General features: G+C 35.3%; 1 protein-coding gene across 3 annotated transcripts; it reads left to right on the top strand.

Moving 5' to 3' along the window:
* Positions 1-31,159: 31,159 nt before the first annotated feature.
* Positions 31,160-133,669, top strand: SCN7A (sodium voltage-gated channel alpha subunit 7). Of its 3 annotated transcripts, XR_012421180.1 has the most exons (26): positions 31,587-31,735; positions 51,262-51,506; positions 54,626-54,744; positions 55,102-55,191; positions 62,703-62,831; positions 64,316-64,407; positions 69,117-69,323; positions 69,911-69,980; positions 72,872-73,013; positions 78,001-78,207; positions 87,624-87,720; positions 90,136-90,374; positions 91,454-91,627; positions 93,366-93,722; positions 102,359-102,793; positions 105,834-105,939; positions 107,737-107,891; positions 114,547-114,720; positions 116,696-116,803; positions 120,910-121,188; positions 124,084-124,137; positions 124,513-124,650; positions 126,887-126,991; positions 127,273-127,543; positions 127,674-127,783; positions 130,601-133,669. XR_012421180.1 is itself a non-coding variant. In XM_005573369.5 (25 exons), the coding sequence occupies exons 2-25, from the start codon at positions 51,276-51,278 to the stop codon at positions 131,665-131,667; spliced, it is 5,046 nt and encodes a 1,681-aa protein (XP_005573426.3). In that variant the 5' UTR covers positions 31,160-31,495; positions 51,262-51,275; the 3' UTR covers positions 131,668-133,669. The 3 variants fall into 3 exon arrangements, 2 of the variants coding, with proteins under 2 accessions (XP_005573426.3, XP_015287807.3); XM_005573369.5 differs by lacking the exons at positions 31,587-31,735; positions 127,674-127,783 and adding an exon at positions 31,160-31,495; XM_015432321.4 differs by lacking the exon at positions 127,674-127,783.
* Positions 133,670-144,179: the final 10,510 nt, after the last annotated feature.

Below are 144,179 nucleotides of genomic sequence, written 5' to 3'. Positions count from 1 at the left end.
AAGCATGCCTGCTTTAGTTACTTCTGTTCAAAATAGTGCTGGAGTTCTAGTGAGAGCACTGGGGCAAGAAAAAGAAATGAAAAAAAGCATACAAATAGAATATAAGAAATAAAATTATCTCTGTTCGCAGATAATGTGATCTTATATGGGGAAAACCCAAAAGATTCCACACAAGAAAACTGTTGGAATAAATGAATTCAGCAAAGTAGCAGGATAAAAAGTCAACACACTAGAATCAGTTGCATTTCCATATACTAACAATGAACCATCTGAAAAGGAAATTAATAAAACAATCCCATTTATAATACTATCAAAAAGAATAAAATATTTAAGATTCTATTAATGAAATTAATTTAATCAAGGGGGTGAAGACCTTGTACAATGAAAACTAGAAAATATTGCTGAAGGAAATAAAAGAAGCCCTAAATACATGGAAACACATCCCATGTTTAGGAATTAGAAGAAAATATTATTAAGATGTCAATTCAGATTTAATGTAATCCCTGTGAAAATTACAATAATGCATTTACAGAATTAGAAAAATCTATCCTAAAATTTATATAGTTTCTCAAGGGCCAAAATATCCAAACCAATCTTTAAAAAGAACAAACACAGCTGAAAGATTCACACTTCCAATTTTCCAAGCTTGCTACAAAGCTACAACTATCAGAAGAGTGTGGTACTTGTATAAAGACAGACATCTGTACCAATGGAATGGAATAGAGAGCCCAGACACAAACCCTCACACATACAGTCAAGTGATTTCTGACAATAGTGCCAAGACCATTCAATAGGGAAAAAAAAATCATTTTTACAAATCATGTTAGAAATTTTACAAGAATAATATTGCATTTATAAATTTATTTTTGAAGGTCTGGACCTATTAATAATATTTTTATGATACTGAGTCTTTATATGAAATGATTAATAAAATCGATTAATATATTATTGATATATTATTTTTATTTAGTGTTCCACATTTTTATTGGGGTGTTTCTTAGATTTTTTGTTGCTATTACAATGGGTTGTTCCTTTCGTTGTATTTTTCTAATTGATTGTTTCTTAAGTATGGAAAAGTTACTAATGTTTGTAAATTAATACTCAACCCAATCATTTCACCATATCATCTTATTCTTTGTAACAATGATTTAATTTACTCTGTTAAGTATTTCTGATATAAAATCACATAAAATAAAATAATATTAATTTTACCTGCTTCTTTTCAAATTTTCCCTGTTTTCTTTAGTTGCAATTGGCTAGTAAATTTTAAAACACTACTGAATGATAGTGGGAAGATGATGTATCTTTGACTTGTATTAAGTTTAAAATATATTCCCAGCATAGGACCATTAAAATGTCCACTTACTAAATAAAATGAAGTCAGCCTCTTGTAACATTTAAAGTTTTAAACAGAAATGAATTATGAGTTATATAAATGACATGTAACAATCATATTTTTTCCGGGAATTATTATAGAGAGTTTTATTCATATTTTTCTTAATGTTACCTCATGCTGCATTCCCGGTATGAACATTATGTAGACATTTTATGTTGTTCTTTTAACATGATTCACTATAGAATGAATTGAGAATATATCCCTGTTTATCTTTTTTTGTCATTTATTATTTTTATTTTCTAATTTTCAACTTTTATTTTATAATCAGGGTATGCATCTGCAGGTTGTTTACAAAGGTATGTTGCATGATGCCATGACTTGGTATAATTAAACCTGTCACTCAGGTAGTGAGTATAGTCCCAAGTATGTAGTTTTTCAGCCCTTCCCTCCTCCCACTCTCCTGTTCTAGTAGTTCTGTTTACTATTCCCATCTTTATGTCCATGTGTACCCCCTGTTTAGCTCCCACTTATAAGTAAGAACATAGAGTATTTGGTTTTCTGTTTCTGCATTAGTTTCCTTAGGATAATGGTCTCCAGTTTCATCCATGTTGCTGCAAAAGACATGATTTTATTCTTTTTATTTTTTTTTATGGCTGGATAGTATTCCATGCTGTATATGTACCACATTTTCTTTATCTAATCTACTGCTGATGGGCACTCAGGTTGATTCTAGGATTTTGCTGCTGTGAATAGCCCTGTGATGAACATGTGGGTGCATGTGTCCTTTTGTAGAATGATTTATTTTCTTTGTGTATATACTCAGTAATGAGATTTTTGGGCCAAATGGTGGTAGCTAGTCTTTTATTGAGGATCTTTGTATCTATGTTCATTGGGGATATTGGTCTGAAGTTTTCTGTTTTCTTTTTGTCTTTGCCAGAGTTTGGTGTCAGGGTGATGCTGGCTTCATAGAATGGGTTAAGTGGGAATCTTTCCTCCTCAATTTTTTGGAATAGTTTCAGTAGGATTGGTACCAGCTCTTCTCTGTCTGTCTGGTAGAATTCAGCTGTGAATTCATCTGGTACAGGACTTTTTTGGGGGTTGGTAAATTCTTTTTTATTGCTGATTCAATTTTGGAACTTGTTATTGGTTTGTTCAGGTTTTCACTTCTTCCTGGTTAAATCTTGGAAGATTTTATGTTTCTAGAAATTTTTCCATTTCTTCTAGATTTTTAAATTTGTGCACCTACGGATATTCATAATAGTCTCTAAGAATCTTTTGTATTTTTGTAGGATAAGTTGTAATGTCACTTTTGTCATTTCTGATTGTGCTTATTTGAATCTTCTCTCTTTTTCTTCTTTGTTAATCCACATAGTGGTCTATCAATCTGGTTTATTCTTTTGAAGAACCAACTTTTGATTTCTGATCTTTTGTTTTAATTCTATTTCATTGATTTCCTGTCTGAGTTTAGTTATTTCTTTTCTTCTGCTAGCTTTAAGGTTGGATCTTTTTCCTAGTTCTCCTAGGTGAAATGTTAGATTTGTCTACTTTTTAAAAAAAATGTACATAACATAAGAATTACTTGTTTTCTAAAAATATATTTGGAATCTCCAATAAAATTTCCTGGGCTGGTATTAGTATTAGTGGTAAATCTTTATATCTTTTCAAATTATTCTCTAATTATTGATCTCTTTGGATTTTTTCTCTTTTGTTAGCTCAATTCATTTACAGTTTCAAATGTAATGTACTTCTAATGACACTAGTTACTTCATACTTTTTAGCATTCTCTGCAACTGAAAATATAGCTAATCTTTATTCTAGTTTTATTGTACCTTTTTTTCCTTTTATAGGCTTGCAGATAGTTTATTTATTTTATTTGGATTTTCATTTAATTTTATTCATCAAGTCTATAGTGCCTTTTAATTTTTCTTTAAATTTTATTACTAGTTCATACTTTTACTAATATTAATCCCTTCATACTACATGATTGAGGTTGTTATGATCTTCTGTTACTTTCTTGAGTTTAATTTTCTTCTAATCAACAAATACTATTAAAGTTATAATTTTCTCCTGGTTCTCATGTATTTACTGAATTGCTGTAATTTTTAGAAGGTATAGTTATATTGGTTAATCTAAATACGCTATATAAATATGTTAGCAAATGTAAATAAACACTGGTTATTTAAAACAATAATACTAATCTGTGCATTTAAAACACATGGTGAAGAGAACTCAGAAGTTGGGAATGCAGTAAACAGATTAAAGTGTTAGGAGAAATTTGTACTCCTTAGAAGAAGTAAAATGCTAATTTAAAATATATTTAATAAATCATGGGTTCATTTTGTAATCTTCCGAAAACTCATTCTCCCCTCCCCAGAAGTAACACAATCTATAGTCAACAAGTTCATGTAAAAGAAACATAGTAATATTTTTAAATGAGCTTTTAATTTACAATAAGTCAAGAAAGACAAAGAAAACAGGAACAAAAAGGAAAGATGGATAAAAGAGTAAGCAAATAGTGCTAGATCCAAATATGCCAATGATAACATTAAGAGATGAGGATTTTCCAGTCTGAATGAAAACCAAACCTAACTATTTGTTGATTACAATCTTGATTGCTGATTTAGAGGATGTTAGCCATTCCTTAAATATAAGAAAGGATGAAAATAAAAGGATATAAAATGATATGCCATGCAATATTAACCAAAGAAAGACTAAACAGCCTGATTAAAATCGTACAAAAAGACTTAGAGCTAGAAGCATCACAGGAAACAACGATGGCATTTCATAATGATAAAAGGTTAAACACAGTGATAAAATGACACAGTATTATATGTTTGTGTACTCCAAATGTAGCTTCAAATAGAAGAGCCAATATGGAGTAAATTAAATGAAAGATACACAAATCCAAAAGTCATACTAACCTATGTTACCATGCCTCTTTCAGTAACTCATAAAAAAGTGGCAAAAAATCATGAAGCATATAAAATATTTGAACAGCACCATTAACAAAAATGAGCTCACTGACATAAGATCCTTCTACCCAATAATAGAATACACCTTTTTGCCCAAGGGCTATGAAATATTTAACAAAATAGACCATGTCTTGGGCCATAACCTAAGGTTTGAAAAGCACACTGAATATTTCTCTGACCACAGTGGAATTAAGCTAGTAGTAAACAACAACAAGGAATAAAAATATCTTCAACTGTTTAATAATTATATAAAGTACTCTGACTAGCTGATTGGATAAACAAGTTGTCAAGGAAATTAGATAATATTTTGAGCTAAATGAACATGAAAATAAAACAGAGACTTGAGAAATGCAGCTAAAGCAGAGCTAAGTAAAATTGATAGGCATAAATGTATATTGTGGAAAAGAAGAAAGTCTGAACATTAATAATTGAAGAATCCATCTCAAGAAGATAAAAAATATCAGCAAATCCATTCCAAGTAAAAGAGAATAAAATAAATAATAAAGATAAAATAAGTGCACAATGAAATAGAAAATAAATGAATAATAGATTCAATAAAACCATATTTAGTTCTCAAAGAAAATTGAAAGGAAAAGAAAACTAATCAAGAAAAAAGAAGAGAAATTACCAAATTGAGAATTTAAACATGGGTCATTACTACATATTCTATAGGTTTAAGATAATAAGGCAAGGGTATAATGGACAACTTTGTACTAAAATGGACAAAATTTTTTAAAATGTAATTTTCAAAATAAAACATGAGAACAAATGGACAATATAGTTCTATTTCTTTTTAAAAATTAAATAAAACATTAAACCATTACCCTCCAAAAAATACCAGGTCCAAATGATTTCACAAGTGAATTTCTCTAAACATATACATAAACTCTTTCAGGAAATAGTAGAACTTCTCAAATTCTTTTATGTGATCAGCATAATGACAAATCCAATATCTGACAAGCATATTATAAAAAGACAAATTATATGTCAATGTCTCTTATCATCATAGATCCCAAAACTCTGGGCAAAATGTTAGTAAATCAAAGTCAATGTATTGGATAATAAACCATAATCAAATTTATGTTATTTGCAGGAATGCAAAGATAGTATGACAGTCTATAGCAGAGTTCCATCTCCAGGCCAGAGTCCTTCTTTCAACTGAATTTTGAACCATTTGCCTCTTTTACTTCTTGATTTTCTCAAATCTATTTATTTATTTATTTATTTTTGAGATGGAGTCACTCTGTCACCCAGGCTGGAATGCAGTAGCGTGATCTTGGCTCATTGCAACCTCTGTCTCCCGGGTTCCAGCGATTCTCCTTCCTCAGCCTCCCAAGTGGCTGGGACTACAGGCACGGGCCACCATGCTCAGCTAATTTTTGTATTTTTTAGCAGGGTTGGGGTTTCACCACATTGGCCAGGCTGGTCTCGAGCTCCTGACCTTGTGATCCGCCTGCCTCAGCCTCCCAAAGTGCTGGAATTACAGGCGTAAGTCACTGCGCCCGGCCTCAACTTTATTTTTATATCTTTTTCTTCTTATTATTATTTTGAGACGGAGTCTCACTCTGTTGCCCAAGCTGGGGTACAGTGGCACAAAAATGGCTTATTGCAGCCTCAGTGCCTGAGCTCAAACAATCCTCTAACCTCAGCTTCCCAAAGTGCTGGGATAGAAAGTGTGCAGCCTCAATGTCATTTTTCATATTATTGTATTTTCCTTTCTATTGCCTTTTGAAAGTGTTTCTAGTCCCAAATTGGGGTATCCTTCAATCACAATTCCAAATCTCAATCTAACAATACTCAGGCAGTCTTTAAACAGTGTCGGGCATATAACTCTCCCTATTGGATCAGTTTCTGAGTTCTCTGACTCTTTTCTCTGGTGAAGCATATTTCAGTATAGCTTTCTATGCTCCCTCCAGTGGAAGCTGAACAAATTGTTGCACCCTTTGACACTTGCATTAGGACTGAAATTATGTAATTAAGCATTACCCAGCCAGCCACATTGTAGCAGGTGGAATTACACAGAAAACAGAATATGAGGTAGAAGGTTATGTGCCTATTAATGATTGCAACTCCATAGGAGCAGGTCTGAAGGATGGCAATCACCGGAAAACACATGCAGATAAGCTTATGCTTCCTTCAGGTTCTGATTTCTTTTTCTTTTTCTTTTAAAGGGGGTGAGGGAAAACAGATTGTTTTTATTTTTTATTTTGAGATGGAGTTTCAGTCTTGTCACCCAGGCTGGAGTGTAATGACACAATCTCAGCTCACTGCAACCTCTGCCTCCTGGATTCAAGCAATTCTCCTGCCTCGGCCTCCCAGGTAGCTGGGATTACAGGTGTGCTCCACCATGCCCAGCTAATTTTTGTATTATTATTGGAGACGGAGTTTCACCATGTTGGCCAGGCTGGTCTTGAACTCCTGACCTCAAGTGATCCACCCACCTGGGCCTCCCAAAGTGCTGGGATTATAGGTGTGAGCCACCACGCCCAGCCGAGGCAGAACAGATTTACCGGAGTTCATTAATAAGTGGCCACAGCTTTGTAGCAAGGATGAGTTTTTGCTTTTCAAATAGTACAAAACAGGAGGATATATATTGAGAGATAATTTATTCTGGTTACTTCTGGTCTCATACTTCTCATTGATCAAAACTTTCTCTATGAAAGAGCAACTTTCTTTTACTTCCAGGTGTCTCCCCTGACCATTTTATCTTTGGTAAGTGAAGCCAAATCCTTCCAACTGCTAAGTGGAACTTTCTCTGGATAGGTAGTGATGGGAAGACCAAGGGTTACAAAATTTGGCATTAGGTAATGTTGCCACAGTTAGGACAAAGTTTACATAAAGTTGGTAGAGTGACAGCAGCTAGGACCGTAGAACTGGTCTCTCTCATGGCCATAAGTGGTGACAGATGCACTCATATAGCCCAAGTTTGCCTGTTATACTCTAGAAAGATATTCTGTATTTCTACAGTGTTGCCTTTTTTTTTTTTTTTTTTTTTTGGAGGCAGAGTCTCACTTGCCACCCAGGCTGGAGTGCAGTGGTGTGATCTCGGCTCACTGCAACCTCCGCCTCCTGAGTTCAAAGGATTCTCCTGCCTCAGCCTCTGGATAGCTGGGATTACAGGCATGAGATGCCATGCCTGCTAATTTTTGTATCTAGTGTTGCCTTTCCAATGAACAAAATTATTTACTGGTTTTGAACTTGATACTTAAGAATACTGTTAGATTGACTTTCTGACTTTTTTAAAAAATTCCACACCATTTTATTTTTCATATCTGGGGCATACTTTCACCCATCCTAGCAGCACATACCAGGTTAGTATCCTCAAATAATGGATCTTTCAGATAATAAATCATAAGCTGAAATTCTGAACATATTAATAAGACCAGTGCTAATGCCAAGCTTTTTCAAAACCAACAACTTCACCTAAACACATATTTTTCATATTTTATAGCACTTACAGTACAGTCATTATTTCTGTTAACATTTCTTAAGTGCGCTATGCATTTCTCAGACATTACAAAACTTGGTGTGATGACTAAACCTGGATTCCTTTTAGATGGTTATAAACAATATTCACTGCAAAATAAATTTACAAGTACATTTAGATATCAGTGAAAGTGGAAAGAGAGTGGTTACCAATAAGGAATAAAAATGACTGATATGCTAATTGATTTTACAAGTTATTTAACACTTCTTTTATATTCAAGTTACAATAATACTGGAAATTGTGTTATTGCCATAAATGATGACTACTTTCTTTTATCATCTCCATTTAATTGCGTTTAGAAAATGGATTCAACTTTAACTTGCCACTCATGGCTCTTAGTAAAACTTGGAATGAGTTATTTTTCAACTCACCACTCAGCAGGTCCCAGAGGGCATGAGAGGAGTATTACGTTCTTCTGACTCTTGGCATAGTGTCCTAAGAATATATTAATGCTTAAAAGCAGTTACATTAGGAAAAGTGGATATTTGGATGAAGCGGGGCCACTTTTCTAGAGAAAATAGAGCAGCCCCTAAGAAGGTGCTTGGCTGGTGCTCAGTAGTAATGCGGGGAGGCAGCTCATGCAGGAGGGGGAGGGGCGTAAAGAGGCAGCTCCTTCTACTCCTTGCAAACAAATACCTTAAGCTCACCGTACAAAATTACTCCATTATTATATTCATGATCCTTGCCAAATCGGTAAAGGACAGACTGTGGTGTGTCTAAACTTGTGACCTGGTCTAAACTTAAAATGGAGATCCCTGAACCCCATTCTCCCACTCAATATTTGCTAGGTTTTCAATTAGTTCTTCAAGCCATTTTAATGAAAACTGAAGTTTGAGTACTATGGTTGGCTCAGAATCTAAAGGTTAAGAGGTTATCCTCTAGGGATTAAAAGCATGGACTCAGTACTTACATTGAGATGATAATTCTATTTCTCTTATGTGTCTTTAACACAGCATAGGATGTATGCTCGATGAAGGCTGGCTATAGTGACAATCGTCAGGCCAAAGCTCCATAGTTCCAGTGTCTTTGTTTCTTGTGTGCTGACTTTTAATAAACTCATTTCCCCTTTAAGAATGTTCCAAATGATCATTTTCACTGGATTTCAAACCTACAGAATTAGGTATATATTTTTAATGGAAAAAATAAGCATCCTGCATTTTTTTTCAGAGGCCAGGGGTTTCTTTCTTATGATCTAGTTATGTCACCACACTTGAGAGAGCCCAGACTTCTTTAAGTAGAAGCATCTTTGTCCAGTTGTGTTCAATGTCAGAGAAGCACAGGCTGAGTTGCCCCCAAGTGACTGACACACAAGTAAGCAATTCAGAATTATTTACAGTCTGAAAACAAGTGAAGAATAGATCTCAGAGGGACAAGGAATGAAGGAACTAGCTGAGGAGAGAGGATCCCCACTGAAAAGTGAATCTAGGCTATTTTCATAGAAACAAATTATTTGAGCACAATGTATTGCATTATTTACACACGTCATTCTGACTCTGACTTCAAAAATAACTAACTCTCTATGAAATGAATGCCATATATATCTAATGTCATTAATACAAATTTAAAAAATAAATACTATTTTTAAGCAATTGATTTTAGGTAAAATGAAGTGATTGTGCTCCACATACGATTGTGAGTTTTCAGCTAGCAATTACAGTCTTCTTGGTCTCAAGTCCCCAATACTTGGAGAAACTGCTGGGGCAGTAATCTATTTCTTACATTATCCTCAGCATCTAAATGCATTTTCAGTTCTTCTTCCTCACTCTTGGACTATTGAAAATCATTACCATTGCAGCAAGACTAATTTTTGTACCCTTACAAACACTGACATTTATTCTTAATGACTCTGTCTGTGGAAGCCAAAAAGCTATTGCAATCGATTGTATGCAGAAAGTTCTTTTAGTCACAATTACAGCATTTGTAGAAATTTTAAAATCTGAAATTGTAGATGTCTTGGATGATAATTTCTCAATTATCAGTAAAATATAAAAGATGATTTTCTAAAGCATTTTTTAAAAAAGATCTGGAACTTGACATCTAATTTCGACTCCCAGTATGATGGGTTTTTTTTCTCGATTCCAATATAAAATGGTATTTTTATAAGATCACACTCACCTCCCCCAAAGTGTAGCAAAGATTTCCTGGGAGTCTGAGTTCTCTAAACAAGTTTTCTTAAATAAAGTCTGAGCGTTGATTTTATATAAATTCCCTATAGTCTGCTAGAATTTCACATGTGATCCTTTCCCTAAAGCACTTTAGTGCATTATTTTTTACTGAAATGATTTAAAAGTCTTCTATTATCCTTCCTGCCAACTTGGTTCTTTATCGCTTTCCTTATTTTCCCCTAAGCCTAGTTTAGGGGACACTCAACTATTTAGTGAGGAAGATAATGATTTTCAGGTTTTATTTTTTTTTCTTTACAAACACATCCCTATTTCCAAACAAATATGGTCTCTGGAAATATAAGCCCCTTACTCTTATACCTCTTGGTCAAATTTATTGCAGATACAACCAAGCCAACTGTTAATGGATTTGTGATTGAAATTGCTATATTAGCCAAAACTTAGCCATAATTTCTTATGAGAAGTTTTAAAATTTCTGTCATCTATATTGAGAACAATTCTTCTTGATCCTCCATAACACTTTATATTTATTTTTAATGCACTTATCACATTACACTGTAAGTCCTACTTATTTATCTATATCCTTTATTAGACTACAGAAATTGTCGGCCTTGTGCCTAGCATAATATGTGTCTGAGTGCCAATATCAGGACCTCTCAACCTCCATAATTTCATTAAATATATATGTATTGTAATTTTGTTATATATATGCTATGTATTATAAGATTATATATTATTATGAGAGAAAATATTAACAAAATATCAATAAATATAGGAGAACAGAGACTAATATGCCAAGTAATTAATGAGAGGGAGAGAAAAGGAAAGGAGCAAGGGAGGGAAAAGAGGTGAGAAAAAGAGAGAGCCGATACAAACTCTAAATTTTGTATTACAGGCTGGAATTATTTCAGATATACTAATTGCATCAACTTAAACATGTCAAATACATTTACTGATATCACCAAAGTTATAGCTAGAATAAGAATAGATCTGCTTGCTGAACCAAAATTATGCACAACACCCTATCTGCAATAGGAAAAAGCTTAATGAAATGTTGGGAGTAAGGGAAGGGGATACTGACTATATGGCATACAAGGCTAAATTTGAACACCAGAGGGCGGTAGGGCATTTTCTCATTTGAAATACAGTCTAAATTCTTGCTGTAAAAAAGCATTTGAAATCAACCACCTTTACTGAATGGCCACTGTGGGCAGAACCTTGAATAATACGTTGAGGAAATTTCTTAAGAAATAATATATACAGCTCATAAGATTTAAAATGCAATAACTTTTATATCCACCACAGAATGTATGTTTTCTTAAGTCAATGTTTCCTAAATCAGTTAAAATCAAAGTTACTAATGCTCATGCCTCTTCTAGAATCAGACTATAATTTACTGAGTGGCATTCTACTTTCTTTGTCCAAATTCTTTCTGAATAAATGACAGTGACTAAATTAGTGCTAATTCTCTTCTTCCGTATTCAACCTGCTTCACATCATAGTTTTCAGAAAATCACTTTTTTTTTTCTTCATGTGAAGAAATACAAGCAAAATTTTAGAGCTAGAAAGTAGAAAAGATCATGTAAACTAACTTTTTGTACCTCTTTATTTTGTGGATGAAGCAGCTGAGAAGAGAAGTATCTTCCTAATATCACACTATTTTCAAGTGCTACATTGATCAATATAGTAGCGATTAGCCACATGTTGCTATTTAAGTATAAATTACAATAAAATAAAATTTTAAAATGCAGTTTCTCAATTTCACTGCAAATGCTCAATATAGCTACATATGACTAGTGACTACTGTATTATTCAGACAGATACCAAACATTTTCCTCTTTGCATAAAGTTGTTTTCATTTAAAAAAAATATACATTTATCTTAACCACATTGTAATTTATGTTTACTTACATTGCCTAATTCCAATGTAAAAAAATTGTGTCTTATCCATAGACTTCTTCCGAGTATTTTCCCAAGTCTACTCCCCCATCTTCATTTCTATAGCCACTATTGCAATAGGCTTTTATCATTTCAGATTCTTTGGTATGATCACTGTAAGAGCAGTCAATGCTGGAGAAATTTTTGCTCCTGTAATTCAATAATAATAATAACTAACATACATTAATTACTACCAACTACCAGGCCCTTTATATACACCTTACATGCAAAATTGCATATAATTTTTTTAACTTTTATTTTAGGTTTAACAGTACATGTGCAGGTTTGTTATACAGGTAAACACTTGTCACTGGTGTTTGTCATGCAGATTATTTTATAAAGTTCTTTAAAACAGTGCTAAACCAGAGAAAGAGCTGGAGTAAAACCAGATCTCTTGAGAAGATGTGCCAAAGAAATTGAGCCAGAAAAGTGAGGTGTCAAGCAAACACAAAGAAAAAGAAAGTTTCAAGAAGGAAATAATACATCAGGAGTGTTAAGCAGATGGAAAATGAAAAGTGTTCATTGATTCTGGTGTTTCAGGAATCTCATTAAATAACTATATACAGTGCTTCTCAAATCCCAGGATCCTGACATAATATTCTGATTTTCCAGAAAGATAAAATAATAGTAACAAAATGAGGTGTACTAAATTGTAAGACAAAATTGTATATAATATCAATTAATTAGCATTGACACATGTCCAATTTTAATTTTTTGTCATGTAAACTTTACAAAACGCTTGTGAAATTAAAAACTGGAGGAAAGCTAAACTAATATGGCACCTTATAAGGACATTGGCCACTACCTCAGTGGTACACAAGCACTGTGTACCCTCTGCAAGGTATTTTATTCACATTAAATTCTCATATTGGTGACCCAGGCAACAGCATTAAACTGGAAAGAGTCTAAGGCCAAATACCAGAGTAGAATGAAAGAACAAATAGGATGAATGTAGAAACATCAACTATTAAAGACCAGGAGTTTGTTTCACTGTACTGACGACTTTAAGATTAACAGACAAGCTTCAGACAAGTTCACAGATCTTATGAAACTACGTACAAAGCTTTCTAGGTTTGGGCATTTGTTTCTCTTTCTGTAGATAGAGTGCATAGTGTATCTGTAGTTTTGTTGAATGGGAAGATTTGAAAATAAAGAAAAAAAGGTGAAAACTAATTGAGCAAGGTCCATGAGGAAGCAGGTAAGAAAAGGAATCGGGAAGAGAGGGAGAAGTAAATCTTCCCTCTCAGAGTTACAAAAGCCTCAGTTTTGGTCATTAAAGTGAAGAAAGGCAGATAGGCAGAGAAACGGTCTTGAATAATCAGATCATGGAGGCCTGAAAAATTGTTTAGAGACCTTCACATGTCTTCTTGATTTCTCTCAAGCTTTCTCCAAATATTTTTTCCTATATGTAGTCGCTACATAGAAAACTGTATCTCTAAAACCATATAATACATTGTATAGAATATATCTATAAACATTGATTATAAACTAATTTATCAATAAATACTAAGTAAGCACTTAAGCTGACTGTGATCAGTGCTATGTTTTAATATTCTGGTCTTGTACCAAGACCAGAACCCTCCAAAAAGAGATCTAGATGCAGTATAACTGTAATGTTTTGAAAACATTTAGTATGTTTGAGAATCTCCTTTCCTTTGTTGCTCATGTTACATCATTTATTTTCCACCTGTCTCCAGCCTGTCCAAAGTCCTCATTGTACTTTACAATAAGCAGTCACAGTTCCTAGGTAGCCTGTCTAATTATGATGCAGTGCTATTTTCCTCTAGCTTGTCCAGATTAATTTTACTCTAAAGTATATATTTGGAAACCATTGTTATTCTGTTATTGTTTTGATTGTCCCGAAGGACTCTATTATCAAAAATCCAAAAATAAGTAAAATGTGACATTTTTAAAGTAATTACCATCTTGAAGAGCCCTATTGCATCATGTAGTCAGTCTTTCTAATTACTTTAGACATATGTACTGTACATTATTATCTTTTTTTACAGATGACTTAATATATGCAACAATTCTTGAGTCTCCAAAGCTCATAATTTTAGCTGTTCGCTCCTACAGCCTATCAGTCAAAAACAAATAAACATATATCTGAGTGTCTAAAACACTGAGACCTCCTGGTAAGAAAGAGATACATTCTCTGTCTCCTCCAGTGTCACACTCTGGGAAGAAAGTGCAATTAAACAAATAGTGACAAAATGAATAACTTAGTTATAAATGTAATATGAAAGCCCATAACTTGGCCAGCTAACTCAGTCTGGTAGGATGCAGCAAAGGATAACTTAAGGACTTTAAAAATGGACAAACAATTGAAAAGAAAATACAGCAAGAGGCAAAATAGCTTGAGATACTTTTGGAGAAGTCCCTGACTCATGATTAAGTAATAATTAATTCTTCCATGCTTTTGTATAAACAGAAGAAACATATTAGTATGTTGAAGAAAAATCCTAATTTCTTTGTTTGTAAACATTCTGGAATAATGGATTTAGATGATCGGTTTTTTTTATCCCAGCTGGTATTTGTTGTGCAGACAGATGCTGTTGCTCCTCCTGGAGCATTTCATTCCAAGTTGACTGATGATTCCTTCAAGATTTGTTCCTCCCTAAGCTATGATATTGAGGGAGGAGTCCTGAAGGACAATTCTATTCTGTTTCCTTGAAGAAGGCAATTCGTTTTGGGAGAGGGGAGAGAGTTGCCAATGCAGGGGAGGTGATAAGATAAGGTCTGTAACTCATCCTGAGGGCTCAGCTGAATGGAGGGGTGGGCTTTGGAAGGAGGATGGAAGGAAATTTCTTGGGTTATAGCTATAAATGCAATATTGATTTAACAAAAGAAAAGCCTATTCATGATCTGGTTATTTTTCTGGAAATTCACCTCATACCTGCTGAGGTGAAAAGATGGGGATACCCTCTATTTGGAGAGCCACCTCTTGAATTGCCGTTTTGTGAAATATATTACTCCACGTTTATTTTTTTTTCAGGTGGATTAAGAGATAAAGCATCAGAACAAAAGCTGGGACATTGTTTATTATTTTCATGTTGGTGTGATTGTGGCCTAAAAATTATATATTTATTTTCAATTTATTTTTATGTTTTATTCAGGTAAAACATGAACATAGTTTAAAAAGTTAAATAGTCCTAAAAGACATAAAACTCTCTCATTGTCCTGAATTCTCTTCCTGATAACCACTCATTTCAATCGTTTTAGTGATTTCACCTGTAATGTTCTACCACATTTACAAAAAATACATAAAAACTGCTGTCTTCTAATTCATCCATATGAGATATTATCTATCACATTTCTATTATATAAAATGAACATTTTACCTCTCATTCATTCACTTTCCATGCAGTCATTCTGCCATGTGGCTATATGACACTGATTAAGTCCACACTGGTTATTTTCATAATTATGATTCTGTTGAGTCAGAGAGTACTGTAATAATATTTCTTCAAATATATAGGTATATATATAGATGTATTTGTTTTTCTTAGAGTTAATATTTGGATAACTTTTTAAATGTATTTTTTTTTTAACCATTGGCCAAGTATCCTCACACCTTTCATTTCTGTAATACACCATGTTCCTCCACCTCCAATCTGCAGCGAGTGCCCTTGGAGCCTCCTGTGCATCTCCCTGTTGGCACATCCATTCACATCATGAGGAAATGCCTCTTTGCATTTCTCATATATTGAAATCCTGTTTATTTGATACTAGGAACTGTTTCATTTTGCTTCCTCTTTGGATATATTACACTTTCCAATAACTTATTTAGCAAGAATACATAAAGGTGAAAAAGTGAATATAAAATACATTTTGGGGAACTTCCATGTTTAAAAATTATTTTTAATCTCTCATATTGATTTGTGGCCTGAATGTGTATAGAATTCTAGATTAGAGATAAATTTTGTATAGAAATTTAAATATGCCACTCCATTGTCTTCTGGATTCCAATGCTGCTATTGATACATTTGATACCATTTATAGCCCAGTCCCTTGTTCTTGTTTTTAATCTACAGACTTCATTGGAATCTCGCTAGTGCCCCCATCAGTGCCATTTTTCTGGTTCAAGATCCATTTCAGGCAATCTGGCAAGATGGCCGAATAGGAACAGCTCCAGTCTGCAGCTCCCAGCGAGACCAACACAGAAGGCGGGTGATTTCTGCATTTCCAACTGAGGTACCCAGTTCATCTCATTGGGATTGCTTAGACAGTGGGTGCAGCCCATGGAGGGCGAGCAGAAGTAGGGTGGGGCATTGCCTCACCTGGGAAGTGCCAGGAGCCAGGGGACCTTCCTCCCCTAGCCAAGGGAAGCCGTGAGGGACTGTGCTGCCCTGCCCAGATACTGTACTTTTCCCGTGGTTTTTGCAATCTGCAGATCAAGAGAGTCCCTCGTGTGCCTCCCTGGGTATCGAGCACAAAACTGGGCTGCTGTTTGGGCAGACACTGAGCCAGCTGTAGGAGTTTTTTGTGTGTATTCCCCAGTGGCACTTGGAACCCCAGCAAGACAGAACCATTCACTCCCCTGAAAAGGGGACTGAAGCCTGGGAGACAAGTGGTCTCATCAGCAGGTCCCACTCCCATGGAGCCCACAAAGCTAAGAACCACAGGCTTGCAATTCTCACTGCCAGCACAGCAGTCTGAAGTTGACCTGGGATGATGGAGCTTGGTAGGGGGAGGGGCATCCACCATTACTGAGGCTTTAGTAGGCACTTTCCCCCTGAGAGTGCTAAGGAGGCGGGGAGGTCTGGACTGGGTGGAATTCACCACAATGTGGCAAAGCAGCTGTCGCCAGACTCCTTCTTTAGATTCCTGCTCACTGGGCAGGGCAATTCTGAAGAAAAGGCAGCAGCATCAGTCAGGGGTTTACAGATAAAAGTCCTATCTACCTGGGACAGAGCACCTGGGAGAAGGGATGGCTGTGGGTGCAGCTTCAGTGGACTTAACCTTTCCTGCCAGCCAGCTCTGAAGAGAGCAGCTGATCCTGACAAGGAGGATTCTCCCAGGACAGCATTCAAACTCTGCTAAGGGATAGATTGCCTCCTCAAGTGGGTCCCTAACCCCCATGCCTCCTGACTTGGAGAGACCTCCCAAAGGGAGTCAACAGATACCTCATACAGGAGAGCTCCAGTGGTATTAGGCGGGTGCCCCTCTGGGACGAAGCTTCCAGAGGAAAGAGCAGGCAGCAATCTTTGATGTTCTGCAGCCTCCACTGGTGATACCCGGCTAAACCGTCTGGAGTAGACCTCTAGCAATTTTCAGCCAACCTGCAGAAGAGGAACCTGACTATTAGAAGAAAAACTAACAGGCAGCAACAACATCAACATCAACAAAAAGGACCCCCACAAAAAACCTCATACAAAGAGCATCAGCCTCAAAGATCAAAGGTAGATAAATCCACAAAGATGAGGAAAAACCAGCACAAAAATGCTGAAAATTCCAAAAAGCATAATGCCTCTTCTCCTCCATATGATCACAAGTTCTCTCTGGTAAGGGCACAAAACTGGATGGAGAATGGAACTGATGAATTGAGAGAAGTAGGCTTCCAAAGGTGGGTAATAACAAACTCCTCTGAGCTAATGGAGCATGTTCTAACCCAATGCAAGGAAGCTAAGAACCTTCATAAAAGGTTACAGGAACTGCTAAGTAGAATAACCAGTTTAGAGAGGAATATAAATGACCTGATGGAGATGAAAAACACAGCACAAGAACTTTGTGAAGCAGAAGCATACACAAGTATCATTAGCTGAATCAATCAAGCAGAAGAACGGATATCAGAGATTGAGGGTCAACTTGTTGAAATAAGGTGTGAAGACAAGAGTAGAGAAAAAAAAGAACGAAAAGGAATGAAAAAAGCCTCCAAGAAATGTGGGACTATGTGAAAAGACCAAACTTAGGATTGATTGGTGTACCTGAAAGTGACAGGAAGAATGGAACCAAGTTGGAAAACATACTTCACAATATTATCCAGGAGAACTTCCCCAACATAGCAAGACAGGCCAACATTCAAATTCAGAAAATACAGAGAACACCACTAAGATACTCCTTGAGAAGAACAACCCCAAGACACATAATCATCAGATTCTCCAAGGTTGAAATGAAGGAAAAAATGTTAAGGACAGTCAGAGAGAAAGGTCAGTTTACCTACAAAGGGAAGCCCATCAGACTAACAGCAGATCAGGCTGCAGAAACCCTAAAAGTCAGAAGAGAGTAGGGGCAAGTATTCAACATTCTTAAAGAAAATAATTTTCAACCCAGAATTTCCTATCTAGCCAAACTGAGCCTCATAAGTGAAGGAAAAATAAAATCCTTTACACACAAACAAATGCTGAGAGATTTTGTCACCACCAGGCCTGCATTACAATAGCTCCTGAAAGAAGCACTAAGTATGGAAAGGAAAAACCAGTACCAGCCACTGCAAAAACACACCAAAATATAAATACCAATGACATGACACTATGAAGAAACTGCATCAACTAATGTGCAACATAACCAGCTAGCATCATGATGACAGGATCAAATTCACTCATAACAATATTAAACTTAAATGTAAAAGGGCTAATATCCCAATTTAAAGACATAGACTGGCAAATTGGATAAAGAGTCAAGAACCGTCAGTATGCTGTATTCAGGAGACTCATCTAATGTGCAAAGACACACATAGGCTCAAAATAAAGGGATGGAGGAATATTTACCAAGCAAATGGAAGCCTCCCCCAACCCTGAAAAAAAAAGCAGGAGTTGCAGTCCTAGTCTCTGATAAAACAGACTTTAAACCAACAAAGATCAAAAAAGACAAAGAAAGGTATTACATAATGGTAAAGGGATCAATGCCATGAGAAGAGCTAACTATCCGAAATATATTTGCATCCAACACAGAAGCATCCAGATTCATAAAACAAGTTCTTAGAGACCTACAAAGAGATTTAGACTCCCACACAATAATAGTGCGAGACTTTTACATCCCACTGTCAATATTAGACACATCAAAGAGACAGAAAATTAACAAGGGTATTCAGTACATGAACTCAGCTCTGGACCAAGCAGAACTAATAGACATCTACAGAACTCTCCACCCCAAATCAACAGAATATACATTCTTCTCAGCACCATATGGCACTTATTCTAAAATCGACCACATAACTGGAATAAAACACTCCACAGTGAACGCAAAAGAACGGAAATTATAACAAACAATCTCTCAGACCACACTGCAATCAAATTAAAACTTAGGACTAAGAAACTCTCTCAAAACTGCACAACTACATGGAAATAGAACAACATGCTTCTGAATGACTACTGGGTGAATAACGAAATTAAGACAGAAATAAAGAAATTATTTGAAACCAATGAGAACAAAGATACAATGTACCAGAATCTCTGGGATGCAGCAAAAGCAGTGTTAAGAGGGAAATAGCACTAAATGCCTACTTCGGAAAGCTGGAAAGATCTGAAATTGACACCAGAACATCACAATTAAAAGAACTAGAAAAGCAAGAGCAAACAAATGCAAAAGCCAGCAGATGATGAGAAATAACTAAGATCAGAGGAGAAATGAAGGAGATAGAGACGTAAAATCCCTTCAAAAATCAATGAATCCAGGAGCTGGGTTTTGGAAAAGATTAACAAAATAGACTACTAGCTAGACTAATAAAAAAGAAAAGAGAGAAGAATCAAATAGACACAATAAAAAATGATAAAGGAGATATCACCATTGATCCCACAGAAATTCAAACTACCATCAGAGAATACTAAAATCATCTATATGCAAATAAACTAGAAAATCTCGAAGAAATGGATAAATTCCTGGACACATACATCCTTGCAAGACTAAACCAGAAAGAAGTCGAATCCCAGACCAATAACAAGTTCTGAAATTGATGCAGTAATTAATAGCTTACCAACCAAAAAAAGTCCAGGACCAGATGGATTCAGAGCCAAATTCTACCAGAGGTACAAAGAGGAGCTGGTACCATTTCTTCTGAAACTATTCCAAACAATAGAAAAAGACTCCTTCCTAACTCATTTTATGAGGCCAGCATCATCCTGATGCCAAAACCTGGGAGAGACACAACAAAAAAAAGAAAATTTCAGGCCAATATCCTTGATGAACACCAATGCAAAAATCCTCAATAGAATACTGGCAAACCAAATCCAGCAGCATATCAAAAAGCTTATCCACCACTATCAAGTCGGCTTCATCCCTGGGATGCAAGGCTGGTTCAACATATGCAAATCAATAAACGTAATCCATCACATAAACAGAACCAAGGACAAAAACCACATGATAATCTCAACAGATGCAGAAAAAGCCTTTGATAAAATTCAACATCTGTTCATGCTGAAAACTTAATAAACTAGGTATTGATGGAACATATCTTAAAATAAGAGCTATTTGTGACAAACCCATAGCCAATATCATATTGAATGGAGAAAAACTGGAAACATTCCCTTTGAAAACTGGCACAAGACAAGGATGCTCTCACTTACCACTCCTATTCAACATGGTATTGGAAGTTCTGGCCAGGGCAGAACTTCAGGCAAGAGAAAGAAATAAAGGGTATTCAAATAGAAAGAGAGGAAGTCAAATTGTCCCTGTTTTCAGATGGCATGATTATATATTTAGAAAACCTCATTGTCTCAGCCCCAAAACTCTTTAAGTTGATAAGCAACTTCAGAAAAATCTCAGGATACAAAATCAATGTGCAAAAATCACAAGCATTTCTATACACCAATAATAGACAAGTAAAGAGCCAAATCATGAGTAAACTCCCATTCACAATCGCTACAAAGAGGATAAAATACTTAGGAATACAACTTACAAGCACTTTCCCTGAGTGAAGGACCTCTTCAAGCAGAACTACAAACCACTGCACAAGGAAATAAAAGAGAACACAAAGAAATGAAAAAAAAAAATCCATGCTCATGGATAGGAAGAATCAATATCATGAAAATTGCCATACTGCCCAAAGTAGTTTGTAGATTCAATGCTATTCCCATCAAGCTACCATTGACTTTTTTTGCAGAATTAGAAAAAAACTACTTTAAATTTCATATGGAACCATAAAAGAGCCCATATAACCAACACAATCCTAAGCAAAAACAACAAAGGTGGAGGCATCACGCTACCTGACTTCAAACTATGCTACAAGGCTACAGTAAACAAAACAGCATGTTACTACTACCAAAACAGATATATAAACCAATGGAACAGAACAGAGACCTCAGAAATAATACTACACATCTACAACCATCTGATCTTCAACAAACATGACAAAAACAAGCAGTGGGAAAAGGATTCCCTATTTAATAAATGATGTTGGGAAAACTGGGTAGCCATATGCAGAAAAGAGAAACTGGACCCCTTTCCTTACACCATATACAAAAATTAACTCAAGATGGATTAAAGACTTAAATGTGAAACCTAAAACCATAAAAACCCTAGAAGAAAACCTAGGCAATACCATTCAGGACATAGGCATGGGCAAAGACTTCATAATTGAAACACCAAAAGCAACTGCAACAAAAGACAACATTGGCAAATGAGATCTAGTTAAACTAAAGAGCTTCTGCATAGCAAAAGAAACTATCATCAGAGTGAACAGGCAGCCTACAGAATGGGAGAAGTTTTACAACCTATCCATCTGACAAAGGTCTAATGTCCAGAATCTACAAGGAACTTAAACAAATTTACAAGAAAAAAACAACCCCATCAAAAAGTTAGCAATGGATATGAACAGACACTTCTCAAAAGAAGACATTTATGTGGCCAAAAACATATAAAAAAATCATCATCACTAGTTATTAGAGAAATGCAAATCAAAATCACGATGAGATATCATCTCATGTCAGTTAGAAAGATGATCATTAAAAAGCCAGGAAACAACAGATGCTGGCAGCACTGTGGAGAATTAGGAACTCTTTTACACTGTTAGTGAGAATGCAAAGTAGTTCAACCATCATGCAAGACAGTGTGGTGGTTCCTCAAGGATCTAGAACCAGAAGTACCACTTAACTCAGCAATCTAATTACTGGGTATATACCCAAAAGCATTGTAAATCATTCTACTATAAAGACACATGCATGCATATGTTTATTGCAGCACTATTTATAATAACAAAGATTGGGACCAACCCCAATGCCCATTAATGATAGACTGGATAAAGAAAATGGGGCACATATACACTATGGAATACTATGCAGCCATAAAAAAAGAATGAACTCATGTCCTTTGCAGGGTAGTGGATGAAGCTGGAAGCCATCATTCTCATGAAACTAACACAGAAACAGAAAACCAAGCACCACATCTTCTCACTCATAAGTGGGAGCTGAACAATGAGAACATATGGACACAGGGAGGGGAATGTCACACTCTGGGCCTATCAGAGGGTGGGGAGCAAGGGGAGGGAGAGCATTAGGACAAATACCTAATGCATGTGGGGCTTAAAACCTAGATGACAGGTTGATAGCTGTACCCAACCACCATGACACGTGGATATCTATGTAACAAACCTGCACATACTGCACATGTATCCCAGAACTTAAAATAAAACATAAAATAAAATAAATGTTTGATACAAAAGAGCAATGGAAAAAAAGATAGTTTCAGAGTTCCATGCTATATTTAATTGTTATATTGCCTTAGTCTCCTATAATCCATGACTGTTCCTTGGTCTTTCTTTGCCTTTCAAAACCTTGACACTTTGAAGAGGACGGACTGACTATTTTGTGAAATATTCCTTAATTTGAGCTGCTCTGATGTATTCTCTGGCTTATATTGAATTTATGCATATTTGGGAAAATACCACAGAAATTATATTGATGCCTTTACAGTGAATTATATCAGAGAAACATGGTACCCGAAGTCTTATTATTGGTGATATTAACTTTGGTCATTTGATTATGTTGGCCTTCGTCAGGATAATCCACTATAAAGTTACTATTTTCCCCTTTGTAATGAATACCTATCCTATAGATGCTTTGAGACTGTGCAAATACTTTCTTTCACTAATCTTGGCATCCATCAATGAGTCTTGCCTACACAAACAGGACTTTTTTTTAAAAAATTAAATAATAGACTTTACTTTTTAGAAAAGTTTTAAATTTAGCAAAAAATTGAGAAAATATTACAAAGAATACTCATATACCCCCAAGATATACACACAATTTACTCTATTATTAACATTTTACATTAATAGAGTACATTTGTTGCAATCAATTAAACAATGTTGAGACATAATTATTAACTAAAGTACATGGTTAATTCAGATCTCTTTGGTTTTTACCTGATGTCCTTTCTCTGTTCTTGGATCCCATTCAACTTGCCATATTACATTTAGTTGTCATATTCTTAGGCTCCTTTTGGACATGGATGTTTCCTAAACTTTCCTTGTTTTATTTCTTTAACAGTTTTGAAGAGTGCTGGGTATATTGTAGGTTGTTCTTCTATTGGAATTCGTCTGATGTTTCCCTCATTATTAGTCTGATGATAAGGGATTTTGGAGGAATATCACAGAGGTAAAGTGCGATTTTCATGATATCACATATCGAAGGTACATACAATCAATATGATTTATGACTGTTGATGCTGACCTTGATCACCTGGCAGAAATAGGGTTTGTCACATTTCTTCACTTTGAAGTTAAATGTTCTCTTTGTCCTTTTTTCCCATACATTCTTGATAATTTCCATAATTTTATTACCAAACCATTTAATAATAATAATAAACTCTCATAGATTAAACTTCCAAGAGCTCTTTCATATACTGCTCCTTTATGTTTTAGCTTTATTGAGGTTTAATTGAGAAATAAAAGTTACATATATTCAAGGTGTACCATGAGATCATTTAACATATGTATATATTCTATAATAATTACCATGGTCAAATTAATCAACACATTCATTATTACACATAATTACTATTTGTGTGGGTGTGTGTTTGTGGTGAGGACGCTTAAGATATACTCTCTTAGCAAATTCTGACAAAAAAATAAAGTATTACTGACTGTAGTCATCATGCTGTACACAAGATCCCTAAAATTTATTCATCTTATAACTGAAAGTTTGTGCCCTTTTCCCAACATCTCCTCTCCTTATTTCTCCTATGTCCCAGCCACTGGAAACCACATTTTTACACTCTGCTTCAATGAGGTGGAGTTTTTCAGATTCCACATGTAAATGAGATAATAACAGTATTTGTCTATTCTGTTCCTTTAAAATACGGCATCCTCTTCTTGCTTCATAAATATACCTCTCTTATTTCTCATATTGGTCGTACTATGTTTGAATTTTCTTCTGTGCCTTACGATCTCTACCTCCACTAAATCACTTCTTTCAATAAGTTTGTTTCATTTTTTTTCTGCCATGCTGAAGGCATTCCTCAAATATCCAGTGATTCTTGGTTAGTGATCACTAAGAAACCAACAGGATACTCTATGTATTTATGCACATGTTTGGGAGTTTAGGAAGTCAATCTTGAGGATTAGAAGGCTTTATTCTAGGATGAGCCTGGAATCAGTTAACTTTTTTGTTGAGGACACTAATATCAGTGGGTCTACCCCTATGGGTCAGGTCAGGTTTTTCAGAGGAAGACTTTAGAGCAGTCCTTCTGAAATATAAAATGTGGGGACTGGATTTCTGGGTTCTGAGTAAGGGAAAGAACCTGGAGTGAGGGGAAGAATCTCATGATTTAGAATACAAACTTTTTAATGTTCTTGCTGCCAGGGCAGCACTTCTCTTCATCTTCTGTGTTTAATACCTCAGATTTCAAGACTCTATAATGCAGATTTTCTAGAGAACATACTTCTCACCTTAAGTAGAGGATAAGAGCAGTAGTCAGGGTAAGTTGGAGCTGGCCTTCTGGCGGCCTAAAGATGTTCAAACAACTTTGTTTTCAGCATCCAACCTTGTCCAGTTGCAAAATAACAGGGTCTCTTCAAGGACTGAGATGCCATAGTTGTCTGTAGATAGAATTGGCTTGATTCTTACCAGTTTCACTTTTTACAGACAATTAAGTTAGACTTTCTTTGTTTTACTTTACTAAATCATTTTTAACTTTTCCATCTACATTCTATTTAATATTATATATTTTGATGTTACAGATGTTTCATAGTTTCACTGAAAATGTAGTTAGGAATTTCTGGGGTTTGTTTTCCTTGTCTTAAATAATTGGGGAAGGAAAAAATACGTGAGAAAAATTTTGAGCTGGTGTCTTATCAAACCAAACACAAAGTGGTAGAAATAAATGAAATAATGTAACTGTGAAACCTAGTGAATTTGAGGAAATAAACTAGAATCTATTATTATAGTATTCAATTCTTCAATATGAATTCCTTGCTTCATAATTCTAATTTAGGTTAGAGGAAAGGTTTGTTGGTAAATTTGATTATGCTTTTGCAAGTTCTAAAATCTTTGAAAGTCACACATTTTTCCTAATTCAGCAGGGACATCCAGTCCAAACAGAATGTCAACTGTAGACACAGACATGGCATGACAGAAGTGTTGGTCATCCCCCCAAACTTACTGTTACCTTTATCTACCTTATTAGAAATCTCAATTTTTAGCTCTTGAAATAGGCACCAAAATAAATATGACATTACTCACCTTTCCTTGCAACCAGTTGTGTCTATGGGGTTAAGTTCTGGCTAAAAAGATATGAACTCAAGAAGGTATTAATTAATACTTCTAGTTTCCTCTATTCTATTTTTCCATTGCCTGGAATGTAAAAGTGTTGTTAATCCATCCTCATTCATGCAAGTGGGGGTTGTCCTCTAGAGGTAGAAAAACCAACAAGATTGAAAATGTCCTGATTCCTTTGTATTTTGTAGCCCTGGACTGCTTATACCTGGAATCATAGGTTTGAGAGAAATAAGTTTCTGTTTTATTCAAGCCACTATTATTTTAGTTTTTTTTTATTACAGCAGTCAATTCTGACTTTTGCACATGGCATGCACATATTCAACTATTTCATGTATATACACACAAGTAACAATGGGACTTCTAGATAAATGACAGATTACAACTTTGTAATTATCTGTGTAATTGTATTTTATTTTTTCACTTGAAAATATACTATCCTGGGCTTCTGCCAAGCCTGACTGGGAATTACTTGAGAGAGAATTTTTGGACATGAAATTGGTAATGGAATGTATTATGGTCAGGAACATTTTGAACACAAACTCCAGATGTTCCTATGATTTTTGGAATCTGTTTTAGGGAATACAAAGTATTAAATAATACAGGTATAAAATGTCCAACTTATATTATGAGTCTGTTTTCTCAAAGAGATGTTTGACATATTTTCTCTGCTGATTTCTAATGTTAAGTCGACTTTGTTTTCTAAGATTTGTATTGACTATGCCTGACTTTGGAACATATTTGAAAAGTAGAACTGGGACAATGTGTTTACGTATATATCTTAGGAAAATCGAAACCAGTTTAGAAATGTATCAATGAATTATCAATAGTCTAGAGGGAATTTTGTCTACGTTTTTGGAGAGAGGTCCAAGTGACTCTTATCATCTATGACCTGTTCTTTCATTTCTGAGAATCCCTGAGAAACAAGTTGTTTATTTTTCTCCTCTGTGATTCGCAAACAGCTCTTCACAGTTTTTTTCACTGATCAGGTACAGATTCTTATAGTTCTGGAACTTAGGACAGGGTTGAAGATTGCAGCAAGGTTTTCTAGAGCAATTCCAAGGAACTCAAACACATGAGTATTAATAGTTAGAATCATAAGTTGAATGTTGTACACATAAGAACAATGACAAGAAACTGATTCTGGGCAGTACTGTGTTTGTGCAGGCATGTAAGGATGATAAAAAACTGAAAGGAACAAATAAGATGTATTTCTACACGTTCTCATGAGTGGGAGCTAAACAATGGGTACATATAGACACAGAGTGGAATAAAACACATTGGAGCCTACAAAAGGTGGGAACATGGGAAGGAGTAAGGGTTGAAAATTGCCTCAGGTGAGGGGTACACTGAAATCCCAGACTTCAACACAATCCATATAAGACATCTGCACTTGCAGCCCCTAAATGTATTATTTAAAAAAAAAAAAAAGACAATAGGTATTTGCCAGCGATACTGCCCATAGCACTTGAAAAGATAACCTGCATTTGCAAAAGAATATATGAAGTATTAAGAATATAAAAGGCCAGGCATGGTGGCTCACGCCTGTAATCCCAGCAGTTTGGGAGGCTGAGGAGGGCAGATCACTTGAGGTGAGGAGTTCAAGACCAGCCTGGTCAACATGGTGAAACCCCGCCTCTACTAAAAATACAAAAATTAGCCAGGCATGGTGGGACACGCCTGTAATCCCAGCTACTTGAGAGGCTGAGGCAGGAGAATTCCTTGAACCTGGGTGGCGGAGATTGCAGTGAGCTGAGATCATACTACTGCAGTCCAGCCTGGGCAACAGAGCCAGACTCTGTCTCAAAAAAAAAAATAAATAAATAAAATAAAATAAAATAAAATAAAAAATCATAAAATTCAAATGATTCAGAAAGACATGATTCTACAATATGGTTCACATTATATTCATTTTTCTAGGCTTGCATTGTGACAGCGATCCAAAATCAGTCTCTATTTTATATTATCCTATAATAAAGCTATGGGAAGTATCCACTCATACTCTTGACACTGATGTGTTTGAGGTAAGAATAACCAACCCTTATTTAAACGGGCTAAAGGGAAAGTGGATCTCCCAGGGCCTATCTGGTTCAAGTGCAGTGTGAAAGAGGAGGTGTCTTTCTTGACAAGACAGAACATTTGGGTCTAGATCTTCTGCCTTCTGAATGCATTCTAAGAAGCACAGCTCCCTTTTTTGAATTTTATTTTATTTTATTTTACTTTATGTTAAATTAATAAATAATTGTATATTTATGGGGTACACTGTGATGCTTTGATTTGTATATACATTGTAAAACATTGAATCAAGCTAATTAACATATCCATTGTCTCACCAGCTTCTCCTTTTTTCTGTAGTGAGAATGTTAAAAAATCTATTCTTTAAGCAATTTTCAAATATGCAATACGTTATTTTTAGCTGTAGTCACCATGCAATGCAATAGATCACTAAAATGTATTCATCCATTCTAACTGAGACTTTGTACCCTTTGATCAACATTTTGTATTTCCTTCTCCCTCCCCTTCCCAACCAAGCCTCTGGAGACCACCTTTCTAGTCTCTGTTATATGAGATTGACTTTTTTAGCTCCACATATAAGTGAGATCATGTGGCATTTATCATCCTCTGCCTGGATTATTTAATTTAACATAATGTACACTAGTATCACCTTGTCTTGAATGACATAATTTCCTTCTTTGTAAAGGCTGTATGGTACTTACTTTTGTGTATATACCACATTTCTTTACCTAGTTATCTATCAATAAACATATAGGTTGCTTCCATATCTTGGCTACTGTGAATAACGCTGAATTAAAATGGGACTGCAACTATCCTTTTGACATAGCAATTTAAATTCCTTTGGATATATACCCAGGAGTGAGACTGCTAGATCATGTGGTAATTCTATTTTTAGTTTTTTGAGTTTGCCCTTTTCCAAAATGGCTGTACTAATTTACATTCCCACCAACACTGGACAGGGTTCTCTTTTCTCTACATCCTCACCCACACTTGTTATCATTCATCTTTTTGATAATGTCAGAATGAGATATCACCTCACACGTTAGAATGGCTATTATCAAAAACAGCTTAGGTTTGAGGCTGAGTGCTTTATTTCTCTGCATCCCTTGGTATTCCCCATAGACAGGACTGAACTTTCTTATTTTTACCATTTCTTTTCAGGCAGACCCATGCTGTATGTCAAGATTCTGAAGCCAAAGGAAATTCTCACACCTATATGTTATAGAAGATTTAAAGCATCCAAGCACCAGGGTTTAAGAATGAAACAGACCAACAAACAATTCTCATGTTCTTTATATTACATGTGATCTATGGTCTATTCCTATAGTGAATCTCCACATTTGCACACAAAGCATAGAGTAGATTAGGTCATGCATGATGCTCAATACTTTAGCAAATATACTGGTACCTACTCTACTACATCCTCTCTTCTAAGCCCTATTGTAGAACAGGGAATAAACAAGTATCAGCTGTCATGCAGAATGCATTCTAGTGGAACAAGACAGAAAATAAACAAATAAGCAACAGATATTTAGCATGCCAGATAAGCGCTAAGAAGAAATATAAAGCAGTTGCTAACTATGATAGGATTCAAACGGTGAAAGTGGGAATTGATAGCAGAGATGATGTGGAGAAAATGATAATCCATTAGGGATGAAATCAGAAGTTAGGCTGTTGGACGCTTCATCCAAATAGTTATTGGTATTCAAATGGATAAGAAAGTTTTTAAGAAGGAAAGCAAGGGTGTGAATGGAGGGAAAGACTATCAACCACAAAATAAATTGTTAACAAATAAGAGTGTCCATAAAGGCAGAATGTGATGGCTACCATGTAGCCAGGTAGAAAAAGATGGTGCAACTGGAGAACATAGCTCCAAAGAAAGAGTTTTGGGTTTGTTTGAGTGTGTTTTGGGAGAGCTGTTTGCTTGTCTTTTTTTATACAGGGTTTCATCAACTCTGGATGTAGAGAAGTTTTTTGAGAATTGAAACATCGGGTCCATCCACACTTCTGACACTGACATCTCTAATAACAGCTCCCATTTAAACAGACTGAAAGGAAGCCAATGCCCACAGGGGCATATCTGGTTCAAGTGTAGAGTGATAGAGCCAGCTTCTCTCCTGACATGGGAGAGTATGCAGGGTCTAGAGCTTCCACCTGCTGAATACATTCCTAGAAAGCACAGTTTAGAAATATGCTTATAAAGTTCTTAAGGCAGAAATGTTGAAAACAGACTCTCCACTGCATAGTTCCTCCTGCTGAGAAACTCAATAGGGGAGGAAGGATCCTCAGCTCATTATTAGGGGCACAGTAATTGCCAAAACTTTTCAGATCCCACCTGGTAATATTATATAACCATTATATAACTGTAGTGCCAAATATTTGTTCCAAAACAAATATTTGTTCCAAAACAAGAAAATGGCTGGCCAACTCAGAATATAAAACCAACACCATTGGTTTCCCATCTATTTGCCTCTCATTTATATGATTGGTTTGTACAATATCTTGGGATCAACTGCCTGTTCATTACACATTATAAAAAGCAGTACTTCTTTTTATTTTAAATATCATATTTGAACTTTGAAATATTTGATATTATTAAGTTCTTTAAATTTATATTGTGTTTGAATGTACGGAAAGGTGTGTAGAATTTTACTGGGTGAAAAGGGATATATGTGTCAGACTGCTCTAAGGGAAAGTTTTATGCTCTAGAAAATTCATTTGCATCATCACCAGAGTGTGGAGAAGAGAAGCCTGCAATCAGTCAGTTGTCCATTAAAAAGAAATCAAGTGAATGTTTGATGCTACAAAATAATTATTGTTAATTTTTAGATGTGACCAGGGTATTGAGTTAAAATCTTAAGAAGTTCTTATCATTCAGAGACATATGCTGATATATTTTTGAAGTAAGTGATGTGATGTGTGCACAAAATAGGGTGACAAAATGAAGGTTCTGTGGTGTGGCCTTTGGGAAGAAGGTCCAACCCCTCTTGCCTTCACTCCCAAACTAAACTGTATTGCCGCAGTTCTCTAAAGTAAACATAATTTTTCCTCTGTCCCTCGTGTTTCAAATCACTAGAGTGGGAAAGCGATCCAGAGTACAAAGCAGCTCCAGCCGACTCTTGACTCTTTCCTAAAAACAGCTACACACAGACTCACACGACAACAACAAGATTACAAACTCTTAGCTACAGCAATGCCCAGATTTGAATGCTGCAGGCTGACAATTGCCCCTCTAAGTTCTGCTGGACCACCTAGGCAAGGGGAGAGAGAATACAACTGGAGGTTAAAGAACCAGAGTACCAGAGTTTGCTGTCTTCCTCTCCTCTCCCTCATTTTCACTCTCCCTTCCCCCCCAACTTAGCTGCACCGCGCTCTTCCTTTTCCTCTCCCCCTTGGCTGTTCCCTAGCCCCTTCATTCCCTCAGGCTCTGAAGACCCTCTCCCCTCTTCCCCTCCTCATCAACCCCCACTCCTCTTCCTCCCTCCCTTCCCGGCAGCGGCTGGAGGAGACGCCACAGCGGCTGCTGTTACTGCCGCTGCAGCAGGTCTCTGTCAATATCACCCGGCCACGCGCGATCTGGATGCTGAAGTCGCGCACTGGCCTGGAGATGAGGGCGGGGGAGAGAGTGGAGTGGCCGAGAGAGGGGAGGGAGGAGTGGAAAGGAGACGAAAACAGCTTCCAAGCAGCGGGCGCGGCTCAACTGGACATCTGGGCAGGAGAGGTCTCCGGGTGAGCGGCTGGAGAGCCGCCCCAGGGAGTCGGTGTCTAACTGGAAATTTAGTGGGCCCATTTACTGCAGAGCCGCAGCTGGAGAGGGCAGACGCCAGCCTAACAGCAGCTTCTCCACAACTAGAGCTCAGAAAACCCGAGAGATCCGTGGAGAAAGAGAAGCCCAGGAGGAGGAAAGGGCTCCAAGGAGCCCTGCTCCTGAAGATTCCCTCAGGCACTGGTGGAGACCTGTAGCTTCGTAGCAAGTAAGTGCGTTTTTCTTGATGCTGTGTCCTTAATGGTGATAGCCGCTATCTGCTGCCAGCCTTTCCCAGCCACTCCCACCTGCCCCATCCCATACACACCCTTAGGGTTCCCAGCAGGAGGATAGAGATTTTAAATTTTGAACGTGCATTGAGAGAGTTACTTCAAGAGTACACTTCAAGAGCAGCCGTAGTCTGTGGGCGTTTGCATGGCATGTGCAGTCAGTTTTCTAATTCCATCAGGTAAGCTTTTGAAACCAACATTCTCTGTTAGTGTAAAATTCTAGACACCCTATATGACGATGACTTACATTACATGATACAATGGTAGTATAAAATGGAGGAAAGGTTATGCAGATTGGTGTACACTTCTAGGAATCCTATCTCTTATTCTAAATAACAGAGATTTCAAGACTGATTTTCCCAAAAGAATAGTCAGTATAAAAGTAGAGGCATTGATGTGATTGGAAGCAGCGTGGTCGATTTAGTCAGTTGGGCATTTTGGTATTGACTAGATCAACAGAGATATGGTGGTGGTGGTTGTTTTTGCATTGTTTTGCTCTATAAAATGTGTATCTTCTGGAGGTTTTCTTTTACAAGTGATAGTGTGACTGATTGTATTAGCTTCAAAACTTATGACTTTGGTCAAAACAAGACAAATGATGAGCGCATGTGGAATGACACACCGATGGGCCCCTTTCATTAATGAAAATGATGGGTTCCGGTTTGGATATTGGACTGAAAAATATCTTGAAATGGGAAAGAGTTTGGGTGGGTGATGCTTCTTGTGGATACTTTCCCCCACTGCTGTTCATTCAGGAAAGCAGTTTATGACAAAGTAGAAGGAAACTGGGCCCTGTAATAAACAGAATCCTGGGAACCATACCTGCTATGACTAGCCTTAATTAAAGATTCTATAATCCAACTGCTGTTTTTACAAGACAGACCTGTAAGGAGTGATTTGCTGAGGCTACCTGGCAATCAGTAATTGAGCGGGAAGTCCAATGAAGAAGTCTTTGGGATTTAGAACTGTAAAACTTGATTTCAATTTGGGTACACATTAACCCAATTATTTAACTTGAATAAGCTTTATTTTCTTTATTTATAAATGACACTCAAAAAGTCTTGATAAAAACTAATTGACAGAGATGATATAAAGGGTTTATGAAAGTAATATGTATAACTGTTGATTGCATAAGGGATTATTCTGTGTATTTATCTGCTTCACTATGTTGGTTTTCCTTCTAAGTCTGATTCAATATAAGCATACAGAGGACTTTGACATGCAGCTCTAGAATGCACTAGAGGAAGTGAAATTCTAATCCATTTCTTGCCACCTGTACAGTTTAAAGCATATTCTAATCTGAAAGCCTTTATCCTCAAAAAAGTGAAAAGTGTGTGCTTTGGATAGCTTTGCATATTTAAATACCTTGTAATATTCTCCAAATATGCTTTACCCTCTCTCTTTCTGTTTTTTGTTTTAAATTTGATTTTAGATGTGTAGTTCTGTTTTCTGGGGATGAAGCCATCACGTATATTGGATATTGCTGAATGTATTTGGTACACTACTTAACATAGGAGAAATCAAAGTTTAGGCATAAATACTCTACTCTTGACTGCAGATATTAATTAAAGTCTTGCACCTGGGGGATAGGTACTGAGTCCCTTCTTTCCCATGGATATGTTTAAAGTAATAGAAGAAAGACCTCAATTTGAACATGGGCTCAGGAAAAGGGGTCAACAGATCCCAGATGGCACACAACCCTTAGACCTGCTGCTGCATATCAGTCTCCACTGGAGAACTGGAGGCAGAGCCAAGCACTTCAAAACTGGACATTCTGTCTCCATAGCCTTGTGTGGTAGATGGTTTGGTAGGGGATATATACTCTCACTGATTTTCCCAAAGTAGGATAAATACCTGTCTAAAGCATACTAGAAATAAAAATAACAGTATTTTCCCCAATCCCTTACTCAGGGATTGGGAAATCGACACTCCAGCCGTAGATCTCATTGGGTTGAGATATGCATCACAACTGGGGTATTCAGAGATTGACTCACCATCTATCTACCACCTTAGGCTCCCTCCTGAAAGCTTATGGTAGAGGCATTGGAGTAAAAGGGACATTCTTGATTTCTGGGAGTCTGATCCCATTATTTCCACTAAGCATTTTCAGTATTTGTCAGTGTGAGAAGAGCATCTATAACCTCTGCCCACCCCTACCCCCACCCCAGATATCAGCAATGCACAGTCACCCATTGTCACATGAGAAAATCTTGTAAAAACAGATATCACTTTTCTTTTCCCGCGTTGGTTCCTTCTCTTCTATTAGTGAGGACTAACCAGACAAGTGAGGTCTCATTGCAGCAACATGGAAAGAGGGAGCCTTTGAGGTTAAAGATAAGATTTCATCTGAGGGCTTCAGAGGTTATTTTTCAGTTGGTGAGTATTTCCTGACCCAGCTGAGATTATCATTTACATACATTTGTTCAATTATTGTTTATTACAAATGAGGCTCCATCTTCTTATATTCCATCCTGGAATCCCTAGCAAACAGGTATCCCTGTTGTCTCTGCAGTATTTGTAATTGGCTTGACTCAGCCTGGTGCTGGATAAGGATAACCAGCTCAATGGACGGCTCTGATGGTGGTGTGAGTCAGGTGCCACACTGACTGCCTAGACATCAAAGAGCTTGATAGAAATGCAGAATCTGGGGCCCCACTCATGGAAATTCTGCCTAGAAAGGTCTGATAGTATGATAGGGCATTTGGTTTTAAACTACAACAGGAGGTGATACTGATTTGGGGGCCCTAGACCCTGGGTGAATATATTGTGTTGAGTAGAATAGTCTGTCTTTTCTATTTTAAATGCTAAGGTGAGGCTTCCAGTCCACCAGCTGCTCACCCTCTGAGTTCTCCCAGAGGCGACATGGTCTAAGCACTTGATTACAGGTTCTTGCCCATATCTACTCTCTTTCTCTGGCCCTGGGGCTCTATGTTGGACATTTTTGCCCAACTCAGAGTGAGATAAAAACTAAATTATGCTCACCCTAATATATTTCAAGGCACCTCTCTAGTTTCTCTCCAATTCGAGAAGGGGATGGACATCTGTATTTTTGGTTTCACATTAAGCTTTTGGGAGTGTTGCGGGGAGGGTGGGTTGGAATCCTGGAAAAACATACAGACATTTTTGGAGTTGTTGGAAGCAGAGGTAAATAGCCAGTTCTAAGAAGCCTCCAGGGTTTCAGTAAATGTGCCAGTTCTAGATTTTTTTATTTCAGAAAATGCCTGGATCAAAAACTTTTAAGAATTATAATCCAAACAAATGGCAGTGCAAATGACAGAGTCTCCTTTTTTAAAAGTCTGAATAATGTTCCCTTGTGTATATAAACTACATTTTCTTTATCTATTCATATGTTGATAGATACTCAGGTTTCTTCCATATCTTGGCTATTGTAAATAATACTGCAGCAAACATGGGAGAGCAGATATCTCTTCGACAAACTAATTTCAGTTCTTTTGAATACACATCATTTGTGACAACATGAATGAACCTGGAAGACATTATGCCAAGTGAAATATTCCAGGCATTGAAAGACAAGTACCGCATGATCTCATAGATATGTGAAATCTAAGAAAGACAAATTCTTAGAGGTAGAGAGTAGAATGGTGCTTTCCAGAGACTGGGGGTGAGGGGGTGAATGGGGAAAGGAAAGATGTTGGTCAAAGTGTGCAAAATTTCAGTTAGAGAGGAGGCATAAGTATAAGTGCTCTATTGAACAGCATGGTGGTGATAGTTAAATAATAATGTGTTGTATATTTCAAAATCCTAAAAGAATAGATTTTAAATGTTTCCACTACAAAGATAAGTTTGTGAGATAGTGGGTATATTAATTAGCTTGATATAATCATTTCACAATGTGTGTGTATACGTACATATATATATACACTACATATATATATAAAATAGCATCACCTTGTATCCCCTAAGTATATATAATTACTATTTATCAATTAGAGATAAAATAATTTTTAAATGGCAGTGCATATTTATGCTTTTGAGAAAGTTGCTTACTTACCACTTTCTTTTGCAAGATAACATATTCTAGGAATTTGTTGGCTGAAATTGTCAGAGTGAGAAAGTTGAGTCTAGAATTAAGTGGACATACTGAAGAATAGAACCTGAAGCCAAATTGGACTGACTTGGAAGCAGAACATAGCTGCAGTCAGAATCCAAGGAGAAAGTAGCAAAAGTCAATTAAGTCAGCCTTAATAAACTGTTTGCCACAGACAAGTAAAAAAGTAGGCATCAGATAATCAACTCCAAATGGGAGGTAACCAACCCAAGTGAAAAAAATAATCCAAAAGCAAAATCCAAGTGGGTTGAAGTCAAGAGGTATTTAAAGAACGTTTATTCACACAGATGGCTGCAAAATTTCAAGTGGATTGATGTCATTTTAGTCAAGCTGTCCTTTATTCCTCAAACTTCAGTGTGCAAATTTTCCATTTCTGGGCTTTGATAATACATATACATGGTGAGTTATGTTCAAGTAGTATAGAAATATTACCTGGAAAGCAACAGAATCCTCTGACACCTTTTTGGACTCTTTCTGTAGATGTAACCACTTTACTCATGTCCAGAGGGGAAAACATTATGCACATGCTAACATATACAACTTTGTGTATATAATCATTATACAACATTTTATTCAAAGGTGAATGGTGCAAGTTGTTCTCAACTTTACATTTTCACTTAGTAATTGATTTGGTGAAACTTTCCATATGAGCACAGGCATATCCATCTCATTCCTTTTTGTAACTAACTAGTATTCCATGATAGCAATGTACTAGAATTTTTGTTATTAGATCCTTAGGGTAGATATTTTATTTCTACTCTTTGGAGTTAAAAGTATTATGTTATTATAAACATCCTTGCAAATATGACTTCTCAAACTTCAGCAAGGATTTCTACATGGCAGCTTAATTGCTGAGCCAAAGAGTACACGAAACTTTATTTAAGAAACTGTTGGTCGGGCGCAGTGGCTCACACTTGTAATCTCAGCACTTGGGGAGGCCTAGGTGGGCAGATCACCTGAGGTCAGGAGTTTGAAACCAGCCTGGCCAACATGGTGAAACCCCATCTCTACTAAAAATACAAAAATTAGCTAGGTGTAGTAGCACGAGCCTGTAATCCCAGCTACTCAGGAGGCTGAGACAGGAGAATCCCTTGAATCAGGGAGGCATAGGTTGCAGTGAGCCGAGGTTGTGCCACTGCTCTCCAGCCTGGGCGACAGAATGAGACTCCGTCTCAAAAAAAAAAAAAAAAAAAAAAAAAAAAAAAAAGGAAACTGTTGACAAGTAGCCTTTTAAAAAACTGCGCCAAGTAATATTCTCACCTGCACTGTGTGAGGGTAGCCTTTGCCTCCGTATCCCAGCCTGTAAATGGTCATATTCATTGAGATGAATCTCAATTATGTCTCTACAGAGTTAGACTATTAAAATTACTGATTGAGTAATTTTATGTATATCCTTTAGAATTTTGTTAGCTTCAGTCATCTTTCCTCATAGGTTTCTGCTTCCTAGAAGTCAATGATAAAATTTTCATAGCCTTCCATAAAAATTTTAAAAAGAAATGCATTTAATATCATTTGGTATGTAAACCCTGAGGGGAAAAGCATTCTAGTCAGAAAGCTCTATGGGAAAAGGCCCTGCATTAGAGAATTTAGCTGTAATCATTATGGAATGTGAGAAAGATGAAATATAAGCCATAATGTATCTATTAAGTGCAGTCAAGTTGCCCAAACCAACAAAAATGTCAATATAAGTTGGTCACTAAATTGCTAAATTGGTCAGCAGGTATGAGTCTTAAATTCTCAACAATACAGATTATATACAATGGTTGCATTAACTCTGTATCTTTACTTATGCAAATGGTACCTTCTAATCCCGAGTTAACTTAGCCTTATTGTCATCACTGCTTTGGTTTTATACCTATCTAAATGTCATTGGTGCAATAGGCATGATACATTTTCCATATCTGATATACAGCATAATTGTTTCAAAGTAGCTTGAAAACAACTAAGTGAGAAGTCATTTTATCCTTATCTCCTGCTGCACACAGAATGAAATTGGTGTTTGCAATATTATCCTCAGTCTATTGATCCACTGTCCTTACTTTTTTGTTTCATTTTTCTTAATTGATATTATCTTGCTCTATGGTCTACATTCTTAAATGTGAACCTCAATCCTTTTGGAATGCATTAAGAATATATATATTTGATATAGAATAGAACATTCCACAATTCTATCTGGCAAAGCTAATCTAACATTTGTTTTATCTCCCCTAGGATCAACTCCATTTTCTCAAAAAGCAGAGAGATTGATTCTTTAGGTGCTGCATTTTCAATTCCCTAAGATGGGAATAAATGGAAGTGAGGAGGCTGTGCCTGACCTGGGCAGTCATCTCCTACAGATGGAGAATCTGTCTCCACAGCTTGAGTGCATTCCTGGCAGGCTGTGCTCTAGAAATAAAACTGATGGATAGGGGAAACAATTGGGAATTGTGAGTAAGGAAGAAGAAAAACACTGACTTCTGGCATTCCTTTTCTTCCCCGTCCTTCATTGTCTAAGAAGATGCAGCTGCAGTTGCTGTTACGAAATGCTGTTGATGCAGCCTCTTGCATGGGAACGGGGCTCTCTAGAGAGAGCATTCGCTCACTGATTGAGTGGCCATGTAATTTATCATCCAACTCAGGATGTTTTGGAAAAGGAAAGGATGTAATTAATAGTTAATCCTCAACAACAGGCATAAACCCAAACTGCCCCCAAGTAACCTAGAACTTCAGGCCACATTACTTAAACATGAGATTGGATGGGTTGGAAAGGAGAGGACAGAGTGGAAGGGAAAAGACAGTTGTTATCCTGGAGGTGGGTGGGAGCCACGGGCAAAGGTGAATGTCCCAGTTGTGTTTTTTGATTTCAAACTTTAGAGCTGTTTTGCAACAGGTCCTCCACCATGTGAATGCCAACATTGCAAGGTCATTAGAGCTGAGGGAAAACCAGTGCCCAAAGATACGAAAAGAGTGTGGATCTTCTGGAGAAGGGCTGTTGCTGAACAGGTATATTTGTCTCAGCAACTCCTGTATATGCTTTATCTCTCATGCTCAGGCTATCAGATGAGAAAAAACAAACAAGAAAATGTAATGATGTGTCTGCTTGCTTTATAAAGGTGGTTGGGTGAAGCTTAGCTATCAACCAAGGCATCTTTCTGCCTAGCAGTCTGCATCAGATTCATCTCAATGGGCTGCAGCACAAGCTATTCTGAAATAGTCTGTCTGGATTGGGCCACTGGCTCCTAGATTTTCAATATTATCCGCAGGAGATTTCTGATATGCAGTTCAGTGCTTGCATGATTGAAATCACTTGTACTGAGATTGTCTTTATCTATAGCTCTCAGGACCAGCGTGTTAACCAGAAGTCACCATCCTCTCATCTTCTCTGTCCTCTTAGAAGCTCCAGGACTTGTGAACTGCAGATTTGACACGGTCACATCTAGTCAACCTTCCAGGGTCTGGTACATTGTTGAAGGTTTTGTGTCTATCTGAATCTAACACTGAGCCAGACTTGGTGCTAGAGGTTTATGAGTGACCTTATATGACACTGTTTAGAACTCTTCTGTCTATTCACTGATTTAGGGTACCATTTGTGGATCTATGAGCTTAGTTCCACTGCTGAGGAGAAGCTGGCAACAGTGAAGGGTCAAGGAAATCTACAGATTAAGGCTAACCACAGATTAAGAGGATACTCAAGGAGGTCAGCTAGTTCTGAGAGGTCCTCAAGAGTCCCAGGGATGTCCTAGTTCTGGAATTTTTTAAACAGAAGTTGAGAAATCAGGTCTTGCATCTCAGGGGACCATTTTGTATCAAAGACCTCAGGATGAAGGGCAAGTTATAGTCTGGTTGCATCATACAGCCTCCTTTGTATTCCTCTGAGAAGCAGCACAGCCTACTTTTCTTCGCTTGTTGAATCCTAATGTGGCCACTAGCCAGGAATTTTTGGTCAAGGATTTAACAGACTGGATCCACTAGAAATAGAATTCCAGGACAGTCCTGGCTCCCTTACAACTTGCTCTTTTTGATGAGATAACAAAGGATAATTTAGAGTTATAGAGGCTTATTTTGCAAAGCAGTGGAAGTTTTGAGAACATCTGGAGAAATTGGGAACACTGAGTTCTGTAGAATGTGGGGGTCAACCACTTTCCCAGGGCTACTGGTAGGGAATCAAAGATCTTTACTGTTTTGAAGCTTCAAGCAGCAACATTTTAGGCAGAACCAGCTTTACTTTTTATTCCTAGAAACCTCCCTTTCTATTGCCTTTATCACTGTCATACTCACATTTCTCAGTGAGGCAGGAGACCCTCAAAAAGATCTTATTCCCAGTGATTTGTGTCCTTTTCTAGTGTTTCAACTGCCACTAAGCCTTCCTTATGCTCATTGATCTTAGCATATTTGCAGTCAAATGTGACAGTGTGATTTGCTTTGGTTATCCGGCACTGTTTGTGGACTTCTAATCCTATTGTGTCTGTTGACTCTCATTCTGAAGCTTAATGTCCTAAACTGTTCCTTCCCTCAAGAGGAGAGCTATTAATTGTCCCATATTATTGGGAGATTTAACACATAATCTGTAGAACCAGACCCACCAATGTTTGAGATGATTTTAATTCCAGTCTCTGTTCCTCTTGAAACTAATCATTTTGAGAGATTAACAAGGTAAGACTTGGTTCTTATTTGTTTACAAGTCTGTATCCATTGTCCATAAATTTAGTGACTATACTTTATTATTTCTAGTGTATTGCTGCCTGGTAACATACTTGGCACTCAATAAGTACATGTTCCACAAATGATTGCTCAACAAATGAATGTCAAACTTAACAACTGTAGATAAGCTTATTGCCAAATATAACCCGCAAGAATAATCTCTTAAAGAAAAATTATAGCTTTTTAATATATCTGAAATAAAAATGTTAAAATATATAATTATAAAAATTAATGAATATGATTTTATTATGGAGAGACTTACTTCTTCACAACTTCTTTCTGCAAGATAGCATATTCTAATAATATGTTTCAAGGGTCCTGCGACAGATTAGGACAAGAGATATAAGAATGGATAGAGTTACTTACACAGTCTAGAAACCAAAAGCCAGCCTAAATCCTAGAACTGGGATCCAAAATAGATGAATCCTAGGTCAGGCAGAGAGATTGAGGAGCCTTAGGCAAAACTGCTGAACTGTGGGCAGAACACAATTGTAAGGAATCTAAAGATTAGAGCCATACATCGAAGTTATTAAGTTGTAAAAGAGTTGAACAATCTCTGTGGCAAGAAAAGGAGTTGGAGTAAAGAAAGTCATAGCCACACTAGAGTAAAGAAATGCAAATACAAAAAGTATCTGCCTGGGCACGGTGGCTCACGCTGGTAATCCTAGTACTTTAGGAGGCCGAGATGGGTGGATCACCTGAGGTCAGGAGTTCAAAATCAGCCTGGCCAATATGGTGAAACCCTGTCTCTACTAAAAATGCAAAAATTAGCCAGGCATGGTGGTGGACACCTGTAATCCCAGCTACTCAGGAGACTGACGCAGGAGAATTGATTGAGCCCAGGGGGCGGAGGTTGCAGTGAGCAGAGATGGCACTATTGCACTCCAGCCTAGGCAAAAAGAGCAAGACTCTCTCAAAAAAAAAAAAAAAAAAAAGAATCCAAGACTATAAATGAGTTATGCAACAAATAGGGTCAAGCCTGAGCCAGTATTGAAGACTAGAGCTTGAATACTCACAGCAGTACATGACTGTTTTTTATTGGATGTTACATCCGTCCATCTGACTGCCTCTCAATCTTCCCACAGATAAACAGTTCTGCTCTTGGGACTTTAAGTCATTGAGTAATAATTATGACATGTTTCAGATTACACTTAGAATGAAAAGTGATATCATCAATTTCTTCTAAACCTGAGTGGAGTCTGGGAATCTAGAGAGAAGCATGCTATGCCTTATTTATCCAGCAGTCATCATCCATCAATCTCTACCCTTCAAGTTACAGCTCAGGACAAGAAAATACTGGGGCATCAGGTTGGCGGGGGTGAGGCATGCAGAAGGAAGAGAGTTTCTTAACAGCAAAACGTTTGACAGCGTGGTTGATTTTTTGTTGTTGTTTTTGGGCATCATGGATGTCACTTGCAGTCTACTATTATGGTCTTTATGGGTTGCAGGTTACAGACATTTGTTAGAAGATGAAGCAAATATGAACAAGCAACTCAAAATTAGCAAGATTAAAATCTTAAAATGATGAGAAAGGACATACAAATATATAAAGCAAGAAAGAATGTAAAAAGCAGAGCCCTTTGAGTTTAAAAATAAGAATGTTAAAATGTGACAGATTATCATTGTAATTTATTACTATTATTATTATCATTTTGAGTTATCAGTAAAAGAAAATTAAGTTCTGCATATCCTCTATTAAGGTAATATTTCCACTAAAAAGATGGATAAAAATAAAAATACAGTGCTTTAAAGGATTAGAACTAGTAATAGCTAATGTTTCTTGAGTGCATAGTACCTGGCAGGCATTGTGCTAAGTGCTTTATATGTCTTAACTCATTCAATATTAATATTAATCTATGAGGTAGGTACCGTTATTATTTCCATTTTATAGAGGAGGAAGCTAAGGCATGGAGAGGTTAAACACCTTGCCTAAGGTTACAGTTAGAAAATGATAAAGCCCAGATTTGAATCTAGACAATTTTGCTCCATAATTAAATCTTTTCCCCAAATATTTATGATAAAATATTTCAAACACCTAGAAAAGTTGGCAGAACAGCAAAGAATAACTATATTCTCAATAACTAGTGTCTTCAATTATTATTTTGTATTTACTTGATCATATATCTTTCCCTGTGTCCATCCCTCAAACCATGCATCAATTCTTATTTTTTGATACTTTTCAAAATACATTGCAAACCACAGTAAATCTTATACGTAAACACTGTGTGATTCATATAAGTAACTAGAATTCAGTATTTGTTTTTTTGAAGGTAAAGTAAAAGCACAAATCTGAAGTGTACTATTTTATCGTTTTGACGAATGTGTGCACCGGTGTGCTGCAAGTCGCTAACAGGATATTGAACATTATCATTACCACAGAGATCATCACACCTTCGCAGTCAATTCCTACCCTACTCCCAAGATTAGCTTGCTCTCTTCTAGCACTTCATATAAATTGGATCATATAGTTTGTAGTCTTTGATATAAGACTTCTTTCACTCAGCACAATGTTTTTGTCACTCATTGTCATGTGTATTAGTAGTTCATTGATTATTTTGCTAATTTTATTCTATTGGATAAATAGACTTCCATTTTTATTTTTATAAATCTATTCTCGTCTTGATGGACTATTTCTGGTTTTGGGTACTTATGCTTTAAAAAAATATATTCCCATATATTTATTATTTTTCATTCTCTTCATTCCTTCTTAAACATAGAAATTTCCATCTGAAATATGTGAAAATATATTTATTTTGTCTTCATTCTTGGAGTATTTTTTCTGTATGTAGAATTCTAGTTTTAAATTTCTTTTTCCTTTGACACCTTAAAGATATTGTTATACTGTCTTCTGGTTTCCTTTTTATTTTCTGCTAAGAAGGCAGTGATCATGCTTAATCAATATTTCCTAATTTATAATGTGTCATTTTTTCCAAATTTTTTCAAGATTTGACTGTGATATACCTTACTACTATATGAGCCATGTGACTTAAAACATGTATTAGTGATGATATATAAAATCTTTAGCCTTCTAGATTAGATTTTTAAATCATAAATTATAATAGGTAGGTGCTTTTCAATATGCTACCCTTGTAATCACTCCATAAAGAATTTCACACATTTTGCAGATGCACATAATCTTTTTATTTCTCTGTTTCAGCTATTTATATATTTATATAACCATACATCCATATACTATATATACATTAATATACACACTCATATGTACATAAATATACCTATTTATATTTGCATGTAAAACATGTACACGTACATACAGTTTAATTACATATATTAACCTCCAGATTTATATTTCCAATATCTGAATTGTTCTTTTAGTTGTTTCACATGTACCTCAAACTCACCAAAAAATAAAAGACATTATCTTTCCCTAATTTCTAAGCCGATGCTTTCCCCATAGTCCATATTCTTTATATGAATGACTGTCAGTCATACAAGCCAGATTATATAGCCTTCACTATGAGAACCCATTATCTATGTGGAAACTTAGAAACAAGCTATTAGTCTTTTAAAAAAATTTATTAAGATATCAAGAGACACATTATTTCCCAGTTAACACTTGTTTCTATTTTTAAGTCATTCTATATGTATTTAACTTTAAAATTCACTATAGTTACAGAATAACAAAAAATAATAGTAGTTCCTTTTAAGGATGAACTATAATCTTTTTTAGTGGCTGCACCTGAGATACCTGTTGACTGTTTCTCATGTATAAAAATTACACTACTGTGAACATATTTGAGTGCATAAATTGGTTTGACATTTGTACCCAAGGGTCAAGTCTCTGTTGCTTGAATCGCTAGGATAAAGTGTAAACACTTTTATTTATAAACAGTACCAGATTTCCTCTTAGAATAATTATACTATTTTATATGATCAAAAAAAGTTTGAGTGTTTTTTTCATACCCTAATCAGCACTTTACTTCATTAAACTAAGATTTCCATTTTAAATTATTAAAAATAAATTTATATATGATTGATCTTATAAGTTTTGTTATTTTAAATTTAAATTTTATTTTACATTTACATAGTCGAGCCATCTGGAATTTATTTTAATGCAAGTAGTACATGGAGCCAGGGATAATGAAAACTGCCCACTTCCGAACCTTCCTGTAGGTGTTCCACAAACAATGCAGTACAACAAGAAAAACAAATACAATATAATATGTACACAAAACTATGCAACTAAATATAACAAACCTACACAAATCCCACACTATCCGCATAACTAAAAGACAGCGAATACTCAATCTTTAAAATGCCTGTAAAAGAAAAGTAAACCCAAATTCATTTGAACTATATCTTATGCTCCAAAGCCTTTATGAAAATCGGGACATAGAAGAGAGAAAAAGTGATTGGTGGGAACTAACACTGATTCAGTGACTGATAGAATGTCCACCTTAAGTGTGAATATACCAATGAAAAAGATTTTTTACAAGCTTCCCTCTATCAGTTATTGAATATCTTCGATTTCTCCACTTTCTTCTGAAATAAACTAGTCAATTGTTATGTAGATTCCATATTATACTAATACTTCAAATTATGCTTAATCACAGTAACAAAATTGGCATGGGGAAATGAAATTATGTGATAAACTAAAACTACTACCTGTGCTCAGACAGGTACTAAGATGTAGCCAAGACCACAGCCAATGTCAAATGACAAAACCAGTCCAGTGGACATAAATAATACTTCATCCTAAAACCACCAAAAATGTCACACTGGAGACAGCTGTAGGCTCCATTGATATTACTGCTTCCCAAATTGCTACTGAAGCTTCTGTTTCTCTTGCAAAAATGGATTACCCCACTCCCCTCTTATTTTGTGTTTTTAGATCTAAATTCAAAATTTTGAGTTGGTTCATTGATTGGATTGGCCAGTCATGTGTTCACCTCTTATATCCATAAGAAGCTGGTCAAGTTATTATCTGATGCTTTCTTTCACTTCTATTGCAGTAGGTCTCCAACTGCAATTCCTACAATAATGAGTTCCCTAAATCCAGACAGTGGATTACCATGCTAGGCAGTACTATGTCCCCTTTAAATTAATGTCCTCTATTCTTGCTCACCTTCGGTTTTACAAAACAGAAAATGTTTTACTTTGACAACATTTACCTAAAGAAAATTTCTAGACATTCCCAACTTACATCAACCTGTCAGCTACTCAGTTGTGCATGTTGGTGGCTAAACTATCCCAGTGAGCTCGCTGGTTTTTGGACGTTTCTAAAGTAGCCATACAGAAGTATGAATTGTTTACACTTGCCCCCCAAAAGTATATATCATATGTATTTTTGCAGGGTAGTTTAAGTGTACCAACATTTAGATTTAAATACCTAGATTAGCATTTATTTCTACCACCTTTATAAAGAGCTATACAATGATGGAAAAGTCATTATACTGATCAAACACTGTTTCCCCATCCTTAAAATGGTAATCATAAGGAAGATATGTGAGAAAATAAGATAATTTAATTAGAAACATCTAGTTCAGTGCTTTAAAAATGGTACTTGGTAAGCATGGCCATAATCATAATTTCCATAAAGATTAAAATAAATTTTCACTCATACTTAAATTTGAAATTCATTTCAAGGAGAATTTTTTTTTCTATAAGAATTCACCCCATTTCCATGTACTTCTGCTGCTCCTGCAAATGTCAACTGATATTCAACAGAAACGGATTCCACTTCAGTCAACAATATAAAATATTGGTACAATGAATTTGTTAGTGTCCAAATCTGGACTTGATACAATTGACTTTTATACAATTATTGCCAAAAGCTTACTTTAGCTATTCAATTTTTCAGAAAGAAGTCTAATGGATGGATTAACTATTAATCTTTCTATATTTTTTCAGACTTTAGTGCTGTATTAAGATGGCTCACCAGAAAGCACAGTGCCTGGACCATATTACATAAATTCCCCACAGAAATGATTTTACTGAATTATGATTTAATGATTAATAATTTAACAGTCTGCACTCAACCATCTAGAAGTCGGATGCATGCCAGTTCCATTTGATAAGTGCTTGCATTTTTTTTTTTGCAGTATCACAGAAGGCAATGCCTGCTGTCTATTCATTCATTCATTCATCTAGTCAACAACCCAGGGTAGTTTCATTCAGCATCACAATTATCACTAAAACAGTCTTCTAGGATAAGTGACTGAGTTGAATGACAGAATCAGTACTGATGAAACCACTACTGTGGTCCAGGATTTCTTTGTGGTTTGATTGAATCTTTAAAACCTTGTGAGATATATGAGGAATTCCAAATTTTACATATGAGGAAAGGTCAGGTGATGTTACTAAGGTCTTATAGCTGGGGGGTGGCAAAATGAAGAGTCCAAGATTATTTTTTATGGAGTAGTAAAAGAAAAAAAAAAGGGATATTATACTAGGATTATGCAATAGGAAGACAGGCTGGCAAATTGGGTCTTGCGGTTTCGATAGAAGGTGTTTAAACCATTTTCATTAATGACAGCATCCATGCAAGAAGTTTGTAACCTCTTTTTGTGTCTTCTTTTAAGGCCAATGTTCTTAACTTACGTTAGTTTAGTAATATTTGTTAGCAATCAGAACGGATCCCTAAAAATATCAAAAATGTATTGATTTTGTTAATTCAGTGTTGCATAGTTTTAGTTAGCTAATATTTCAGTCAGACTTTTATATCATGTGCAACTGTGCAACAAATTCAATCCAATGATCTTAACCTTAGAATGTTCCAAAATTATAAGATGTGGAAATTAACAACCAATATTCAGATCTATTTAAATCATCCCACTGCCTGTCAAGAAGTATGTGTTTCCATGTTGGTAGTAGGGGAAGGTCTGATGTCCAAATCAACCCATTTCATTTTTGACAGCTATTAGAAAAATCTTTATTTTCTCGAGCCAAATCTCTTCTGGCTTCACCTCATTGATTCTAGTTCATATTTTTTGAACAACATGAAAGTCTAATTTCTCTTCGACGTTAGAACCATTCGGATACTTGGAAATAGTAAGATTGTACTTGAGTTTTTTCCACCTCAACTATACATTCTCCATTCTTTTAGCTTGTCTATAAATTGTTCTATTTTACTTAATCAACCTTCTGGTTCCATTTGAAGACCCTTCAGTTTATGTACATGCCTTTTAGTTGTAGTGTTCTTGGATTACAGCACAGTAGAGAAGGACTGCCTCCTGCATCTTCCATCAACACAGATAGAGGTTATATTAGTGTTCTTGGCAGACACAAATTAGTATTGATTTGTATTGCAGTTACTATTAAGTAAAATCCCTTGACAATTTTCTCTGTTACAAAAGCATAGCTCTACTGTACTTGTGCTGATGGGTATTTTAGTCCAAATTTTGAAGTTTTACAAGTATTTCTATTGCATTTTTTCTAGTAAATTTGACTCACCATTCTAATATAGCAAATTTTATCACAGTTAAAAATTTATATTTATTTTCCATGTATTATGTGCCAGACACTGTACTAGGTATTTTTACTTATATTATTTTGATTTATCCTTATTTAACCTGAGGAGGAATCCCAATTTTATGACTGAGAAAATATGTTCAGGGATATTAAATAATTTTTTTTTTTATTAAATAATTTGACTGAGGTTTCTTAGAACATTAGTAACAGAGTTCAGGATTTGACTGTAGGTCTGAGTTCAAAGATCATGATTTTATTTGTTTCTACTAGGTTGTTTCTCTATCACAACCTAAATTGTTGATATGTTGAATAAGTCATATAGAATATAGATAACTTGGGTATGTTGTATCCATTGGCCACCAGCCTTTAGACAAAAACCCTGAGTCCTTATAGGCCTATCTTATTTTAATGCTGTCTAGCATGTATTTTTTCATCTTGTGAGACATTTTACAGTTTGACTTACTAAAATTCAAATACATATATTTTACTTCATTTTCCTTATTAAATAATCAAGTCTTATGGTGAGAAAATAGAGCATGAATAGAGTTGGTCATGTAAATAAAAGTACCTGAGCAGCCAGTAACTGTCACAAAGCCCATGAATTTTTTCTTTGAAGAGGTTCAACAATCTTTAGTTCTTCACCCAGAAAATTTAGATATTCTCTTTTCACATAGAAGGAGGAGATTAGAAATACCAAGAAAATGTCAAGTCACAGTTAATTGCTAAGGCAGGAAACAAAACTCTAAAAGTATAACAGGATCATTCAGCAGTTGCCTTTGGGAGCATCACTATATTTTATCATAATATAGTAAAGAATGTTTATAAAGATAACCAATAAGTTATTTATAAATTATTTAATATATATCCAAGGATCTCTGTGTAAAAATATTTTGAAAGGCTATTTTTTTTTTTTTTTTGAGACGGAGTCTCGCTCTGTCGCCCAGGCTGGAGTGCAGTGGGAAGATCACAGCTCACTGCAAGCTCCGCCTCCCGGGTTCACGCCCTTCTCCTGCCTCAGCCTCCCGAGTAGCTGGGACTACAGGCGCCCGCTGCCACGCCCGGCTAATTTTTTTGTATTTTTAGTAGAGACGGGGTTTCACTGTGTTAGCTAGGATGGTCTGGATCTCCTGACCTCGTGATCTGCCCGCCTCGACCTCCCAAAGTGCTGGGATTACAAGTGTGAGCCACCGCGCCCGGCCTGAAAGGCTATTTTAAAGGAAAAAAGATTTCATATGTAAGAGAAAACTTAGTTATCTGTAGCTTATACTCATAAATTGTACTTATTCAGAGCATCTTCTCTCCCCTTAATGAAGTTTAATATGTGAAATGTGACCATATGCATGTTTGTAAATGTGTGTATCTATATGGTATCTATAGATAATCTTAGCAAATTTTTAACGTCTCAGATATTTAGAAATAAGTAAATTTTTAGGTGAGTTTTTATACCATTAGTCTAGGAAGACAACTCTAAGTAGATATATGTTGATCTTCCTAGTACATATTCTTCCCTTGAAAATTTCCTTGTGCCGTATCTCTGAAACATCTCTTGGGCTTAAGAAACAACTGCTATTGCAAAAATATCCCTGTCTTTGATTACAAATGACTGAACCAGTCATTTGTGACTGGTTCTTGTAAATGAATCCAGAGGCTGGGCTCAGTCAAAGTATATTTCTGTTTATCTTTTTTTTTTTTTTTTGAGACATATGTTATAGGTATGTGGTCAGAACTGAAAACCAAATAAAGTTAACAGACTGTCAATATTTTTAGTCTATGTGCATTCTTAGAAGTAAGAAAAGGAAGCCATTCTTTAAGTAGAATGCAGCAGATACGAAAAGCAAAGCAAAACCCAGAAAACTTGATTCCACAAAAGGCATAAGTAGTCATCCCAAAATGTTATTTTCATCTTTACTTCTCATTTTTATTTTCCACAGAACATTTATGACACAGAAATGTACCATGTATCCTCCCCTTGAATGTCTACAAGATTGCATTTTGTATATTTAAAATATATCCTGCTCGTCATTTACTTATGCTAGCAGTGAAGTCTGATTCTTGCAGTGAATGGTGTCCCAATAATATTAAATAACTTATCTTTTGCTTACTTTTAATTAATAGACAAGTAATGTGTTAAAGTATTTTTTGCACAACAGTGAAAATTGCACAACAGTGAAAAATTCTGAAGTAGAACATATATGTGAGTATATATATGTGTGAGTGATTTCTGTCTTGGGAAAATCTTATGGAAGTAACTCAGCTAGTGCCAGCACCGTGAAAGAAAATACACAGATGCAAAATGTCACAATATCAAAACCAAAATTTATTATCTTTAATTGCAATAATAAAATTACAAAGAGTGTTTAGACAAACAAATGAATAAAAATCAATCAATTGACATTGAATAGAATCATTGGAAGGGTAAATTTTGACAGGAATTGGACTGGAACAAATTAGTAAAATAAAATGTTTGTATGTGTGAAAAAAGAACCAGGTTCATGAATGGGGAATTGATGCATGAAATTGTATTTAGTGAACACTACTTTGAGTTGCCTATAGGATATCTTGAAATAGGTAAAGACTAGAGTTGACATATGTGAAGACTACTGGAGTACCCCAAAGATAGAATTATAAAGATGATTACATTCAAGGACATATATAAATAAATAGTATTCAAGAATCATAATAGAAAATTGTTGAAAGAAAAATATTTTGTGTGTAAGGATTGATGACAGAGAAAAATACCATGAGTAATTTTCAAGGTGATTAGTTTGAGTTTTTATTTTTACAGTGGCTCACAGGTTAAAGAGTAATTCTAGTAACACAGAAAGATAAATAATTTTGTTTTTACCTGTTAAGTTGCTGCCTTTGGTGAAGTTACTATATAGACAGCTGGGGGAAGAAAGCATCTGGGAAATATTCTCATGTACTTGATAAATATTTGTATGCAAAGAGTAATTAAAACTGTTTGCCCATGCATTCATCAGAATGATAGATATAGCAGAGGAAGAAGGCAAACCCTTAAGAGATATCAGAGTTAAAATTTGGGTTAATATTTGACCGATACTGTAATTGATTTTTAAAAAGTAATCAGAGATACAAAAAGAGACATGGAAGAGCAGGGTGCAGAGCCAATGCAGAGTAAGTTTAAAGAAGAAAAGTGTAGTCAATTGTTAAATGTGTCTCCCAGGGAAATAGTTGGATTTGACCAGAAAAAGTATCTCTAGCAAAAAAGATCTTTCTAAAAAAGATCTCTTTCATTATAATGGAGAAGTTGAAAGGTAGATTTCAGTAAAAGAAAGAGTTTAAAACAATGAATAAGTGAAGTATATTGAGTTACTCGTGAAATTACAAATTAAGTTCGATATTAAGTACAGTAAAACTCAGGACAACTTAGATTTCTACAAAACTAAGGAATATGTTGTTTAAATGCATGCATTCAGGTTACTGGTCTCTATTTTTCATGTCCCAACCTTTTGTACTTTTATGGTTTTATTAGTATACCCAACTTTAATATAGAATTTTTTGCAGGTACAAAATTGGAAATGTTGGCTTCACCAGAACCTAAGGGTCTTGTTCCCTTCACTAAAGAGTCTTTTGAACTTATAAAACAGCATATTGCTAAAACACATAATGAGGAACATGAAGAAGATTTAAAGCCAAATCCTGACTTGGAAGTTGGCAAAGAGCTTCCATTTATTTATGGAAACCTTTCTCAAGGAATGGTGTCAGAGCCCTTGGAAGATGTGGACCCATACTACTACAAGAAAAAAAATGTGAGATTTAATTGAGATTATTTTGATGACATTTTTATTATTTTATTTCCAGACATAAAAAAATGTAATTGAGATAGGATACAAAAAGATAATGAAAAACAGGGCAAGATCTGATTTTAAATTATACAGAACTACATAAGATGTCTCATTTTGGGAGCACACATATTGGAGATTTTTATCAAAACTGATATCTTACCTGGTTAGGTAGTATATTTTGGATTACTTTACTTCATAATATATGTATTAGTATGCCTTAATGTAAGTGAAATATTTTAAGGGAACATGATGATTGTCCATTTGTGGTTTTCAATTTTAAAATGCCTGTAAAATGCCTAGAATGTGCTCAACAATTTAAAATGTTCAATGTGATGAGCTTACTCAGAAGTTAGAAAAGTAAATACAACCCGTATGTTATTTATCATTTTTATTCATTCATACATGCATACACTTACTCCTTATCTCCAGAATGACTTTAGGCACCTGCTACTATATGTCCAACCCCAGAACAAGCACAAAACGTTAAATATGAAAATAATCACATTTAGAAATCAGAGATTGGTGTGAACCAATGAAGCTGAAAGAATCATTAAGGATCCTGCAGAATTTGAGTTATAGCTTAAAGAATACTTCAAAGTTTTAATAAGGGAAAGGGAAGACCTATGTGTAGGTAAGAGCAGAGAATGATTCTGGAAGGAGGAAAAGAAAAAGTGATGCTATAACTGGAAACTTAGCTGTTGCAAGTTGTGAGATATGAGGTGAGATAATGGAGATGTCAACGTGGATTTAATATGGTGATCAAAGGCTTGATGCAATGAATATAATGTTTAAGTAGCATTAACCCAACAGATTTCTAAATGACTATTGCATGGAAGAGACAGGATTAGAAAGATGAAATAACAGAGAGAGTAATCCAGGACTGAAGTCAAGAGGAGACAGAGAGAACAAAGCTGAGAGGAAACAGCACGATTTGACTGGCTAAAAATGCCAAGGTTTTCAGCGTAGAGGAATGGGGATGCCACTGACAAAATGAAATAACTAGAAAGAATATCAAATTTGGGGAAGGTGACAATTAGCTTCATAGTGAAAAAAATTAATTTGTAGAGCATTCAATGATATTATCAAATGGGTGACAAGGAATTGCACCACATTCTCTGGATGGAAGACAAAGTGATTTTTTTTAAAAAATAAATTACAATTCTTTGGAATACTTGTCATGGTGGAAGAGTATTGACATTTTATGGTAGAAATGTATATATTAACTTAAAAGACTCCAGTATCTCTGGTAGCCTCCATGGGCATTATGCAGCATTGTTATAATATACATGCTTAATCTTGAGAGCATTTTAATGAAAGTATAAGTTAAGCCCTCATCTCAATTACCTCTACATTCAGTTTTTGCTATGTTTATGTCATAATAATTGATATGGCACAGTAACCGTAGGGATAGGTGTAATATTGCAAAGTTCTGAGTACCCTGCGGTGTGTACAGACACGGTTGGTAAAGTGCTAGTTGTGTTATTGAAGACAAAACCAAATATTTTGAAAAATAAACCAAGGCCCAGATTTACTCTTGGTCTAGTTCCCATGAAACATCTGGAGCAAGAACTGCACAGATAGCTTGGTATAAAAGTGCTGTTATAAATGACAATTTATTTGAGTTATATTAGGTTTATTCTGTTAAAGGTGGCATAAAATAAATACTTTTATAATTAATAAAACAATTTCAGCTCTTAAATTGGGAGATTATTATATCTGAAATTACTCATCACAATCACATATATTACATCTTGTATGAAGTTTGAGATTGTTCTGGAAAATAGCATGAAAAGCACATTTTAAAAAATCAGATTTACTTCGGCTCTTTTAAGTTTTTATTTTCTGTTTGCATTTAAAATAGAGGGAAGATAGCTACAGTATAGGTCAAAGTGTTCACAGATTGTGTGTTAGAAAATATTTTATTAAGAAGAATTATATCACAATTTGGTTTCCATTTAGAACATTTATTCATGAAATATTGTTGAATATATATTTATACTAAGTAGTCTATTTTTCTGTATATATACAAAATAGAAATAATCACCTCTGCATAACATATAATACTGTAGCATCTAATAGATTATATTTAATATATAATTTTAGTATACTATAATTTATTGTGCTTCAGTATGTTATATATTATAAATTATAAAATATACTCTTTTAGACTGTAAGCTATAAAATATTTGCTAATTGTATTTATTTATACCCCACAATAAAATTTTTCCAAATGGATATATAGTGGATATATATATACACACTTTCAATGAGTGCACATATATATCTCTCTCTACACACAAATATAAAAATATACAAACTTGCTCATATGCAGGTATATATATATACACATGAATATATATTATATATACACACATTATATATATACACTTGAATATGTATGTACATGTTCATGTACATACACAAGCATGTACACATATTTAGATATATGACTCAATTTTAATTTCGGAATATTTCTGATATTTCATTATTTTTTGTTAGAATTTTAATGCTTTAATATCTCAACGTATTAGGTTTACATGTTATAAATTTCTGGTTTAGATATATGTATGTTAATGATATCATGCAAGTTTGGTTTTATTTCATAGACAATTGTTAAGAATTAAAGTACTATTTCAATTCATTGACTCTTCTTTGCTACCATAATCCCAGATTTGATTTGCTCTAAAATAAAATCTAACTTTTAGCATTCATTACGTTCTCAGATACACTGGCTCCGGCACTTTTAAATGGATGTTCGTGAGCCATTGGGATATTGTGTTCTTCCTATTCTGTTAGTTCTCTAAGGAGACCAGAGGTTGGCTTGAGACAAACAACTTTCTTGGGTGTAACAGTAGCAAAAAACCCAAAAAAGCAAAAATGGTAGAGAAACAGACAAGCCTCAATGCGAATAAAAACATCTGAAATCCTTCCATTTGACTTAGTCTATAAAAATATATATAAAAAAGAAAAGTATAGCTGTTAGAGTCGAAGACTATAATGATGATTGATTGACAATTTGTTGCATAATTGATGAGATTGTGGTTCTGAGTTCTAATTTCACTTGATCGCTTTTCTTCTTACAGACTTTCATAGTATTAAATAAAAACAGAACAATCTTCAGATTCAATGCAGCTTCCATCTTGTGTACACTGTCTCCTTTCAATTGTATCAGAGGAACAACTATCAAGGTTTTGGCACATCCATATCCTTTTCTGTTGACTTGTTGACTTTAAACTGTGCTGACATTAACTGCAACTATACTGTTATTCAACTATTTCTGCAGTATTTTTCTCTTTTCAATTTATGTCTCATGTTAGGTCATATTGAAATCTAGATTATACTTCATTAAGTGTTCCGCATTTGAAAATACATATAAAGTATATTTTCTAATATACACACCAATAGTAAATATTAACAAATATTAATGCCCATTGTTCAATAAGATTAATATTTTTCAACATTTAAGAAAATATTTTAGCTCAATGTATATAAATATATATAATAGAATATATCTTTTCCAATATTATTTATTAACTATTATTCCTTGACTATAAGCTACCTTTTTCCGACTGTTTATTCTAATTAGTGTCCTGCTTGATTGCATATTCATGTCCCTGACTAATTTGCCAAAATGGAGACCAGTATTAGAGTATGTTATATGATTATTTTATACATATCATATATAATTATATATTTTTAATATTTTACATTTTATTTTAATAATATTGAATTATATAATACATTATATTTTATATTATAATAAATTTAATATTTGTTAATGATAAAGATAATATTTCAGTGCTTCACATCTATTTTTTTTGCTGTTGCAATCTCATTTCTGATTTGCTTCTAACTCAGGTAACTTTCATTCCTTTTCATTCATTAAGAAAATCCCTTTCTCCCTTTCTGTTCTATTCCTCTCTTTCTGAAGACATACCCGTCGTCTGGCTTGCATTAGACTGTAAGGATGGAAAGACCCATTAAATTATCTGGGGGAAAAGGCTTTCTTGAAGTTACCTTTTGAGCTTTTATTAAAAATTTATTTATTTATTTGTTTATTTATTATTATTATTATACTTTAAGTTCTAGGGTACATGTGCATAATGTGCAGGTTTGTTACATATGTATATTTGTGCCATGTTGGTGTGCTGCACCCATCAACCCGTCAGCACCCATCAACTCGTCATTTACATCAGGTATAACTCCCAATGCAATCCCTCCCCCCTCCCCCCTCCCCATGATAGGCCCCAGTGTGTGATGTTCCCCTTCCCGAGTCCAAGTGATCTCATTGTTCAGTTCCCACCTATGAGTGAGAACATGCGGTGTTTGGCTTTCTGTTCTTGTGATAGTTTGCTGAGAATGATGGTTTCCAGCTGCATCCATGTCCCTACAAAGGACACAAACTCATCCTTTTTGATGGCTGCATAGTATTCCATGGTGTATATGTGCCACATTTTCTTAATCCAATCTGTCACTGATGGACATTTGGGTTGATTCCAAGTCTTTGCTATTGTGAATAATGCCGCAATAAACATACGTGTGCATGTGTCTTTATAGCAGCATGATTTATAATCCTTTGGGTATATCCCCAGTAATGGGATGGCTGGGTCATATGGTACATCTAGTTCTAGATCCTTGAGGAATCGCCATACTGTTTTCCATAATGGTTGAACTAGTTTACAATCCCACCAACAGTGTAAAAGTGTTCCTATTTCTCCACATCCTCTCCAGCACCTGTTGTTTCCTGACTTTTTAATGATCGCCATTCTAACTGGTGTGAGATGGTATCTCATTGTGGTTTTGATTTGCATTTCTCTGATGGCCAGTGATGATGAGCATTTTTTCATGTGTCTGTTGGCTGTATGAATGTCTTCTTTTGAGAAATGTCTGTTCATATCCTTTGCCCACTTTTTGATGGGGTTGTTTGTTTTTTTCTTGTAAATTTGTTTGAGTTCTTTGTAGGTTCTGGATATTAGCCCTTTGTCAGATGAGTAGATTGCAAAACTTTTCTCCCATTCTGTAGGTTGCCTGTTCACTCTGATGGCAGTTTCTTTTGCTGTGCAGAAGCTCTTTAGTTTAATGAGATCCCATTTGTCAATTTTGGCTTTTGCTGCCGCTGCTTTTGGTGTTTTAGACATGAAGTCTTTGCCCATGCCTATGTCCTGAATGGTACTACCTAGGTTTTCTTCTAGGATTTTTATGGTATTAGGTCTAACATTTAAGTCTGTAATCCATCTTGAATTAATTTTCATATAAGGAGTAAGGAAAGGATCCAGTTTCAGCTTTCTACATATGGCTAGCCAATTTTCCCAGCACCATTTATTAAATAGGGAATCCTTTCCCCATTTCTTGTTTCTCTCAGGTTTGTCAAAGAGCAGATGGCTGTAGATGTGTGGTATTATTTCTGAGGACTCTGTTCTGTTCCATTGGTCTATATCTCTGTTTTGGTACCAGTACCATGCTGTTTTGGTTACTGTAGCCTTGTAGTATAGTTTGAAGTCAGGTAGCGTGATGCCTCCAGCTTTGTTCTTTTGACTTAGGATTGTCTTGGAGATGCGGGCTCTTTTTTGGTTCCATATGAACTTTAAAGCAGTTTTTTCCAATTCTGTGAAGAAACTCATTGGTAGCTTGATGGGGATGGCATTGAATCTATAAATTACCTTGGGCAGTATTTTCACGATATTGATTCTTCCTATCCATGAGCATGGTATGTTCTTCCATTTGTTTTTGTCCTCTTTTATTTCACTGAGCAGTGGTTTGTAGTTCTCCTTGAAGAGGTCCTTTACATCCCTTGTAAGTTGGATTCCTAGGTATTTTATTCTCTTTGAAGCATTTGTGAATGGAAGTTCATTCCTGATTTGGCTCTCTGTTTGTCTGTTACTGGTGTATAAGAATGCTTGTGATTTTTGCACATTAATTTTGTATCCTAAGACTTTGCTGAAGTTGCTTATCAGCTTAAGGAGATTTTGGGCTGAGACAATGGGGTTTTGTAAATATACAATCATGTCATCTGCAAACAGGGACAATTTGACTTCTTCTTTTCCTAACTGAATACCCTTGATTTCTTTCTCTTGCCTGATTGCCCTAGCAGAACTTCCAATACTATGTTGGATAGGAGTGGTGAGAGAGGGCATCCCTGTCTTGTGCCAGTTTTCAAAGGGAATTTTTCCAGGTTTTGCCCATTTGGTATGATATTGGCTGTGGGTTTGTCATAAATAGCTCTTATTATTTTGAGGTACGTTCCATCAATACCGAATTTATTGAGCGTTTTTAGCATGAAGGGCTGTTGAATTTTGTCAAAAGCCTTTTCTGCATCTATTGAGATAATCATGTGGTTCTTGCCTTTGGTTGTGTTTATATGCTGGATTATGTTTATTGATTTGCGAATGTTGAACCAGCCTTGCATCCCAGGGATGAAGCCCACTTGATCATGGTGGATAAGCTTTTTGATGTGCTGCTGGATTTGGTTTGCCAGTATTTTATTGAGGATTTTTGCATTGATGTTCATCAGGGATATTGGTCTAAAATTCTCTTTTTTTGTTGTGTCTCTGCCAGGCTTTGGTGTCAGGATGATGTTGGCCTCATAAAATGAGTTAGGGAGGATTCCCTCTTTTTCTATTGATTGGAATAGTTTCAGAAGGAATGGTACCAGCTCCTCCTTGTACCTCTGGTAGAATTCAGCTGTGAATCCATCTGGTCCTGGACTTTTTTTCGTTGGTAGGCTATCAATTATTGCCTCAATTTCAGAGCCTGCTATTGGTCTATTCAGGGATTCAACTTCTTCCCAGTTTAGTCTTGGAAGAGTGTAAGTGTCCAGGAAATTATCCATTTCTTCTAGATTTTCTAGTTTATTTGCGTAGAGGTGTTTATAGTATTCTCTGATGGTAGTTTGTATTTCTGTGGGGTCGGTGGTGATATCCCCTTTATCATTTTTTATTGCATCTATTTGATTCTTCTCTCTTTTCTACTTTATTAGTCTTGCTAGTGGTCTGTCAATTTTGTTGATCTTTTCAAAAAACCAACTCCTGGATTCATTGATTTTTTGGAGGGTTTTTTGTGTTTCTATCTCCTTCAGTTCTGCTCTGATCTTAGTTATTTCTAGCCTTCTGCTAGCTTTTGAATGTGTTTGCTCTTGCTTCTCTAGTTCTTTTAATTGTGATTTTAGAGTGTCAATTTTAGATCTTTCCCGCTTTCTCTTGTGGGCGTTTAGTGCTATAAATTTCCCTCTACACACTGCTTTAAATGTGTCCCAGAGATTCTGGTATGTTGTATCTTTGTTCTCATTGGTTTCAAAGAACATCTTTATTTCTGCCTTCATTTCGAATGACCCAGTAGTCATTCAGGAGCAGGTTATTCAGTTTCCATGTAGTTGAGCGGTTTTGATTGAGTTTCTTAGTCCTGAATTCTAGTTTGATTGCATTGTGGTCTGAGAGACAGTTTGTTATAATTTCTGTTCTTGTACATTTGCTGAGGAGTGCTTTACTTCCAATTATGTGGTCAATTTTGGAATAAGTGCAATGTGGTGCTGAGAAGAATGTATATTCTGTTGATTTGGGGTGGAGAGTTCTATAGATGTCTATTAGGTCTGCTTGCTGCAGAGATGAGTTCAATTCCTGGATATCCTTGTTAACTTTCTGTCTCGTTGATCTGTCTAATGTTGACAGTGGAGTGTTGAAGTCTCCCATTATTATTGTATGGGAGTCTAAGTCTCTTTGTAAGTCTCTAAGGACTTGCTTTATGAATCTGGGTGCTCCTGTATTGGGTGCATATATATTTAGGATAGTTAGCTCTTCCTGTTGAATTGATCCTTTTACCATTATGTAATGGCCTTCTTTGTCTCTTTTGATCTTTGATGGTTTAAAGTCTATTTTATCAGAGACTAGTATTGCAACCCCTGCTTTCTTTTGTTCTCCATTTGCTTGGTAAATCTTCCTCCATCCCTTTATTTTGAGCCTATGTATGTCTCTGCATGTGAGATGGGTCTCCTAAATACAGCAGACTGATGGGTCTTGACTCTTTATCCAGTTTGCCAGTCTGTGTCTTTTAATTGGAGCATTTAGTCCATTTACATTTAAGGTTAATATTGTTATATGTGAACTTGATCCTGCCATTATGATATTAACTGGTTATTTTGCTTGTTAGTTGATGCAGTTTCTTCCTAGCCTTGATGGTCTTTACATTTTGGCTTGTTTTTGCAATGGCTGGTACCCGTTGTTCCTTTCCATGTTTAGTGCTTCCTTCAGGGTCTCTTGTAAGGCAGGCCTGGTGGTGACAAAATCTCTAAGCATTTGCTTATCTGTAAAGGATTTTATTTCTCCTTCACTTATGAAACTTAGTTTGGCTGGATATGAAATTCTGGGTTTAAAATTATTTTCTTTAAGAATGTTGAATATTGGCCCCCACTCTCTTCTGGCTTGGAGAGTTTCTGCTGAGAGATCTGCTGTTAGTCTGATGGGCTTCCCTTTGTGGGTAACCCGACCTTTCTCTCTGGCTGCCCTTAAGATTTTTTCCTTCATTTCAACTTTGGTAAATCTGGCAATTATGTGTCTTGGAGTTGCTCTTCTCGAGGAGTATCTTTGTGGCGTTCTCTGTATTTCCTGGATTTGAATGTTGGCCTGCCCTACTAGGTTGGGGAAGTTCTCCTGGATGATATCCTGAAGAGTGTTTTCCAACTTGGTTCCATTTTCCCCCTCACTTTCAGGCAACCCAATCAGACGTAGATTTGGTCTTTTTACATAATCCCATACTTCTTGCAGGCTTTGTTCATTTCTTTTTCTTCTTTTTTCTTTTGGTTTCTCTTCTCGTTTAATTTCATTCATTTGATCTTCAATCGCTGATACTCTTCCAGTTGATCGAGTCAGTTACTGAAGCTTGTGCATTTGTTGCATATTTCTTGTGTCATGGTTTTCATCTTATTCATTTCATTTATGACCTTCTCTGCATTAATTACTCTAGCTATCCATTCTTCCACTTTTTTTTCAAGATTTTTAGTTTCTTTGCGCTGGGTACGTAATTCCTCCTTTAGCTCTGAGAAGTTTGATGGACTGAAGCCTTCTTCTCTCATCTCGTCAAAGTCATTCTCCATCCAGCTTTGATCCGTTGCTGGCTATGAGCTGTGCTCCTTTGCCGGGGGAGATGCGCTCTTATTTTTTGAATTTCCAGCTTTTCTGCCCTGCTTTTTCCCCATCTTTGTGGTTTTATCTGCCTCTGGTCTTTGATGATGGTGATGTACTGATGGGGTTTTGGTGTAGGTGTCCTTCCTGTTTGATAGTTTTCCTTCTAACAGTCAGGACCCTCAGCTGTAGGTCTGTTGGAGATTGCTTGAGGTCCACTCCAAACCCTGTTTGCCTGGGTATCAGCAGCAGAGGCTGCAGAAGATAGAATATTTCTGAACAGCAAGTGTACCTGTCTGATTCTTGCTTTGGAAGCTTCCTCTCAGGGGTGTACTCCACTCTGTGAGGTGTGGGGTGTCAGACTGCCTCTAGTGGGGGATGTCTCCCAGTTAGGCTACTCAGGGGTCAGGGACCCACTTGAACAGGCAGTCTGTCCCTTCTCAGAAATCAACCTCCGTGTTGGGAGATCCACTGCTCTCTTCAAAGCTGTCAGACAGAGTCGTTTGCGTCTGCAGAGGTTTCGGCTGCTTTTGTTGTTGTATAGTTGTGCCCTGTCCCCAGAGGTGGAGTCTACAGAGACAGGCAGGTTTCCTTGAGCTGCTGTGAGCTCCACCCAGTTCGAGCTTCCCAGCCGCTTTGTTTACCTACTTAAGCCTCAGCAATGGCGGGCGCCCCTCCCCCAGCCTCGCTGCTGCCTTGTGGTTAGATCGCAGACTGCTGTGCTCGCAATGAGGGAGGCTCCATGGGCGTGGGACCCTCCCGGCCAGGTGCGGGATACAATCTCTTGGTGTGCCTGTTTGCTTAAAGCCCAGTATTGGGGTGGGAGTTACCCGATTTTCCAGGTGTTGTGTGTCTCAGTTCCCCTGGCTAGGAAAAGGGATTCCCTTCCCCCTTGCGCTTCCCAGGTGAGGCAATGCCTCGCCCTGCTTCAGCTCTCATTGGTCGGGCTGCAGCAGCTGACCAGCACTGATTGTCCCACACTCCCTAGTGAGATGAACCCAGTACCTCAGTTGAAAATGTAGAAATCACCGGTCTTCTGTGTCGCTCGCGCTGGGAGTTGGAGACTGGAGCTGTTCCTATTCGGCCATCTTGCTCCGCCCCCACCTTTTGAGCTTTAATTTTGGAAGTTGACTATAACAATATCACCATTAAAAACATGCTTCAATATATATATTATATATATATAATAAAATTAGATCTTACACATGCCCTTAATGATGATTATTAATTATTGTGTAATCCCTATAGGGATCAAATTTGATATGTGATGTTTTTATCATTTACCTACATAATATGTAAAGGCTATTACCTCTCAGCTAGGATTTATTGATTTTTTAATTTTTTTTAACTTTTATTTTAAATTCAGAGGCACAAGTGCAGGTTTGTTACATAGGTAAACTTTTGTCATGGGGTTTTGTTATGCAGATTATTCATCACCCAGGTATTAAGCCTAATACTCATTAGTTATTTTTTTCGTAATCCTCTCTCTCCTCTCATCCTCTGCCCTCCCAAAGGCCCCAGTGTGTTGTTCCCCTCTATGTGTCCATGTGTTCTCACCATTTTGCTCCGACTTTTAAGTGAGAACATGCAGCATTTAGTTTTCCGTTTCTGTGTTTGCTAAGGATAATGACCTCCAGCTCCATCCATGTTCCTGTAAAAGAAAATTCATATGGAACCAAAAAGGAGCCCAAATAGCCAAGGCAATTCTAAGCAAAAAGAACAAAGCTGGAGGCATCATGCTACCTGACTTCAAATTATACTACATGACTACAGTAATAAACAAATTAAAAAGTCAAATGTCATGACAAATGCTGTAAGACACAGCCTACCCTATTTAAAACATTGAATTAAGGCTCAAGGAGCACTTGCTTTCTTGAATGTTGTCTAATTTATTGGTGGTTGGTTTGTTTTGGCCTACCAAGTAGACCTGGTCTCACCTTCCTGATGACTTATTCTTAAATGCCAGCTAGTTATCATAAACATAGTATTTCAGAGTTGACAATGTATTATTCTCACCAATAATATTTATATGAAAAAATTTCTGCAGGAATACTTTGCTTGGAATTTACACATTTGAAATACTTGTAAAACTCTTTGCAAGAGGTGTCTGGGCAGGATCTTTTTCCTTCCTTGGTGATCCGTGGAACTGGCTCGATTTCAGCGTAACTATGTTTGAGTGAGTATTTCTTTAAATTGAGTCTATTTTAATGTTTTGCTCAGCAAATGTTTTTCATAAAAAATAATTGACATCTGCAAAGATTTCTGCCTGAAGATAGTCTGCAACTGGAGAATACTTCAAAGTTATAGTCATAGTGAGCTCTCTCAGCTGCCTCTGACCTAGTCCTCAGAAGATGCAATAAAAATGAAAGGAGTGGGCTATTTTCTGCTTTCTATTTGGAGCAAGAATGATAAATATTGAATTTGTGCATTTTAAGTGTGCCTTTTAGTGATCAGTGAGCAAATCCCCTGAATACTTAGAAGGTCCTAGCAGATTTGATTCTCATTTCCCAATCTACGTTGCATGTAGCTACATTGCTTAAGACCAGTAAATATGCTAGAGATCAGAATAATGTATCTTAAACACCCACCCCCTCACACACATTTTCTGGAATGCTTCAGACAATTCTAACAATTTCATGTCTCTTTTTAAAATACTTCTATTTAGTGTATTCTAGCTACGGAAATCATTACTGGCATCAAACTCTTGTTAGAAATAATTTAAAGTGATTTTCTATTTGTAGATTTTGGGTCAATTTTTAATAACATTTATAAAGGTCATAAAGAGTGTCTGCTATATTTTAAGCAATCTAAAATAGTGTATCATATCACTGTAATCATTACCATCACTACTTTTACTGTTATTACCATTTTCTTTGCTGTTTTGCTCTTTCTGTTAGTTAACACTTGCAGAGCCCTTACTATGTGCCAGGTGGTCTTCTACATACTTCGCATAAGTTAACTTGTTAAATCTCTCAAAAAACCCTCTGAATCAGGAAGTATTATTAACCCCACTTTACAGTTGAGGCAACTGAGGCAAGAAAGATTTAAATAATTTGCTCATCTTGCACAGTTAGTTCATGGTAGAGCCTGGATTTCTACACAAGCAGTCTGGCTTCAGAGTCTGTGCCCTTAATCAACACACAGTCTGCCTTACACCTTCATCATCACCATCACCATTGTCATTATTATCACCATCATCATCAATGTCATCACCATCATCCTCATTCTCATCCTCTCTTCATCTTTATTCTCATGTCACCATCATAATTACCATCATCGTAAGTTTAAATACTTAAAATGAATCTTATTCCTTAAAAAACTAGATATTCATTTTGCATTGTAACTATCTTTTCAGTAATTAGACAACAAAAGATTTATGAACATAGTGTAGAATATTTGATGAGAAATTAAGAGTATTCACAGTGTCAAACTTTTGTAAACTCTCATAAGTTTACAGATTAATATTTACCTGGCCACTTTCCACTGCAGTAATCTTTGTCTTCTAATAAATAATAAAACTGTTTGCAATATGGAATCATGTGATCAAGGGAAATGTTTGCATATATGGTTTTAAAAATAAGTTTCAAAAACCATAAAAAGCCAAGAATAAGTCGCAAAGACTTAATGTGACTTTTAGGTAACTCTAATTTAATTCCACAGGGTTATTATAAGATACTCACCTCTAAACTTCATTCCAATGCTTCAAACTGCAAGAACTTTGAGAATTTTAAAAATTATTCCTTTAAATCAAGGTAAGAAATTGCATTGAATATCTTTTTTTCATTTTGTTTTATATACTGCCATGTATTCACTTGAACTTCCCTGTTGTTGTTCAGAGGAAATATTGAATAATGTTTCCACTCTGAAACCAGTGAGTTATCTGAAATTTACATTTATGTCACTCTAGGAAAGAGGAGAAAAATACATTGACTGTTATTTATTTGGTGTAGGCTCAATTTTTACAAAACCAAAATATAGACATCAGTAAAATATATTTTAATTTGTAATTCTTACAAATTATATTTGAACTTAAAAACTTCTTCTTAGACTTCTGAGAGAAATAGTGGTCTAGACATATCTAATCTGCCTCTTTCTTTTCCTCATTTTATCAAGCAACCAGTTGATATGAACAAAGTAATATAAAATAAGATGAATTCCCCTTTGCTTTGAGTGTTTGGATAGGGTGCAATTCACATACCACAAAATTCATCTTCTATCAGTGTGGTTGCAGCTTTACCACATTGATGGAAGATGCTGAAGACTAAGTTACAGCTCCCATTTCTGAAGACATTCTAACAGAAACACACCAACACCTTCTAGTTTGTTATTGTGAATGAATAAGAACAGTTAGATAAGAACAACGCTACCCAGAATGTTTTAGCTGCAATTCGGAAGTGTTATGAAATAGCTGTATCAAGAAAGCAAATAAGGAATGTAATAAAAGCAAAAACAAAGCCTACAGACAACTTTCATAGACCAGAAAGAAGGCTAAATATATATAGGCTATGTATTTGTAGTTCAGGCAGAACAAATGAGAAAAACAGATTGGAAAGTATGGTGATAATTCATAACTTGTAATATACTCAAACATTGATTTGTACACATTAAGCTGTTGAATTGTGGAGCTCGTGAATTATATCTCAGTAAAGCTGTTTAATAAAAACTGTCTGTGGCATGGCAGCTTTATCAAATCTAGTGAAGGAATCAATTAGTGAGAGTTAACCTGATGGGAATTTCACAGCTCTAGCTCCCTTACTACTCCCCACATATTTCACATGTATCTTCATCTTAAGACTAGAGGTAAGAATTATTAAATACATCAGATGAATTCAAGTTGTAATAATACAAGAAGAATTCATTCACTGGAGTTGGAAGCCTACAGGCTAGTAGAGACCTCTCACTCTTTTTTTCAAGGGAGAATGTACTAGGCACATACCAGCAATATGGAGTGAATGAAAATATTTTGCAATATAGAAAGAGAAACATATATTTAAAAGAAAGTATCCTCTTTTAAAATAAATGTGCTTAAAATAGAAGCATACATAATAAATTATATTTTTGCAGTCTCTCAACAAATGATGAAGTGAGAGAGTAATCTGGGCAAATATAACTAACTTTAAGACAGAAAAGCGATAAAAATTATACTACCCTAGATGAATATTCAGTGGTAATACAAGCCACAAAATAGTATTACCAGTGCATCAAACAAGCACACTTGTATAAAGAAAGACTAGAGGAATTCTGTATTAATACAATAGAACTGAAAAATGGAATGGATTAATGAAGGAGAAAAGACTAAAGTCCATCTTATGCATAAACTGTGATCCTGAAAACAGACAAGAATGAATATAAAAGACAAATTATTGAAATATATACAATAGAAAAAACTTTAAAAATTTTTAACTGGAAAAAGACCCTACAAACGAAAGAGATCAGCTTATACTAGATAAATAATAACTACAATATACACTTAGACATATTGTAAAATGTTTTAAATGTAAAGTATTAAAGAATAAAAGTATTATAAAATTCTTCAAGCAAAAAGGTGAGAAACATACATCATGGACAGGTCACCCTTAGACCTCATGTTAATAGTAAACTTAAGTAGGCAGTGGAGTTTCAGAGCTTGGGGGAAAGTGTAGTCAGGGAAGTTGAGACACTGGAATTCTATACTTGGCTGTCATTTGTATGTATAGTCAACAAATGTATGTTCTCAGCTGTGCAAGAGTTCTCAAACAGTACTTGTGTATCTTTTCAGAATATCTGCTGAAAAAATAAGTATGAAAATAAAATATTTAGAAATAAGAGTATTTAGTTCTAAAAGTAATTGCAATGAGCTCTGAAACCATTTCGACACAGAATGGATTGCAAATTACTGTTGTTAGTGAGTTGCAAAACAGAATGCAAATATAAATCAGAAGTTAGCACATGGACTTCTGTAGTTCATTCTTGAACTAGAGACATATTTTATTTACGTTTTAGAAAACTTTGAAATAGATGTTAATATTATAAAAATTTAATGATTTTATGTTGAAATCCAATTTAACTTGGATGAATTGTCAGGATAGGTCCACCTACATTTATGAATGACAACAACCTGCCGTGGATGAAGAACAGCTGCCACTTCAAGTCAGGCAGATTCATCCAAGTCCTCTCAACTCCCTGTTTGTGTGAATTTATGCTTCCTGGGAAGCCCTTGTAAGGATTTGAATTTTATCCTTTCTATAAATCATGATAGATAATATGTGATACAAAATACACAATTCAACAATTATAACTAGGTCAAAGGTCATTACTTATATTAGCAAAAACTGAGAAGTAAGAATAGAGAAATGTGAGAAAATAAATACAGTTATTTTCTCGTCTTATGTGGTGGGACTGAGTAGACACAGTCTTATTGATGTAGAGATATGCATGTTATTTCAAAATAGGAACTTAAATTGGATATAAGTTCTCGAAACATGTATTTTATCTAAAATACTAAAGGAAAAAATAGACACAGTAAATTTATTGACAAAGGAAAATAAACACAGTGAATAATAAGGAGAATATAGAAATCAAAAAAGTAAGGTATATTCTAGTGTAAACCTAATTTACGAAAATAAATGCAATTGGTTTAAATTTTTTTTATCAAGGCAGAGACTTTAATATGAAGTCAGAAATGCAATTAAACTCTATAATAGACTTACACTAAGCAAAACGAAGGTTAAAATTTAAAAGAAGGAGGAAGTTATACCAGAAAATTAAGATCAAGATTGGCATATGGCCCAGAACTTTCTAACAAAATCTAATTAGTATATACTAATGAAAATGATTAGCAGATTTAATTTTATAAAAATGTGATGGTGTCATTTCTTTTCCATCAAACAAAATGTCAGTGCTAAAATTAAAGCTCCACCAAAAATTGGGAATACAATGGAAATTATCTATCTGTATGTATTTTATATATATAATCTATATATATACACACAGACATATATTTTTCTTTAAGAATTGCTCTTCTTAAAAACATTTCTGACAAAACAATATGAAAAAAAATTTAGTATAAAGATACACTAAGGACTCATGACCGTTGCCAAATAAGCACACCGTGCAAATACACCTATTTTAAAAGTTTGGAATAGTAACTACAGAAATTACATTGAAGTGATTTAATTTTTTTCTAATGAACTGCCAAATATGTTTTGAAATGTTCCAGTTTTAGTGAAGGCTTATAATCTGGTTTATACTTTGGTTCAACATCTCTCAAAAACAATGTGAACATGTGTGTCAATGCTAAACCACTGTTGTATGTTTGACACCGAAGTTCTATTATATATCTAGTATAATACTTTGAAAAGATTTGCTTGTAATAAAAAGAATGATACAATTCTAAGTGACAAAAGGAGGCTATAAACATATATTTAATTATTAAGTCAAATTAAAATTGTATATTTAATCTAGATTATCACATTTCTGTAGTCACAAGAATGACTTTATTTCAACCCTGTCATATTTTACTAAAGAAACCTAATCATCTGAGGTCATTCAACAGAATAGTTTTCAATTCTCACAATAAGATAGAAAGCAGGTATCATTTCCATTTTAAAAAATTATGAAACTAAAGCATACAAATGTTGACTACTTGCATAGTTAACATCACAGAGTTAGTGTATTCTTATTCATCATTGTGCTGAGCAGTTATTAGGAAACTAATGCACACAGACTAGCAAATAAGAGAGCAAGTGAAAAAGAAAAGGGAGGAGGGAGGGAAGGATGGAAGAAAGAAAGCAAGTTTATACACAAAAAAGTTAATAGTAATTTATTCTATGAGCTATGATTATGTTGTTTTTGTTTTTTCTACTTTTCTACTTTCAGAAGTCAGCATGTATTACTTAGAAAAATGAATATCCTTAAATAAAGCCAGTTTTAAGTTTGAATTCTCTATTAGTATTCTGTTATAAATACAGTTTACATAGATCACAGTTGTGTTATTCTCATTCTTGTTTATTGAAATTCTTCATAATTTTATTTAATTAGTTCACAAAATTGAATTATTATGAAGTCAATTAAAGAATAATATAGAATACTACTGTTTCAAGCTGTTTAGTTTTTCAAGAACATTTGAATTTTGATTTATAACCTTATACCTTTATTTATGCTTACAAACACTGGAGGTTGGTATGACAAGCAGTAACCAAGAGAGGGGGATTGTTTTTCTTTGTAAAGAGAAACAAGCAAATAATTAATTTTAAATAGTGTGTCTGAATTATTTTGTTAGGTGTTAAAAATTAGCAGTAATACATAAACCTCAACTTTTGATTTATTATTCACTTTATGTATGAGACCCAAATAATTAGAATTACATTATAAGATAAAACTATTGATTTCAATGGAATATGCAGTTGCTATGGGAGAAGTTTGCCAATAGTGCTTTTCCAAGATATTACATTATTTCAAAAGCAAATGTTTCTCTTTCCAGGTCTGAAGTCCCTTGCAGGGGTCCTGACCCACTGCTTGAAGAAGCTTATTGGTGTCATTATCCTCACTCTGTTTTTTCTGAGCATATTTTCTCTAATTGGGATGGGGCTCTTCATGGGCAACCTGAAACACAAATGTTTTCGATGGCCCCAAGAGAATGAAAATGAAACCCTGCACAACAAAACTGGAAACCCATACTATATTCGAGGTAAGAATCACCTTGCCATGTATATAAAAAATTGAAACGGCCGGGCGCGGTGGCTCAAGCCTGTAATCCCAGCACTTTGGGAGGCCGAAACGGGTGGATCACGAGGTCAGGAGATCGAGACCATCCTGGCTGACACAGTGAAACCCCGTCTCTACTAAAAAAATACAAAAAACTAGCCGGGCGAGGTGGCGGGCGCCTGTAGTCCCAGCTACTCGGGAGGCTGAGGCAGGAGAATGGCGTGAACCCGGGAGGCGGAGCTTGCAGTGAGCTGAGATCCGGCCACTGCACTCCAGCCTGGGTGACAGAGCAAGACTCCGTCTCAAAAAAAAAATAAAAAAATAAAAAAAATTGAAACTTTTGTTAAAGGCAAAGCAGTCTTCCCAGAAATGTTGAACACTCAACATTTTGCTAGATTCCCAAAGGCACTGGCTTGTGTATCGGATGTTAGGTTAAAAAGGCAAGGATATTTACACCTTTCTTCACAATTGCAGAAAGTGATTTTAGCTTCTGCAGAGATCCAAACTGATTTCCAATGTGGCGCTAACTCATAATTACACATAGAATATCATTTCTTGCCTATTTTTCAGAAACAGAAAACTTTTATTATTTGGAAGGAGAAAGATATGCTCTCCTTTGTGGCAACAGGACAGATGCTGGGTAAGTGGTATTAGTTTTATTCTATTAAATCATTATCACCTGTTGATAGTACTTAATGAAGGACTGTTGTTTTTACTGTTGCTTCCCATTTGATTGTATTATCTCATTTCATCATCAAAACCATACTGAGAAGTTGTCTTAGTCTACTCAGGCTGCGTTAATGAAATATTATAGACTGGTTAGTTTAAAAACAAGAGAAATTTATTACTCACAGTTAGGGAAACTAAGAAGTCCACATCAAGGTGCTGGGCCAATTTGGTGTCTGGTGAAGGCATGTCCTCTGGCCCATACATGGTGCCTTTTTGCTGTGTCCTCACATGGCAGAAGAGGCCAGAGGTTTCTCTCAGGCCTTTTCTCTTGGTATATCGATCACATTCAAGAGGACTTCACCCTCATGACCTAATCACCTATCAAAGGCCCCATCTCCTAATCACCTTGGGAGTTAGAATTTCAATATGAATGTGGAGGGGACACAAACATTCAGACCATAACAGAAGTATGCAATGTGGAATACTATTCATCCAATTTTATAAAAAAAGCAATAGTCAGACTAATTCAATGATTTCTTCAAGGTCAAGAAGCTAGTAAATGGCAGAGCTGGGACTTACACAAGAATCTTTTATTTTTTATTTTTTACTATGCTTTAAGTTCTAGGGTACATATGCACAACATGCAGGCTTTTTACATATGTATACATGTGCCATGTTGGTGTGCTGCTCTTATCTTCTGTTTTCAAGAGTGCTCCAGAGCTAGTGAGAATGACCAAGAGAGACAATATAAATCTATCATTGGAAAGAAGTTTTGGGAGAAAAGAAATATGAAAGATATGCTGATGGAAGCCGCGATAGCTCGCGCCGGTTGTCCTGGCGCACAAAGAGGCGAGGCTGCATGTTCGAGGCCAACGTGGGCAGTACTGAAAGCCTCACATCCATTAAAAAAAAAATTGAAAAGATATGCCGATATTTCACTTATTTAATCTCTTATATGTTTTTATGGCTATAATTTACATTAATAAAAACCTCGTTCTTAAAATCAGCATTTCAAAATAATTCTTAAGTGAGATGACAAAACTGTCATGTCTCATTGTCCTATAATTTCAGATGAAAATTACAATTCATAAAGGGGAAACAGGGCACTTCGCAGCAGTGTGTGACTCACATAATTCCCTCCTGTTGCTTTGCTCAGCTGGGATGACTTGGCAGCCATCTGTAAACTCAGCTCTTTCTTATACTCTGGTGCCCAGATTAACAAAAGGCTCATGGGGGAGGAGAGCATGAGTTATATGGTTTAGTTAAATTCAGGGGATTTTGACATTTTCTCACTTGCTCAACACACAGACACACACATACACACAATCACACGCATACATATATATAGTTTGTTTGTTTGAGACCGAGTCTTGTTCTGTTGCCCAGGCTGCAGTGCTGTGGCTCAATCTCTGCTCATTGTAACCTCTGCCTCCTGGGTTCAAGTGATTCTCATGCCTCTGCCTCACAAGTGGCTGGGATTACAGGCATGTGCCACCACGACTGGCTAATTTTTGTGTTTGTAGTAGAGGTGGGTTTTCGCTGTGTTGCCCAGGCTAGTCTTGACCTCCTGGACTCAAGCGATTCACCCACCTTGGCCTCCCAAAGTGCTGAGATTACAGATGTGAGCCAATGCACCCTGTGCCCGGCCTCAGCACATATTTTTTTGCCCCGCTCCTGCTGGGCTCCCATTCTATTCTCATATCCAAATGGTGAGCCCATCTCTATGTATCTGTCCCATCCCATTTCAGCTAATTCCTTTTATGTACATTGCAAACTCAAATATGACCTGAAATACATTTTGGATATACGTACGTGGTCATGGATATTCAGGATACAATGGTATATTTCAAGGCAAGAAAAGAAAGTCATGCAGTGTTTCAACTGCAGCAGTCATACTTGGCTGCATGGTAAATTATCCCAAAACAACAAGACAACAGAACTTCATTTGCTCAGATACTATGGGTCAGCAATTTAGCAAGTCCCAGTGCACGAATGATTTTTAAACCTCTCTTTGTTCCATTAAAACTAAAACAAGTAACATGACTAAACCCAAAATAGTATGAGAGAAAACTACACAAGGGCGTGGAGAGAGGAAGCATGATTTACTGGGCTACCACTGTAATCATGGAACACAACACCGAAGCTCCTAAATGGATAGAAATATGAGGACTCCCTGAAAGGAAATAAAATAAATATTTAATTGGATCTGCCTCCCCATGTGCAAATACTGCTTATAAATTATCGATGCAATAAGTGTTTTCTCACCCTTAAATAGTGGGTTCTAAAGGCTTTACATGAAGTCATTTGAAAATTATACCCTCAACCATTGCAGTCGTATTTTTATCAGTACTATTTTCCATCAGTTCACTCTGATGTTCAGATATTTCCCTTTTGATATTGGAGTAGTAAAGATATAGTTAATACAATGCATTTTATTCTTGAAAAATGGTAAGATAATAGATTTCAGTATTCTCACCACAAAAAAAGTATGTGAGGCATGCATGTGTTAATCAGCTCCATTTTGCCACTGCACAATATATACATATTTCAAAACAGCATGTTGTACTTCACAAATATGTACAGTTTCTCTTTGTCAATGAAAAAATAAAGAAATAGAAAAAAATGGTTTGGCAAAAACCACTTTTGAGGCCCCTTTTTATTTTTGCTTAATTAACACCGTTCACTGTATCAACTTAAAATCTAACTCATGTGTGACTTTTTAGCAGGCAATTGTTTGGGAGAAGACATTATTCTCCTTGTGGAAAAGTGAGTTCTTTATTACTCAGGACAGATGTTCTGTAGTTATGATTTGGCCATAATGTCACCTAACAGTAAGCAGGTTTTTTTCTTTGTCTTCTTTAGTCAGTGTCCTGAAGGATATGTGTGTGTAAAAGCTGGCATAAATCCTGATCAAGGCTTCACAAATTTTGACAGTTTTGGCTGGGCCTTATTTGCCCTCTTTCGGTTAATGGCTCAGGATTACCCTGAAGTACTTTATCACCAGGTAAGAACAGAAAGAATCTGTACTGTAGTTAGGAATGGCACCATGCCCTCGCTTCTAAGATAATGGTCAAATGTAATATAGTTTTTAAAATTTTTACGTGCAGAAGAATTGGAAGACAAAAGAAAAGAGAACTAGAATTACTGAATGTCAAATTATAAGCTGGCCACAATGCCATGTGTATTATATCTTACTTAATCTTTGAAACAATTCTACAAGGTCAGAGAGAGAGAGAGAGAGAAGAGAGAAGAGAGAGACTGTATGTGTTTGTTTGTGTGTGTGCTTTTTATATGAAGACACTAAGATTTGGAGAGGTCGAGTAGCCTCCCAAAATTTACAGCAGTTGAACCTCCCAGATCTCAGATCATAGTCTTATTTCAAAGCCTGTGATATTATGCATTTGATAATCACTAAATAAAGTACATTTCTAGGTATTAATTCTTTAGTTAAAACATTTTGAATTTATGACATTACCATGTTTTAAGCAATTATTTATTGAATATATACAGTGTCCTATTTCTTTTTGTTCTTCTATTTCCTCTTATCCAGTTCAATATTCAATCATGTTCCAGTTACCATAACAGAAGGCTTACTGTAATGAGAATTGAAATTAAAATTCTGAGAATCTGTGTTCATAACTAATTATGTATGTGTCATAGTTTCTCAGGTATGATGCTCATTAAAATGGGGATGCAGTTTTTCTTTGAAGAGAAGTTCTATCATAGTAGAAAATAGTGTTATTTTCAAAGCAGCATTACTCTAACTTCTGAAGTTATTTATAGTTGAAGGAGAACATTCTTTATTTTTAAACAAACATTCATACACATCCAATCCATGCTTATTTTGGTTGACTTGATAAATTTTGGGCAATATATGTGTATAAATGGGTCATCAATGATGATAGGCTAAAGTAATATATTTGGGGCACAGAGTTTCATAATATATTGTTAAATGGAAATCAAGTAGACCAAACATACATGCAGCATAATTGTATTTTTGGTAAAAATAAAGAAAATATTACAAGTGACATTTTTATACAAACTATATTTTTCTAATTTTGTTAGACTGGTACCTCCATTGGTATTTCGAGTCTCTTTGATAAGATTCAGTGTTTTCTCCAAAACACTAGGAGGTTCTTATTTCTAAAATAATTTTATCATGTTATTCTTCTTCTAAATATCCGTCAGTGTTTTTCAAATTCCCATAGGCCAAAGTTCCAACTCTATATGCATGACATATAGTGCCCTTCAAGGTCTCATCTGCCTACATCTCCTGATTTATTTCTTAACATACTCTAATATATGCTCTCTGTATAATTATTTAAAAGGTTTGCTGCTTCCTAAATGAGCTTTTCTCGTAATGTCATATTTCCATGTATGTTATACCCTCTCCCTAAATTTAAGTTTCCTCCTATCTGCCTTCAGTTTCATGCTTCATATTTATGCTGTGAAACCATGATTTCTTCTTTGAGCTTTTCCCCAAGCCCAGTGTAGGAGTAAGGCACATCCTACATGGAATGCCACGGGCCACCATACTTTCCTCAGATTGTGATGTTTTAGTTGCTTGTCCAGCTATTTTCCCACTTAGACACGAACTGCCTGAGAAACTACCTGCTAACTTTTTATCTATCTGAGAAAAAAAAATAATAAGAATTTTTGTCTTATTTTAATTTTTGTTGCTTTCTCAGCATCTATACATAGAATGCTTAATGGAACTTTAACAAAAATATAAGTGAATTTGTATGGGCTATATCACAGTATATGCTATGATAATACAGGTTTTGCCCTTCACTTATTACCCCCAAAATGTATGAATTAATTTTCTCATTAGCAATTGTTTTAAGATAGTTCTTTCCCTCTACCAAAGAAATAGGGAAACAGTCTGGAAGTGTCCTGCTGTTAGGGCCTTCAGGATCTTCATTGTTGTACTCCAAGTTTTTGTTTGTTTTTTATACTTTAAGTTCTGGAATATATGTGCAGAATGTGCAGATTTGTTACATAGATAAACATGTGCCATAGTGATTTGCTGCACCCCATCAACCCGTCATCTATATTAGGTATTTCTCCTAATGCTATACCTCCCCTTCCCCCCACTCTCCAAACAGGCGCCCCGGTGTGTGATGTTTCTCTCCCTGTGTCCATATGTTCTCATTGTTCAACTCCCACTAACGAGTGAGAATATGTGGTGTTTGGTTTTCTGTTCCTGTGTTAGTTTGCTGAGAATGATGGTTTCCAGCTTCATCCATGTGCCTGCAAAGGACATGAACTCATTCTTTTTTATGGCTGCATAGTATTCCATGATGTATCTGTGCCACATTTTCTTTATCCAGTTTAACATTGATGGACATTGGGTTGGTTCTAAGTCTTTGCTATTGTGAATAGTGTACTCCAAGTTTTTACTGACTAATGTAGATAGAGTTTGTTTTGATTTTGTCTAGATTTGTACGTTGAACATTGCCTTAAACTGAACTAATTATGAATAGGGAAATTTAGCAATTCTTCCCAAAGAGTATAGTGTATGTTTTGGAGATTATTGTTTTCTATTAATTCAAAATATATTTATTTTATCCAAGTATTCTGGTATGCTGTGGGTACAGAAAGGGACAAAACAGTATCAACCCTCAGGGAACAAAGTTATACTTACAGTATAGCTAATATTTATTGGGAACTCGGGATGTGCTAAGATCTTCGTGTATAATGTTTCATTTTATATTCATAAAAAGCATTGAAATAGAGGTCACAGTTAGCCTCTATTTCAAATTAAATGTAATAAAACTAGAAATTGTATACTGTTTTATGCTAACAAGAGGATGTGCTTTTATGCTCCACTAGAATTATATAGTGGAGAGAGCAAAAGTTCTGAATTCAGGCATTCCCTCATAGACTGTGAGATCTTGGTAGCTTTTTTCCTATCTAATTTTCATTTGTCTTCTGTATATTGAAAGCAATATTGAATAAGATAATAAACATAAAGTATAGTTGTCCTTCAGTATCTATGGGGGATCAGTTACAGGACCTCTGGTGGATACTAAAATCCATGAATTCTCAAGTTCCTTAATGTAAAATGGCATAGAATTTGCATATAACCTACATACTTCCTGTATAAATTATCTCCTGTATAAGTTAAATGAGATTACTCATAATACCTAGTACAATGTAAACGCTATGTAAATACAGTCATGTGTTACTTAATGACAGGGATACATTCTGAAAAATGTGTCATTAGGTGATTTCATCATTGTGTGAACATCATAGAGTGTACTTTCACAAACTTGGTTGATGTAGCCTACTATACTCCTAGGCTATATAGCGTATGTAGCCTATTGATCCTAGGCGACAAACTTGCACACCATGTAACTATACTGAATACTGTAGGCAATTGGAACACTATGCTAAGTATTTGTATAGGTAGGCATATAAAAGATACAGTAAAAACATAGTATAAAAAAACAAAAAAATTGATATACCTATATAGAACAGCTCCATTAGAATCTTTTGAGATGACTGTTGTATATGCTGCTGGTCATTGACCTAAATGTTTTTACATGGTATGAGACTGTATAGTTGTTACACTGTATTGTTTATAATGACAAGATAAAAAGTCTATATGTTCAATATAGATAAAATTTTAATATGTATAGTTTGGACCCATGGTTGGTTGAATCCACAGAAATGGAACCCATGAATACTTGGAACCAACTCTATTTACTGATGTGCATGGCCTGAAGGGTACTTTTTTTTTTGAGAGATGGTGTCACTCTGTCACCCAGGCTGGAGTTCAGTGGTGTGATAATGGCTCACAGCAGCCTGAACCACCCTGGGCTCAGGCAATCCTCCCACCTCAGCCTCCTGAGTAACTGGGACTACAGGCAAATACCATCACATCCAACTAATTTTTTTTGTATTTTTAGTAGAGATGGGGTTTGCAGTGTATTTTATAATACCTGTTCCTGACTGCTGAATGTGCTACGGTAAATAACAGGTACTTCAGTGAGAAAGTATTTAACCAGTCCTAAATAGTTTACTCACTGTGATGATAGGTCTTATTAAAAATACTTTTAAAGACAAATATACTCTAGGTCAAGAAATTATTTCTCATTGAATGTTTGAACTTTCTATTAATCTGTAAACATTCTTTACATCCACACAATATTTTCTGTAGATAATACTTTTCTGTTAATTTAATTTCTCATTTGTTTTCTTAAATTTTGTTTATGTACTTTTGATCAATGAGGTCAAATCAATGGATAATATTTTATATTTGTAATGCTCTACTTATAATTTTTAAAATCTTTTAATTTTCTGATCTGTCTTAGGCAGTTATTATGAAATAAAAAGCTAGTCAGTGCTGTGTTTGGCAATCTAAAATGTTGTAATTTGCTATCTATAAATGTCACCCACTGCACTGCCTTCATGTAAATGGGTAATTTGACTTCCCCATGTAGCTTGTCTAAAGGTTGTTCACCAAAGCAGATACTCTGACAGGTAAAGAAATAATTCTGCTCTCCATTCCTTGTAAAGACTAATTTTTTAGTTTGCTGTGATTTTTCCATAAAGTAATAATCAGAAAAAACAATCTCCAAACATTCTCTGACTTCATTAAACTTCATATATTTAAAGATTCTTCTGCAAAGAAAATAACTTTCCATGTTGAGGCTGTCCAGTTTCTATATCGAGAGATGACAATTATTTCAAATGTATTTTCTCTATCAATGAAGACTAAAAATCAAATACTTACCCTAAGTTAATTAAATTACTAATTTTCCCTTGGTTTTACAGCATATATTTTATATTTCACATGCATGTCTCAAGTTCAAAAGGTTTTCATTTATTTCTTCAGGTGGAGCCAGTGCTTAAACAGTCTTATGATTACATTCCATTTATGGCTACATTATTTTCCTAACAAAATTTTGCCTTTTACTTTAAAATAGGAGAATCACGGAAGATAAATAACATTTTACTCTTTTGCCTTACTTTCTACCTTTCCTTAGATACTTTATGCCTCTGGGAAAGTCTACATGATATTTTTTGTCATGGTAAGTTTTTGGTTTTCCTTTTATATGGCAAGTTTGTTCTTAGGCATACTTGCCATGGCCTATGAAGAAGAAAAGCAGAGAGTTGGTCAAACATCTAAGAAGATTGAACCAAAATTTCAACAGACTGGGAAAGAACTTCAGGAAGGAAATGAACCAGATGAGGTATATATATATATATATATATATTATTTTTATCTTGACACAACAACCATTTATTTGCTCATGATTCTATGGCTTAGGCTCAGTTGAGACAGTTCATCGCTGGTCTCGTGGTCACAGATTGCAAAAAACAGCAGGGGAGCAAGCACCAATGCCAAGTGCTTTAAGGCTCTGCTTGTGTCACCTTTGTTATTGTCCAGTGGGTAAAGCAAGTAACATGGCCAAGGTTAGAGTTAAGGTGGAAAGGGATTTCCTAAGGGTATAAATAAAAAGAAGGAAATCTGTGGCTATTATGGCAAATAATCTACCACACTTATGATTTTTAAACAATTGTTATTTATTTATTTATTTATTTATTTATTTTGAGACAGAGTCTCACTCTGTTGCCCAGGCTGGAGTGCAGTGGTACGATCTCGGCTCACTGCAAGCTCTGCCTCCTGGGTTCATACTATGATATTTTTTTGTTTGGGTTTTAGTTCTTTTTCTTAGTGATGGTAGTGTTCTTTATTTTTCTATGCAGTTTTAAATTTTTAAATTTTTTATAATTTCAACAGTTTTTGGAATTTTAAATAATTGCTTTATTAGAGCATCTTTTTATTATTATTATACTTTAAGTTCTGGGATATATGTCTAGAACATGCAGGTTTGTTACATAGGTATACATGTGCCATGGTGGTTTACTGCACCCATCAACCTGTCATCTGTGTTAGATATTTCTCCTAATGCTATCGCTCCCCTTGCCCCCACTCCCCGACAGTTCCTGATGTGTGATTTTTCACCTCCCTGTGCCCGTGTGCTCTCATTGTTCAACTTCCACTTATGAGTGAGAACATGCGGTGCTTGGTCTTCTGTTCCTGTGTTAGTTTGTTGAGAATGATGGTTTCCAGCTTCATCCATGTCCCTGCAAAGGACATGAACTCATTCTTTTTTATGGTTGCATAGTATTTCATGGTGTATATGTGCCACATTTTCTTTATCCAGTCTAACAATACTGGCAAACCAAATCCAGCAGCACATTAAAAAGCTTATCCACCACAATCAAGTCGGCTTCATTTCTGGGATGCAAGGCTGGTTCAAAATAAGTAAATCAATAAATGTAATCCATCACATAAATAGAACCAATGACAAAAACCACATGATTATCTCAATAGATGCAGAAAAGGCCTTCGATAAAATTCAACACCCCTTCATGCTAAAAACACTCAATAAACTAGGTATTTATGGAACATATCTCAAAATTTCAACTTTTAGATTCAGGGGCTACATGTGGAGGTTTGTTATGTGGGTATATTGCGTGACAGTGAGACTTAGGGTACGAATGATTCTGTCACCCAGGTAGTGTTTGGTACCCAACAAGCAGTTTTTCAGGCCTTCCTTGCCCTCCCTCTTCTCTTCCCCATCTAATAGTCCCTTCTCCCTCTAATAGTCCCCAGGGTCTGTTGTTCCCATTATTAGGTCCATGTGTGCCCAGTGCTGAGCCCCCATTTAGTAAGTGAGAACATGCAGTATTTAGTTTTCTGTTCATGTGTTAATTCACTTAGGATAATGGCCTCTAGCTGCATCCGTGTTGCTGCAAATGACATGGTTTCTTTTTTTTTATGCGTCTTAAAAATCACAGTGCTAGAGGTGTCTTTTTAAGGTCTTGGAGTACATTGCCTTCTAATAGATGTTTATATCTGTGTGTAATCAGAAGATCAAAAAATATTTCAATAAGAGAGCTTGCTTTTGCTACAACTTTGAAAAATGTCTGGTGTTAATGCAAAAGTGACAGAATCTTCCATAATTTAGAAATTAGAAAGTACTAAAAGGATGGATAAAATTACATTACTGAAGTTGTAGACAGAAATAAAATTAATTTTTTGGCTTTCTAGTTCTTCCCAGAGGTAATGCACTATGTATCATAGTACAGGGAATTATTTTATTCCTGAAATAATTAAATCCAGATGAATAAAACCTAACAATGTTTTACTGTAATTTTCAACTAGCTTAGTGTTGTGCTTTAATTTTTTTTTCCAGATTATTTAGCCTCATAGCAAAAACTTTGGTGTATTAATTTCAAAGTATTGACAGAAGTAGCATTAAGGAAGTTTTGTAAAATTGTCTTTAAAAATCTAAACTGTGCATGAGTGTGCTTAAAGAAGGGACCAGATGGAAGAATGCAACCAGAAGTAGCTTTCTAATATTCTGCAGGACCTGGCAATCTCACGTCTCTTCCTTGAACTACCTTTTTGGTAAATGGGAAAAAGGTCTACATTGAGCCAGAGAACAAAAAAATAGAGAGGAGCCATACCCAGAACCCTCTCATAAAGGCATAAAAAGACAAGGGGGAAAGGTAAAGGGCCGAGATACACTCTGCCACGAAGTGGAATATGTAGTAAGGTACATTAATACCAAACATCCCTACTAAGTCAAAGAGGGAAATGTTAACTCCCCTGTATATAACCCTTTTATTAAGTCATCACCAGTCAAGAAACTTTAGAAAGCTACTGTACCAAAAAGTGGGATCTGAACAACATGATGTAAGATCATACTGAATGGCTCGATAGCTGCTTGTGTCCATAACATGCATACCATTGAACAAGAAGCAATTGTGGACTGTGTGAAGAAAACATGTATAAAAATGGCTATTGAGTATTCCCATTATATATGAGTAAGCCACAGAAAAACAAATTTCAAAAGCTTTCTGTTTCTAAGAAATGAGTCCGGGGTCCTTCAGATTGAGCGATTAGGGTTTGAATGATATGTTGAACGTGTAATTTGTTCTGAAGAGGTATTTCACAATCTTAAGGGCTTATGGCTGCACTCAATTGTATCCAAGAATGTAACAATGCTTCTCTGATCCTAGATGAAATGTTTTATTAACTCTGCTTATGAAGAACTTGGATATTTCCCAGTTTTACAATATTTCCACTCACTTTTCTACTCTGGATCACATTTTCTGATTTTTATTAAAATTTTTAATCATAACCCATTTCTTTTCCTGGAAGATTCCGAGAACATTTTATCAAGCAGAATTTTCTGGGAAGTAAAAGTATACACTATTTGTGCAAGAATTTTCCCGTTTTATTTATAAAGACAAAAACTGGAAAAAATAATGTAAAATGGAACAAATTGAGGGCTCTACAGGTCACTGATCTGCTTGCAAACCAGTGAGATGTCAATTCCAATGCTGGAATTGCCAGGATATTGCTCAGGTGCTTCATATTCTCACATTATAGGAAAGCTATTGGTCATATTGGCCAAAAGCACAGCTCTGCAGTCAGATAAATGTGGATTTGAGCCCAATTTAGCTACTTATAGATGAATGATGTTTGCCAAGTTTGTTAGCTTTTCTTAACTTCAGCTTTTTTTATCTGCAAAATGTATATAAAGTACCTGTCTTATGGGTTGTAGTGAGGTCCAAATGAAATAAATGCATGTAAAGCACTAAGCATTGCTTACACTATACTGAGCAACTGAAAAACATTATGAAGAATATTAATAAAATTATTATGAAATGTTAATATGATGCATCATGTTGAAGAGAGCTTTTACACAAACTATTGTGCTCAGCAATCTATATTAAGAACACGATTTTTGTGGAAAAAATCGGATTGAATAAACTCACATTTGAATAAATTCACATAGGAGTGAATTATCGGATTGAATAAACTCACATTTGAATAAATTCAAACAATTTATTCAAATGTGAGTTTCAAAATTCAAAAAATCGGATTGAATAAACTCACATTTGAATAAATTCACATAGGAGTGAATTATCTCATAACAATATAATAACATTAATATCATGCAACATTTATTGCTTATTTACTATGTTTCAGACTCAATGCTAAATTTGTACATACATTGTTGCCTTTCTACTGTGACAACCCTTTGAGGTATTAGAATTATCTCAATATTTCACATTAGAAAATTGAGGTTCAGTCTCCAAAGTGGGAAATGTAGAACTAGCCATAATATTATACAAGATATTAAAATGTTTATATTATTACACTATAAAATTTAATTCATGGTAATAAAGTTCATAAATAATCAGTCACTAATGATAGAGAACACAAGAAGGCAAACACAAGAAGGCATGGCTGTTCCAATAGAGAAACACCCAGCAACATAAAATTCTTGTCTTTGATTCTATTTAGGTATAATTAAAAGAATAATAAAAGTGACGGTAGCAGTCACATAAAATGTTTATTGAGGGTCAAATATGCACCAGACATATGATAAGTACCATCATGAATTCTTGAGTTTAATCCTCACTGAGGAGTTCCAGCCACAGAGATTGATCTATACTCACTGATATTTGATTTCACAACACTGAGGAATAGAATCCATCATTTACCACTTCACTTCCTCATTCCGGAGGCTCAGTGCTGAAACAGTAGCACTCCTTGCAGGTGAAACTTTCTTATGAATTGTCAACTACTGGCAAAATCTCAGAAAGATAATCATGTATATAAAATTGTAGAAATACAAATATTTTAAAAAAATATTTGCCACATTTAAAATGATAGTCATAATTCATCTAACTAAACCATGATTGACAATTGTACAAAGCACTGGATATAAAAAGTTTTAATAAACACAAATAGAGTGTCTATCTTCATGAAGCTAATGGTCTAATGGATAGATAGACTATCAAATTATCATAAACACTAAATTGTATCTCAAGGACAATAAATTATGTGTTTCCTGCTGTTATGGAATAGAAAACACAAAATACCAGATACAATATATTCTTTGCAAAATTTGAGTTAAGTCTAATAAGCGTCTTGATCCAATTGCTTTTTTTCCCCCCAGAGACTATAAGAGAGAGAGGAGTACATTAAATTACACTGAAATGATACAATCTACCTAATACAGAGTGTGAAAAAGTCTAAAGTATAAGCAACCCAGAATCTTTACAAAATAAATCATGTTGGAAAAAATAAATTAAATTACAAGATAATTGATAAAACTGCCAAGTATATAAAATATTTGGACCTTGTTTGTATTTTGATTAGAACAAATCAACTGTAGTGATGTTTTTGAGTAATGAATTGGGTATAATATGAGTACTGGTTAATATTAAGGAATTACTAATTTTGCTAATTGTGATAATGGTGTTGTTATTTATATTTTTAATATTTTATCTGAAAAGTGTATTATCTCTGAAATTTCATTTAAAATAAATATTTCAGAAAATAAGTAGAGTGAAGAATAAATGAAAAAGGAAGAATAGAACATTAGTAATTGTTGAGGCTGGATATTGGTTACTTGGTGGTTCACTCTATTATTCTCTGCTTTAATAAATTAAAGGAAACTGGGGCAAGTGGAATAAAACAGAGAGACATGGTCCTTTGAAGGCCTTTTATAAAGGATTCTCTGAGTCAGAGAAGGTTTCTATGAGAAACTGACACTTGAGCTGAAATGTGAAGAATGTGTCCAGGCTAAATAGATGGAGTGGGCAGGGTGAGTCAGAGAATTAAAAAGGCCAGCATGGCTGCAGGAAAGAGTAACCCTGAGTTCATGACAAACTTGTCAGATATTCAGGTAAATGCAAGACATGTGACCAAGTTCTTCCTTATTACTACTTCCGCTCCAAAAAATACTTAAACTAGTTTTGAGAAAAAGAATCCTAGTCACCTTTTACAGTTTAATTTTAATATTGGATTGTCAAAAGTTCAGGCATATGCCCTTATTAGCTCTTAAATATCCCATAAAGGAAGGGTGTTGAGTAACAGTCCTCTCAATTTTCATTGTAAAATAGCTATGTCCTTAGTATTTGGCCCATGTGTGGGCATTTAGTCAATATTTGTAAGAAGCTCAATCAAGGTAAATATTTTACTAAGCAGACATGTGGTTTATTCATTTCATATTCTGAAATCTATTCATAGTTGAAGCCAAAGTAGTAGATAATTGAGCACTAACTATATCAGCAACAGTATTATTACCACGTACTTTATTCCCCATTCCCCACCCTGGTCAATTATCTTTACTGAATTGCTTCTTAATGCGATTCCAACAAACATTGTCCCTATCTGAAACAGCTCTATGAAGAGTAATTAATTCCTCTCCATTAAGGATATAATCAAGGATATTATTCACTATGTCTCACAATATCGTCTTTAGGAGATACACATATAAGAAATCCCTGCCAGATCTTAATAACAAAAAATTACTTCTATTGGTTTTTAATGTCATGAAAATTTGAAATTGCATAAATTATAACTTACATTTTATGTAAACTTATAGTTCAGCTAAAAATAGTTTCTAGAATAAGCACAGTTTAAACAACAACAACAAAAATCTAACCCTTACATCCTGAACTTTTTTGAGAAGGAGTCTCACTCTGTCGCCAGGCTGGAGTACAGTGGTGCGATCTGGTCTCACTGCAACCTCCACCTCCCAGGTTCAAGCGACTCTCCTGCCTCAACCTCCCAAGTAGCTGGGACTATAGGCATGCCCTATCACGCCCAGCTAATTTTTGTATTTTTGGTAGAGACAGGGTTTCACCATGTTGGCCAGAATGGCCTCAATCTCCTGACCTCGTGATCTGCCCGCCTTGGCCTCCCAAAGTGCTGGGATTACAGGCATAAGCCACCACACCTATCCACATCTTGAACTTTTAGATTACTTTTTTAAAAGTTTCTCTTTTTTTCTCAACTTTTATTTTAGATTCGGGGGTACATGTGCACATGTTACATGGGCAAATTTCATGTCACCGAGGTTTGGTGTAGGAGTGATCCCATCACCCAGGTAGTGAGCATAGTGCCTGGTAGGTAGTCCTTCAACTCTTGCCCACCCGCGAGCCTTCCCCCTCTCGTAGTCCCCAGTACCTAATGTCTATTGTTCCCATCTTAATGTCCATGTGCACACAAAGTTTAGCTGTCACTTACAAGTGAGAACATATGGTATTTGGTTTTCTGTTCCTGCCTTAACTGGCTTAGGATAATGGCCTCCAGCTGCATCCATGTTCATCAAGCTGCAAAGGACATGATTTTGTTCTTCTTTTAGAGTGGTATAGTATTCCAGGCTACTACATTTTCTTTATTTAGTCTACTGTTGATGGGCATCTAGATTGATCCCATGTCCTTGCTGTTGTGAATAGTGCTGTGATGAACATAAACGTGAATGTGTCTTTTTGATAGAATGATTTGTATTCCTTTGGGTATATACTCAGTATTGGGACTGCTGGCTTTAATGTTAACTCTGTTTTAAGTTATTTAAGAAATCTCCAAACGGCTTTCCACAGTGACTGAACTTACATTCCCACCAGCAGTGTACAAGCATTCCAATTTCTCCACAACCTCACCAACATCTGTTTTGTTTGTTTGTTTGTTTATTTTGGTCTTTTTAGCAATAGCCCTTCTGACTGGTGGGAAACAATTTCTCATTGTGGTTTTGACTTTTGTTTCTCTAATGATCACTGAGGTTGAGCATTTTATCATATATTTGTTTACCACAGTATACCTTCTTTTGGGAAGTGTCTGTTCATGTACTTTACCTACTGGGGAAAAAGAAAAGAGGAACTGGAATTTAGACCTACAGAGTCTGTCATCGGTCTAAGGAAACCCAGTATGCAGTATGATTGGCTTTATCCTCCTCTAGCTGTTGTATTTGTGAAATTGCAGGGAGCTTGACTGATAGTGAAATAATGTAACAATTTTCATGGTATCTATTATACCATTGAAGATATACCACAGCAGAATTTGCCAGCCGGAATGTTGGGTTGGGTATTGGCAAGCCTCAACCATTAACTCCCTCAGTGCTGGGGCAGTGGCAGCCCCTGTGTCAGTTAACTCTATTCAAGAGCAGTCTTTACCTATTTTCCCCAAGGTAACAAATACACAGATAGTGTCATCCTTTGCATGTGTCAAATGTAAAAACAGTTGGGGATCACTATAGTGTAATATCATCCATCCATTGTCTAGTTCTTAACATTTAAATTCAAATACCGTTTTACATCTGATCACTGGAAACACCTTTGGTCACACTCCTCAGAATTATGAATGCATAGAACTTGTAATATCTACAACAAAGCCTGGGAGTTTTAACTATCTTACCAATGCAAGATCAGTAAAGCAGAAGATCTCTTAAAACCATTATTCAAGAGACATGAGAAACAGAAAGAAGTAATTCTCTTACAGAAGTATGCCTGTCCTACTCATTTAATATCATACACGGTCTATCTAAGACAACCCTTACGAATCCATTCCAGTGCTCGTTATTCTTCAAGACTTATTATCACAATGCCAAACAATTTTTATTTTATCAAGATCATTTGCAAAGTTATAAAGCTAACATTATCCTAACAAAATTTAAGATGTTAGAAAAACACTTTGTTATTACTTAGTAGTATGTTTCCTGATTGGATATTTTGCAATAATCCTAAACTGTATCTATATATTGGATTATTTGTCAAATATGGATCATACCACAACCATTTCGTGGTCTTTGCTCCTTTAATATTTGATCTCAGAGCTCACAGTATAAAATTTTATTTAATTTTAAGAACTCCTAAATCAGTTTAATAACTGCCTAAAGATTGGCAGGTGATAGAACCCAAAAATTCTGGAACACTCTTAGTGGGAATGTAAATTAGTACAGCCACTATGGGAACAGTATGGAGGTTCCTCAAAAGACTAAAAATAGAGCTACCATATCATTCAGGGATCCCACTGCAGGGTATGTACTCAAAAGAAAGAAAGTCAGCATATTGAAGAAATATCTGTACTTCCATGTTTGTCGCAGTATTATTCATAATAGCCAAGATATGAATAAACTTAAGTGTCTGTCAATGGATACCTGAATAAAGAAAATGTAGTATATACACAATGGAATATTATTCAGCCATTAAAAAGAATAAAGTCTTGTCATTTGCAGCAACATGATTGGAACTTGAGGTTATGTTAAGTGAAATAAGCCAGGCACAGAAAGACCAACTTCACATGTTTTCAGTCGTATGTGGGAGCTAAAAATGTGGATCTCATAAAAGGAGATAGTTTATTGGTGGTTACCAGAGGCTGCAAAGTGTATGTATGAGAGGATATGAAGAGAGGTTAGCTAATGGGTGCAAAAAATATGGTTAAATAGAAGGAATAAGATCTAGTGTTCAGTAGTACAGTGACTCTAGTTAATAATTTATTATATAGTTCAAAATAGCTATAGGAGAGGAATTGAAATGTTATCAATACAAAGAAAAGATAAATGTTTCAGATGATGTGCATTCCAATTAACCCGACTTGATCATTACAGATTGTATGCATGTATGAAAATACCACATATACCCCTCAAATATGTACAATGATTATGTATCAATTTAATAAAACGAAAAGGCTCCAGGAGAATAACTGGAGCTTTTAGCAAGGCTGTGCACCTTCTTATAGTCTTGGACCTGCAAAGAGAGGATGCCAGTATTAAACCATCAAATTCCTTTTCAGGCCAAGACCATACAAATAGAAATGAAGAAACGGTCACCAACTTCCACAGACACATCACTGGATGTGTTGGAAGATGCTACTCTCAGACATAAGGAAGGTAAAGTACTAAATAATTAGATACTCACTATTGAAGGTACTACTCATAAAATTCACTTTTAAAGAAATTCAGCAATTTCTTTAGAATCTTAGATGGTAACACAACAAAAATTTAAGAAATATTTGAGAATATTAGGATAAGCCATGCATAAAAAGTTCAGAATCATGGTGTTTTAAACATTGGAAAGAGTGACCAAAGAGTACCAAATAATTTTCTTTGTTTAACATTAAAAACATACTGACATATTAAATTGTGACTAAGAATAGAGATTGTGGTATATAGCATTAATATCTCAAGGTCCTTTCTAGACTTATCTCTATATTTTTATGTGTAACCAATAATTATTTATCATGGACAATATCAAAAGGCATTAATTTGTAAAGCATGTAAATCTAGACATTATAAGTCACAATGTTCTCAACTATGTTCCATATTTGTTTTTTTGAGAGATGTCCCTACATTTTTCTTCTAATACACAGTTTGCTTCATTTTCTTTTGTCTATCTCAGCCAAGCATGAACACAATAGAGGAAATTTAATTCATTCAGCTTTTTTTTTCACACACCGATTTTTTTTTTTAATTAAAATTTAAGTTCTGGGATACATGTGCAGGACGTGCAGGTTTGCTACATAGGTGTACATGTGCCATGGTGATCTGCTGCACCCATCAACCCAGCATCCAGGTCTTGAGCTCTGCATGCATTAGGCACTTTTCCCAATGTTCGCCCTCCCTTTGCCACCTACCCACTGACAGGCCCCTGTGTGTGATGCCCCCCTCTCTGTGTCCATGTGTTCTCATTGTTCAACTCCCACCCATGAATGAGGACATGCAGTGTTTGGTTCCTGTTCCTGTGTTAGTTTGCTGAGAATGATGGTTTCCAGCTTCATCCATGTCCCTGCAGAGGACATAAACTCATTCTTTTTTATGGCTGCATAGTGCTCCATAGTGTATATGTGCCACATTTTCTTTATCCAGTCTATCATTGATGGGCGTTTGGGTTGGTTCCAAGTCTTTGCTATTGTGAATAGCGCTGCAATGAACATACGTGTGCATGTGTCTTTATGGTAGAACGATTCATAATCCCTTCAGTATATACCCAGTAATGAGATTGCTGGGTCAAATGGTATTTCTGGTTCTAGATCCTTGAGATATCGCCACACTATCTTCTACAATGGTTGAGCTAATTTACATTCCCACCAACAGTGTAAAAGTGTTCTTATTTCTCCACATCCTCACCAGCATCTGTTGTTTCTTGACTTTTTAATGAGGCCAATTCTAACTGGCGTGAAATGGTTTCTCATTGTGGTTTTGATTTACATTTCTATAATGACTAGTGATGATGAGCTTTTTTTCATATGTTTTGTTGGCCACATAAATGTCTTCTTTTGAGAAGTATCTGTTCATGTCCTTCACCCACTTTTTGATGGGGTTGTTTTTTGTTGTAAATTTGTTTAAGTTCCTTGAAGATTCTGAATATTAGACCTTTGCCAGATGGATAGATTGCAAACATTTTCTCCCATTCTGTAAGTTGTCTGTTCACTCTGATGATAGTTTCCTTTGCTGTGCAGAAGCTCTTTAATTTAATGTGATCCCATTTGTTAATTTTGGCTTTTGTTGCCATTGCTTTTGGTGTTTAGTCATGAAGGCTTTGCCCATGCCTATGTCCTGAATCATATTGCCTAGGTTTTCTTGTATGGTTTTTATGGTTTTAGGTTTCACATTTAAGTCTTTAATCCATCTTGATTTAATTTTTGTATATGGTGGAAGGATGGGGTCCAGTTTCTGTTTTCTGAACATGGCTAGCCAGTTTTCCCAGCACCATTTATTAAATACGGAATCCTTTTCCCATTGCTTGTTTTTATCGAATCCAGCAGCACATCAAAATGCTTATCCACCATGATCAAGTCGGCTTCATCCTGCAAATGCAAGGCTGGGGTTAGTTGTCTCACGCCGAGATGATTAACGACATGGACACATGTGAAGTGGGTTAAGGAGCAGAAAGTTTAACAGACAAAAAAGAAAGGAGAGAGAGAGAAAGCTTCCTCATGCTGAGAAAGTGGGTTGCCCAAGAGAGGGTTTCCCTTCTCTCTCTCTCTCTCTCTCTTTCCTTCTTTTGGCAGAGTCTCACTCTGTTGCCCAGACTGGAGTGCAGTGGCACAATCTCAGCTCACTGCAACCTCTGCCTCCCGGGTTCAAGCAATTCTCCTACCTCGGCCTCCTGAGTGGCTGGGATTACAGGCACCACCACACCCGGCTATTTTTTGTATTGACAAGGTTTCGCTATATTGGCCAGGCTGATCTCGAACTCCTAACCTTAGGTGATTCGCCCACCTGGGCTTCGCAAAGTGCTGGGATAACAGGCATGAGCCACTGCACCTGGCCAGAATGTTTAACTTTTGTATTCTTTCATTTCAGAACTTGAAAAATCCAAAAAGATATGCCCATTATATTGGTATAAATTTGCGACAACTTTCTTGATATGGAATTGTTCTCCCTGTTGGTCAAAATTGAAAGAATTTGTCCATAGGATTGTAATGGCACCATTTACTGATCTTTTCCTTATCATATGCATAATTTTAAACATATGTTTTCTGGCCTTGGAGCGTTATCCAATGAGTAAATCAACTAACAATCTTCTCAACATTGGAAACCTGGTAAGACTCTCATTGTACATTATTTTCACTTGTAGTTTCTTATCATTGAACTTTTCTTTGTTCATCATTATTCCCATTATTTTATTCTGTAACTCCAATGTATGGCAATATGCATAATTATTGAATGAAGCCTCGTGTTTGTGCTTTATCTCTCCAACCCCTGCTTTGTAAAGGTTCTTATCATTGAATAGTTTTACAGCTGGAATTTAAAATTCCCCAGTTTAAATTTGGGATTCATAGCCAGCTGCTTGGCAGTTACATTACATGGAAATTCTTTATTGCCCCTCCCTTCCCAAATATACAGTCTCTTGGTACCATTAGCTCATAGACCAGAGTAGGGCAGAGGTGAAATAATAAGCACCTGACTCCTGAATTCTTAATTCTGATTAAAGCAGCAGTTGGCCCTGTCTGTTCTAACCGTGTATCTTTGCCCAGGATTGGAACTTATCATTTTAGCCTGGCATTTTTGAGATTCACCTGTCCTTTTTCACATACAATTCAAAAGACAAAGCAAATTCCTGTGAGTTTAAAAATAGTTCACATTCAAGCAAATGTATATTGTTTAAATGTATTTTCTTTCCCTGTTGTTGTTGTTTAGTTGCTTGGTACTAATAAAAGCAGCCAAACTGCAACAAGTTTCAAATTATACATTTATTTGGTACCAAAACAGCAATTTAGTGATTTCTGCCAGTACAGTTTTTAAAGGACAGCTTCCATAGGTTCGTGCTGTTTTTTCAGAGGTTGAAAAATTAAATATCATACCATGTGCTCCGTACCTCAAAAATAATCATTCAAACTTGAAAGGTCTTCACCCTGAAATATTCGTTTGTTTTCTTCTAGGATTAATTTTATTAAAATAATAAAAGATTCTGTATATAATGTTTGACATTAGATTGTTGAATAAAATGTATGAGTCTGTCCTTATAATGCAGACTCCACAACTAACCAGATCTTGACAGAGAAGCTGTGAAGAATGTGACAGTGACAAGTAAACAGTGTGTGTTACAGAGTTTTTGTGTGAAGATTCTGATACAGCTCTTGGAATCATATTCTCACCTGTGTGTTTGGTTTTCATTTAGGTTTTCATTGGAATTTTCACAGCAGAAATGATTTTTAAAATAATTGCAATGCATCCATATGGGTATTTCCAAGTAGGTTGGAACATTTTTGATAGTGTAATAGTGTTCCATGGTTTAACAGAACTTTGTCTAGCAAATGTTGAAGGAATGGCTCTTCTTCGATTATTCAGGATGGTAAGTAGAATCCAATACCTAACTTTTATTTGATCGAAGTTTATCTCAGTTTCTGCAGACATAAAATGGGGCTACAGTAATACCTATCCCATTGGGACATTGGAAGTGTTAAATGAATTGATTAATATATAAAGAGTTTATTGCCAAGGAAAGAGTAAGCAGTCTCCAATGCTGTTATTTGACCACAACGTTAAAGGAAATAATGCCATATATGCAGGAAATTTGAGATACAGTTTTAGAAAGCAGGGTCAGGGTAACTGAGTACATTTTGGAAAGCAAGAAAATTAGGAGTCTCCAAAGTAGAATTCTAATATGACACCAAGAAGCCGAAATAAGGTGAGTATTTCTAAATGTCAGGTACAAAGGAAGACCAGTCAGGCCAGCAGAATGTTACTATAATAATTATTAGGTAAAAATTAGTGTATGTCTATGAGGTAGGGTAATGGTGAGACTCAGAAAATTAAACAAAGGAGTAATGTTATTAGAATAATGTTTATTGAAATAATAAGCTTTCGATAAGTTATACATGGTTGCATTCTGGTGACAGGTTGAAGGAATGTAGCAGGAATTAAGAACAATTAAGTCCGTTCGATCTTATTCTAATGGTTACTTCCTAGAGAGCAGCTCATTCAGAATCCTATCTTAAATCCTCATCCATAATATTTGCTAATGAATAAGAGAAATATATACAGGGTGTTGTCACCAAATTTATGGAAACAGCACTGGCAATTGCAGAAAATGTGCTAAAAGATAGTATCAAAATATTTTAAAGGCTGGTAATGGACTGAATTTAAGATGATTAATTTTTTTCATAGATAAATGTAAGATCTCACTCTTGAGTCCAGAAAGACAACTGAACACTAGAAAAAGTCAAGAAATGAGGCAAGGAATTTGAAATCAGCCTGGGCAACATAGTGAGACTCCACTTCTAAAAAATAAAAAAAGTCACAGTGGTGGTTCATGCCTGTAGTCTCAGCTACTCAGGAGGCTAAGGTGGGAGGATCACTTGGGCCCAGGAGTTGGAGGCTGCAGTGAGCCATGATTGTGCTTCTGCACTCCAGTCTGGGTGACAGAGAGAGACTCTGTCACACAAACAAACAAAAATTGAGAAGAAAGTGTCAGGAAGGTATAGCCTGTATAAAAATGATGTATGAGATCTAGTTGACTGTAAGTTTACTGTGATATAGTGACCAAAAATATTAAGATAATCTTGTTCTGTATAAACAGAAATTTTTAAAAATCTAGTGAAAGGAAGGGGACTATCCAAACTAAACCTAGAATGTTGTGTTTGGTCTTTGACATGTTATTTTAAAAGGGAAATACATGATAGTACCTTCATCAGAATCCAGTGGATCCTGGAAGACTTTCAATATCATTTTCATGTCAACATATGGGAAAAATGTGGAAAAATATTCAATATGTTGTGAAAAGCAAAAACAAAGAATGAATACTTCCCCTAATAGTTATGAAAATATAAAGCTAGAGGAATTGTAACAGTATAATGCTTAATGGGAATTGACAAATACATCAGTAGAAGAGGATATATTTAGACTGAGTATACAAAATTATCAAATATTTAAGATGTATTAAGAATTTTACATAAAATGAATGTTCAGTAGTTAATATTAATAATGCTTAAAACTCTAAACGCTATATATGTATATGTGTATAACGCTGATACACTGACCAGGTTTTTCATCCTTTGTTTCTTGTTCTTGATTTTACATTGCTCTATTAGTTGAGAATTTTCAAGTTGGGGAAGTATTGGCCAACATTCCAGATTTTGATGCGGTCTCTTAGTAATGCATGGGTGACCCTGAGAGACTTGGTCCTGTTGTTGTTCATATTCATGTTCTTTTCTGCTGCATTCGGCATGAGGCTGTTTGGTCAGAATTATGAAGAATTTGTTTGCCACATAGACCAAAACTGTCAACTCCCACGCTGGCACATGCATGACTTTTTCCACTCCTACCTGAACGTGTTCCGAATTCTCTGTGGAGAGTGGGTAGAGACCTTGTGGGACTGTATGGAGGTTGCAGGCCAATCCTGGTGTATTCCTTTTTACCTGATGGTCATTTTAATTGGAAATTTACTGGTGAGTAGTCAGTTCTTTTACATTTTCCTTGAAAACTGGCATAATGTAGTTTGGTATTTTCATGATGTACATTGATGGGATCTAATGGTTTGTAACTGTGGTAGTCCAATAGAGTAACCCACTAGCCAGATGTGGCCATTATCAACTGATATATGATTAGTCTCATTTGAAATGTATTGTAAATGTAAAATATGCACCAGATTTGAAGTCTTACACAAAAAGTGATGTGAACTATTTCATTAATGATTTTTATGTTGAATGCATTTTTAAATGATAATACAGTAGGTCGTCCTTATGCTCAGTTGCACTGTATGTGGTTTTAGTTGCCTGTGGTCAACCATTGTCTGAAAACATCCAGTGGAAAATTCCAGAAATATAAAACTCATAAGTTTTAAATTGCATGCCATTCTGGGTAGTGTAATGGAATCTCCTGCCATACCACTCTGTCCTGCTCTGGGCATGAAACATTCCTTTGTCTAGCATATTCATGCTGTATACGCTACCTATCGGTCCTTTAGTAGCTGTCTGGGCTGTCAGATCACGTAGTATGCATGAGGTTTGGTACCATCCTCTGCATCTGGCATCCACTGGGGGTCTTGGGATTTATCTGCCCTGGATAAAGGGGGACTACTGTATTTGTATTTAACTAAATACAAATACTGTTAGTTAAATACAAATGCAATAGTCTCCCTTTATTTATTGGTATTTAGTTAAATATATATTTAGTTAAATACAAATATGTTTGTATTTATTGTATACAAATTGTATATTGTATTTAACTAAATATATTTGTTAAATAAAATGTATTAGTAAAATTAATTTGCCTGTTTTTCTGTGTTTTCTATGTGGCCACTGCAAATTTAAAATTGCATATGTGATTGCATCATATTTCCATTGGATAGCACTAGCTTCTAACCTTGTTACTCAATGTAATATTGGCATCACCTGGAAGGTGGTTAGACATGCAGACTCCCAGACCCCAGACCTATGCAATCATAATCTACAGTGTAACACTGTTCCCAGGTGATTTGTGTGCCCATTAAATTTTAAGAAGCACTTAAATGTAACACTGCTGTCAGTCTTTTCCTGGCATTGGAATTACCTGGGGAATTAATAAAACTATGCTGATGCCTAGAATACATTCTTAGAGATTCTGATTTTATTGGTATGTGGATATGACCTAGTCATCAGGATTTTTTGAAAATCTTCAGTTGATTAAATTGTGTAGTCAAGATTGAAAACCACTGGTCTATAAAAATGTTACGTATTAACTAAGAAAGCTTTCACTTATAAGTTTCCTAATAACTGAAGTGGTTTTAGTGAATTAAATAAGTAACTTTCACTGCATCTATGGAAAAGATATGGCTTACTAAAAAATGATTCTTACGGGAATACAAGACTTGGTATTTTCTTTTTACTCATGTCATAAAGATCAAGTACATTTCCCAAAAGGCTGAAAAAAAATCTCAGGTTAGACTCAATTTTACCTTGCCTGTCCACATGGCTTGTGTTTCACCTCGAGAAGACCCTTGTCATACAATTGTCACATTAGCATTGTATTTAATTGTTAATGTACTTCTCTATGTTCTTTATTAAACTGTAAGCACCATGAGGGAAAGGACCATAACTCTCCTCTTTATTATAAAACCTAGAACAGTGCCCAACATGTAAAAGATACTTCAGTATCTTCTGCCCTTTGTAGTTATAGTAGTACACTTCTCATTCCCAGTGATATAAAACACCACTCTAACTGGTTGAAACAAGAAATGATCATATATATCAGCATACATAACTCATAACTCAAAATATCAGGTATAGATCTTGCTTCAGTTTGGGTGTGACACAGATGATTAAATGGGATCATTATAGAGAGGTCTTTGTAGATCTCAATTCTGTTTTTCTCTGTGCTCGTTGCTAGCTAGTATCCTCTGTTTTATCAAGATGGCTGCTGCAGTCTAAAACTTCATATCTTTGTGTTATATCAAGTCTAATAGAGGAAAGAATTTCTTTTCTAGAAGCCACAGCCAATTTTTCCTATTATCTCATTAGCTGAATCATATGCCCATTCTTAACTAGTCTCCATTGCCCAGGGTGTTGAATGCATTTATTATGTTAAACTGTTTATAACTCTCCCTTACAGCTGGATGGGATAAGATCAAACCCAAATCCTATGACTAATAAGGGGATAAGTGTAATTTCCCAAATAAATTATATATTTATGTTTCCAAAAGGAAGAGTTACGGCTGTTGAGGAAAGCAACAACAACAACACATACATACACATAATTCAAAGGGAAAGAAGCAGAAATACTAAGGCATTATCTATACACACACACACATATATGTGCATGTATGTATATATACATATATGTGTGATATAACATATAAATGTATAATATATATATATTTGCCTAAACATTCCTGCTTCTTTGATTTTGAACTCCAATCTATTTCTATTTTTTGTTGTTTCTACTAACCAGAAACTTCATCAGTGTGCAGAGGGATTCCAGGATAAATGGAGTTACATGAACCTCCATTTCCAATTCATTGGCCATCATATTTCTTGGCTCACTAAATCCTTCCAGCTTAATTTTTCTTAGTAGTCATCCAACTCTGAAACATCATGATAATGGCAGTAGAATAAGTAGAAGGGGGGAAAATATAAGGAGATAATCTTTGAAGCTGTTGATCTTTTTAACCTCCATGGTTCTAATGTGGTTTAGTGTAAAAGGAAGATATTTCACATTTTTAAAAATTAGTTTTGTATTTTCTAAGAAAACTCAGCAGTAATTTTAAGCCTTATGCAGAAACCTTACAAAAAATTATTATACGCCAAAGGAAATGAATTGGTTTTTAAATAGTTCTATGTCTTGTTGAGTTGTAGAAAAAGCAGAGTTCAGAATCAAAGAAACGTGGGTTCAAATTTCAGTTCTGTCACTGTACTAGTCCATTCTCATGCTGCTAATAAAGACATACCTGACACTGGGTAATTTATAAAGTCAAGAGGTTTAATTGACTCACATTTACATAGGGTGGAAGATACCTCAGGAAACTTACAGTCATGGCAGAAGGGGAAGCAGGCATGCCCTTCTTCACATGGTGGCAGCAAGAAGAAGTGCATAGTGAAGCAGGGGAAAGCCCCTTATAAAACCATCAGATCTTCTGAGAACTCACTATCATGAGAATAGCATGGAGGTAACCACCATCATGATTCAGTTACTTCCCACCAAGTCCCTCCCATAACACATGAGGATTATGGAAACTACAGTTCAAGATGAGATTTGGTTGGAGACACAGCCAAGCAATATCATTCCACCCCTGGCCCTTCCCAAATATCATATCCTCACATTTCAAAACACTATCATGTCTTTCCAAAAGTTCCCCAAAGTCTTAATTCATCCCAGCATTAACTCAAAAGTCCAAGTCCAAAGTCTCATCTAAGATAAGACAAGTCCCTTCCACCTATGAGCCTGTACAATCAAAAGCAAGTTAGTTACTTACTAGATACAATGTGGGTAAGGCATTGGATAAATACATCCATTCCAAATGGGATTCACTGGCTAAAACAAAGCGGGTACAGCTGCCATGCAAGTCTGAAATCCAATAGGGCAGTCATTAAACCTCAAAGTTCCAAAATGATCTCCTTTGGCTCTATGTCTCACATTCAGGGCATACTGATGCAAGAGGTGGGTTCCCATGGCCTTGAATAGCTCCATCCCTGTGTCTTTGTAGGGTACAGCACTGATCCCAGCTGCCTTCACAGGCCAGTGTTAAGTGCCTGTGGCTTTTCCAGGTGCAGTCCAAGTTGTCAGTGGATCTACCATTCTGGTGTCTGGAGAACAGTGGCCCTCTTCTCACAGCTCCACTAGGCAGTGCCCCAGTGGGGACTCTGTGTTGGGGCTCCAACCCTACATTTCTTTTCCACACTGCCATAGCAGAGGTTCTCTGTGAGAGCTCTGCCCCTGTAGCAAACTTCTGCCTGGACATCCAGGCATTTCCATACATCCTCTGTAATCTTGGTGGAGATTCCAAAACCTCAATTCTTGACTTCTTTGCACCCGCAGGCTCAACACCACATGGAAGTTGCCCAGGCTTGGGGCTTGCACACTCCAAAGTGATGGTCTAAGCTATACTTCGGCCCCTTTTGGCCACAGCTGGAACAGCTGGGACACTGGGCACTAGGTCCCTAGGCTGCACACGGCAGGGGGACCCTGGGCCCAGACTACACAACCATTTTTTCCTCCTAGGCCTATGCCCTGTTATGGGAGGGGCTGCTGTGAAGGTCTCTGATGTGCCCTGGAGACATTTTCCCCATTGCTTTGGTGATTAACATTCGGTTCCTCATTACTTATGCAAATTTATGCAGCCAGCTTGAATTTCTCTCCAGAAAATTGGTTTTACTTTTCTACTGCATCATCAGGCTGCAAATTTTACAGACTTTTATGCTCTGCTTCTTGAATGCTTTGCCACTTAGAAATTTCTTCTGCCAGATACCTGAAATCATCTCTCTCAAGTTCACAGTTCCACAGATCTCTAGGGAAGGGGCAAAAAGCTGTCAGTCTCTTTGCTAAAGCATGGCTAAAGGAGTCATCTTTGCTCCAGTTCTCAACAAGTTCCTCATCTCAATCTGAGACCACCTCAGCCTGGACTTTATTGTCCATATCACTATCAGCATTTTGTTAAGACCATTCAACAAGTCTCTAGGAAGTTCCAAACATCCCACATCTTGCTGTCTTCTTTGAGCCCTCCAAACTGTTCCAACCTCTGCCTGTTACCCAGTTCTAAAGTCACTTCCACATTTTCGGGTATCTTTACAACAGTGCCCCATTCTCTGCAGTATCAATTTACTGTATTAGTCCATTCTCATGATGCTAATAAGGGCGTAACCGAGGCTGGATAATTTACAAAAGAAAGAGGTTTAACTGACTCACAGTTCCACAGGGCTTGGGAGGCCTCAGGAAACTTACAATCATGGTGGAAGAGGAAGCAGGCATGTCCTTGTTCACATTGCAGCAGCAAGGAGAAGTGCAGAGTGAATGTGGGGTAAACCCCTTATAAAACTATCAGATCTTGTGAGAATTCACCCACCATGAGAACAGCGTGGAGGTAACTGCCCCCATGATTCAGTTACCTCCCACCGATTCCCTCCCACAACATGTGGGGATTATGAGAACTACAATTCAAGATGAGATTTGGATGGGAAGAAAGACAAACCATTTCAATCACTTAATAAATGATGTTGTGCATATTACACAGCCTCTTTAAACCTGGCCATACTTAACAGAGGAATGAACATAACAGTACCTGCCTTGTAGGGTTGTTATAACTTAAATGTAATCATCTGGCACCCTATAAGTAATTCATAAATTACACAAATCATTTCTTTGCACTCTAGAAAAATTTAACCCCTATATCTTCACCAGATTTTTGTTAGTTATTTAATATTATTGACAAGTTTTAGTTAGGTAGATTTTAATTTCATTCTGGGTGTTTTACTTGTGATTTAGGTGATTGCCACAAAGTGAAATATAGTACCTGACTCTGGTTACATAAACCAAACACTGAGGGATAGAAACATGAAAATAAAAGAAAGAGAAAACTTAATACAAACTTCAGTTGCTTTTTAAAAATAAAAAATTTGGTTGTAGAGACATATGTTATTCCATATATATTTGTATAATTCCAAATTAAATATATATTAAGATATAATTCAAGAAATTTAAAATTAAGTAGCCTCAATACATGTTAAATTCCTTCATACATGTTTATTTGTTGATTACAAATCAGAAAGTAATTACTTAAATCTTGAACTTTCTTTCTCTTTTATGCTGTTTGATTTTGCTATGAGTTGCTCAATTCTCACCCAATATGTGGATATCTTTGAGATGCAAGAAAACAAAATTCAGGGGAATTTAAAAAAAGTTTTGTTTTATATACATTATTTCACCTTTTCTCTCCTAACACAAAAATAATAAATATATGGTTTTAATCTAGTTACAGATTCTGTGACTAAAGTTACTCTGAGTTTATACAATACAAATCTCTGCATTTTCTGCTCTCTTTTTTGTTAATGCTCAAATTAGAAGTAGTAATCAGTTCTCTGTAACTTGCGCCACTTACACAGCCTGTCTTTTCCTTTACATCCTTAAAAGAGAGTAGGCTATTTTTAATTCAGACCACATCTGAACAAAGCAGTAGCATTTCTGAGGGTTATAAAATTCTTATCTTACACTACAGTTTCAGAGCACTTAGCACTTTTAAGATTACGTTCATTTTTAGGCTTTGAACATTTTCACTATATATACATATATATATGAATGTATGTGTGTATATTTGTGTACATGTGTGTCTAAGATATAAGAAATCTTTGATGTAATTTCCTAAAAATATGATTAATATAGCATAAACTTTTTCTTGTTCAAATCCTAGCACAAAATCTATTTTTTATTCATTCTATAATCACTTATTTTTAAAAATAAATATTTATTACCTATTTTGTGTCTAGCAGTGTGCTGGTTGTCTAATTAAGAGAAAACATGGTTTTTGTTCATATGAAGCTTACAGTCATGAAACACACTAACACCCTTCCCTTATTTCACACTGTGCCTAATACTTAGCCAAACAGTGGAAGAAAAGGAAACAATTGAGTATCTTAAATTATATCTGGTCTCACCCTTTTATATCATGAAGCTGTTGTCCTTTGAGAATAATAGGGTTGCTAATAGTGTGGCTCCTACGGGGGCCATGCAGCTCCTGCCTAGATTATCTATAAGTAAACCTCATTGCCAAAGGAGACACTAATGGGAGAACAGAAAGGATCAAAGGTTACATAGATTAGACCTAAGTCTGCTTTATTTCTTTATTTCAGAGGCTATTAGAATTTGATCATTGTCCTTTCTGTTTTATTTTTCTCTTCTGAGAATCTTTCATTGGGATTATAAAAGATATCTGCCAGTTTTTCCTATGCTCTCACCCACAAAACATTTCCCATATTGATATATCTTATAACCAAAATTTTATTGCTATGCTAAAACTATGGATAAGATTAAGTTTATGTATTTGATGACTTTATTCACTGCAAAATACTTTGATTTTTCTATACAAGTCTTATTTGAAACTTCTCTATTCCTAAGAAATAGGAAGATCTATATAGAGAGAAGTAAATGTAACCCATTAGGATTAAATACTATTAGGTCGGAAGTTCTAATTTTCCCAGATGTGCATGTCCATGAGAAAAAGAGTAATTATTGGAGTGTTTGAGAAACTCAACTGTTCACATAGATCTAAAATTTTGAAAGAAGTTTCAAAATATGAGTCTTTGGAGATGCTCACATACTTATTTCATGTACATATAAATAGCATAATTATCCAAAATTATAATGTATGCCTTACAATTATAAACAAGTTTAAAATCTGATTCTCTGGAAAGTGATCAGTACTTAATCATATTTCTAAGTGACAGTAAAAGTCAAAATATACACTATCTTTGAGTTCAAAATAAGTTACAAGTATTAGGAATGATTCTTCCATCACTTATCTGTTTCTTGTTTGACCAAATTTACTACAACAGAGAATCAACTAACCTTCCTAGCATCTGTGTTTTCATCTCACAAAAGCCATTAGATATGATATTCAGGACCATGGATAGCTCTATCCCTGTATAGTTCTTCCTGGGTTTGCAGAATTATTACATGTTTTCCTAGAACAGGGCTGAAGTGAAGTGAGCTGCCTGGAAAAAACAACTTATTTGCTCACCTTGAGTGAGACAGCCTGACTCAGTGAGAAAATAAGCTTTGGAATAAAGCAGACTTGGGTCTAATCTATGTAACCTTTGATCCTTTGATATTTGACATATGTAAACCTTGTCTTTTCCATCTGTAAAAGAGAAACAAATCATATTGCATAGGACGTCATGAGCTTAAAATAAATTCTTGCTATACAAATCCATAGCGCAGCACCTAACACACTGTGGTAGATGGATAAGAACTGAATAGTATTGTAGTTCATCTGCTTCATTTTCAAATCTCAGATCAGCCTTTTTTGGTCAAATTCATTTTTTAAGTTAACATATAAAATTGTATGTATTTATGGTGTACAAGGTAATGTTTTGAAGTAGACATACATTGTGGAATGGCTAAATAGAGCTAATTAACAAATTCATTACTTCACATAGTTAACGTTTTAATGGTGAGAACACTTAACCCATTTATGTCAGAAGTTGCAATTTTTGTGTGAAAATTCAGACCTTGGCAATGACCTTGAGCAGTGGGACATAAATAACTCCCACAAGCTTAGCCTTCCAATAATGGAACACTAGGCACAAATGGGTTAATATTCACACTCTAGAAGTAGAGAGCAGAATGGTGGTTACCAGAAGTTGGGTGGTTAGGGGAAAGTAGAGATTGAGGAGCCATTGGCCAAAGTATATATAATTACAGTTACATAGGAAGAATAAGTTCAAAAGATGCATTGTACAGCATGGTGACTACCGTTATTAATTACAATATATTGTATTATTGAAATATGCTAACAGAGTAGATATTAAATGTTCTCAAGTCAGTTTTGTAAACAAACTTTTCATTACTTAAAATGAAACAAAATGGGATACATTTAGCCTCATTTTACTTCCTTATTTAGGTAGTTTACCTGTTTCTGGCATTGGTGAGCTCATTTAGTTCATGCAAGGATGTAACAGCTGAAGAGAATAATGAAGCAAAAAATCTCCAGCTTGCAGTGGCAAGGATTAAAAAAGGAATAAACTATGTGCTGCTTAAAATACTATGCAAAAAACAAAATGTCCCAAAGGACACAATGGACCATGTAAATGAGGTATATGTTAAAGAAGATATTTCTGACCATACCCTTTCTGAATTGAGCAACGCCCAAGATTTTCTCAAGGATAAGGAAAAAAGCAGTGGCACAGAGAAAAATACTACTGAAAATGAGAGCCAATCGCTTATCCCCAGTCCTAGTGTCTCAGAAACTGTACCAGTTGCTTCAGGAGAATCTGATATAGAAAATCCGGATAATAAGGAGATTCAGAGTAAGTCTGGTGATGGAGACAGCAAGGAGGTAAGATGTTTAAATATCCTGATTGCTTAGTGGTGATTTATAGTATTGTTGATAAGGAAGTAAATAAGCACTGAAGTTCCACAGCCAGATTGTCCACTCAATTCTAACTCCATCACTTCGAGCTCCATCACTCTTAGCCTCTGAATTTATGCTTTTGATCAAATTAGTTAAACTTTCCAAGCTTCAGTTTTCTCATATTTAAATGGGGCTAAAATAATATTTACTCCATAGGGGGATAATAGTACATAGAACAATGCCTAGTAAAGAGTAAGCACTTAGGAAACATTAGATAATATAATTGTGACATTTTATAAATTAATAACCAGTCTGAGGGTGCTGAAAAGTATACTGAGGAAACCAAAGTTTTCAAAATCAAGGTATATGATTTAAGAAATCACTAAATTTCCATGGACTTTATCATCTTAAAATGGGAGATTGAATTAGAACAGTGTTACACTTCCTTCTTGCTTGCTAAAATTCTAAGATTTAAGTCAGATAATTTCTGCCCATATTTGGACATTGTAGTTAAGTTGGACTAAAGGAATTTTTAAAACCTCCCAGTTTGAATTGTGCACAGTCGGTAGCTTTATAACGCACTGGCTTAAAAAATCAGGGTCGCATTCAAAGAAGGGTAGATACTGTTGTTCACTTAGCTTCTAAAATATACACCCTACTGGAAACAGTCTTATTGTCTCCATTTGCAAACAGCATTGTGTTTTAGAAGGAGGTACAATTTCATAGAAAGCTACACCTACAGAGATCACACCTGTACAAGGGCTTTTAACTTTGGATCCCACTGGGGAATCATTTCAGATCACTCAGGGGCACTGGAGGGTCAGGGAATGTCTCTTAACAGGTCCCCATCATCTCTGGCACCATCTTGTTTCCCAGACCTCTTCTGTTTTGGGAGATGCGCTCTACAATAACTTCACAAATTGTCTTCTAACAGGAGTTCAGTTTCAATTATCCAAGGTCCTTCCATCATTTACTAAAGCCATCATTATTTTAGTTAGAGAAACATTTTTAATCCACATGCCCAATAGTCTAAGGTTCATTTACCTTTTAAATTAATACCATTACTATAAAACAGGCATAAATTCTTACTCAGCACACATCTCAATCATCATTAAAGATTTTGATTACCATCCATTTCTGGGTGAAATTGCTATTTGCCACAGCACATCATGTTGGAGTCTCCCTGAAAACTTCATGCTAATCTCCTTAGAAATTCTGGAGTATGAAAATACATAGGAAAGCTGTAACTTAAAACAACTGTAAATATCAAAATTGCATTATTTATGCTGTATAGTTATTAGGTCTTGCTGGTTGATTAACTACTCACAAAAGATGTATTCGTTTATTTATATATTTAGTTAGGTGCTTTCTAGATTATGTAGCCCATGACTCCTTAGGATGTTGGTATACCCACAGCCAAAAATAAAACACAAAAATATATAAATGATCTGATAATTCAGAGATACACTCCTTTGTTTCTTTGGTATTTGTACTTCCAGCCTATTTTTATTAAAATAAGCATATATATTGACATATATATGCATATATATAGTGTGTGTTTATCATAAAAATAACATCAAAACTCACATCGTATTTTATAACTTATATTTTTTATAATGCAGAAGTATATTATGGTCACTTTATTATGCCATTAAATAATCTTCTATCAAAATAAATGATTTATAATTTGAGTCTTAATTGATTTATTTGTAAAATTAGAATAATACCTACTCACAGGTATTTTGGAAAAATCACATCAAATAGGATATGTGCAAGGCTTTTTGCAACTCTTTAGAAAAAATGTATGATGTATAATTTTAATTACTGAGTGCCAAATATTATATTTAAATTACTTAATGCCTAGTCTCACATAAATATATTGCTACAGATTTTATTTCATTAGAAATAAATAAGAATATATAAAAGTAATAGAAATAATAAAAATATCTGTTTAAGAATAATATTCTGCTGGATACTTTACTTTTTTAAATTGAGCACTATAATGATTTACTGACAACTGACCACGTAAGGACTAAAGCAAAAATAGCTTTCTAATTACATTTCCTTGACACTTACTGTGTATAAGTCTAAGAGGCAGGACAAAATATTGACAATTTCTTTTTTTTTTTTTTTGGCACTCTACTTTACCTAGATTTTTTTCTTAATTTTTACGAAGTAAGATTGGTTTCATTCCAAATGTTAAAATACACTTGCCTTAATTTTTGTTTTAATTAGAAAATATTACCTATATGCTATTAACCTTAGAATCTCGGTGATTTTAAAGAATGATTTATAGTATAGTTATTTCAAAATAAGGTAAAATAAAGCATTGTGAGAAAATAATTTTAAATAAAGGCAAAGAGTATCATTTGCACTATTACCTGTATAAAGCAATGACCACCTTATTCTACCCAGCCTTGAACTTCAGTCAAAAGCAGAGAAAGAAGGTCAATCTCTGCATCTGGGTGCTTTTCATAAGGCTGTGCCCCTTTCCCAGGCCTGTCCTTATCCCTATTTCTTGTGCCTTTCCCTCATTTTACTTCATGATAAATCCCATCCTATGATGACATACATAAGACCATCTGGACTGATTTTTACAGTGAAACCTAAGATCTACCCATCTTTAGCATCAAAGGATGATTTGTTTTGATTCTACTCATCTAATTGAAATAGCATATATGGGAACCTTGTGACTTACTTCAAGAAAACTTTGGAACCCAAATCCTTTTGTGAATTGGAGACAACCTATACATCTTAAAGAAGTAAAGTGTTATTAACTAAACATTAATTTTAATCTAAGTGTTATTTTAGGTTAAAGTAAGTATCATACAATAGTGTTTTAAACTTCAATTCTTATCAATATATATGATTTTAATATCAGCCATGAAATCGGCCTAAGGTCTTTTAAACCTAACAATATTATTTCTGTACAAAATTTTTCTCACTTCTGAAAATGAAATAAACTTTGACCACTGTGGGTAAATGAAACTAATCACAACTTTTTTGGTGGGACTTCACCTTTTAGAAAATAAAGCAGTCTAGCTCATCTGAATGCAGTACCGTTGATATTGCTATCTCTGAAGAAGAAGAAATGTTCTATGGAAGTGAAAGATCAAAGCATCCTAAAAATGGTAAGAAAATTGTGTTAATCTTGCTAGGAAACTAATTTTAATTACAAGTTGTCAAAATGTATATGTTCCTTTAGTAAACATATTCTACCTGGAAGCTAATTCAAATAACTCTCTTAAATAGGTGGCATTGCACATTTCAGACTCAACTACCAGCTAAGTCACTTATTTTAACAATTAACAATTGTTGATTGAACAGTAAGAATTTGGAATCTCCAGCTCATTTCAGGACTTAGTTCATTTCTGTAACTTCTACAGTACTACTTATGTCCTACTTTGAAACAATAGATTATGAATAAACAATGACAGTATAGTGACTAATGGTAGAAAAACAGAATTGACTTACTTCAATTCCATCTCTGTTGCCACTGGAGTTTTTATGTGTGTTTAAAGCTAAATTAGTAAAACAATTTGTGAGGTGTAATTTTTTGTATTTGGTAAGTACACATTTTAGTGTATATGTAAAATGAATATGAATATTTTCATTGAATATTTTATTGAAAAATATCTTTAAAGTTGAAGTTTAATTGTTCTTTGAATATTTATTAAACTAGAATATCATTATGCATTGTTAAAACAGACCAACATGTAGGTAAAAATTTAATAAAATTTTCAAATATCAAAAATATATGTATATGTTCCATATCCAGTGTGTCAGTCAGTTGACTGAATCTTTATACATTTCTTAATATTCATGTTAAATATATAAATGTCACCATTACCATTTGTCTTCCTCTGACAGTTATAGGCCGTTTTTATATGAGTAACTTAAATATTGGCTCTATTTCATGAGATCTAAGCACACTTCATTTGACTTCAACATATATAGGTATATGTGTGCATGTGTATGTGTATACACACACATTTCAGTGCTGCTTTAACTATACCAATTTTCTGTTTTACTCCTAAATTGTGCTGTGTTCTAAAGCACACAGTGATATAACTACCAGTAAAAAATCAAATATGAACATTATTTATTTTTATGCAATATTACTTACAGCATGAAAAATGTGTTTTGGAATCACCATTATCAATAATATTCCACTGCCACAATGCTACTCATAGTATTATTTAACAGAAGACAAAATTCTAAAATAAAATGTTTTGGCTTTAAACTCCACCTACCTCCATTTCTTCGTTTTGTCACCTGTATATCAACCTCTTCTCCAGCCTCAGGTTTCCATTTTGCCAACCCTTTTGGCCAAAGCATAAAGTGCAGTCCCGTACACATGTACTATGCCCAGAAAGTACTCCACAGTCCATGTTACTTCCATAATAGTCTCAATAAAAATTCCCATTTCCAGCCACATAAGAACTGGAATCAAAGCAATTAATTTGATTTAACTAATTTTATGCCTCTTAACATCTCATAAGTATTTATATTTTTAAACAGGAATGCATGTTATGCCATGTGAATCTTCAAAGAGTAAATTTTCAGGCATTATATCAAAATGTAACTTTCAGAAGTGAAATATCTGTGTGTATTTTCTTTTGCAGTATTAGTGAATACCTACCCTCAGAATGTTTTGCAGAGTGACAAGATGTTCTAGGTCATTTCTGCCTTTCACAATGCCTTTCTTCTCATTACTACCAAACTCCTAAGTCCAGTTTTCCATTTTCTGGTCAGTGATTACAGTGGTCACTACACCATGGGTATAAATTAAATGTTTGTAAATCAGAGACAACCTGGACTAGAATTTGTAAATAAATAATTGCTGTGGCACATAGTAGAAAGTTTCAGGTGTTTACTTTTTCATGAGTTTTCTAGATTGTTGTTCTTACCAGTTCCAATCTTAACAGGTTGTGGACGCGGATCATCACTTGGTCAAACCAGTGGAGCATCCAAGAAAGGAAAAATCTGGCAGAACATCAGGAAAACCTGCTGCAAGATTGTAGAGAACAATTGGTTTAAGTGTTTTATTGGCCTTGTTACTCTGCTCAGCACCGGCACTCTGGTAAGTGAGCAGCCAGGCTGTTTGATACTTTGCTGGGAACAAATGTATCATGATTCTGTTAATTTAGAAAGTCAAAACCAGGATTACATTTCCAAGGATATTTAGTATAGCACCAAAGAGCACCAAATTTCATATTCTGTGATTTTAGTTTTAAAATCTAAATATTATACTTTCTTAGAAAGTTTATATATGCATCACTCAATATTAAATTTAATATTGATTTTTAATATATTATTTTGCAATATTGAATTTCAAAATATATGAATGACAGTGGGAAAATGGAATGTGAATAGATACCGGATTCTTCTGATTTTAATGAATTTTCACGTGTGAAACATTTTAATGATTTGCACATCCAAAACTGCTATAATATGCTTGTACTTTGGTACCTATCAAAGGAAAGGGAACTATTGCATATGCTTTAAAGGATCTGTGAACTACAAATGTATTTGACCCTACAATCTTAATTCTGCAGCCAGAATATAAATTCTAAAAAACATTCTACAAATATCTGCACATTAAATGGTTCTACAAGGTAATTCACTGAAGAATGTTTTGTAATAATAGCAAAGGGTTAGAAAAGAAGGTCTGTAATAGCTGACTTGATACTACAAAAAACCATCCAATGGAACTCTGTGCAGCTATTTTAAAAATTCAGAAGGTATCTACATATTTACACTACAATTCATCAAGAGAGAGTAATAAGTGAAAAGAATGGTCTAGAATAGTGCTGCAATAAACATACGTGTACATGTATCTTTATAGCAGCATGATTTATAGTCCTTTGGGTACATACCCAGTAATGGGATAGCTGGGTCAAATGGTATTTCTAGTTCTAGATCCTTGAGGAATCGCCACACTGTCTTCCACAATGGTTGAACTAGTTTACAGTCCCGCCAATAGTGTAAAAGTGTTCCTATTTCTCCACATCCTCTCCAGACTTAGATTGAGAAACAGAACATTACCAGGATGCCAGAACAACACTCTTACCCCTCAGTTACTTCCCTATTCCACAAGGGTAGCCAGCATGTGGAGTTCAACTGCCATAGATTAGTTTTATCCATTTCAGACTTATTAAAAATAGATTCAAACTGTGTGTTACTTTTGTATTTCTTCTTCCTCTTATTTTGTTACAGCATCTCACTTGCTCATAATGATCAGGGTCAATTATCCTTGCTGGTATGGTAACTTCTTTCTTTCTTACTAGTTGACTGGTACAATAAATCAAAAATTGAGCAAATGACATCTAAGCTTGAGTTTTAGTAGGAGACATAGCATGTACCCTAATGACCTTTCTGGGAGCAAAGACCCCAGAATCCACCTATCCTAAGGTTGAGAGAATGGGAAACACAAGTACCCCCTAGTGGACTTGTCAGATACTCCAAACTATGCCTTTCTCCATCACAGATTCTGCTAGCATCATGGATCTTCATATGGCTCAAATGGAAAGGCTGCTTAGAATATAGTCAACCTATTTTAGTATCTTTTGTTGCATCAGATTCTACTGAAAAATAGGAATCTTCTGCATCACCTGATAATGCATCTTTGGATCAATATTCGCAAGTGTGAAATTTTGCTTTCAAATCCTAAAGAGACCTATCAGGCATTGTATCTCTTTCTTAGAGTAGGAGGCACATATGTCTCTCTAAAGCATCTAGAGAACTTACCATTTCTTGTTCATCAGGTCTAATTAACATGATATCATCAATATAATGAATCAATATGATGTTAATTCCTGTGGTGCTGGAGTTAACTGTGACCCCCATACCAACACATTCTTCCCTTTATCCAGCTTCATATTCTATCCCCTTTGATCCAGCCTGTGGTAGGCTGATTAATGGTCCTCAAATATGTCCATGACATAATCCCCAGAACCTTTGAATGTTAACTTATATGGCGAAAGGGTCTTCGCAGATCTGATCAAGTTAAAGATCTTGAGACAAGGAGATTATCCTGAATTATCTAGATGAGCCTAATATAATCACAATGGTTCCTGCAAAAGAGTTTCTATAGGAGTTGAGTCAGAAAAGAAGGTGATGTGAGGATAGAAGCAGAGATTAGGGTGTCATCCTTTGAAGACACAAGAATGCACTACAGGCCAAAATGTATAAGCAGTCACTAGAAGCTGAAAAAGGAAGGAACTGAGACTCCTCAGCCACCAAAAGGAACTAGCCTTCTCATCACCTCGATTTTAGCCCAGTGATTTCTGACATCAAGAATGAGAGTATATAGAGTTGTGTTGTTTTTAAGCCACTAAATTTGTGGTAATCTGTTACAGTCACAACAGGAAACTGATACGCAGCCCTCTCTGGATCCCCTCCCAGGAAAGCTCCTCCATTTCCTGCTAATACATGTTTCTAGGTCCTGCATAGGTACCAGGTTTTCTGGTACATAATCCTTCTCCTTCCTTAGCAATCTTGGTACTTCCCAGGCCACTGAATGAAGAGAGTTGACTCTATTTATACATCAGGTGACCAGGAGAGGAGGTAGAGGTAGACCTTAAGGAGAGTTTTTAAAAGACACCTACCCTATTGTAGGCCTCTTCATAATCCTCAAGAAAGACTCATTTCAGCTTGATCTTGTAGGGAGGCTCTGGAGCCCAAACTGCACCACACAATTTCACCTTGAGTGACTCAAGGGAGCTGGCATTTATATCTCTATTCCACTCAGCCGTTGGTTGTGCTGGGTCCCTCTAGGAGTGGAAAGATTGCCTCTCAGGCGGGGTGGCTCTCCTATAGCAGAGGTAATTCTCCAGAGAGGGCTTTAGTTGTGTGTTATCAAGCAACACTCGGTTGCTGTGAAATAGTTAGATATGATAGTAAAGGAGTTCTTTGTAGGCAACTCCACCATCTACGACAGTGTTCAACATGTACTTGAAAAGCATGTGTCATATGGTGTAGCTGGGTGCAATTGTAGTTTGTTATTACCATTGTTCTCATCTATAATGGGAGCCTTAGTGATATAGCAAAGATGTTTTCTTTGGTTAGCTATAGATATAATGTGTTAAATTATCCCACTATGATTGCTTTTTTTTCTAAACCTTCTTTTAGTGTCATCAGTTTTGCTTTATATAGTTTGATGACCCATTGTTTTGGACATACAGATGTATGTACTTGTAGTATGTATGTACTTGTAGTATTGATCCCTCTATTATTATGAACTATCCTAAGTTATGTATCTTGCCTAATTTGATACTAGCCTTCTTTTTATTAGAATTCACATGTTAAATATTTTTGTTCTGAACATATTCTTGACCTTCTCCTTTCTACAATTAGGGATCATCTGCTCTTTATTGATACAGCAGCTCTGTGATGCCTTTAAAAACAAATGCTTTTAAAACTTTGTACTGTTTTTCTGGTTCTTTGCAGTAGGATCATTGGTCTGGTGAAATCTACTCTGCCCATGCTAATTGAAGTGGAGGCTTTTGTACATCTTTTTATTATATTTCACATTATGTACCTGAATAATTGAATAATAAATAAATACATGTAACGAAATAAAAAATTTTTAAGAACTTTATGTTTATAATCTTTATGGACTCATTTATACCACAATTGGTTCAATTAAAAGTCATAAAATCTATTGTTATTTTGTATTTACTTCCATTTAACAGTACATTTCAAGAATCACATCATTCCTAATGCTATCCCTGTGTATGATGCTCCCCTTCATGTGTCCAAGTGATCTCATTGTTCAGTTCCCACCTATGAGTGAGAACATGCGGTATTTGGTTTTCTGTTCTTGCAATAGTTTGCTGAGAATGATGGTTTCCAGCTGCATCCATGTCCCTACAAAGGACACAAACTCATCCTTTTTTATGGCTGTATAGTATTCCATGGTGTATATGTGCCACATTTTCTTAATCCAGTCTGTCAGTGATGGACATTTGGGTTGATTCCAAGTCTTTGCTATTGTGAATAGTGCCACAGTAAACATGTGTGCATGTGTCTTTATAGCAGCATGACTTATAATCCTTTGGGTATATCCCCAGTAATGGTATGGCTGGGTCAAATAGTATTTCTAGTTCTAGATCCTTGAGGAATTGCCACACTGTTTTCCACAATGGTTGAACTAGTTTACAGTCCCACCAACAGTGTAAAATTGTTCCTATTTCTCCACATCCTCTCCAGCACCTGTTGTTTCCTCATTTTTTAATGATTGCCATTCTAACTGGTGTGAGATGGTATCTCATTGTGGTTTTGATTTGCATTTCCTCTGATAGCGAGTGATGATGAGCATTTCTTCATGTGTCTGTTGGCTGTATGAATGTCTTCTTTGGAGAAGTGTCTGTTCATATCCTTTGCCCACTTTTTGATGGGGTTGTTTGTTTTTTTCTTGTAAATTTGATTGGGTTCTTTATAGGTTGTGGATATTAGCCCTTTGTCAGATGAGTAGATTCCAAAGATTTTCTCCCATTCTGTAGGTTGCCTGTTCACTCTAATGGTAGTTTCTTTTGCTGTGCAGAAGCTCTTTAGTTTAATTAGGTCCCATTTGTCAATTTTGGCTTTTGTTGTCGTTGCTTTTGATGTTTTAGACATGAAGTCCTTGCCCATGCCTATGTCCTGAATGGTATTACCTAGGTTTTCTTCTAGGGTTTTTATGGTTTTAGGTTTAACATTTAAGTCTCTAATCCATCTTGAATTAATTTTCGTATAGGGAGTAAGGAAAGGATCCAGTTTCAGCTTTCTACTTAGGCTAGCCAATTTTCTCAGCACCATTTATTAAATAGGGAATCCTTTCCCCCTTTCTTGTTTTTGTCAGGTTTGTCAAAGACCAGATGGCTGTAGATGTGTGGTATTATTTCTGAGGGCTCTGTTCTGTTCCATTGGTCTATATCTCTGTTTTGGTACCAGCACCATGCTGTTTTGGTTACTGTAGCCTTGTAGTATAGTTTGAAGTCAGGTAGCATGATGCCTCCAGCTTTGTTCTTTTGGCTTAGGATTGTCTTGGCAATGCAAGCTCTTTTTTTGGTTCCATATGAACTTTAAAGCAGTTTTTTCCAATTCTGTGAAGAAAGTCATTGGTAGCTTGATGGGAATGGCATTGAATCTATAAATAACCTTGGGCAGTATGGCCATTTTCACAATATTGATTCTTCCTATCCATAAGCATGGTATGTTCTTTCATTTGTTTGTTTCCTCTTTTATTTCACTGAGCCATGGTTTGTAGTTCTCCTTGAAGAGGTCCTTTACATCCCTTGTAAGTTGGATTCCTAGGTATTTTATTCTCTTTGAAGCTATTGTGAATGGAAGTTCATTCATGATTTGGCTCTCTGTTTGTCTGTTACTGGTGTATAAGAATGCTTGTGATTTTTGCACATTAATTTTGTATCCTGAGACTTTGCTGAAGTTGCTTATCAGCTTAAGGAGATTTTGGGCTGAGGCAATGGGGTTTTCTAAATATACAATCATGTCATCTGCAAAGAGGGACAATTTGACTTCTTCTTTTCCTAACTGAATACCCTTGATTTCTTTCTCTTGCCTGATTGCCCTAGCCAGAACTTCCAACACTAGGTTGAACAGGAGTGGTGAGAGAGGGCATCCCTGTCTTGTTCCAGTTTTCAAAGGGAATTTTTCCAGTTTTTGCCCATTCAGTATGATATTGGCTGTGGGTTTGTCATAAATAGCTCTTATTATTTTGAGATACGTTCCATCAATACCAAATTTATTGAGAGTTTTTAGCATGAAGAGCTGTCAAATTTTGTCAAGGCCTTTTCTGCATCTATTGAGATAATCATGTGGTTTTTGTCTTTGGTTCTGTTTATATGCAGGATTACGTTTATTGGTTTGCGTATGTTGAACCATCCTTGCTCCCAGGGATGAAGCCCACTTGATTAGGAGATATACCTAATGTAAATGATGAGTTAATGGGTGCAGCACACCAACATGGCACATGTATACATATGTAACAAACCTGCACGTTGTGCATATGTACCCTAGAACTTAAAGTTTAATTTAAAAAAAAAAGGAATCACATCATTCTTTATACAAGACTATTTTAATCCTTGCTTACTTTTTGTCCTTTTATGTATATTGATATTGAAAGTCTGCCTGCCTGTGTTCAGTGCTAAAATATTTATGAAATTGCTTTCAATGACATGATCAGACTTTACATATTCCATAGTCAAATTAAGGTTGACATTAAAACTGAGAAGCTTTGGAGAAACAATTATAGTTTTAATTAATCTTCAGTATTTCAACTGGTTTACCTGATAGCCTTATGGATTTCTAAAGACATTTTAAAAACATATCTGTTTCTCTATGAATAAGTGGTATATATCTGTGAATTGCTACCTGGAATTACAGATAAGATTCATGTCAGATGTTACTAAAGGTTTCATCTCTTAAGTTTGATTAACTGATTTTGGAGGGGATTTTTGGATTGCTATTTAAAACAGTTATGAAGCCAGGTTTAGCCTATATAAGAACTAGTTCTGGGATCAATTAATGATGTCTGTCATAGGCATGGGGTCAAATAATAATACTTATGGTTATGTCAATAAATACAAGCATAGTGAACCAGCCCTGGAGCCTACAACCTCTGACAGTGCTCACCATATGGCTATTAGATATGAAATTTTGTTCCCTTCTATGTCAAAAGAGTTTTTAGAAATTACCTCTACACCTAATCATCATATGTTTTTTTTAACCCACAGGCTTTTGAAGATATATATATTGATCAGAGAAAGACAATTAAAATTTTATTAGAATATGCTGACATGATCTTCACTTACATCTTCATTCTGGAAATGCTTCTAAAATGGATGGCATATGGTTTTAAAGCCTATTTCTCTAATGGCTGGTACAGGCTGGACTTCGTGGTTGTTATTGTACGTATTTTAAAGAAAATTTAAAAGGCTATTTGATTTACTTTTTCTTCCTCAGTCTTACTCTTTCACTTCCTTTCAGTTTATTATATCTTTCCTTTCCCTCTCCATCTACATTATTGGTATATAACACCTTTCTTAGTTCATAATATTTAACATCTATCATTTTCTTCTCTTTCCAAAATTTTAAAAGTTCAGCACTTTATTCCTGGATTATTACAATAATCACCTTGAATTTACTGCTAATCATGTAAGTTTGTTGCATAATATCTTGATGATATCAGCACCCTAAAGTCTTTTTTTTTGTTGGCTTAACTCTTAAATCATATATCACAATTAGACTACTTATGATGTTCACAAGTGTTGGGCTGATCCAAGCTCCCCAAATTTCTCACTTAGATCTCTACAATAGATTCCAAAGTGGTGTCCTTGCTTCTGCCCTGCACACCTTCATTCTGTTTTCCACATAGCAACCAGAGTAACTATTGTGAAATGGAAGTCAGCTCATGTCACTTCTCTTGAAACCTTATGATAAACACCCATCTCATTCAGGGTAAAATCAACAATCTTTGCAATCAATGCTCTACGAGTATCTGTGTAATCCAAACATATTCCCTGTTATGCTCCCTTTCCCCTGTCCAAGTCTATTTACTGATCCATCAGCACCAGCTTTCATGGAGCACTTCAAATATGTCAAGATTATTTTCTTCTTAGTGCCTGTGTACTTATTTTTCCTTCCAACTGGAACACTGGCTGGCATTGATGCCTTAGCCAAAATGAAACCTTTGAATGTCTTTCCTTACAACACTATTTAAACTGCAACCACTCCAATACTCCCTTTCTCTTTGTCTGCTTCCTTCATCTCCATACCCCCTATTAATATTGTACCATTTGTTCATTTATTTTGTTTATTGTCTGTTTTCTCCCACTAACATATAAGTTCCATTAGGGTAGAATTTTTTCTTAGTTTTCTTCCCTCCTTTAAGTCCTGTGCCTAGAACAATTTCTGTCATATTAGAAGGTTCTCAGTATTTTTGTTGAATGAATGAATGGCTCTCTATTCTGTAAATAATGATAGAATCTCCTCAACCTACAATTAATGATTTAAAATAGCTGACCTCTCTTTCCTAAGTTTACTCTTTCAAATTAGCCTTTTGCTCTAGCCAAACCATACTATGCCTGCGACTCGCCTTCTTGTTTCCCAGTCATTGTTCTGTGTCCAGATTCCTTCATGCTTATGAAAATAATACCCAAAGTTCAAAGCCTACTTCAAGGCTATCTCTTTAGTAAAGGGTAAAAAGAAGAAAATTTTCATAATGTTGACTTGAAAATGTAGAAAAATCTGAAGATATAATAAAAGTTAATCTTAGCTTTACCACCTTAGTCAGTATTTATGAACATTTATTAACCTTGAATATATTTACTTTTAAAATTTACCTTTGTATCTGGTTATACTTTTTGTAATGTGTGTACTTTTGACTTAACAATATTCATATCTTCTTTGATGCTTATCCTCTGAAAGCCTATCTTGTATATTGTCTTAACCATATTTGTATATGAATGCATTTGTAAATATGTTTCTTATTTTGTTTTAATGAATATCTGCATACGATCACTGTATTACAAGTAATTATGAAACTGATTCTTAATCTAATTTCAAACTGAAAACAGATGTCTCTATAAATAGTTGATCATAAAGAGTATAAAATATATAACTTTTATTTATCTCACTAAAATACATTCCTTATTACCAGAAAATAATTTAGTTTTATCTTTTTAAAGTGATTTTAACACTAAACGATTTTCTTATAACTTTCTGTGATTATTAATGTATTTTGAAATATATGTAAAAGTAATTCACAAATTTACTGGTAAGTTTTTGTTGTATATATCTGTTGTAATAAATGCAAAGTTTATTTTATTTTACATGTTATATTAATACGGAATCCTATTCACTTTTTTAAAAAAATATATATAGGTGTTTTGTCTTAGCTTAATAGGCAAAACTCGGGAAGAACTAAAACCACTTATTTCCATGAAATTCCTTCGGCCCCTCAGAGTTCTATCTCAATTTGAAAGAATGAAGGTAAGAGATAAGTTTCTAAGCTATATCTACAGATTTTTATTTGGAATTACTAAATTTGCACAAATTGGGAAGCTTTGTTTTCTTCTCATTTGTACCTTTAACAGTATTAATACAATAAAAACCTTACATTTCATTGCTTAGAAACAGAGAGGAATAGGTACGTTTATTAAGATTCTACGTTCTTATTCCTCATAAAGTATAAAAACCAACACAGACAAGTAAAAGAAACTAGTATTTGAGAGAGAAAATATAGTTTTAAAAGTATATTTCTACCCCATATACATATGCATATTAATGAAATTGTCTCCATTTTAAAAATACAATTGTTAGAAAATGAAACTTGGATTAGTTAACAAACTTTAAAATTATACAAACATTGTATGTCCTAAGTGATTACTCACTGAATGAAAGAAAAGTTTGAATTTTAAGATAAATTTAATTTTTTAAATGTCACAATCACAAGCGATGTCCTGTCTTCATCACTCACATGTTAAAACCTCTTCTGAACAATGTAAAGAAAATAGATTGAATATTATAAAATGGCCAGTGTCTGAACAATGTAAAGAAAATAGATTGAATATTATAAAATGGCCGGTGTTCAATCTTTTGTACCTGAAATGGAAATCGCATAATGCTCGACCTAATAGAAAAAAAATGGAGTCGCTGACCACCACAAGTAGTATAAGTATGTAGCTATACAGTGACCCATTGTATACAGAAATGACAGAACACATTCAAATGTACCTTTTATTTTATTTTATAATACATTTATGTGTTTTTGCATTTTTATTTACATAGATTTTTTTATACCAGTCTACCACTTTACTACCTCATATCACATATTCATTGCTATGGTAGAACCTAGTGAGAAAATTATTAACGTTTAACCTTTATCTCTGTATTTTAAACATTATATATTACATTTAAACTGTTATTGATTAAGAAACCATAACACTTAAACTCTTTCCACTTGGTAAAAAGCGAATGTTTATTTTTCTCTCAAAATTTGAGTGGTTATTATACATACAAACAGAAATATAAGTAATTAAAAATATGTATTTTATTTAAAAAATAATTTCAGAAATTTTAATAATTTCACTTTTATATGATTGTATAAAGTACTTAAGTACATTAATTATATTTGTGTATATATACTTAGTCCATGATTCCTGATAATATTCTTGTAATTCATACAAATGTGTCATTGACTCATAATAATAGTGCTTAGGCCTGATCTGTTTGTTAAATACATTTGATTTATTTGTGTTGGGACATTAATATTTTGATTATGTGGTAAATACATAAAAATTCCAAATGTGGCAAAATCCTAATTATACACTTCAGAAACAAAAAATCTAAAATAGTAATTGTAACATATAATAACTTAAGAAACAGACTTCATTAACCATATCATGAAGATCCACAAGGTGGTGATATTCCCCAGTGCTTTTAAACCAAAATAAGGTGGAAAATAAGCTGAAAATAAGGTGGTTGAATGGTTCGATAAGGTTGAAGTTAAAATGACAAAGCAGCCTGGGCACAGTGGCTTACACCTGTAATCCTAGCAGTTTGGGAGACCAAGACGAACAGATCGCTTGAGCTCAGGAGTTTGAGACCAGCCCGGGTAACGTAAGACCCTGTCTCTACAAAAAATACAAAATAGCCAGGTGTGGTGTATGCACCTGTAGTCCCAGCTACTTGAGATGCTGAGGTGAGGTGAAGTGAGAGGGTCACCTGAGCCTGGGAGGTCAAGGCTGCAGTGAGCCGACATCGCTCCACTGCACTCCAGACTGAGTGACAGAGTGAGACTGTCTCAAAAAAAAAAAAAAAAAAAAAAGACAGCCACCTTTCCAGTATAAATACTGTTCAGTGATAGGAAAACATTATAGAATATTCTAACATGTAAACTACAGAGGGCCTATTTACTCAAAATACACACACACACACACATACACACCCCTAAGTAAGTATGTAGCTAAAATAAACAAACTCTTTTTTATTTTCAAAAAACGAGATAATACCAATTCTTTTTCCTAATAAGTTTAGACATATAGGGAGGAAAAAAAAGTAACACAATCAGCAAGTTGTCTGCCCCAATTTAGAGAAAAGCAGGAAGAGATTTGCCAGGGAGACTGACTCTGTCAGAAATTAGGCCCTGTACTATTTAATGCTGTACATTCATTAGAATGGCAATGAGACAAGGCTGTGGACAATTCAAGGTCAGGAAAACAGTAGCCAGGCTTAGAGCAAAGTCGGGTTCAGACCTGAAGCCTCATCTCAACCTCTGGAAGTTCTGTAAATTATCGCTGAAGGTATATCATTGAGTATATTAGGAAGGTATATCATTGAGTATATTAGGAAGCTACATGCTTATAAAATTAATGATTTATGTTTTTAATAAGTTTAAGATCTTAGGTGCTGTCTACTTTTCAAATATATGTGTCAACTATATCCACTCTTTTTATTCACTATATGTGGATTTTCTAAAAGACATAGCATTTTTCTTTAGCAGAACCATTAATGGACCTTTCAAAATATTTAAAAGTATTAACAAAAGATCTAGTTTTAGAAATAAAAGTGTTACTGAAATCATAGTTAAAAGCCAAAATATTAATTCAAAGACAGACAACTATGGAATATCTGCAAGAATATGCAGGCCAAAGTATTAGTATCTAGTAATGACTGAAGGATGGAAAGGTTAGAATGGTAGAAAACGAATCAATGGTGCCTCAGGAAGAAAGTGAAAGAAGGTCAGGAAAGGGAAAGCAAAAGTATAAAATAAAGAGAGGCCGGGCACAGTGGTTCACGCCTGTAATCCCATCACTTTGGGAGGCCAAAGTGGGTGGATCACCTGAGGTCAGGAGTTCAAGACCAGCCTGACCAACATGGTGAAACCCTATATCTACTAAAAAAACAAAAAACAAAAAACAAACACACACACACACACACACACACACACACACACACACACGCAAACAAAAAGAAGCTAAGAGAAAAATAAGTAGCAGAAATAGTAAAACATATTGTTATATTAGATATAGCAACTGATTTGCATTTGCCTTAGCAGCTTCAGTGGAGTAATAAGAATACAATTCTGAATTGAATTTTAAAGAGTGAGGTCAGTTGAGGAAATAATGACAGTGATTACAGATTATTGCTGGTATTCAAGTTTAGGTGGTGGATTCATCTCCCAAGCTTCCTACTCTGGAGTGATTCACCAGTGACACCAAATGGTTCAGTGATGATTGAATCTTTGTGAAGTACAGCAACCCGTTTAGTTTCCTGAAGCAATCTCTTCCCTTGGCTTCATTGACAGTACAATCTATTGGTCTTCTGATTCCCCTGACTACTCTTTCACATATTCTATTTCACTTAAAATGTATAATATATATATTTTAAGATAACCTCATACATACACATGGGTTCAATTATCTTGAATGATCATTTCTGGCACAATACAGGAAATCAATAAGCATATATATACACACACACACATATTGAGTCAGCAAAATAATTATTTTTCTAGTATTTGTACTAATAAGCTCTATTGTCATTTAATGATTTTTTTAGCACAAACATTTTAAGAATATCTGGATTTGAATGTATTTTCTTTTTTTTTTTTGGATGGAGTCTGGCTCTGTCGCCCAGGCTGGAGTTCAGTGGCACTATCTCTGCTCACTGCAAGCTCCGCCTCCTGGGTTCAAATGATTCTCCTGCCTCAGCCTTCCAAGTAACTGGGACTATAGGCACCCGCCACCACGCCCGGCTAATTTTTTGTATTTTAAGTAGAGAAGGGGTTTCACCATGTTAGCCAGGATGATCTCGATCTCCTGACATGGTGATCCACCCGCTTCGGCCTCCCAAAGTGCTGGGATTACAGGCATGAGCCACCATGCCTGGCCTGATTTGATTGTATTTTCTAAATAAAAATTGAATTGCTATTTAGGTTATTCCAGTACCAGCAAGTGGGCTGTTAAATCTTTAGATACAGCCTTTTAAGGTTTTTAAAAAATATGTCATTATATCAATTAGTATTTTTCAAACTGATCAAAAACTAAACAGTTTCAGATTTCCTATCTAAAGTTTACATTTTTTATATATGCCAGGTGGTTGTGAGAGCTTTGATCAAAACAACCTTACCTACTTTGAATGTGTTTCTTGTCTGCCTGATGATCTGGCTGATTTTTAGTATCATGGGAGTAGACTTATTTGCTGGCAGATTCTATGAATGCATTGACCCAACAAGTGGAGAAAGGTTTCCTTCATCTGAAGTCATGAATAAGAGTCAGTGTGAAAGCCTTCTGTTTAATGAATCCATGCCATGGGAAAATGCAAAAATGAACTTTGATAATGTTGGAAATGGTTTCCTTTCTCTGCTTCAAGTAGTAAGTACACTTTTGACTTTTCCTTATTAATTATATATTCATCCATATTGTAGGTTGAATGCAAAGGACAAAATGTGGGTGATTAATACATTTGGTTATAAAATATTTTAGCAATTAGTAGATAAATGTAATGGGACATACAACTATCAGGGGAACCCGCCCCCAATATTTCAGTGTAGGTTCTTTCTATTTTCCATGTCAGCTGGCTGAGAAATAAAGAAAAAGAGTACAAAGAGAGGAATTTTACAGCTGGGCCGACGGGGGTGACATCACATATTGGTAGGACCATGGTGTCCACCTGAGCCTTAAAACCAGCATGTTTTTATTAAGGATTTCAAAAGGGGAGGGGGTGTACAAACAGGGAGTAGGTCACATGCTTCAAGGGGCAAAAAGCAGAACACAGATCACATGCTTCTGTGGAAACAGGACAAGGACAAAATCAGAACTCCTGATGAGGGTCTATATGTTCAGCGGTGCACATATTGTCTTGATAAACATCTTAACAGAAAACAGGGTTCAAGAGCAGAGAACCTGTCTGACCAAAAATTTGCCAGGATGGAGTTTCCCAATCCTAGTAAGCCTGAGGGTACTGCAGGAGACCAGGGCTTATCTCAGTCCTTATCTCAACTGCATAGGACAGACATTCCCAGAGTGGCTGTTTATAGACCTCCCCGCAGGAATGAATTCCTTTCCCAGAGTATTAATATCAATATTCCTTGCTAGGACAAGAATTTAGTGATATCTTCCCTACTTGTACATCCGTTTATAGGCTCTCTGCAAGAAGAAAAATATGGCTCTTTTTGCCCAACCCTGCAGGCAGTGAGACCTTATGGTTGTCTTCCCTTGTTCCCTAAAACTCGCTGTTATTCTGTTCTTTTTCAAAGTGCACTGATTTCATATTGTTCAAACACACATGTTTTACAATCAATTTGTACAGTTAACACAATTATCACAGTGGTCCTGAGGTACCAGTGAGATGTACATCCTCAGCTTACGAAGATAACAGGATTAAGAGATTAAAGTAAGACAGGCGTAAGAAATTATAAAAGTATTAATTTGGGAACTGATAAATGTCCATATTAAAGCGAAATCTTCACAATTTATGTTCCTCTACCATGACTCTAGCCGGTCCGTACATTCGAGGTCCCTGACTTCCTGCAACATACAACACTAGGCTAATTTAAAGAGACAGCCCAGGCGCGGTGGCTCATGCCTATAATCCCAGCACTTTGGGAGGCCGCCGAGGTGGGCAGATCATGAGGTCAAGAGATCAAGACTATCCTAGCCAACATGGTGAAACCCCATCTCTGCTAAAAATACAAAAATTAGCTGGGTGTGGTGGTGCACGCCTGTGGTCCCAGCTACTTGGGAGGCTGAGGCAGGAGAATTGCTTGAACCTGGCAGGTGGAGGTTGCAGTGAGCTGAGATCATGCCACTGAACTCCAACCTGGTGACAAAGTGAGACACTCTCTCAAAAAAAAAAAAAAAAAAAAAAAAGAGATGAAAGTTAAATACTGTCCCTGCCCCATTGGATGAAGGAAGTGGAGATGCAAGTAAATTTAACAGAGGAAATACAGATACTGGCCCACACTATTTTTACCACCAGCGATCAGATTATAGGGTAATGTATTAGTCAGGGTTTCCCTAGAGGGACAGAACTAATAGGATATATATATCTTCTTATATATATATAATATATATCCTATTATATATTATCCTATATAATATATATTATATATCCCATTATATATTATTTATCCCATTATATATTATATATTATCCCATATAATAATATATATTCTATATATATATATTTTTGTGTGTGTGTGTGTGTGTGTATATATATATATCTCCCATAAGTTCTGTCCCTCTAGGGAACCCTGACTAATACATTATCCCATAACTTGATCAGTGGTGGTAAAAATAGTTTGGGCCAGTATCTATATTTCCTCTGTTAAATTTACTTGCTTCTCCACTTCCTTCATATATATATATAGGATATATATGTATATATAGCATATATATGTGAATATATATACACACACATATATATATATAAAAAGGGGAATATATTAAGTATTAACTTACATGATCAATGATCACAGGGTCCCACAATAGGCTGTCTGCAAGCTTGAGGAGCAAGGATAGCCAGTCCGAGCCTCAAAACTGGAGAATTTGGAGTCCAATGTTTGAGGGCAGGAAGCATCCAGCATGGGAGAAAAATATAGGCTGGGAGGCTAGGCCAGTCTCGTCTTTTCACATTTTCCTGCCTGCTTTATATTTGCTGACAGCTGATTAGATTGTGTCCACCAGATTAAGGGTGGGTCTGCCTTTCCCAGCCCATTGACTCAAATGTTAATCTCCTTTGGCAACACCCTCACAGACATGCCCAGGATCAATACTTTGCATCCTTCAATCCAATCAAGTTGACAGTCAGTATTAACCATCACAGGTAATAATTATTTGGTCCAATCCAAGTTGCTACTTTTTAGTAGCATTTTGAGGAACTGCTACTCAGTGACTCAGTATCTAGCAGATGTGAAGAGTTGAACAATTCCTCTTATGTCTCTCACAGAAAAGAAAATGTATAGCAACTACAAGTCACCATGACACATGGCCGCATGTATTTATTTACCATTTATATATTTGTTTCTCTATTTATCTTTTTCTAGTCATACTATCTTAAAATATTTTGTTACTAACTACAAATAAACTAAGTACTTGAAATAGTTGTTAACAGACAATATAATAATGAAAATGTTGAGAATCCCAATTACATAGTATATGGAAGTGTGGCAAACCTATGCCAAATGTTTCAGTGCACTAATAACAGGTTAAGATTTTACTTTTTATTTGCCAGGAAGCATAAATTTTAAATGCATGTCATTTTTACAGGCAACATTTAATGGATGGATCACTATTATGAATTCAGCAATTGATTCTGTTGCTGTAAGTATAATGTCATTTTAAAGTCATTGTTAGGATACAAGCAAACTCATTTTTGCAATTTGAGCACAGGACACCAGTAATAATGAATAGAAATTAAACGCTTTTCAGATTGGATATTTCATTGGCAGTGAAATTCTTCTAGAGTTATTATATACAATGATTGAGGTCCCATAGGCTCATTTGAAAGGTTACCAGATTTTGCAACAATGGTTAAATGAATGAAATGAACTTTAACATTCATACAAAGCAATGATATCCTTTTGCCAAAGAGCAAAAAGAAAACAGTTTCATTGTTGGGTTTTCTTGTCATAAATTGTTTTATAAAACTTGTTTTAAAAAGCCGATATCAATAATTTGCTTATTTTAAACTTCTAGGTAAATATACAGCCTCATTTTGAAGTCAACATCTACATGTATTGTTACTTTATCAACTTTATTATATTTGGAGTATTTCTCCCTCTGAGTATGCTGATTAGTGTTATTATTGATAATTTCAACAAGCATAAAATAAAGATAAGTATAAATATTATTTGTTTATCCAATGTCTGAGGAAATCAGGCATATACATAAATATATAAATGCCCTGCTTCAAATAATTGGCTTTGGATTCAGCTTAATGTCATTTTTATTTGACATGTATCTTAAAAAATCATGATTAATGTTCCTGCACTTTGATGAACATTGCCAAAATGTTCATCTTTACATTGACTTTTAAATCCAAAATATGTGCTACACAGTCAAGTTTAAAAGTTAAAAATTATAAGTGTCTGTGTAAAAATTACAAGTGTTTTGAAAATTGTGATGTACTGAAAAATAAATACTGTAAGTAAAATTTTCTATCTTAACAAATATGTGAAGAGTTCCAGAAAAAAAAAGCACTCTTTTACTCACTGTTATATTTAAAGCCTTCAGAGTCAGCCAGCATGGACATCTTTCTAAGTTAGAGTAGTTCTTTCTGCTAGAAGTAGAGAGAGTCATAAATCCTAATTGGGTGGCCTAAGTAGGAGTGCTTGAACCCGATAAGACAGAGTTCAGAGACAGAATTGAGTAACTACTGTTTCATACCATTTCTAAAAAGCGACTTCCTTCAGGGCCTCCACAAATGCAAACGACTAAAAAGACATGTAAGTCGAGTTGTTTTACACAGGCACCTAATCTCTTTTGGGACGCCTTCCAAAAAAGTCAAAGGAAAGAATAGTTTAATTTTGAAATTTTATCTTCAGCCATGTAATCAAACTTTAGCCATGTGTAAAATCTGGTACAGTAGACCCTCCTTATCCATGGGGACTTTGTTCCAACACCTCCAGTGGATGTCTGAAACTGCAGGGTAGTACCTAACCTGATTGCTGTAAATCAAAACATGTTTCTGTTCACGTTAAGATGGCTTTTCCATGACTAAGGCTTATCATGCACTGTGGCCATTTGCAGTTTGAAGTATAACAGCAAATCAAGCATACATTTATTTTTCATTCTTCACAATTTCCTGGACAGAAGATTCATTCATACCATAGATTTGGCAGCCTCAGCATATATATATATATTTTCTTTCCTTAAGTCAAGCACTTCCACCTTTTCTCTTAAAGGAAGCACTTTGCAGCTTCCTTTTGGCATATTCGAATGCCAGCATCACTTCTCTTACATTTTGGGGGTTATTATTAATTAAAATAAGGATTATTTGAACACAATCGCTGCGATAACAGAGATACCTGCAAAGTGACTAATGTGTGGGTGGCATAGACTGAGTGGATATGCTGGACAAAGGGATGATTCACATTCCAATCTCCACAGAGCAGGATGGCACAAGATTTCATCACACAACTCAGACCCACATGAAATTTAAAATGTATTAACTATTTATTTTTAGTATTTTTTCATGCAATAACTTCCAACTGTGGTTGACCATGGCTAACTGACTCTGTGGAAAGTGAGACTTCAGATAAGGGGGAACTACTGTATATCACTCTTGAGTCTCCACCAGTGAAATAGGAGTAGACAGCCGAGTGATCAAATGTGATTTTGATTGGATGCTTCAGCTTTCTACGAATATCAACCCTGCAGGATAACATACTAAGATTTGCTTCTAGGCTTCGAATTGGTGTTTGCCATCAATTTAAGCGAGCAGGTCCTGATTTAGAGCAGTAACAATTCCTAATTCCTAGGACATGACATTATTCACTTCACATATATTACATAAGATACTGAAATTAGCATTATAAACACAAAAATTAGTAAGTCCTCAAACGTGCTATGAAGAAGCAAGCACAAGGTACTTTTGGAATAATAGTAAAAAAAATCTTCTGATAGTATTTGAAAAATAAAACAATATACAGTCATATAAAAATGATCACATATGATCATTTCTGTTTATTTCTGCTTATTAAAAGATACAAATCAACTTTTCCTTTAGCTGTTGAACTCAACCTTTCTTAGTAAATATTTCCAGATATCCCCTGCTGTTTCTCCTTTGCCCTCTTCTACAACCCTATGTGAAAATAGAGTTGACGCTTCCCTAAGAGAGTGCCCGTAGAGATTACTGAATTTCTGTCACTATCGTCGTGTATTCTGTATGTGCTTTGTATGGATTTTTGGGCAGAAAGTCAGACATGTTCAAACATGATTTCGTTCACTGCAGTTAAGCCTTTCTTTAGAAGAGTAAATCAATAATTGCCAAGTCTTTAAAATGCATACTAATATAAGGGAAAATTTGGATTAAGTGTGATTTTAATATATTTTTCTTTCCTTTCTTTACCTGGGAGGCTCAAATATCTTTATCACAGTTAAACAGAGAAAACAGTACCGCAGGCTGAAGAAGTTAATGTATGAGGACTCTCAAAGACCAGTACCTCGCCCACGAGTAAGAAAATGTCTAGATTTTTTGAAACTTCAATGGAGGTGTTTTTTATACATTATTTTAAAAGCCTTAACAAATGCTTTTGACAAAATTTTTGTGTCCCTTAACAAAGCTTTTCATGGTCATTTTGTTTGTTTATTTGTTTTTACTATATGTTATAGTTTGACAAAAATTTAGGTTCACACTCTCGTTTATTTTGGGAAGAAAGTTGTAGAGTATAAAGACCATATATATGTATATGTATCCTATTAATGGGACTATTACACCTGTTTTTTTACCCACAGAACAAACTCCAAGGATTCATTTTTGACTTGGTAACAAGCCAAGTTTTTAATGTCATTGTTATGGTTCTTATATGTTTCCAAGCAATAGCCATGATGATAGACACTGATGGTCAGAGTCTAGAAATGTACATTGCTCTCTACTGGATTAACTCAATTTTTGTTATGCTATATACTATGGAATGTATACTGAAGCTCATCGCTCTCCGTTGTTTTTATTTCACCATTGTGTGGAACATTTTTGATTTTATGGTGGTTATTTTCTCCATCACAGGTGAGATTTTCTTTAGTCAAATTTTTATTCATAATAATATTAATTCAAGCAAGCTCTTACACTAAATATCTCATGAAATATAGTCTTCTAATAAGCAAAACAGATAGGGATCTTCTTTTATTTTCAACAGGAATGCTTCACATTTGTATTCATACATGTACCACCCATGCCTGATAGAGATAAGATGTTCAAAAATATTTCTTGGACTAATAACATAGACTTTGCATCACAAGCCACCAGGTGAATGTTTAGTCACCCCTTCATTCTGTAATATACATTAATTTTCTGGATGACGCTAGAAAGATCTTTATGCCTTAGAATGATGTAACCTTTCAAGTCTGCTATTATTTCCTTCTCTCTAATCTCTAAAACTATTTATAACTTATACAATACTAGAGTTTCAGGCTTTAATAAATTTGTTGCTTGTTTTCTCTTACTTTGGAGATCTCTCTCTTATTTAATAAATATACTTGATAATTCTCTTTGTGAATAAAGGCTGTATTATATGCAAAAAATTCAGTAGTAAACAAGATAGGTATAATTTCTGTGTATACATAGTTTACAGTCTATTAAAGGATATAGATAATTAAACAGTACATTTTAATATGTGCTATTAAGGTTATGGTAGGGAAGGCACAGGGTGCTGCAGCAGCATAGCAGAAGGAGGTCACCTAATCAGTGAGTAGAGGTCGGAGAAAACTTTATGGAAGACGTGAAATCTAATTAGAGACTTTTCAGATAAGGAGATAGCCAAGCAAAGAATTTAGTGTCAAAGAGTTTTGGGCAGAGAGAAGTTTGTCTGCTTCCCCGTAACACACATATTATGATGTAAGTTCCATGAGAGTAGGAACAATATTTAGGTTTACTGCATCAAGCACTATTCTATGTATTGAGTAGTAGAAAATGTAGATAAACTGTTTGCCCAGATGTGCTTCCAAATATTCACTCATTCAGTTGATAGTGGAAACAATGCAACTAACTACTGAAAAAAACCATAAGTTTCAGAAAAGAAGAAACTATCAGAAAAACTGATAGAAAAGTATGTGAAGACAGGAGGGAGCTGATAGGAGGAAGGCAGAGGAAGGATGGAATTAGAGTCCTGTAAGACTGAAGGGGACTTCATCAGAGAACTGGAACGAAAAGCAATTGCAGTCAGAGAGAAAGCAGTTTGAATTTGAAATTTCAGAAGGCAAGGTATCCTGGGTCCAGAATGTGATTGTAAGTGTGGATTTGTAAAATCATGGAGAAGAATATAATAACTTGAGAAGACCAAAGACAGAAAGCAGCTTTTAAATGGATTGTTGATGGTAGATGCTAAGGTGAAATGAGAGAGATTGAGTCAATTATTGAAGTATTCAATGAATATGAATGAAGAATGAGTAGACTATAGAGCCAAGGAATGGTAGAAAATGATATAGCTGAATGGCATGACCCACAGTGTCAAAAATCTCTTTCTTTATAAAGATAATAGGAAGGAAAAGTGACCAGAAATCATATTGAAAAGAAAGAAAGATATATATTTTTTCTTTCTAATCTGAGGAAAGTGGAGTGGGGAAGAATGAGCTCCCTGTATTTGAGAGGGTTGCAAGGGAAATAGAGGCTTCAAGATAGAGCCAGATTTAGCCATCATCCTCTGCAAACTGAAACAGGAACAGAAATCCAAACACTACATATTCTTACTTATAAGTGGGAGTTGGACAATGAGAACACATGGACACTGAGAGGGGAACAACACACACCAGGGCCTGTTGGAGGGTGGGGCATGAGGGGAAGGAACTTAGAGGACTGGTCCATAGGTGCAGCAAACCACCATGGCACATGTATCACTGTGTAACAAACCTGCATGTTCTGCACATGTATCCTGGTGGTTTTTTTTAGAAGAAATAAAGAAAAACAAAATTTAAAAAAAGAACCTCCCCCCCCTAAAAAAAAAGAGATTGGGTTAAAAAATTAGTGATGAGAATGCAGAGGAATTAATTCACAATTTAGTGATACTTCCATCATAATGAAAGAATTTGGAAGGTTGAAGGGAAATGAGAATTTAGGTCAGAGTAGAAGATTCACTAAAGCACTATAGAGATAGGGTATTGATAGGATAGAACATCAGCGAGAAATGTTATCTTAGACAGAGACCAAGTTTAACAGAAATGTGAGACATGATTCCTCCAGATTCAACAAACCTCCCGTATCACTTAGAAGTCTCTTGGGATTCTTCCTTCCACTACCTTCTCAACTCAAAATAAACTACATTCTCTCTAATACTTCCAGAGAACATGTCTTTAATGTAATTATAATTTTAACATGTTTGATAGTTCTTGTGTTAATCACTGCCATACTTCCCTCATCTAACTACCTCAGTTACAAAAAAGTTCTAAGAAAGAAAGACTTATTTATTCAACTCATATTTAAAGTTCCTGGAGCCCCAGTACTATTTATGAAATAAAGAAATTAAATTATAATCTATGAATCATGAAATGCCAGACATTTCTGTAATTATATTTACCAATTAGGTCTTTCTGCCTTATAATTATTTTAAATGTCTATCACTAGTTTCTAAATTATAAGGTTCCCGAAGACAGAAATCATGTCATTCATCTTTGCATATTGATGTGATATATTTATTGGGCATTCAATAAAAGTTGCATATTTTTGATCCAATAGCAATAAAAATTTATGATCCAATTTCTTGATCCAATAGCAATAAAAAATTTCTTGATCCAATAGCAATAAAAAATTATGACTATTGTCCTACATTACAGAATCAGGTCATCTGTAATTCCACAACTGCTTGATCTGTGCTACTCTTAGATTATGTTACAGAAAAATAATCTTCCAAATTTAGCTAGATACCATAAGCATTGATACAGTTGGTGTTTGGCCGACCCAAACTTTCAACATACTAACTGTTAAATGAGAATGATTAGTAAAATGGAAGGGATCAATAAAGGATTAATAAAATATAGGGAAAAACGATTAAGTGTAAAATAATTTATAGTCCTCAAAATACAATTGTGTTTGAATAATTGTATAGCCTGCTTTATCTTTTCCCACCCCCAGGACTATGTCTGCCTATGACAGTAGGATCCTACCTTGTGTCTCCTTCATTTGAGCAACTGATACTTCTCTCACGGATCATTCACATGCTGCGTCTTGGAAAAGGACCAAAGGTGTTTCATAATCTGATGCTTCCTTTGATGTTGTCCCTCCCGGCATTATTGAACATCATTCTTCTCATCTTCCTGGTCATGTTCATCTATGCCATATTTGGAATGTACAATTTTGCCTATGTTAAAAAAGAAGCTGGAATTAATGATGTGTCTAATTTTGAAACCTTTGGCAGCAGTATGCTCTGTCTTTTTCAAGTTGCAATATTTGCTGGTTGGGATGGGATGCTTGATGCAATTTTCAACAGTAAATGGTCTGACTGTGATCCTGATAAAATTAACCCTGGGACTCAAGTTAGAGGAGATTGTGGGAACCCCTCTGTTGGGATTTTTTATTTTGTCAGTTATATCCTCATATCATGGCTGATCATTGTAAATATGTATATTGTTGTTGTCATGGAGTTTTTAAATATTGCTTCTAAGAAGAAAAACAAGACCTTGAGTGAAGATGATTTTAGGAAATTCTTTCAGGTATGGAAAAGGTTTGATCCTGATAGGACCCAGTACATAGACTCTAGCAAGCTTTCAGATTTTGCAGCTGCTCTTGATCCTCCTCTTTTCATGGCAAAACCAAACAAGGGCCAGCTCATTGCTTTGGACCTCCCCATGGCTGTTGGGGACAGAATTCATTGCCTCGATATCCTACTTGCTTTTACAAAGAGAGTTATGGGTAAAGATGTGAGGATGGAGAAACTTCTTTCAGAAATAGAATCAGGGTTTTTGTTAGCCAACCCTTTTAAGATCACATGTGAGCCAATTACGACTACTTTGAAACGAAAACAAGAGGCAGTTTCAGCAACCATCATTCAACGTGCTTATAAAAATTACCGCTTGAGGCGAAATGACAAAAATACATCACACATTCATATGATAGATGATGATAGAGATGTTCACGCTACTAAAGAAGGTGCCTATTTTGACAAAGCTAAGGAAAAGTCACCTATTCAAAGCCAGATCTAATCCCACTTACCACCTCTTTGCATATTTCTTCACATATCTGAAAATGTTGAAAGCCTAAGCCAGGAATAAAAGATCAGAAAAAGTAGAGATAATAATCAATTCTTTACAACCCGTGGTAATTAAGCTTATATTCACAAGACTTCATGCCAATTCACTTTTTAGCATTATATCTAACAAGTCCAGAGAACCCTTAATATTGCTGCAGTGAGTTTAAAGTGGGTTAAAGTGGCCATTTGACAATCTCATGTTTGTTTTCTCTACATGGCTTATATGATGTGTGCCTTCTAGGGAATGAAGGGAAGTGGTGATAGAGATCAGCAGCAGCAGGGGCTTTCTTGTATATTTTATGTATAATTTAATGGGCTTCAAGTCACCACTATTAAGACTCACAGGTAAGCAAATACTTTCCTGATGTGGGATGGTGAAATGCTACCGGCTATTAAATCATCAACTTGCCTAGACAAATGTCAATTGGAAGAAAGGAGAGAGTAGTTCTTTAGAAAGTGCCTTTGAGATCAGCCTCAGAGATTCTTGGGCTGATTAAAACTGCATTTGAAAAAGATTGGTTGGAGCTCTATGTTTATTTTTGTATGTTCTTGTTTTCTTTTCATTTTGGAATGGGGAATGAATAGGATTTCATTGTGCTCGAGCTCCTGGTTTCTCATCTCTGGCTAGTTCCACCTAAGCTCTGGCTCTCGAACAGGGCAGATTCATGAAACAGGAAGCATAAAGGAGAGTTAAGTCTTACATTTTTTTGCATTTTCTTCTCATTTCCACCTATTTTTTAAAAAAGTATACATTTACTAAAATGATGTAATAGATAATATGTTAATAGACTCAAGCTTTACCTTATTATGAAATTGATGTATTTTTACCAGTTATTTCTAATGTAACATTAAATATATAAGATCTGACAAATGTATGTTTAAACATGAATTAGAAGAGTTGAGAGCTACCATTATGTACAGGGATTCTCACAGTGTCTTGACCCTTAACTGGGAAGTTGTGGCAACTTTAAGGTACTTTTTACCGTACGTTGTAATTCTTTATAACTTAGAGAAAGACAATGGTCACTCAAACTATGGGAACTATGAATTAGGAGATAAAAGTTTAAATTTGTTGTTGTTTTATAACATTAGTATGTACAAGTGAGTTTTCCCTTATATATTTACATTTTCAATGTTTTTAATCTTATCATATACATCAATACTCTATAAAATGTTTTATATTCAAAGAACTGTAAAATCCTAAACATTAGTTTTCACTATGAAATTATTTTTTAAATATAGACATAAATAGTTGTCCTTTGACTTATTCATATAAATATAGTCATTTACTTCCATGTAGTTTGAGATTCTGCAAGTTATTCCGACTGTATGAAGATTGATTTCAGTGAGCCTGCTAAGTCCTAAAAGATTCAGAAAGAAAATTTATGTTATTGATTTAAATATCATCCTTTAAGTATGTTATGTAACATTCCATATAATTTATGGATCAGTAATTGTATTTTATTCTGAATGCATGATCTCAACCTTAATTATTATAATCTTTTTTTGCCCCTCAGAAATTGAATAACCTAACCAAGATGCCTTTAGGGGATGCCCTAAATGAATGTAATTTCAGGGTGTTTTTTTCCTCTCTAAGTGTTCCTTCCCTTTCTCCCTCTGCTCTCTGTCATGTTATGGGGACCAGTGAGGAACCAGTGTTGACTTGGTGAAAATGTGACAGTTGGTGCTTCATCTAAGCTTCTCTGTTTTCTATTTCTTGGGAATCCTTTACTGTGGAAACTGCTTCAGATACTTAAACTGAATCATAACTTGCTTCTGTAGATTGCATAAAGACAACAAACTGATTTTGGTTTGAAAAGTATGTCTTTTACTTGTAAACCTTGTTTGCCAGTTAGCTTCCAAAAGCTGTGTAAAGAGTTATTTTTAACAAAGTCTTAACAATATGTTACTTTTTAGATACTATAGAAAATAATAAATGTAACTTGTAAACCACATTAAGCTATGTTTGTTTTTAATTTGATAAATCATGTTGGCAACTTTGTGTAGTATACTTTTTAAAAATAAGCTTTACATTAAAGTTTGTTAATTCAGGCTTAAAACTGGAAACAGTTGTGCTCTCTTTAGATCACATAATTTTGTAAAACAAATTTTAGTAAGCTTACCAGAGGCCCCTACACATTAACAAGATATAAAAAGATCACTCTTCTATCAAAATTATAATGATAATTTTACTAGATGTATTTTCGTATTATTAGAATTTGCTTTCTGGAAGAAAATGCTGAAATTAAATTTATTGGTACACTACTATTTATCAATTTCTGCATCTTCAAAAATTTTATTGTGCTTCATTAATAGATATAATACACTTGAAATTGTTTTAAAGATAATGGTAACAGCTACCATTTATTGAACACACTCCTATGCCCAGCCTTATCCTATATATTTATCATGCATGAAGAAGTGATCACTCTTAGTTCATGAGTGAAAAAAGTTAGGTTTAGAAAGGTCATGAAGTTTTTATATGGCAGAGACCTTATAAGTAAAACGGCCAGGACTCTAAACCAGGTCCAGTTTCAGAACCTTGATATGTTTTCTCTCACACTCACTCTCGCTCTCTCTCTCTCTCTCTCCATCTCCCTCTGTCCCACTTTCCCCATTTAGTGGAGGGAATTTTAAAAGTAGAGACATTCCCTGAAAAAAAGGGACGTCACGAGAGAGAAAATTACAGAAGTTGAAAAATTCAACATTTTGTGAATGCTGAATACTAAAGGTAAACTCAGATCCTATTCAGATAAAGATATATCTGAGACTGAAGAGCTTACTGACTACTGAGGGGAAACATAACTATGCAGCTGGTTATCCTAATATGTGATAATTTTTATACTATGAGTGTACATTATAATACACATATAGGAAGGAATAATGGGTTCTGTGTTGGATATCAGAGGTGAAGTGAGTAAAGTGGGCCCCTGCAGAAAAGGAGGACTTTGTCAATTAAAGAAGCGATTTTATTAAACACACAGGCATGTGTAAGGAGAAGAGTCCACCACAGAGATGAGACCTGGGCATCCAGCTTATAGTTCTTCATGCTGGAGGATAAAGAGATATGAGCCAAGGAGACGATGAAATCCCTATTGCAGAGATTAGCTAGAAAATCTGAGCAGAATTACTCTGGACACCTCAAATCGCTTCTCAGACATGTTTTATTTTCTTCTTTGGTTTTTGAACTTTCTCTTCTGTTATCTGTTCCTTTCCATAAATTCTGGGTCTGCATTCTTAGCTATAATGGTCAATAAAGAACTCCAGTGAATGACTGAGTCTTCACAAGTGGAAATTTTCATCTTTATGTTTGGTAAACTAAAACTTTCAGGGTTAGACACTTAATCATCTCCTCATCCGTATAGAAACCTCTGTCTTCAATTACTTATAATCACACACTGGCTCAAAGAATTCTATCTCAACTCCAGCCCCAGGTTCTACTCACTGTCCAGGTGGCATAACCCTATACTCCTGGATTCTAGCCTAGGCTGTTTGAAAGTCTACACCTTCAAATGATCCATAAGTTTGCAGTCCACATTTATACACAATTTTATCACCATTTTTTCCCTATTTTCTCCCTCCATTTTGTCATTTTATAAAAATCTGTTGAGCACCTCCTAGGTATTAGGCACAACAATTTAGAGATAAATAGGATTGCTCTTATCCTTAAAGTCATTTCTTAGTGTGACAAAACACCATGTTGGAACTATTTGTTAACTCCCTTCCAATAACGGAGATCCTCACCAAGAGCTAGTGGAAAGTCTTACTGAACTTAGCAGAAAAGCTGGATCTTGAGCTAAGTGTTCAAGTAAATGGGATTTTGTGGGAGGTGATGATGAAAATGAGGAATGACATCCTAAGCTGAAGTAACAGCAAATATAGAAGTGTGAAAAATAGAGTCCATAAACCCGAAGTCTCTCTACTTATGCAAAAAGCATTCAAAAAATGGCATGAGATGGTAGAGTTGGAATCTAGGATGTGTTCATGTGAGGGAAAGAAAAATGACAACTCAAGAGTGTTAAGGTTGAGATGACTTCAAAGGAACACTTAGACTGGGTGCAGCAGCTCATTTCTGGAATCCCAGCACTTTGGGTGGCCAAATTGGGAGGTTTGCTTGAGCACAGGAGTTCAAGACCAGCCTGGACAACATAGTGAGACCTTGTCTCTAAATTAAAAAAAAAAAAGAGAACACTTAAAGTGGGCTTTCTCAATTACCAAGCAATGGCTATCTTATACATTAAATTGCTCGTATTGTCTATCAATCATTCTTTTAAAAATACATTAATTGAGACATGATTAATATATCCTTGTAAAGTATATAATTAGATGATTTTAGTATATTAACAGAGCTGTACAAGCATCACAGCAATTCAAGTTTGTAACAGTTTTATCTCTGAGAGTCACTCCATATTCCACCACCACCTAACCCTAGAAAACCATGAATTTACTTTCTGTCTCTATAGATTTATCTGTTCTAGACAGTTCATATTAATGAAATAATATAATATGTGATCGTTTTTCTTTTTTGTTTAACTTTTATTTTAAGTTCAGGGGTACAAGTGCAGGTTTGTTACATAGGTAAACTTGTGTCATGGGGGTTTGCGGTACAAATTAGTTCATCACCCAGGTATTAAGCCTAGTACCCATTAGTTATTTTTCCTGATTCTCTCCCTCCTACCACCTTTCACCCTCCAATAGACCCCAGGGTGTGTTGTTCCCCTCTATGTGTTCATCTGTTCTCATCATTTAGCTCCTACTTATAAGTGAGAACATGCAGTATTTAGTTTTCTACTCCTGTGTTAGTTTGCTAAGGATAATGGCCTCCATCTCCATCCATGTCCCAGCAAAGGACATGATCTCATTCTTTTTTATGGCTGCATAGTATTACATGGCATATATGTACCACATTTTCTTCTTATACACTGTTGGTGGGAGTGTAAATATGTGATTTTTTTGACTGGCTTCTTTCATTTAGCACAATATTTCAAATGTTGTAGCAGATATCAGTACTTCATTCCTCTTTATTGCTGAATAATGTTTAACTATGTGGATATATTATATTTTATTTATCCATTCATCATTTGGATTGTTTCCACATTTTGAGTATTATGAATAATGCTGCTATGAACATTAGTGTACAATTTTTGGGTAGATCCATTATTTCAATTCTCTTCACTATGTACTTAGAGGTGAAATTGGTACCACTATGTTTAATTTACTGACAAACTGCTCTACTGGTTTTCAAAATTGTTGCAACCATTTTATATTCCCACCAGCAATGTATGTAGGTGTCATTTTTTCACATTCTTGCTAACATTTGCTATCTGTATTTTTGTTTATAGCAATCCTGAGTATGAAGTAGATTCTCACTGTAGTCTTGCTTTGCACTTTGCTAATGGCTAATTATGTTGAGAACATTTTCATGAGTTTACTGGATATCTGTATGTCTTTGGAGGGATGCCTATTCAAATCCATTGCCCATTTTTAGTTGGATTATTTATCTTTTATTGCGGTTCTTCCTATATTTTACATAGCAGTTCTTTATTAGGCATATGGTTGGCAAATATTTTTCTCACGTTATGTGAGTTGTCTTTTTACTTTCTTGATTATGTCCTTTGATACACAAAAGTTTTAATTTTGTTGAAGTCCAATTTATCAAGCTTTTACTTGTACTTTTAGGATATTTGAGAAACTATTGCCTAATCCAAGCTTACAACGATTTACTCCCACGTTTTCTTCTAAGAGTGTTGTGTTTTTAGCTCTTATATTTAAGTTTATGCTTCTGAGTTAATTTTTGTGTGTGTATTGTTTGAGAAAGGGGTCTAAGATCATGCTTTTGCATATTGCTATCCAGCTGTCCCAGCACCATTTGTTGAATATTGTTCTTTCCCCATTCAATTGTCTTGACACTCTTGTTGAAATCAATTGACCATAAATGTAACAGTTTATTTCTGGATTCTCTATTCCTTTGACCTATATATCTATTCTTTTTCCATCACCAAACTGTTTAGATTGTGGTAGCTGCGTAGTAAGCCTGGAAATAAGAAGATATGACTCCTTCAACTTTGTTCTAATTTTTTTTTTTCAAGATAGGTTATTCTAGGGCTGTTTCTACATAAATTTTATGATAAGCTTGTTAACTTCTACAAAAAAGCCAAGCTGGGATTTTGATAGAGTTGCCATCAAAACCCTATCAAATGGTTTTGAGAATCGTTTGGGTATTTTTGCCTTGTTTTTCCTTACTCATTAATATGGTATGTATTTTACTTTTATTTATAGGTATATCAATTGTATTGACTTTTTAAAAAACAGACTTTTGTTTCATTGATTTTTCCTGTTGTTTTCCATTTTTCTATTTTATAGGATTATCCTATTTGTTATTTCATTCTTTCTTGCTTATATAAGAAATACACAGGCTTTCTCTTAGGCCCATGGATTTAGAAGTGTGCTGTTTAATTTCTACAGATTTGGAGATATTCCTTTGTTTTATGTATTTAATTTATAATTTTAATCCTTTGTGGTCAGAGAATACACTATATATGACTTTAATTCTTTTAAATTTATTGAAGTTTGTTTTATGACCCTGGATATGGTCTATCTTAGTAATTGCTTCATGGTCTATCTTAGTAATTGCTTCATGGACACTTGGAGAAAATGTGTATTCTGCAATTGTTGGATGAAGTGTTGCGTATATGTTTGTTAGATCCTGTTCGCTGATTGTGTTGTTCAGATAATCAGGATATAGAATCTTTTTTGATATTCTGTCTGGTGTTTTTATCAGTTCCTGAGAAGGAGCTGTTGAAATCCCCAACTACAATTATGAATTTTCCTGTTTCTCCTTTCAGCACTCTCAGATTTTCTTACATGTATTTTGAAACTCTGTTGTTTGATGCAGATAGATATGACTGTTATTTCTTCCTAATAGCTTGCTTTTTGTCATTATGTATGTCCGTTTTTGTATTTAATAATTTTCTTTCTCTGAGGTCAACTTTATCAGATAACAATGTAGCCCATTTTGTTTTTTTTTTAATTAAAGTTTGCATGGCAATTTTTTTTCACCATTTTACTTTCAACCTATATATGTCATTGAATTTGAAGGGAGTTTCTTGTAAGCAGCCTTTAGCTGAGGTATATTTTTTATCTATTTTTTTGTTGATGTATTTAAAATTCTTACACTTGAGGCAATTGTTGATATGCCAGTACTTAAGATTGCCATTTATTAGTTCTTTCCTGTTTGTTTTCTCTGGACTCAGACCTCTGTTTCTCTTTTCTCTTCTTCCTGCATGTTCCTGGAACATATTTTAGAATTTCATCTGATTTAATTATAGTGATTTTGAGTGTATCATTTTTGGTAGTGGTTGTTCTGAGTATTCCTGTATCTACTTGTCTCTCTCACTATCTATCTATCTCTTTATGAGTCTACTTGTATTACTATTTTAACCTTCCCTTTTCTTCCCCATTTTTATAATATCATCATGAGAATGAGATTATGCTATAATTTTGTTCCAATCATCAAACATCACGTGCAAAGCTCATTGTATGACCTATATTTCTGCTTTTTGCATTATTACTTCTTCCTTCCTGATGCTCCATGATCTCTTATTTTATTCATCTTTTCTGTTAGAAGAATTCTATTCAGCCAGTCTTTAAGGATTATGTCTGCTAGAGAATGTAAAATATCTTATGTTCTCACTTATAAGTGGGATAATGGACTCTAGGGACTCCAAAGCGAAGAAGGTGGGAGGGAGCTGACGACTGACAAATTACCAATTGGGTACAATGTTCAATATTTGAGTGAGGTGATGGGTACTTTATAAGCCTAAACCTCACCACTACTCATGTAATATCCATGTAACAAAGAAGCACATGTACATCTTGAATCTTAAAACAAACAAACAAACAAAACTACTCTCCATGGGTGCACATTCACAATTGAAAATTGTGGTTATCTAAGAGGATTCTTTTTACATAGTACATCTATGTTGTATACAGAATTTGGGGGGCTATTGTTTCTCATTCGTGTTTTACAATTTCACATTACTGTGTTTCTTTCTTAGAACCATTTCTTGACATCAGTGTATTGTGGTTTAGTTTTACCTATGTGTTACAATTGAATTTCAGTGTCAATTTGCAACTCTGTATGTACACTTTAAGTCAATATGGGGTTTAATGAAAATATAAGTCAGCTATTTCTATCACCATCATCTCTCTCTGGCTGCATCATCTCTCTCTGGCAGCATTCCAGATTTTTCTGCCTTTAATTTTCAACATTTTAATATGATGTGTCTGGAAACTTTTCAGAAATGCATATTCAGTGACCCTACCACAGAATCAGAAATTATGGGAGTGGGGCTTGTGTTAGCAAGCCCTTCAACTGATTGTAATGCACAGTTAAATTTATGATACAGTTACTTAGGTCTGTACTGGTAGCTACTAGTCACATGTGACTATTCAAATTTAAATTAATTAGCAAATAAAATTAAGACTTCAGTTTCTAAATCCCACTAGCCACATTTCAAGTATTCAATAAAAGCCTGTATCTAGGGTCCACCGTACTTGACAGCACAAATTTATTACATTTTCATCATCTTAGGAAGCACTGCTAAACAACATTGATTGAAGAATAAATGAAATTTGTCAGAGTAGTGTATTTGTAACAGTTTATCATCTGTACTGGATATCTTCCTTTAGCCCTGCCAGAACTACTCTTTACCCTTCTTCTCCTTGCCCTCAGCTCTTAGAGACTCACTCACAAGAGCTGTTTCAATGGGTTCTCTTGACCTGTGGCTTCTGGTTGAGTTTGACCAATGGGAAGCACCAGACCAAGTGTTTGCTCCCTCCCCAGTCACTGGGTGTAGCTTCCGTTCTTTACCTATGGCCACAATTTCTGTAAATGTTTCTTACATCTACATCTAATCTCTAGGGCAATTTTTGCAACTATTCCCTTGTCCCTTCAGTCTTAGAAGCATAATCCTTTGGTTTCCTCTTAAACCTTGCCTACAGTATTTATAGGCCCCTTTGCTTACTTTTCTTCAGATGGTCTCTGGAGTGTGACTTCTTCTTTCTACAATAATTGCATATCCCTGTTTCATGCATCAGCTGAACTTTGGGCCTTTAGTAGGTTTAGAAACTGAAATAACTCAAATTTTATCTCCTATAGTAGTGTTCCCCAGGGTAAGCTTAAATCTTATTTCTCTTCATTAAAATCAAGATAAAGAGAGAAAAAAAGAAAGATGAAGGAAAGAGGAAGGAAGGAAGGAAGGAAGGAAGGAAGGAAGGAAAGAAGGAAGGAAGGAAGGAAAAGAAAGAAGGAAACTATTATAGGGTGCATACTATGATTCTTGTATTTTATTGAGTATGTTGCACAAGCTTGGAACCACAGTAGAATTGCTCATAAAAATGAGTGCCATGCTCTGTCACTCTGAGGAGCAAAATTGCAAACAATTCAGGACACACACAGTGATTAAAAGTCTTCAATATTTTTCTTAATAAATCGGAGCTTTAGCCAGGCACGTTGGCTCATGCCTGTAATCTCAGAACTTTGGGAGGCCAAAGTGAGCAGATCACGAGGTCAGGAGTTCGAGAATAGACTAACCAACATGGTGAAACCCCATCTATACTAAAAATATAAAAAATAGCTGAGTGTGGTGGCGCACAACTGTAATCCCAGATACTCAGGAGGCTGAAGCAGGAGAATTGCTTGAATATGGGAGGTGGAGATTGCGGTGAGCCGAGATCGTGCCACTGTACTCCAGCCTGGGTGACACAGCGAGACTCTGTCTCAATAAATAAATAAATAAATAAATAGGAGCTTTAGATGGAATAAAACTTTATTTTCTAACTAGATATCATCATTAAGATGATTACATTATCTGAAACCTAAACCTGAATGTAATTTCACAGTGTTAACAGGTAGTATAGCTGTCTAACATAATATCCCATTATAATTGACTCTTAATTAACAGTATAGGTATTATAAGCAGTAGTTGCTAATCCTACACTGACTTTTACTTCTTTTGCTTAGTAGAAATCTCTCCAAGATTCTTAAACAAAAACTAACAGGAAGGAATTTATCATGAACCCATGAAACAGTGCAATGTAAAGCAGGAATACCTTTTTGATCATTATTTCACCTTGTTTCATATGTGAAAGAGCCCCCTTGGTTTACTGAACAAATATTTCTTTTTAATTGTTCTAACAATCATGGTTGATAGTTCTGGTCAGGAAAACGATTTGTTTTCTCAACTGAGTGAACCTTTTTAGACCAAGTTGGAGCACTGACATATTTAGGACAAGCAAGATTCCATGATAGTAATATCAGTTTGATTAAGGGAGATGAGTTGTTTTTATTTTTATTTTTACATCACAGAAGTGATGAATATTTATCTCTAAGATGTTTACTTTTCTCTTGACCTTTAAATTACTAAATAAAGTATTTAAATTATTTCTGTGTCCTCACATTGCTTTCTGCAGAAATACAACAACAACAACACTGGATCCTTCCAGTGTACACAAAGGTTCTACTGCAGTCAAGGTCTGCTAGGGATCTCTGCTGCTGCAGCGTTTTATGCACACAGGAAAGGTCTTGTGAATAATGTACAGTTATAAACAGGTGACCATATCAAGCTTCCTTCACTTAATGCTATTCCCAAGTACACTCTGAGGGAAGTAATTGGATACCTTTATTAGCAATCGATCTATACAGGAAGAAAGTGTGATGAAAAGCCTTGCAAGGCATTGATTGCATGTGCATTAGCTTACACTGATCTGCAGTACTTTTACCGAAAACTCACATAAATTAGAACAACAACCAGAATTTTATCACTAAACAGAAATATAGAATATTTAAAAGCCTCAAGTGTGAAAATCCAGAGAAATTCTTTCACTCTAGAGTATTTAAGAAGCACAAGCAGCTATCATGAGGCCATCTTACAATTGGACAAGGGCTTGTGATGTAATATTCAGCGCTGATGTGCCACTGATGGAATAGATTGTAGGACATGAATCCACTCTGTTCTATTTTCTTAACACCGATGACAAGAAGTGTCAGAAGATGCCAGGCACCTTCCTGGAATAGCTATCATCGTTCTCCAGTATGATCACATTACCTTTTTATTATTTTAGATGAAGAAAATAGAGGGTATTTTTCCCTCAATAACAGACTATGTATTAAATGTACAATATAACAGTCTTTGTGCTTTTACTTCAATTAGCCAAAATTATTAACACAATTGCCTAAGTGTAATTGCTGCTATTGATGGGGGTAGAGTGGATGACACCCATGGCCTGATCGTATACTACAGATATCAGCCTCTTGACTTTTTACACAAATCAACAAGAAAATGGAAATGTGGTATACTATCATAACTATACCATGAATTATTATGTAGTAAACACTCATAGGCATGTCTAAGACATTATAATGTTGTCTGTATGTTTTATATTGATTGTTTTCCCTTGGTGAATATTGTTGTTAATAGATCTTGTATAATATTAATTGTATGGGATATTTTTGTTTCTGAGATTATAAGATAGAGTTATTCATGTCAGTGCTCTGCAGATTCTATGTTGTTGATTATAGAAAGTTTTATTTAATCACTACTCTGCTATGGTTATGTTTTCCATATCTTAGCTATCCCAGCTCATCTTCATTGGTTTAATGCACAAAAATTAAATATTCTAATGCTGAAGAGAAAAAATGAAATTTCAGGTTGTCATTATTGTGGGGGTGCAATCACTGAGAAAATTAGATTTATTTAAGATTCTTTAAAAGTAAAGTTAGGGTCTTCTGTTTCCGTTTAGGATGGATTAACTATTGTGGGAACTGCTGTGTCATTGTAAACAACTAGAAAATGAGATAAAAGGCATGAAACAAATATTTTTAGACATTGAAAAGTAGGTAACACGGGACTGTGAAACATGACAGAAGGGATCCTGAACAAACAAAAATGTGAGGATCCCTGTTCGCTATGAAATGCTGCTCTGGACCTGACTTAAATATACTTCAATCCAAGCCTCAAAGAGGTTAAACTACTCTGAACAGAGTTTAAGTGCCTGACATATTTTAGAAATATAGTAAAATATAGCACATTATAAAATTCACAATGTCCAGTGTTCAGTGAAAATATTTAGGTAGGGAAGAAGCAGATAATATGACTTTTAACTAGAAGGAAAAAGAAACAAAATTGGTTACAATACAAACTATGAAATCCGCAGACTAGAATCTTAAACTAGCTATTATATACAGTATAACTATGAACAAAAACATAAAAGAACACTTAAATATAATAATAAGAGAAATTGGAGATGTTTTTTAAATACCCAAATGGAAGTGTTAGGGATTTTTAAAAAATCATCCAAAATGAAAAATAAACTGAATGGGTTTAAATGCAGATTAGACACTGCAGAAGAGATCAATGAACTTGAAGCTGTAGGAATAAAAACTAAATTTAACAAGGAGAGGAA

The sequence above is a fragment of the Macaca fascicularis genome, chromosome 12 (genome assembly GCF_037993035.2).
Source record: "Macaca fascicularis isolate 582-1 chromosome 12, T2T-MFA8v1.1".
NCBI classification, from domain to species: domain Eukaryota; kingdom Metazoa; phylum Chordata; class Mammalia; order Primates; family Cercopithecidae; genus Macaca; species Macaca fascicularis.
This window is presented reverse-complemented; position numbering and strand designations above follow the sequence as displayed.

Bases quoted from the DNA above. Each gene is read 5' to 3' on its own strand.
- SCN7A (XM_015432321.4), top strand. From the start codon at position 31,702: ATGGCATGTGCAGTCAGTTTTCTAATTCCATCAG. The intron at 93,723-102,358 runs GTGAGTAGTCAG...TTCCTTATTTAG, and splicing joins TTTTAATTGGAAATTTACTG to GTAGTTTACCTGTTTCTGGC. The intron at 127,544-130,600 runs GTGAGATTTTCT...TCCCACCCCCAG, and splicing joins GGTTATTTTCTCCATCACAG to GACTATGTCTGCCTATGACA.